Below are 126,203 nucleotides of genomic sequence, written 5' to 3' on the forward strand. Positions count from 1 at the left end.
AGAAAGAGGAAGTGCGCAATCCTTTCGATTCGGTTTGAAATTTGTAAATGGCAAGTGTTCCATTTTTTGCCATGAAAATGCGTGTTTGAAATTCTGTAACTTTTGATTGGTTGAATAAAATATAATAAAATAGCATATCAAATTGAAGGAAATTTAAAGCTCTACAACTTTGTCGTTTATAATTTTCATGAATACTGATCCTGGAAGGCACTAGGAACAAATGTTTGACAAAAAGAGAGAATTTTTCCGAAAATCATCCATTTTTCATAACATATACCCGGAAAGATAATGGAAATTTGACACATATGTGTAGAAACAGTTTCATAGTAAATTTATTTAGCTTGAATTTTTATTTTAAACGCATTTTTTCCACCGTTTCCGACATTTCTCGAAAAACCCAAAATTTTCTTCCCCCCTCCCACCTTTAGCTCACCCCCCAGGGTTGGGGACTTTTAGTATATTTACTTACTAACTATCTCCAACAATATTCTGAAGGCAAAAATTATCGCATATTCCACGCACGCTACAATGTGTTCATTGACTAGAACTATATATTTTGCATTTAATGTGTAGGATTCGATAAATATGCATGTTCATGATTTTTGAGCGTTTTTTACTGAAAATCATAACTTTCCGCGACTATTTTCGATCATAGCCAAAATCCATGACAGGGTGGCGACAGGAACTGTGAAAAAAAGTTCCCTGACTTTTCCCTGATTAAGTTCACCAAATTTCCCTGATTTACGTTATCAATGATAATGTTTTCCTTTCTTTGCTCTACTTGAAATCCATTGTATGTTTGTATAAAATGCAGTATGTTAAACATTTTAAGTTGTGTAAAGTTGATGAACTAAAGATATATTTTAAAAAGATCCTACTTTTTTTAACAAAATGGCCAAAAAAAAAAACATATCAAGTCAATTTTTTTGGAAAACAAAAACAAAAAAAAAAAAAAAAAAAACTACAAAACAGTACTGTTTGACCATCGATTACATGGAAAGGCTAATATCCGGTTTATAGGCGGAAATAGACGTATCTATTAGTTTATAGAGATGTTAGTTGGTTTGTTTCAGATGGGCACTTTTGCCTCTCTATTATTTAGCCTTAGTTTTGTACAAATGAAAATTTGCTCACAGCAGCATTTTTTAAATCTAAAATATAATCGATCCATATTCTCACGCAAAAATTAATTGATTTATTTATTCACAACAAAGTTTTGAGCTTACCATTTTGCTTTTACGTTCCTGAACGAAATGAAAATATTTTATTTTCTTTTTGTTGTTTCCATGGTAACTATTTTTGTTTCCCCTTGTTTTATTTTGGAGAATGCGATAAATGAATAAGGCACTAGTGACATTATAAAACGCGTGCATGAAAATCCCATCGTTATTTTCCGTTCTCCCCTGCTAGATTCATTCAGATGGAATCGTCTTCACTTGGCACATTGCCGAATTACATACAATCCGTGGTCAAACAATATATTAAATTTTTCAACAATGGAAAGATACTTTACTTCCAGAAACCACTTAGCATAAGAATTTTAAGAAACTATTAAAATCACTCTTAAAAACATATGTGTATTTATGGTAAAACTAAAAAGTAATTGAAATTATTTTGAACTAAATTTTCAAACAGTATAATAATTGTTGCAAGAATAGCAAGTAATAGTGAAAGAATATAAGTAATGTAGTTATTCTTATATAACTAATTGACATATTTATGCAAAACAGATGAAACCTTTTGACATCCATTCATAGGGAGCTTTTCTCTAATCAAGAACATAGGCTTTAATGAATGAATACAGCATTTTAACAATAAAAAAATAAAGGTGTTTACTTAAGTACACAAGTTAACTCTATTTCAAATGATTTAAGTATGTAAGGGAAAAAAAAATCTTAGATTGCTTTTTTTGAAGAAACAACTTTGAAATGCAAGAAAAAAAAAAAGCAATTAGTTAATTTCAAAATATATAAAAGAAGAATAAGTTATAAGAAGGTTATAAAATAAAAAAATCATTTAAGTCTGAAGAAGAGAAAACCTTTATAATCTGCGGTGACAGCAAATAGTATAACGGTAAAAAACAAAGTTATTTTGATTGAAAGTTCAATTTCAGCAATTAAATTAAAAACGCGAAGAAGTAATAACTTTTAAGCTTTTATCAGTATTAATTCAAAAACCAAAGATGTCTTCTTGAAATAGTGATTACAGTGTGCTAATCACTTCGAGACAATGGAATAAAGGCAAAGGAGCTAAGGCATTAATGAAGGCTTCCTCATTGCCTGTATGGTTGTTTATTTTACCTCGCATTGAAATTGTGAAAGGAAATTTCAAGCTAGGTAAAATAAACAACCTAACAGACACAGAAGCAATCTTAGGAAGTTCATTATGTAATTAAGATTCAATACTATGACCTTGAGGAAAAAAGATACACAAATATGCGGCAGTGTATAATCGCAACTCATTAATTTTACTTCTTTTTTTTTGAACAGATAACTGGCCGAAAATGCGTAGGGAATTAAGAAACTTAATTTTGTAAAGTGAAAAAAAAAAAAAAAATCTTCATTAGATCAATTTTCCCTGATTTTGTTATTTTTTTGAAATTCCCTGATTAATAAAGCTCCCTGACTTTTCCCTAATCTCCCTGATCTGTCGCCACCCTGCATGACTTTCCAGGTGCGCAGACACCCTGCAAATATTTTTTTTTTTTTTTTGTAACATACATGCTAGTGATTAATTTATTTATGTTTTTGTGCGATCAAATTGCTTATTATTCTCACCTGACCTAAGTTGATGTTGCTGATTTTTCAGATTGACAGGACTATGGTTGTCTTAAATATTTATTTAGAGTGAAATTTTTGTTGTCTAGAAACAAAACGGTTTGATTTTATTCATAATTTATCAGGGTTTAATAACTAAAGCAGACTTAACATTAAAAAAAAAGGTTTTCTCTGTCCAACATTAAAATTTTTCAGGAAAAACATATATAAATGAACTTAAACAGCAAAATTTCATCTTAATACAAAAAATTTCTAGACTGTTAAGTCTCATTATTTAAGACTAACTAATGTTCGCCCAGTGGTCGAAATTCGACCATATTCATAAATGAATATTTGAGAAACCTTGTATGAATTTAACTATTCCCAACATTTTCATTTCTGCTTTTACTCTTGTTTACTGCTTTTCTGGAAACATACAATTTTTATGCGTACATACAATAACAAAAGGCAATAATTTATTCCAATTTTGCTTTTTGTATGTTAATCTCAAAATATATGGATGAAAAGGGATATTTCGGTAATGGGGGGGGGGGGGGGTCCCGAAAATTTTAAAGTGTTTTTTCTGAAAGATCAAGTTTAAAAACATAGGTTTCAACCATTTTTTAAATAATTTTTAAAATTTTAATATTTTTAACAATGATTTTAATCGGTGCGCAGATTGAAATTCAGTTTTTACGCTTCTGCACATGGCATCAAAAGCAATGAAATGCCATTCACTGATGCCATTAGCACACAGCACAAATTATCATAGCGTGGAAAGGCAGTTGACAGCAAAGCATAAACATTTAGCACGGCAATGGAGTAGCGCGCCAAAGTACATCACTAGTAATGTTATAAAGATCATGCTTTATTTCCAAAATCGAACATTTGAAATATTAATAAAAAATAACTGTCAAAAAACAAAAGTTTTTCTGGATCTACGTTATTTCTTTTGCCTATTCTATCTATTTCAGTGACTAAAAGTAGTACTTTTGACTGAAGAAAACAGCCCCATTGAGAAATTGGTGTGGTCGTCAAATTCTTAGCTTGATTAATTTTATTTTGGATACCATGTTGCTTTGTGCTGACCCTATGCAAATAGATACTTCCTTACTCTTTGTTTACATATGCAAAAAAAAAAAACATTTTTTGCGCTGGCATTGGAAACAAAAAATTCGATGCCAATGGATAAAAGTCAATTTTCGAAATATTACCGTATGAAATGAAGCATTAAAAATCAGTTTATACGAAAAACTTGTGTGAACTTATAAAACGTCTACTATTACTGAGTAAGTAGCTTCTTCGTCATTAGAAATATAAATTTCCAGGTAGCAAATGAACGAACTCTACTCATGGCAACATATAACTGTCCATTCGAAAACACTGGACGTAGCAATAATAGTACAATTTTAAAAAAAGGTCATCTTTGAGATTTGTTAAAGGTTGAGGACGGTGCATAACTGATGTCACACTTTTCAACATTTTCGACCCTCTTTCCTCTTTGTCAAAGTTTCGCAGTTCACCATACTCCTCTTCCTTTTGTCACATGTCACGCTGTTTTTCATAAACGTTATTATTAAAAAAAGGCTTTGTGTCACATTCTCCCCATTGTATATCCCTCGTCATTTCTTTCCTCTCCCTAGTCACAAACTTTTTCTATTTTGTGAATCCCACCTTAAAGCGGGACTTCATTCGTGGACAGCCCCTCTTTTGTGGTAACCGTATACAAATATATATTTCCCTACTCTTTGTTTACGTATGCAAAGAAAAAACTCTTCGCGCTGATTGGTGCCAAAAATTTGACGCCAATAAATGCAGAGCGCCAATTCCCCAATTATCAAAATCTTCCCGAATGAAATGATGCTGCAAAACTCATAATTATACGTAAAACTTCTTCATGAACAATATTTCTTCTAAAATGTTTAATATTATTGAGTAAGTTGCCTTGACCTCCTCCATTAAAAATATAAAATTTCAAACAGAAAAATGAACGAATAGTACTCTCTTGCTACATTAAAAATTGCCCATTCAAAAACACTGAACATTGTAATAATAGTGCGATTTAATTTAAAAAAAAAAGTTTTTCGAGATATGTTTACGGTTTCGGAAATAACCGACCAATGCACTTTTCAAAATTTTTGACCCCTCTCCCCTTTGTCACAAAGTTTCACACTTCACCATGCTCCCTATTCCCTTTGCCACATGTCATACTGTTTTTAATAAACTTTCTTATAAAAAGAAAGGCTTGATGTCACATTTTCTCCATTGTATGTCCCCCTTGTCATTTATTTCCTCCCCCTTGTCACAAACGGTTAATTTAATGAACCCCACCTTAAAGAGGGACTTTATTCGTAGTCCGCTCCTTTTGCAAATAGACATATCTCTACTCTTTATTTACGAATGAAAAAGAAAAATATTTCTTGCGCTGGCAAAAATTTTACATCAATGGGTAATGTTTGCGAATATCACAATGACGGAAGTCTTCCTGAATGAAATGATACTGTAAAATTCTTTTAATAAGTAAAACTTCTGTATTGCCGTAAGAAATATAAAACTCTCAACAGTCAAATGAACGAATTCTACTCGCAGTAACATAATTGTCCATGCGAAAGCACTGGACGTCGTAATAATACGCCAATTTTAACAAAAGTTTCACCTTGAGATTTGTTGCTGGCGATAGCAAATGCAGGTATTGTGAAAAGGTAATTTTATCGAAACTGAAAGTCCTCACTCTGTAAAATGATTTAAATATTAAAATCACGAAAACATAATCAAAATGAAAATATTTTTGATGCCCATAGTTACCCAAAAAGCCTCAATAATAAAAAAAAAATGCAAGAACTGCATTTCTTTACGGTCAAGCGAGAAATGGCAACACATTATCTACCAATTTCTTCACACTAAGTCGCGTGAAAAATCAAATAAAAATGAATTTTCGCTAACTTATAATTGCTTCTAGATCCTTTTCTAGTCATCTTAGCGGATTTTCGTTTTTTTTTGCCGTAAGCGGAGGGAGGGTAAATGTTTTTAGAAGTAGTTTTCACGAGCTTTCCAACAATACCAAGCTCAAAGCACTAAAAAGCATTTTTCGTGTAGAAAAAGCGGTTTAAAAAATGAATAAAAACTTAATGTTTCACGCTTCCAACAATGAATTTCAACAATGGAAAAGAGATAAAATTTTTGGGCTTCGCTAACTAAAAAACGCTTATAACTTTTTTCTAGTGGATTTAGGTTATTGGACATTGGGCGCCTTGACAATTTTTTTTGTTAGGAGTATTTTCTAAAGACTTTTACAACCATATCAATTAAAAAAAAAATGGACCATTCATTTGCGTAGAAAGAGCCATTTAGGATGAAAATGTGTTTTTTATTATTATCTCCGTTAATTAGCGTTCGATTTCAAAAATTTTTACTGATGACACTAAAACTCGGCAATAGCTACTAAACAAAAAAAGAATGAAGGAAATCAGTTTACAGAGGAGGAATCGATACCGAAAGAAAACAGCTTTCCTACTAATATATAAAGATAAGAAATAAAAACACATAACATTATATGCTGTAATAATCTTTACAATATCAGCCATAAAATCCTTATTACCAGATCCAAATTACCACCTTTTTTTTATGTTTATGCCTCGTATTACCTATTCTAGAAAATCACTCGTCATAATATGATGGGTGCAAATTTCTTGGCCATTTCCATTACATTTGCAGAAACAAAAAACACCAACAAGTAGGGTCCTAATCGCAATTCATTATTACGAGAAACATAATGAATTCAAGATTTCAAAATTCAATTGATTTTTTAAAATATTTTTTGTTTGAATAAAAGACCAATTTTATATGCTAGTAAAACTACAAAACTTTTTTATTATTATTAAAAGCAGTATACATGAGAATGAATGGAAAGTTTTGAACATTTTACATGAAACACAAATGTAGGTCTGAGATGGTGACAGATGTATTTAATCATCGTTATCTTCGATTTTGGGAGCAAGATAATATCGAATGTATCCAATATCTTCAATTTTATACTCCACAACTGCAAATAAACAAATAAAAGGAAAAAAATAGTTAATATTCTGTACTCATGCATAACTCAATAATCACAATTAGAAATTTAGTATTGGCACTCAGTTTTTTTCTTGTTACAGTAGGGTCATTCCATGCGAAATGAGCAAATCAGCTGTGGCTGACATGTCACAGATTTCAATGAAAATTTTTATTTAAGTAAACCATACATATCTATGAGGAAATGCAAAATATGGAAGTTTAAAAACAGTTTGTTGCTTTGTTAAAGAAATTAGAAGTTGATAGTTACGCTAAGCCTAAATTTTCAGAGTCCATTGCTACCATTTTGTGACTCCATAAGTTATAAATGTACACTTAAAAATTAAATATTTCCGCATTCTATAAACAATTCTCTATTGAGAAAGAGCAAAGTAAAATTTATTCGGGTCTTTTTTCGAATCTGAGATATTAACAAAGATTGAAATTTTGCCAATTTACTTCAGATTTTAAATTACTCTTCTAGCTCTTATAATGGAAAAAAAAACAGTAAAAATGATTCAGATTGAAAAACTATCTATAACTATCTGCTCTAATTTAGTAACTGTTTATAAATTTCTTGATGACGAAATTGTACTTTAAAAAATTGAAAATTTCCAAAAATTTCATTTTTTCCTCTATTTCAAATGTTTTTTTTTGAAGATGAGGGAATGCTCTAAATTTACTCAATTTTTTTACGTAACATATTGAAGTGTCTTTTAGATGCTACTAAATTTTAATCATTGGTATCAGCCTATTTTTGTTACTAGAGTAACTTGAACTAAGGTAAAATTTAATTAGTTACTTCTTTTTATTTTGTAAATTTAGCAAAATTAACCATTTCTTTCGTGTTTCATTTTCTCAAAAGCATGTTTATGAAGTACAGTCTGAAATGTACATCTTTTAAATTGAAATAAATGTTAGTTTTACTTGCTTTTGCATCATTTAGTCGTTTATCTAATTCTTTGAATTCTCGTAATTTCACATAAGGGTCATTCCATGTCAAGTGATCCAAAATTTGGGAAATTTTTTCCCTCACCCTTTTGTATTTCTTTGAAATTTGGCTCATCGATTGTACTCTTTGAGGTAATCAAAAGTCCAAATTTTTAGATTTTTATCTCTATTATTTTTTTATTTATGACACTTTGATTTTTCGAAAAACCCGCTTTTTTTCATGGATGCTTGAACATAAAATGGACGATAACTCAGCATCAAATATAGATAGAAAGATTTGGTAAAAAGCATTTTAAAGTACATTAGTTGCTGTTTAATGGGATATGCAACATGACTAATTTCAAAAAAAAATTAATTTTTAAAAAATGAAATTTAAATTTTAAATTTCTCAAAAAAGGTATAATGATTTTTTTTAAAAAAAATTCTCAAAAAATTGTGTGTATTTTATTTTCATTTGTGCAAAGTTTCAAGTTGGGATCTCAATGGGATCATATTTTTATGAATTTTTAAATAAAATTTGACTTATGAAATAATGACATTTTTCAGATTCCAACTAGTTAAATATGGGGTTCTCTCACTGGGGATGGTCTAGTAAGTAGTAATTGATCATAACTATGCTTGAAATGAGCTGACGTGAATTTGTAAATTGGCAAGCACCCCCCCCCCCCCCCCCCCCGCACCACCACTTTTATTTTATTTATTTTTTTTCAAAACTATTTTCAAAATGTAAAAAATAAATAAATGAATAAAAATTCAAAATGAATAGTAAACTTATTAAAAATTGGTAAATATTCTTCTTTAAAGTAAGAAAAAGACCCCTTCCCCCGGGCCAACACTTTTATTATTTTTTTCCAAAACTATTTTTAAAATGTAAAAAATAAATAAAGAAATAGAATAAAACAAAATGAATAGAAAACGTAATAAAAGTTGGTAAATGTTCTTCTTTAAAGCAAGACAAAGTACATTACCCCCCCCCCCACATTCACTCACACATACGATTAACACTATACTAGTATCACGCTTCACCTGATGCTTTTTTTTTCAGACCAACAAGCGTTTCTTTTTCAGTCCGAACTTCACAAAGTGTACTTGATTATTTCACTATCTGATAAGGAAAGTTATGATTCATTTCGTCCCTTACCTCTGCACCAACTTTCAAATTTGGATGGAGGAAAGAAATAGTTTTCCCCAAGATCACAGCAAAATAGGAGTGTTTCCCCCCGTGTTGTTTCATTCTTTTTACACCAAACTAAAAATAAATCTAAGTATCAGGTCATATGTCTGTCCACATAAAACTCTTTCAACAACATTTGGAGTGCAGCTGTTTTTTCTTTTCTTTAATGCTAGTTTTCTTTTAATTTCACTTGTAAACGAGAGCAATGCAGCGAGATCTATTTATACATATATTAAAAGCAGTTATATATCAAACAAATTTTGCTAATTTGAGCATAACCTTCCATGTTGTTATGGTTCATTCCAGATTGAACCCCTCCCCCTACCGTCTCACTTTCCGAAAGAAAAAAAGCTGCAAATGAGTTCAGTTTTTCTGACTTTTATTTTTTATGCCCGCCCCCCCCCCCCCATTTATAAGCTTTAGTCACTACTGATGTTTAGCAGCGTGCGTCCCAGTTTATTATGGTTATAACTCTTACGTGCCGGCTTTTTTTTAAATACAGTTTTGAAAAAAAAAAGATAAAAAGTGGCTGTGTGGCGGAGGGGGGGGGGGGGGGGTACTAATCTACAAAGTCATGTCAGTTCATTTCAAGCATAGTCATGATCAATTATTACTTACTAGACCATCCCCAGTAAAAGAACCCCATATTTAACTAGTTAGAATCTGAAAAATGTCATTATTTCATAAGTCAAATTTTATTTAAAAATTCATAAAAATATGATCCCATTGAGATCCCAACTTGAAAATTTGCACAAATAAAGATAAAATACACACAAATTTTTGAGAATTTTTTTTAAAAAATTCATTATACCTTTTCTAAGAAATATAAATTTAAAATTTAAATTTCATTTTTTTAAAATTAAAAATTTTTTGAAATTAGTCATGTTGCATATCCCATTAAACAGCAACTAATGTACTTTAAAATGCTTTTTACCAAATCTTTCTATCTATATTTGGTGCTGAGTTATCGTCCATTTTATGTTCAAGCATCCATGAAAAAAAGCGGGTTTTTCGAAAAATCAAAGTGTCATAAATAAAAAAATAATAGAGATAAAAATCTAAAAATTTGGACTTTTGATTACCTCAAAGGGTACAATCGATGAGCCAAATTTCAAAGAAATACAAAAAGGTGAGGGAAAAAACTTTGGATCACTTGACATGGAATGACCCATAAGGGTCAATCCATACAGGTTCCATACAGTATTAACTACTCATTCATGTTTAAATATTTCTGAATTATCAAATTAAAATAATTATTTTGAAAATTACAATGTGTTTTTTTTCAGTATAATGTATTATATAGGGCACAATATATGTAATTTAAGAAGGTGCCATGACATTTTCACACTTTTTATTTCTGTTTTAGTGTGTGAATTGACTAGCAAAATTACTTAATTTCAAAGACCTGTATCTTTTTTACAAACCAAATACAAAAAACAATATGTATAACATGTATAGTACTTGAACGGAATATTCAATTGGCCAGGAAATTTTATTTTTAATTGCATCCCTTTTTGGTTTATAGGGGTCCAAAAATGTTATTTTCGTCATTTTTCTGATTTTTGAGGGGCTGTAATCTATAAAGGGTGCACAAACACACAGCAACAGTTACATATTCTTTTTAGCATGGTTCCAGTGATTAGTTTTTGTCGTATTTCATTTTGTGTTTCCGTCCCCTACGTGAGTTATCCCCCTTGGAAATGAGTAAAAGTTTTATATTTGGCCTTGAACGTTAACCTGTTGCCATTATTTTAATTATTAACTTACAGCTACGTAACTCAGCATGTAAGACTATCAACTAATGCACTTTAACATCAAAGCGTTAAATTAACTGTCATAAATGTAATTCAAATAGATTTCGGCCAAAATGCAAAGGTCTAAAAGTCCCATTTTTGACTACGAAAGTCACTTTTGATGACCTCTAAAAAAAATCAAAAGTCCAGTTGAGAGAAAAAATAAAAGTGGTTTTAAACATCTTTCATATGCAGCTTTTAGGAATATGAATTTCAAAGAAAAATTAAAAAGTGTCGAGCGCGCCCATCAGTCGAACCTGTATGGATTGACCCATAAAACAAAAAAAGCTATTTTTCTAAATTTTTTGGAAATCAAAAACCAATTTCGAGTTTCTTCAAGCAAATAGTAGAAACACAGCTCTATATTCTTGTAAAATTTTAAAGTTGTCTGAACTTTCCCTCATTTGAATTTTTGTGTGTATGTGAAGTTGAAAATCATCATTTTACAAAATCTCACTAAGTTTAAAACTAATTTTGAAACCAAAGGAGTTAAAATACAACTTCAAAAGTAAGGTATTTCTTTTATGATGCTTAGCACATTATTGGGTATTAATTTCATCAAAGCTAATGCATTCCTTAAAGATTGAGATTAAAAAATAATATGCTTAATTATGAGAAAATTGAAATATTTTCAGTTTTTGAAACTCGGTTAAAAGTTAACTATAATAACTTTGAAAATTTTACTGACATCAGATTAATTATCCTACTCCATAGATTGCAACAACATATAACTTTTATGTTTTCATTAAATAGTTAATAAGATACAAGCCTTCAAAAATGCAATATTTAACATTTATGAGAATGCTGTTCAATTTGACCAATTTACAATCGCATGTAACTATTCAAATAAAAAATTTGAAGCAAAAATATTTTAGATACTTTTATATAGGCTTAAAAGGAACCTGTATAGCAAATTTCATAAAAATGTTACCATGCGCCCACCACTTTTTTGCGAATTTTGCTCATTTCGTATGGAATGACCCAGTAAGCAAAATGTTCTGGCTTAGTAGAACTCATAGTACATGTCTTAAATACCTCAAGCTATCTTTTTAGGCTCACACTCTAAAGTGAGCTAGAAATAGTGCAGCGTTGCAGCTTCTATCAGATTCTGAGGAAAGATTTTTTTTAAAAAAAGATTTCTACTTTTTAAAAATACCCTCTTCCTGGGAAATAGCTAGAACTTTCAATGGAGAAAATCTTACGATTTCAGTCAATGCAGCTTTTGCTTTATACTTTACATTATTGGAATATAACCGTCAAATAGCATACTTTAGAATGCTAAAAAAAAGTTAGTAGATAAAAAACAATAGCAACTTAGTGCTTCTTATTAAATCACATCATCCGGCATAATAACGAGAAGTTAATTCGAGTTAAACGAGAAATTAGAAAAACTAACAATTTAGCCTATGAGATTACTTGTTTTAATACTAGCAAGTAAATATTTTGAGATCCATAAAATGTCTGCTGATTTCCAGGTCAGCTTATCCTTTCAAGGAAAATTTCCTTTCACATTCCAAAATCTACCAAAAGTATGATAAGACAAAAATTTTAAAACCAAGAGATAACAGCCCTACACAGACTTCAAACAGGATGCAGTTATAAGCTCATACTGGTATGTATGCTTTTTGTTCGTCAGCTCATTAGCATCTCACTTAGTGATGCCTTATTTCATGGCCAGAGGATTGTCTAACTGAGGCTCCATGCATATGCCTGGCCATATCATGCTTAAATCATAGCCCCACTAGATGGCGCTGATGCTCAAAAGGCCTTTGTAATTGATGACTTTTCTGTGTTAAACCAATGCAACGTAAATTCGCTCATGCATCCACCAATCAATGTCAATGTTTCAAAGTTTGTTTACTTTTGATTGGACGTCGCTCATTTTGACAGCAAGAGGTGCCGAGCGGAACCCTTACATCCACCAATCAATGGCAACGTAATGAAAACGAGGGGCCCCTGTAGCGCCCTCTTTGATGCCATGAGCTTTAGAGGTTGACACGGCCTGTAAGTGTAAGCGGAAATTTCGTGGGACCATGATAAAATACTAACCCATTGTTAAAAAAAGTAGTTGCCATAAAACAGTAATGTAATAAGAATCAGAATGTTGAGTGTAGACTTCTCTGAAGTAAACAAAATTCATACACTATTTTTACTCTCTAGTGATATTTTTCTTTTTTCATCTATGCAAATAAAAGTAGAAATGGCTCCTATACAAGTTTATAAATGTTTGTATGTATTTTTGTCCTCTTAAGCTTTTTTCTCTATGTTGGCCATAAAGATTTTACTCAGGCTTAAATATTGATCTATAATATTTTCTGATAATGAAATACTTATCAATCATATTTTTGCCTTTCTTACTTGTATTTAAGGTCAATAGTTATCACTCAAATGATTTTTTATCCTAAGTTTAAGATGCGTCCAATTTCTCAAAAAAGTGTACTACTGGTCCTAAAGTTTTTACTCAGAGAGTACATTTTTCAAACAAGAAAGGTATTCAGTTAGAAACAGCAGCATCATATACGCCACAAACAAAATGGAAGATGTGAGAAAGATGTGGACAATTGTAAAAAGTGCTCTGTATGATATAAGGGGAGGTGGGGTATGTTGGACCGGTCTCAATTATTTAAATTGTATTAATTTTTTTTTATTTTGTAATCAATAAATAGCACCTAGGGTCCTACAAATCCTATAATGAAATCACATGGTACAGTTATATTGAACAAATTTTATTCCAGAAAGTGTTAGTGCCAACAGGAAAAATTCAGATAAAAAAACATGACCAAAGAAATTCAGAACACTATTAATATAAAAACATAAAACCACAACAAAAAACATAGAGAATATACGCTTCAAAAATAACAGAAACTAGAAAGTTTTTGTACAGAAAGAAAAATTACTAGAAAGTATTTAAAATACTTAAATTAACAGATTACTATAATAGCTCACCAATGAAATATGTATCAATAGAAATAAAAGCTATTTTGCAACATGCATTTCATCGAACAAAAACTTTTCTCATACTCTGCTAAAAAAAAGCTAAGCGATTCAAATTGTAATGTTTAAAGTGGAAAACATCCGCAAAACAATAACTATTTCAGTCAAAAAAACGCTTAGTTACTCAAATTTCGATGTATGAAAAGTAGAAATGTCTCAACAGAACATCCCAATCAAACAATACAAAAATACCATACATTAATTTGGTATTCAGACATGCTTTCAAAATAAAATAACACCTACATATTTTTATAAATGCTAGATTCAACTTATTTTCGGAAATTCAGTACCAAAAGGTGGCACGTTTATAGAATGTCTAAATAATTCGTGTCATCAATAAGAATTAACTTTTAGAATAAAATAACTGTACCATTTTTGTACAATTAATTTACATGCAGTAAAAATGTTCAAACTAAAAATAAAGAATTTCGGAAGTGAGAGGTTTTTTTTTAATTTTTTTTTTTAAAGACACTATCCGTTGCACCCGTTATACACAAGCACACAAAACACATGGATGTACGCTATCATTTTTTCTTACAAAAAAAAAAAAAAAGTGAGGATAAGCCTGTAATCATTATGTAAAATCTGAAGGGCAGCTGGGAGATATTTTTACAAAAGCGCTTACCAGAGTAAACTACGAAAAATTAAGAAAGTTACTGAATGTAAAAAGAGTGAACACTTAAAACAATACTGATATGAACAACAATCGATTTGTATCCCTCCCCCCCTTTATTCGGTTTTTTTTCTGGTTTGTAAATTCATTTATTTCTGTTGTCATAAGATTAATTATCTCATTGCTAGTTGCAAATAAATATTTCTACTTCTCGCCTATTGGAAAGTTTTATTAATTTTCAGTTTTTGTTATGTATGTGTTCCTGCCATTGGTCGCAACATTATGTTAAATGCTTTCATTATGTCAAAATAAATATTTAATTTAACAATTCTACAAAATTTAAGACCATTTTACATTTAAAAAAAAAAGTTTGGCTCTCCTCTGATATGCCCCCCTCTTGGCGAGATTTTAATTTTTCGCTCGATACGAAAATCGCCAATAAGGCGATAACTTGGCAACCCTGGTTTTGCAACTTGAACGCTGGAAAGTAGTTTCTCGAAGTCTGTCTTTTTGCACGTGTCTGTGTGGTAGGAGGTAGGTGCTCATATGTTCCGCTCTTAGGGAGATTTTAAGTTGAATACTCTAAAATAAAGTTTCAATTCAAACTTTATTTTAGAGTATTCTTTTTCTTGTTGTTTTTTAATGTTAATTTAGTTGAATTTTCTATTTTAATTATGAGTTCGGTTTGTGATGTTGTCCAAATGTATCAATTGAAATTTGATTAAGCAGTGGATACTACCAGGCACGACGGTGCACTCCGATTGTTGGAGGGCATATGATACATTGGGGGAGGAGGGGTATGAGCATTTAACAATCAACCATAAACTTAATTTTGTAGATCCAGAAACTAAATGTCACACTAACACAATTGAATCCACATGGAGACACGTTAAAAGTACTCTACCAACATATAATAGATTAGGGGATTTTAAATTTTATTTAGCTTATTATTTATACAAAAAAAATTGTGAATACAAAAATGAGGATATGTTTGTAAAGTTTTTGGAAATAATTCGCGAAATTAATTGGGTGGAGTACAAAATACAAGTAAAATAAGGTTGTTTTTTTTGGAATTTTTTTTGTCAAAACAAACATAATTTAAATATTTTTGTAAAGTAATGATAATAAAAAATGGGATAATTTCCCTAAGAGCGGAACATATGTGCACTGCCTCACGTGAGGAAGTAAAAGAAAAGTAAAAAAGGTAAGTGAACATATTTTGAATTATTGTGTTTTTAGTGTGTTTCTGGTAGTTTGTATTTTGGTCTGGTTGGCATTTTTGTAGCACAAAAATGGTGTTAATTTCACATAAAATCTGTGACTTTATTGTATACTGAACGGAGGAGATCTGTGACTTATATCCGACTGTGATGTATATTAAAAGTCGGAGGGATAACGGACCGAGCGGCAGCAAGGTCCTGGCGAGCCCGAGGTCTCATAGTACTTTTGTAATGAGACCGAGGCAGGGGTCTCATTACCAAAGTACTATGAGACCGAGGGCTCGTATCCCAGAGAAACAACGGAAAAAAATTAATGCATTAATTTCATTAAATAATTAATGACATAATTTGAATTTTTCCTGTTGGCGCTAAAAAAGCATCGCTAAGAACGATGTATGACATATGACGTCATACATAGTTTTCTTGGCGACGCTTTTTTGGCGCCAACAGGAAAAAGTCGTCAAGAGGGGGGTATATCAGATTTGTTCCAAAAGTTTAATAAGTAACTCAAAACATTGCACTTCTGTTTTAGATTAGACACAATCATTTTACAACTAAACTTATGGTTACCTAATGGTACATCAGCCGACAGAGAAAGTTGAACTTGTCCAGCAAGCGGAGTAGCTTTGGTAAAAGAATTCAAATATCGAAGAGCAAAATTTAATGACACTGGTTCCTGCATTTCAATAATAACAGCTTCTTCTTCTTTATCAACATTAGCAGTTTGAGAAAGTTTGATATTTCCTGGATAGAAAAGAAAACTATTATTAACTTGGGATGTTACTAAGTTAACAATCACAATGCTTACGTTCGACGAGCTCGACCGGTAGCGCCCGGTTAGTTAATCACGTGACAGCTAATGATCACGTGCTCCAATCCACCAATCTACAGCTTAAAATGGTAACCGATAGATGATAGAACGCTGCGGTTTGTAACAGGTTACTTACCGGTCGACGGTGAGGTTCGTCGAACGCAACCAAAGTAAGTTATCATAGAATGAAATTTTAATCAAAGATTTGTTACCTAAAAATTTAGATATGCTAAATATATATCATCCGAGAAAACTTAAGAGTAGCCGATTTCTTGAACACAAATTTCAGAAGAAAAAAGTAAGAGTGCCATTTACATTTAATATAAACAAGAATATGTATTAAAATGTAACCAATATTTAAAATGGGGACGGGGGGACTATAAAATAAAACAATGAAACAAAAAAAAATTTAAGGTCAACTTCAGTATTGATAACAACAAAATGTTCAGATTTCTACTTGTGAGTGTAACATTAAAATTAAATATTAATAAATTAGCAAACCTTTTGATAAAAAAAACAGAAGTTTGAGTCCAAGTCTCAAAAGAGAAAAGGGGAGAATTAAAACATTATTAGACGGTGGGGGGGGGGGGGGACATTTTACTAAGTATTTCCAATTAAAAACAAATTAATTAAAAATGTAAATTAATTATCATCTACAGAATTCCTTGTAAAACAGCATGCAAGTGACATATGCTTTATGAAACATTCATTTACTATAACAAACACTTATACAATTTATATTTATGCCTTTAATATTAAGTAAAGATGAAATGAATAGTCATTTGGCTGAATTATTAGACTGTCTAATGATCTTTATTTTTGTCTAAAAGCAATACAGAGAATGCATCCTGTATAGTATAATTTAAAACACACAATTAAGAATTAAAAGCTTGAAAATATTAATTACTAAAAATATTCAGCCAAATAATTATCCAGAAAACATTTTCTAAGCAATGCTTCCTGAAGGTCTATATATATAACCTTTTTGAACATTTTTTTTTTCATATTTGAGATAATATTTCATAAAGATTCACAAATAAATGAGGTGAATAGAATCAAAATAAATATAAAAGGTTCATTATAGGATTGCTTCAATTCAAAATATAATCTTAAGCTACAAGAAGATAAATTTTTATCTCACCTTACATACATTTAGAAGAAACCAAACTTAGCAGTAACAAAACAAATTGCTTTATAAAAGTAAAAATCATTATTTTTTGAAGTTATCCCACACTTGTATCATATGGTTAGGTACTCTGATTGCAAATGCATTCAATGCTCAATAATTATCTCTATTCACCTGTTCCTAAATCTCCACTAGCAGAAAAGCGAACACCGTCTTTTGTGCACGTGATGCCAACGGAATCGCCAATCTGACTTAGATCTCTACATATCCTCTGGAATTCAGAGGCAGGTAACTTAATCACTACACTGTAATCAGTTTCCTACAAAAAAATAAATAAATAAAAGGCTAATTAGTATGATGAATAAATATAATACACAAATTATAGTATAATACAGGGGATCCGAAACTTTTCCAAGGAGTGGCATCCTTAGGACAAAAATTTTCTTACAGTACCCTAATTATTTATCTGAACTGTAAATCTATTTTCATCTATCCATCTATATACATATTTATTTATTTGTAATTAAATAGTACTGTACATACATATAGATAGTTAAACATGTTTATACCTATGATTTTGTAAAAAATACTAAACATTATGAAGGTATAGGATACCAACACATTGTGTTTAATGAGATAGAATTTTTGAGGTTCTTAATACAGAGGAATTGCACATTGTATTTCTTTCATTTAAGTAAACTGGGTAAAACTTGAAGAGTAACTAAAGTAACTATCATTTTTTGCACAAATTAACAACAAAGATTTGGTATCACACACACACACACCTAGTGGCACTCTTCTTCTATACTTACGTTCCACAACCTCAACCAGTGGGCTGATCACATGACAGCTAATGAAGTCAGTGGTTACTAACTGTTTGCACTCCAACCAATGTTTTATCGAACACTTTCGGTTGATCACCGGTTACTTGCACAGACAAATAACACGCAGGTGAAAAATACTTATAATTGGTCAAAAATGTCATGCGATTCAATCAACCAGCTTCACTTGTGGTTGACCGGTAGATCCACTAGTGAGGCTCATAGAACGACATTGGTAGCAACCAGTTAACCGGTAGCTCTCATAGGAAGGATGAGGTTAGTCATCGGTCGACCAGTCGAGGCAGTCTACACCACCCAGTTTGAGAACATAATTCATTAACAAATCAGAATATCAGGGCCTGTGCTACCCTCAGATTGTTAATTATTAGCCAAGTCAAATTTTATAAATTATAGCCAGATTACTTTCAACTAATGTTTAAAAAAAAAAAATTGATTTATACTTTTTATAAGACATAAAATGCAAACCCTGACTTGGTATTTTGAAGATGCAGCAGACAACTTAAGTTAAATTAAGACACTTATTTTGCTGTATTTTTTTCCTTTGCAGAATTTTAAACAACCCATTTAAAATAGAGATACTTACTGGAATGCCTAAATGTTCTGTGTCTAAATTCATCAGCTTCATTTCATAATCAGATATCTTCTCTTGGTCTAGAATGAATAGAAAAGATAAAGATTACAATAATACATAAAATTTGACCTCCTTCGTTGAGGTAAACCTAATCTGGCAGCCTCATAATATTTTGATCAAGATCTGTAGACTTTAGAATGGTGCCAGGTTATGCTTATGTCCCAACTAGTGTTTCTATCAGATAACAAAAAATAACAGAATGCTACCTGGCAAAAATATAAGAGGAGCATTTAAATAAATTTAATTAAAAGGATTAATAATAACTTAGTAAAGAAAAAAAATAGATTTTTTTATTTATTCATTTTTTCCAGTTCATGCATATGAAAGCCAAGTATATTTTAACATTGACCTGTGCAATTAAGCACCGAAAGAAAAAAAAAAAGATATTTAAACATTCATTTTTAAAAAATTTTTAGCTTATAAGTAAAATTTGTACTTAAAATCTAGTATTGAGTCTACCAATGCCATTCTAATGAGCAACTGAAGGTAGAGAGCTAAGTTACAAGGCTAGGCTCGCATAAATAATAAGTTTTGAAATTGTGACAATGTTTTGTTTTATAGTTAAAAGGACATTGTGAGCATATTACCAAAAAGAAGGTTACAATGTGCAGAGTAGGTGAATTTAAAAGGCACAGGGTATCAAAATCTATTTTGATGTACAAAACCATATATTATTAAAATTCAAAGGACATCTTTGTTTCAGCGTGAAAAAAAGAAATTACAATGTAACTGTTGCATACATACAACAGATACATCATTCAAACTATTTATTGTTTAACGTAAATATCTGATTTTCAAAACTTTTATTCTTAGCACTATATAATGTTTACTGCTACTGTTCTCCTTCCTATGCTCTATGCCAGCGTCTGCCCACTAAAGGTGTGCCCAAGCTTTTGCACTCAATAAAATCACAATGCAGTTTTAAAGACCATAACACTAATTATTAATCTATTATTTGTTTATAGCTTGCATATAGATATTAAACTAAACTAACTGAACTGAAAAAAAATTATGTAAAAAGTGAAACTATTAGAATTTTACAAGCACTTGAAACAATTATGGTGCTTCAAACAAGATTCCAGACTGAGAAGCCTGCTTTGGATGAAATGAGAAACAATTAAAGCATTGCTAGAGACTGGAAAAACTAATCATGACATAATCATATTTTACAAGCAGTAAAATAATAAATTGCAGTAGTACTTACTAGGAGCTTCAAAGACGAATGTAACAGTATCTGCATCATCCTGAGCTTTAATGGTTATGATATCATCATTAGCAGCACACTTCAGAATCTTAGCCATGCTGAAATAATAAGAGACAGAGTCAATTATAATCCACTCACAGGGGTGTGAAATTTTCCCCAGTATTTATACTTTATTCCGTAATTTAAAATTTGACTTTTTAATCATATTCATTTGAATATAAGGAACCATGCAAATTAAAATTAAAAGCCAAGTTTTGAAATTCCAGAATTAAAGTGCAAATGCAGGTGAAAATGTCACAACGCTCCAAGGATTTAATTCACCATAAAAAAAAGCAGACGGACTTTAAATTCCAAAATTGACGCAATTTAAGTTTTTGAGTTAAGAGTTGTTTGTTAAGAGTTTGACATGTTAAGTAATAGTTGCTATTTTAATCTTTCAGAAACGTAATCTGTAAATATGAAAGTGAGTTTTTGTAAACATAATACGATTATCGAAAAATTTTGTACGCAAAAAATTTTGAAAATTTTAACTAAAGGAGGGAACTACAATTTGAATTTTCATAAACATACCTGGCAAGATTCATACCCATGGAGAGATTTCTATCACAGCGAAATTTATCAAATCCATCACTTCTCATAGTCAATGAAACTAAACTGACGTGAGAATTATCCATAGCTTGTAAACTGATACCAGTAGCAGCACAATCCCATGTTGCTTCATTTATCAAGTCTTTAATTGCTTCTAAAACTTTTTTTAACAAAGCTCCTTGTACTAAACGTGCCTCAAACATTTCGATTTATGAAATTGAACTAAAAATAACTAAAAAATGAACTAGGTTTTAGATTAAGGAATTATCTTAACACAGTGGCAATAAGCCGCGCCAACAACTCAAAAAGTGATGAAAGCAGACTGCGTTCCCGCCAGAAAATGAACAGTTATGGTGAAATAGTTTTTCAGTTAAAAAGAAAAATCTATTATTTTAGAAAGTCACTATTTAACAGAATTAGAAATGAAAAACATATCCCAGATCAATTTTTCAAATTTCTGTTTGTATAATTGATGTGATTCTCTCAATATGTTATTCAGCAATTTGAAATGGTTTCATTTAATGCTATTTAAGCGCTGGATAAAAATTTCTGAGCAATGCAGAGCGAAAAAAAAGTAGAGAAATGGATATGGGAAAGTAGAATTCATATTTTAAGCAAAAGTTTTTAATACATGCTAAATAATCAAAGTTGTGTTTACACATCTGGTTCTGTTCAGAACTTACATATCACATCTGGCTCTGTTCAAAATCTTTCTTTTTAATAGAGCTACTGCTCTTTAACGCCTACAAATATTGCAAGGTAAGTTTATTAAACTTTTTTAAGTTTTAAAATGTAAATTAAGTCTTTAAAAGTGGTCATTTTTCATGTCATTCTTGCAGCTGTTTGTCTATATGCACTTAAAGAACTTCGCTTTAGCAATCAAACTTTTGTTTACTTCAACTACAGGTGATTGTAACGTAGGTAATGTGATGTGTACACATCAACTCACTTGAAGGCATGAAAACAACAATAAAATTGCCGCTATTTCTTAATAGATTCTTACAGAAATGATGTGGTATCTACACACGTTTCATTGGCTTGATATTTTCTCGCTGCCATATTATAGTGCGACTTATCGATAGAAAAATTGTCAGTTGGTTTTCTTGTATCTAAGTGTAATTTGACAAATATTATTTTGCATTACAGTATTAACCACCGTGCTTTTTGTTCATGCTTGTGTTTTATGCATGTTATGGAAAACTATTTTCTAACGTTTAATGTCTTAACAGTTTAGTTGTAATGAATAAGCCATCTTTTAATTATTAGAGCATCTTCTGATCAGAATTTTAAGTTTTTTTTATCTTTCATGTACAAACACAAATTTCCTGCAAGCATTAAAATAAACTTCTTTTTTAGATTTTTAAATTGCAAAAATGTTTATCCTTGATTGGTTTGCTGGTGTTTTGAGCTTTTTAGGTGAGTGCTTACTTTGTTTTTAGTTGAACAATAATGAGAAATTGTATAATTAGTATATATATATATGTGTTTTAGTGTGCTTTAATTATTACAAATGTGCAGTCTTTCTCCCCCTGTTTAGTTTTGCTAATGAGACATTTGGTCTTGATTTTACTTCTTCAATAAATATCTTTGTGCGTGTACATACACAATACTTATTTTTCATTTTTCTCTTAATATGTTCAATATTTTGAAACAATTAAATATGATGTGATTTAATCACTGGACATATAAAGTTTTCTTAATAATTCAAGTCAGAGAAACACAAGAGAAAGTGTATTGGAAAGAATAATTTTAGTAATATAAAGTAATTAAATTTGTTAAATTATGTGTCCTGCTTCCATGATTGAGAATTTCACGAAGAAAATAAATACATTTCTTTTCGGATTTATTGATTACCTTTAGGTTTTTTTCTCCAATAAATGAGTAGTAGAGTCACATGACAGGACTGCCATCGAAAGCCAAAGTGGGCCCCTTCTTAGTTTGGCCACCAGGCCCACCACTCGGATGCTAAGCCGCTTGCCGAGGAGCCCCTAGTTCCCGGCTAGGCTGACATGGCCTCTCGTTAGCCCGGGATATATATACTGTACTGAAATAATTATTGCCTATACTTGTACCTTACATATGATGAAATTTTTAAATTAACATAACTTTTTCGTTTCGCTTTTGTGAAAATTTAGGAACATCAATTTTGTTATATATGCTATAAAGATCATTTTTTAGGTTATGTATAGCGTATTTTGTGCTCTCGGAAATTTTAACTGATAGCTTTATGTTTAAAATGTTTCAGGGTAGGATTTTTTTTAAATTAAAAATGCCTTTAAAATATTTTCTTGCTTACCGTTTCAAAATACTTCAAGATATTCTTGCACAAAAGCTGAACAAAAGATTTTTAAAACAAAAATTTAAAATGGTAGAAAACTAAAATAAAAATATGAAGCTTCTAAGTGAATCATTCATAATTCTATAAGAGTTGTAGAGGGAGAAGATAAGGTATGCCTTGAACCTTTCAATACAGCTCTGCCTTTTTTTTCTTTAAAGAACTTCATTCCAAAAGTGAAACAATAATTCTAAATGTACATCTAGTCCAAGATTTTTTTTTCTTTTCCGTTGATTTATTTCTTCTAAACACAAAATGAAAAAATTTGCTAATGATTTAAAATGAATCTCACTATGCTATTCATTTATACATAGATTTTCAAATAGTTTTAACACTTTATTTGAGTGTTAATGTTCATTTTGTTATTCAAAATCATATTGTTTTAAGTTATGTTACTGTTAGAGTACTTATTTATATGGTACTATGAGATTGTCATATATGCAAGGTAAAATGCCATTAGATTAATCATAAAAAATCTGAATTGGCACTAAGAAATGCTTAAAAATAAGATGTTTATGCAGGTACATGCTTTACCTGTGGATCATATCCCAGAAAATGTAGTTGAATCTTCATTAATTTAAATTCAAGTTTGTTTGTTTTCTTCAAAAGCTTCAGATTTTTACTCACCTAACAAAAAATGTTTTGCAAACTTTTCCCGGAATTTGCAATACATATCGTACCAGGGTTGTGTTGTAACTCTCTCCATGCCTTACCCATAAACCCTCTTCCCTCAAATTTGTTTTTTCACCACCTAAATTTTATTATTTTCATTTTGCCTTATAGGCCTTTACAGAAAAAGTGCCAAGCTAATTTTTTTAGGTTTGGATAATGCAGGAAAAACTACATTGTTGGGTATGCTTAAAGACGATCGAATGACACAGCCTATTCCAACATTGCATCCCAGTAAGTTTAGGGATGAAATCTTGCATGGTTTAAGTTTTGGATGTGAACTTTTGATCCCATGTACAAGAATGATTTAATCTAATTTTCGCATGATACCTAAAATAATAATTTTAAAATCTTAACCAAATACAAATTCATTTGCTTGTTTGATTGATAAAACAAGGTTGCTGTTTGTTCAATATTTGATCTATAATTCGAACTAATTTGTTTTTGGTTTAAATTAATGTTACCTTTCAAGCATTTTTGAAAGTTTTGCACATAAAATTTGCTTATCCTTAATTTGAAAAGGATTTGATACTATAATACTATACGTTCAGTAATCTAAATCCATATACATAATACATTACATGCACACAGTTTTTCTTATTGAAATTATTCAAGTAACCCTGCCTAAGTAGTTTTGTTACATGATTTAAGACAGACTTGCGCAGCATCCATTTGAGAATCACTACAGAGTTCAAAATCCCAGTTTGTGCTCAGACAGCACATTATATATAGAAGCAACCATGTATAAGGTGACCATACACCCTGCTTTTATGTAACCTGTCCCATTGTTTGAGTATTGTTTCGGGACACTGAAATGTTTTGATTTCTAAACTGATGGAATGGAACATTGGAAGTGTTTCAACCTAAAATTGTTAAGTGGTATTGTTTTAAGTATTTTAGTATCAATAATTTGAATCATTCAAACTTTCTCTGTTATTAAATATATTTTGTTTGTATGCACTGATAGAAAAGGTATTTTCTCTTGCATATAATAGATGGATTACAAAAAAGGCAAAATTGGAAACCTCAGTTCTTAAATCATTGTTGATTGTAAAAAGAAATTCTATAAAACACTACCTAGAGTTAATTTCATTCTTATTTAAAATCATTTAGTAACTTTGTACATTAAAAATAAAATATATCAATTGTTTTTTAGTTTTTCATTTCTAAATTTTCTGTAATAAGCACAAATTGTAAAATATATGCGAATTTTTAAAATAGACATGCTGGTACAAAAATTTGTTAAATGTCCCGTTTTGTGGAAAAAATAAATGGTCACCCTAACCATGTGTATCAACATACATTGGGTTGGAATTTTTATCTAATATTACAGGGTGGTGACAGATCAAGGAAATCAAGTAAAAGTCGGGGAAGTTTATCAATCATCAGGGAATTTTGAAAAAATAACAAAAATTCAGGGAAAATTGATTAAATTGAAGGAAAACAAAATTCTTTTTGCTTTGCAAAATTAAATAACCTAATTCCCTGGGCATTTTTCACCAATTATCTGTTTAAAAAAAGTAAAATTAATGGGGGTGTGATTATGCACTGTCACATTTTTGCATATTTTTTCCTCAATGTCGAAGTTTTGAATCTTAACTTAGTAAAAACAGGATGAAATTCCTAAGATAGCTTCAGTGTCTGTAAAAATATTTATTTTACTTAGCTTGAATTTTTCTTTCACGTGTTCCATGCTATGTAAAATAAACAACCCTACTGGCAAAGAGGAAGCTGTCATTAGTTCCTTTGCTCCTTTGCCTTTTACTCCTTGTCTTGAAGTAATTAGTATACTGTAATCACGATTTCAAGAAGAAATCTTTGTTTTTTAAATGAATACTGATAAATGCCTAAAAGTTATTGTTTCTTTGCATTTTTAATTTAATTGTTTAAATTGAATGTTAAATCAAAATCAACTTTGTTTTTTGCCATCGTATTATTCGCTGTCACTGTATGAGATTACACGTATTGGGGGAGGGGGTCCGACTTTAAAAATTCTTTTATTTTAAAGCCAAGTTATATACAAATATCGTTTGAAACTAATTGATTGTTTTTTTTTTTACATTACCATGTTTGTTACAAAAGTAATAAAACAAATAATGAAATCACTTGAAATTGAGTTACCTTGTGTACATATGTAAATGTTTTTATTTTTTTTTAAATAGTTAAAATACTGTATTCATTCATGAAAACCAAAGATCTCAATTAGAGAATAGCTCAATGTAACTGGTTGTTAAAGGATTTCAATTTGTTTTATATAAATATGTCTATTATTTACTTAAGTAAATCTACATTACTTCTATACTTTCACTATTACTTGTTATTCTTGCAGCAATAATTATACTGCTTGAAAATTTTGTTCAAGATTATTTCCATATAAACTGTATAGTTTTATTGTGGTGAAATGTGCCTTAAAGAGTGATTTTAATAATTTCTTAGAATTCTTATGCTTACTGGTTACTGGAAGTAAAGTATTTGTTTTAGAAATCCTATAATATTTCTCTGTAGATAATTTAACGTACTATTTTTACTAAAAAAAGGAACATTTTTTCAAAATATATTTTTAATTAACAGCTTAAAATGTTTTAAACATGGCATTATATTAAATATGCAATGGTTTTCAAGTAGGGCAAAGAAAGGAAACTATTATCATTGGTAACGTAAATCAGAGAAATTTGGTGAACTTAATCAGGGAAAAGTTAGGGAACTTTTTCTCACAGTTCCTGTCGCCACCCTGTATTAGAAAATTAAGTTGTATTTTAGAAACAGTGATTTAGATAGCCTACGTTAATGCACCTGTTTCTCGGTATATTTTTGATAATCTTTTAAGAAGAAAGAAATTGATGCAGGGCATGCTATTGAAAGTAATTACCTCAACAAACCAATTTTGTTTCTATATTTTACATACTATTCTCTATTCTTAGTTTGTCAAATAATTATGATAGATTGAGCCTCTCACTTAGAAAAGAAACAACTTGAATCCCGTCCATGCTGCATTTAAGTTACATTCTTTTTTTTTTTGAGGGAGAAAGGAGAACAAGCATGACTTGAGTCAATAATAAAAAATATATGTTCCATTAATGCATGGTTTTTGCATGGTTGTTAGGCCTGTGGAAAAAGAGTGGCAAATTGTTATTTTTGGGCTTGGACAATGCTGGAAAAACAACTTTATTACACATGTTAAAAGATGACAGAATGGCACAGCATGTTCCAACTCTACATCCTAGTAAGTATTTTGCATGTTTACTTATTAGTTTTACTGGATTTAAGAGGATATCATACTTTTAATATTTCAATTTTTGTAATATTTTACTCTATAAAAATTTGAGTATTTAAAATGGTTTAGCATGAAATGAATTTTGTGTTATATTTCTTTCCTTTTTTATTTTTTAAAAAAACATTGCCAACATCAAATATATAAAATTTGTTCCATATTTTATATATTATTCAAAAAAGAATTTCTTTAATTGTTAAATTTTTGACATTTTGCAGTGAGGTATATCCTTGTCTTAGAGCAACAGTAAGATATCTTAGTGTTATTTCTGGAATTAGAGGCGACAATATAATGATTTTTCACCCTGTCAAATTTAATGTAATTTAGTCATATCTGTTATGTAGATATCAGCTAACTCTGATCATTAAATTTTAGATTGGGCAAGCTTTAATTTTTTGTTCCTATTTTTAAAGTGATAAAATGACACATAAAAATGCCATTTGTGAAAAAAAAAAGTTTGATTATGCGATAAGTATCTATTTAGTAATTTTCAAAGTATGCACAGTCTGAGATGCAATTAAAAAAAAAGAATTCTCCGTGCTCATGTGCTGTCAGAACATGATGTGCGTCACCAGGTTGGATGATGCAATCACTTAGCAGAGATAAGGGCTTGAAAAAAGTGGTTTTCTTTGTTTACAGTGGACTCTCTATCTCAACACACTAATATTCTGAACATATTTTGATGATCCTGGGGAACACATATGCATTAATTCTGTCTCCCTCTGTTAATTAACACCCCCATAATCTGTCTTTTGTTTGATCTCATGAGTGTTCAGAATAGAGGGAGTCGACTGCAGTTTAATCATGTTTCTGTGTGCTGTTGTTTCATTCTTTGTTTAGAGGTTTTTAAAATTATTTTATTAATGCTTCAAAGAGCACTCCTCCACCTTGGGTTCAAACTAGCTTGTACTAGCTTTTGTAGTTGTAGGTGCCAAGAGACTCCCGAGAATAGCAAAACAGCCCTTTTGTGCGTTTGAATGCTAGTTGTTTTCAAATTCTCATTTCCAGTATCATTTTGCTCTTTAACTCAAAGCTTGAATTGAGATAAGCCTTTTAATTTCTTATATCTCCTATTCTCATTAATGGCAAAAATTGGAAAAAACTTCATCTTACGCAGGAAAAAAAAAGAACTTCTTTCAAATGACATAACATATTAAAGGGTGTGGAAAATCTTACATTCCCTTGACAGGCAATTTATGCAAAATTTTAGTTTAAAATGTTAATTAGAAAAAAAAAAAGTCTGAAGTGCAACTTTCTCAGCTGGGCCTGAAGTAATTTTGTACCAACTTTCAAAGCTGTAGAGGCTATAGGGTGTTCTGAAGGGGTTTAAGGGAAGTATAATGGAGTGAATGCCCCCCCCCCCCTCCATGTACTCCCTAGGGATTATGCTCAGGTAACTTTTTGATATTGAAGTTCAAAAAACATAATTTTAGACTATCTTTGATGTTAGAGGAACAGAGGCTCTGGGGGGGGGGAGGTTTTAAAACTGAAGTTCAAAACATTTGTTGTCAACATTTGTAATCCCAGGATATGTGTGTAGAAAAGGGTTAAAAAAAAATAATAATCACATGCAATATTTACAAAAATTAATCAGAGATCAATCTATGTTAAGTCTAAAGAGCTTTGCCAGGCCCATCAAAATGTGTTCGGATTATCCGGGTGTTCTCATTAGGAAGTGTTCAGATAGAGTCCACAGTAGGTCCAAACACCCCTTTCAGAATGAGAAAAAAAATTCAAATAACATCAGATTCTTACCACAAAGTCTATTTTCTCATGTTTAGCTGAAACTTCTGCATAACAAATTCAATGTGCACTGTCATTTTTGGATTTCAGACCCAACTATTTATCAACAACTGAAATTAGATCCCTTTTTATATCCACAGTCATATTTCCCTCTGAAAACTGTAAACAAGAAGCAAATTTTCCAGAAATTTCCACCAAATCAGGAAATGAGAGGAAAATGGTGAACTTGAGTTTTTCAAGTCATGAAAAGTTATTTTCTTTTGTTTTCTGAGTTTGTGTTATTCTAGTGTTAAATTCTTATGAGTAAACAGAAGAAAAACTAACTTTTATCAATGACAATCATTAAAATATATTTTTTTTCCAAAATGCGTCTATAAATATATTATCAATATAATTACTGCAATTAATAAAACATGTAATTGTAAAAGTAAGTATACAGTAAAATGACGAAGATTTTTCATTTAAAAAACTTAATCTGAAGAATATGAAAACCTCATGACTTTGTTCCAGTAACTAACTCATTTATGTACCCTTATCAAAACCTCTATCTTGGAACCGCTTTATATCGAATCTTACCTTGAAAGTTGAAATGGACGAGTTTGTATAAAGCAGCTACTAAAAAGCTGCCCCTTTCCAACAGGGTTGCTATTTTGTCCATTTTTTTGTAAAAAGCCCAGGATGCCGGAAGAAATTGGACAAAATGAAAAATCAACTAATTATCCATACATAAATTTATTGTAATGGTGTAATAAAATTAGTACATAATTCTAATGCATTATCTATTATGAATTAATCATTTAGTTAAAATAGAATGATTGTTAACTTTAGAATTTAACAAATCCAAAAAAAAATTAATTTCTCATTGGTGCAACGGGCATGATTACACTGTTATATATTACAATAGTAGAAATTAAAGTCAATGGAAAAGTCAAATGCTTGGAGACATGCATACAAAACAAAGATTTATAGACTAAAAACATTTTACTGTTACATTTTTCGAGTTTTTATTGATGTCGTCCCATAGTAATTATGTACACTGCATGTTTTTATGGATATGGTAATATCATACAAATTACTACTTTAGTAGGGTTGTGGATACTCAGAAGAGTACCGGAAGAGATTATAATGAGCAAGGGGGTAGATAGCTTTAAAATGGCTATTAATCTTCATTGGGGACTAATAAATTGACTAGGAGCAGCAGCCTAGTTGGGTAAAGAGTCTGTTGCTGACCATCACAATTGTATTTGTATGACAAGAACAGATTTCACTTCTTGTCGACATTTCCTTTATTAATGTCTGAAGTTCCATTTCTCTCTCTCTCTCTTTTAATGATTTTTAATGTTTTAAGACTTTAACCTTTAAAAACTTTTTATTTCTACTTTTTAGTTTAAAAAATGCATTTATAATGGGCAATAAACCTCCACATCACAGATAAACATCTTAAAATGTAATGCTGATGTGCTTATCTTTATAAATGCTATTACATGCAGTATAACTATTAATACTCATTTGATTTATATGCAGACACACTTACGTAAACTTCAACTGATCTTAATTTCATCATTTTCACTTTAAAATATTTTTTAATCAATGTTTTATATACATATTTATGTATGCTATTTTTATATTAAAATATTACTTGAATAGGAGAAATCTATGCAATTATTTACTATTTTCAAACTTCAAATTCTTAACTAAAAACTTTCAGTTTACCAAAAAAGTGGAGAAAATGGACAAAATGACATTTTGTCTGGGATGATTTTTTCCAGCGGTTTTTCCAGGGGTGGACAAAATAGGACAACCCTGCTTTCCAATGATAGTGTTTTTAATAAACATTTTTACTTAATGCACTTTTTATTTAAAATTTCCTTTGTATTTTGTATTAATTGTTATAACCTTGATCATAATTTTGAATTTTTACTATAGCTTCAGAGGAATTAGCAATAGGAAATATGCGGTTTACAACATTTGACTTAGGAGGTCATCATCAAGGTAAATGTATATTTTTATGCTTTAAACTTTTAAGTTGATATGATTCTAATCAGATGTTGAGCTGAATATAAAATTCATGAAATTATCAAATTATAAAACTCGGTGATTTGAAAGTCCACAAGTATTTTTAATCATTCTCCACCATTAAATAAATCATTCTGAGAACTTTTTGTTATTATTTGAAAGTATTGTTGGAGTAAAATTAAAAATTATGCATTTCACACAATAAAATGTAATCAATGTATTTTTATGCCACTTGATTGTTTTAAGTATAAGAAATGTTGTAGTTGAATTCTCAGTTATGCGTTAATTTTCCAAATGTTATTGCATAATATGTATTGTTGTAGTATTAAATATTATCATTGAGTTTAATTTTTTCTACGATCAAATTTTTCAGCAAGAAGAGTATGGAAAGATTATTTTCCAGCTGTAGATGCAATTGTTTTCTTGATTGATGCATATGATAGAGAAAGGTTTCCAGAAGCAAAAGTAGAACTTGATGTAAGATTTTAAATTCTGATAATAAATTAATGTATGATAAAATGCTCAGTTTTTTTTTTTTTTTTTGTGGGGGGGGGGGGATTATTCTTCTCCTTTTTTTTATATTTTGTATTTGACTCATTTAATATTGTATTCAGGGGGTTCCTATCCCAAGAGTGATGGTTCACCACCTCTAAAGTTAAAGCACCCTTCCCGAAAATGAGATCTTCTCCTCTCCTAAATCGTATCACTCCTAAATGTGAGCCTTCATATTGCAATTAAAATTCTTTCAGAACAACTTCTTTTAAAATTTCAATTTAGATGTCTTTGCAATGACCCCCACCCCCTTCAGTCAGCACCCCTGCTTTTGCTATTATTATCAGAATAAACTGCTGCAGAAACATTAACTAGAGGTGCTCATCCCAAGAGCGGTTTACAGGGTTCGTACGGATCATGGAAATCCTGGAAAGTCATGGAAAGAGATTGACAAATTTCAGACCTGGAAAAGTCATGGAAAATTAATATTTTCATCAAAAGTCAGAAATTTATTTTAAGTCATAGAAAAATGTTTTGGGCAGCAATAAAGTAACAGCAGCTAAAAGAGCATTAGAAATCTTGAGTGATTTAACAGTAGTGCATGTAAAAGCTGTTAATACTTGAAAAATGAACAATCCCAAAAACAAATCTCAGTTTAGTAATCCTATTGCATCTGCTTCTGTTACAGCCACCCGTCTTTTTCGTAATGTAATTTTACTGCCGGGACATCACTAATTTTGTAATTTAACATTATTTTCAGCACTTCTTACATGTTATATTCTGTAGTAGTAGATTTGCATGTTCTTAATTTTTCCAACACCCATTCAGAAAACGTAATTCAATTACATCCGAGTTTATTTCAACCATTTGTAAAAAAAATAAATAAATAAACATTAAATTTATCAGAGTTTCTCTTAATCAGTTGAAAGCTTTCCAAAGTAAAGACTTTAGTCATAGAAATAGGGATATTCTAATAGTCAAACAGTGATGCCTAACATACAGCTCTCAAAACTGATCCTCCCATGTGACCAGCTGAAATATCTGATTTAGAAAAATGAATTTATTGACACTGTGGCTTTACTCCAATGAACAAAAATAGTACTGTCAAGTTACATGGATGATTAGAAGCACTATTGATACCAAAGGGCAATATTTTATGAAGTAAATTTATTATTGGAAACTTAATGACTCTTTCAAACTTTGTCCTATTCATTACTATTCTGCCATATTTATTAAATATCTATTAGGCATTCAAACATCAGTATATTGTTTCACTATATTTTTACTTTGCTTAAATTTATATAATAAAGACAAATGAGAATAGTTGTATTAGTTTCTGCAGTGTGCACTGATATGTTTTCAGTCACAAGTAAGTGTTTCGATGAAATAGTTGCAGTCATGTAAAAGTTTTGCTAATGCTCGTTTCCGAAAAAAATTGGCAAGTTTGACATTAAATAGTCCTATTCTCTTCGTGTAACAAGGTCATAAAAATTTTTATGAAGTCATGAAAAAGTCTTGGAAAAGTCATGGAATTTCTTCATCCGAATAGAGTATGAACTTTGGGTTTATGTCTCCAACCTTTTCCAATCAGCACCCCTGATTTAGTTATTATTGGAATAAATTGCTGAAATTTTTATTTAATGAGATAGCCCATGGCTGTTCTCTATAGCAGATTTTAAAATGTGGAAATGTTAGTTAGGGTTGCCCACCTTCAAGAGTCCCCCCCCCCCCAACCTCGAAATTTTACTCGACATCCCCCAAAACATGGTCCCCATAGTGAGAACAAAAATCTTTTTAAAGGACTTCTCTAATCTATTATTTTTTTCCTTTATCTTGGAAAGAAGTTCTTAATTTACAAACTTTCCATTTTATAATGAATTTGAAAATACAAATGGCATATTTAGAATGTTATTTTTTAATAGCTGAAATTATACAGAAGCAGTTTTACATTAAAAATAAGGGACAATCAGTTATTTGAAAATCTGCTTATGGACATGCAGTATACTCTTTATATCTCAAAAACCTTGATATGACGAAAAATTATTTTTCTCCTTGATTTTGCGTATTTATCTTATGTTATTTTTCATTCTTATGTCGAAGAGTTTTTGATCAAAACCTTTTTATGTCTAATATTTTTTGAAGTCAGATATAACTTTTCCAAAAAAAACGCAGTTTATTCTCGTGAAACAACTAGAGGAATGTTTCCAAAAATTTATCACACTCTTCATTATTTCTCTCAGGGGTTAAGGAATGATTCTGTGAATCTCATCTTCTGTCACTTTCATTCTAGAGCCTGGGGGTGTCAGAAAATGTAAGTCCTAAGAAGCTTAAAAAGCCTACCTAAAACTTTTTGCTCCCATCTCACGCCATTTCGTTGGACCTTTTGACCTCATTTCCTCCACCGCAAAAAAAGGTGGATGAATGGGAAAACCCCTTTAGAGACACACAAAATGGTGCAATCCTTTGTGTAATTTCTTTTGTTCTGGGGCGCTCGAAACTCGTTTGATCCCATTCTACAACTTTTGGTAATCCAAATATTTGATAAGTTTAATCGTGATAAATCACTACCTTTTGCTAATTCACCAGAGCGACCTTTTATATTCTTTCACTATTATTTTTGGCTCAGTTTAAAAATTAAATGTTTTTTTTATTAAGACTTTTTTTCAACTTTCATTGCATGGTTCTACTTATTTTTGACTATCGTGGCTAATTTTTAGAATATTATTTTATTATGATTATGACCTTGTTATCTCGAAAACTCGAATTTTTTTTTACTGTCCCTTCGACTTCATGATATTGAGAGTATACTGTATTTTATTATCCTGGTTCATTTATTTTATCATTCTTTATTTTTTTCTGAAACAATGATAAGTCACACCAATTAGCGTTATGAAATATCCTATGGAATAAAATAAAATGCAAAAGTAGTATTTCTAAAAAAAACCAAGGTGTCACTGAATTATATGTAAAAGAGAAAGTGCTCCAAAAGTTCATACCTAGTATACTATATTTTTTAGCAAAAATCATGTGATGTTTGTGTGGCTTTGAAAAATAAATGAACACCCTCATGCAACAAATAAAACTTCCTCCAGAATTTATCTTTTTCGTTGAAATAATGTCAATCTGAAAAACTGCTTTTATACTATGAAAATATTGTGCAATATATGATTTAATTTGGAACTGAACGAGAGGCATAGTCTGCTCTTTTATCGCAGCACCGTCTGGATTTTCCACAGATATGGACTCTATTTTCTTCTTTGAAACAGCACGCTACTTTTTCAAGACACTATACATTTTGTAGAAATAAAATGTGCATAGAATTTAGTAGCTGACTTGTTTGTATTGTTGTCAAATTTCTTATGAACATTATTTTTTATCCTTTTTTTTATTCTGGAATTCCTAACAATTTTTTTTTTTATCCCTCAGAGTTTGTTAACAGATGAACAGTTGTCTAGCTGTCCAGTATTAATCCTTGGCAATAAAATTGATAGAGCAGGTGCTGCAAGTGAAGATGAAATTCGAGCATATTTTTGCTTGCATGGACAAACTACAGGAAAGGTAATTCTGTTTCCTGATAGTATACTTCTATTCAAGCTCCTAGATATGTTTTTTTTTCTTTTTTGTTAATACATTGCAAAATTGTAAACTATTACAGTTGAGCACCAAATGCTGAACTGTACGTAATAAAGAGGAATCTTAAAAACTAAAAATTAGTTTATAATTCCCTCTCTCATTTTATTTCTTAATTTTTTTTAGTCTTTTGATATTACTTTCACTTTTTACGCATTTAAAATAATTTTTTTATATTTTCACCTACTGCACTTGAAGACTCGATGTTTTGATTTAGAATTGCAAAAGCGCTATTTCACATAGTTTTTTATTTGTTCTTTATTTGAATTGCTATTTTTTGTATCATTGAAAATGTTTCAGAGAACGTTTATTTATTTTATAAGATCAATTTTGCTAATTTTCTGACGTGTCAATTTTTACTTTTTGAAGGAAATTTATTCTTTTAACTTTATACCAAGTTGGTATTAAATTGCGACTTCTGGAAGGGAGAAGATTTTCGGCTGATTTCCTCAACAGAATATTAATGATAGAATAAAACCTTTTCAATGTACATGAGTAACTCTGGCAGAGAGATCACCTGCATTTTTAAAAATGAATGACGTCGTTCAAACGGACGAGTTCAATGAATGGGGGGAAAATATGAATGATGCTCTGATGAACAGATCATTAAAACGAACGACATTACCCATCTCTAACAACAGTGTCAAAAATCTTACCTTGAAGTTCAAGTCCCAATCCCAAAATGAAGTTCAACTAATCGTAAGTCATTCGGTTGAAGAAAAATAAAATCAATGCCAGTAGAAAAATCAAACTCATAGTCCATAAAACAGGGGTGCCCATCCCCCCAAGGGCATGGGAACCCCCCCCCCCCCAATATCGCAGAGACTTCCTCCCCCCTAATGAGAAAAATACCCCTCAAGACACCCCCTAAAAATTTCAATGGTGCAGTCTGCGCCATGACACCCCTCCCCTTTTTCCCAGGAGGGAACCCTTGCATAAAACATGCCAGGTCAGTCGTAGACCATCGTGTGCCATTAGAACAAACAATCTTCACTAGATTTTTTGGTAAATTATTCTCAAGGAGCTTATTTTTAAGCAGCGAAATTTCATAGATAAAAGCAGTGATTGTATTACAAATATCTTGAGAAACAGTGATGCCAATAAAAACTCTTCTACTTAAGCAAGACAAAACATCTTGCAGGCAGTTAACTTTGGAATTGGAATTCATGCTTTTTATCATACATTGTAGTATAGCAGTAGAAACCAATTTTCATATTTATTTGCGAGAAAGTAAGCATTTTGTGATTAAAATTAGTTGTTTTGAGTGTTAAGAAATTGTGATGGGTGTTTTTACCAAGTTCAGAAAAATGAGAAAAAAAAATGCATAATAGGTCGTCAATCTGCAGCAAAGAGGTGCAGAAGAGAGGTTTTTATTAGAAAACTTTCTTTCCCTATTAAAAGGTTTTTATTGGCATTATTAAGCTATCAAAATCTATCAGTAATACAAGCACTGATTTCAATTATGAAATTACACTTCTTAAAATTATGCTTTTTGAGACTAATTTTCCAAAAACTCTAGTTAAGGACACTTACTCAGGTATGACATTTAGCAAGCATTTTGCTTCCCTTAAAACCATTTAACTATTCAAGCTTATGAAATAACCAATGAGGAAGCACGTTTAGTGATTCTCTGGCATTGATATACCATTTAAATTTTGTTCTACGGTTGACCTTATGGACTATTGAGTTTTAGATTTTTCTACTGGTGTTAGTTTTATTTTCTTTTCAACCAAAATGAATTTGGATTAGTTCCGTTTCATTTTGAGATCGGTGCTCGGACTTCCAGTTAAGATTTTCCTCAGTTATGCACTCAGTAGGTCCATCTTGTGGATAATTATTATGGATAGCTGTGAGATGAAACCCTTGCATTTAGATTTAAGCTCCCGTTTATTACCTACAGTTAAGCATTTGGTGCTTCTGCTCAATGCAATTATGTATAGTGTGTATCTAGGACTTAAACACTTTTTATTTAGTTTGTAATTTTCATATTTTTGGTTTTTTGACCATCGGATAAAGCTTCCGTGACTAATGAGTTTCATTTCATCACTTTCTGTGTTCATCTTTCTCATTTATGTTTGTACTATCATTTAAAATCTATTAATATTTTTCACTACATACTTGGCTTATTAGTTAAGCTGCTTGCACACATCTATGAGCTCTTGGTTTGGTCTTTTCTCAATTTTCAATTGATTTATATATTTTGTATAGATGTGTTGGGGTGTATGCATTGCTTATTTGTGCATGCAGCTGACATGTCTGAATTATTCACTCAATGCTTTGACTAAATTTCTGTTACATTTAGGGAAAAATTTCAAGATCTGAAATTCCTGGACGTCCTCTAGAACTTTTCATGTGCAGTGTTTTAAAAAGACAAGGCTACGGAGAAGGATTTCGTTGGTTAGCTCAATACATCTAGTGCTACAAATAGTTAATTTAAAAATCTCCTTCAATTTTCATCCAATCATCACATGGAATGCGGACTTTAAAATGTTTGTTATATTTATTGTTGATTGTAATTTTTGAAGTTGATGCTTTTTTCTATTAAAAAGAGAAATAGAAAGTCTCTGGTGACATGGCTTGTTTTGTAATTGTTGTTTCACAATTTGTGAAGTCACTGCCTGAAAACCAAGATTTAGAACTCAAAAATGGATGAGTTTTTAATGCTCGAAATGAAATTCGAATAAATTTGAGTATCTAATATTTCATTCAGTATCTTTAAAAAACAGGAGTCTTCCTTTCAGAATTATGAAATTTTTTGCACAATCTTTTTTACTAAAGAGTTGGTTGTATGGATTCTAACTGGTCTTAGTAATTAAAAAAAACTTACTGCCACATAAAAACTAAAATTTCCCAAAGATTTATAGTTCAATCAATTTATATATAAGCAGCTATGTTAATTCTTTGTAAAGTATTATGTTTATTTATATTTATTTACATTAAAATTATTTCAAATTGCTTTAAATGTACAGACTGATTTTGGTGTTATTTTATCTTTTCAATTGTTTTGAGAAAATGTGACAAACGTAAAATGTGATGCAAAAAAAAAAAAAAAAATAATGTTTAGTACAACAACTTTATTCTGAGCATAAATAAATTAAAATATTTATATTTTTTCTTTTTTTTTCTAGATATATTTTTTATTTATTTTTTTTAATGCATTTGTTTTCAAAGTTAACTGATTTTAAAATACTTCGAGATTTTGAGTGATATTTTTACCCTTGCAAAGAAAAAAATCTTCATTGAAATAGTTTAAATTTTAGTTCAGTATGTTTAAGTATTTTATTTGCTAAAAATGCTTAAAAAAACTGAGTTCGAAATTGAAAAAGTGACATTTTCGAAGGAAGATAGTTTATCATTACCAAACACGTTTGGATTTGAGAAGCTAATTTTCTTTTACTGAATAACAATCATCATACAGTTTGTAAAATGTGTTAGTGACTGTAGAAAGTTATGTTTTACTTTAATAACATTTCAGAAATTATTTTCAAGAAATATAGGGATATAATTATTCAAAACTATCTGTTAAGATGATTTGAATTCAGTAATGTAAAAGTAGAATGTAAAAACTGCATTTTTATGACTGCTTTCAAACATAATTGAAAAGTAATAAACTAATTTGTATATTTTCTGAAAAAATACAAAATTGCTCTTAAAATTTTTCAATTTTCATCAACCTTTTTTTTCTCCCCTATAAGTTGTGAAACACATTTTGAATTCAACAAATTAAGAAAGAGTATAAGCTGAACTGTAGTTTATGCCAAAGTGTTTGCTAAATAATTGTAATGCTTATAGCGATATTGAAGTTTTGAAAGTATGTCATAGATCAAATTGAAGCTCATTAATTAATGTACTAAGTAAAGCCTTCAAATAAAAAGCAATTATTCCCTTACTGCTGATAAATTTCCCTTAGTTTTGTAATTTAGTGTTTTATATACAAATGATGGAGTGTTTGATTCATATAATGTTTTTATTATTACTTATGTTTGTAAGAAGTTTATGAAAGATTTACTTCATGACTAATCTGAGCCATTTTTCAATGTAAAAAATCTCAAAATGTGTTTAAAATTTGTAAACAAAGGTACATGCGCACATTCAACATGAAACATTTCTCTAGATTCAGTTCTTATTTATGTTAATGAATGCCAAGTTACTTTGTAATACATTTTTATTTGGTTTGTTTAAAACTCTCCAGTTGCAGTATACAAAATGTTTTTTTTTTTTTTTTTTTGAAAAATATATCAGCTTTTGCAACATTCAAGTTACTTGGACAAGATTACTCATACATTTGTGGGAGGAAAAAAATCACATTTCTCTGCCAATAGAATTGTATTGCAGTGCAGTACTTTCGAATAAAATCATTTGTACAAACACTTTGTGTTCCATTATTTTGATGTGTATTTTATTTAAATATGCTAACAAAATTTTAAAAATTGCTTATTTTCTTTGTGCATTACATAAATAGATCAATATTTGCACAAAATGAAATTGATTTATAGAAGTAACAAATATGGTTTTATTTTTGGAATTTTAAGTTTTTTTTATTTCAAATACTGCAAGTTTTTTTAATTTCAAACTTACTCTAGGTATATAAAATAATATTCAAATTTTGATTCGATGTTAATTAGTAATTGAACTCTATTCAAAACTAGAATATTAGTTCCAATTGGATAGTTGATTTTTGATTATTATATATGCCAAGCGAAAAATGGGTAAAACATTGCTCACTTTCTGAATGTTAACTGTAAATGGGTTTAATTCAGCACTGGAATACATGACTATTATAAAAGGTCATTGCCTTTCAACCTCTATAAATCAGAAACATTTCATTTTTGAAGATGAATTCTAAGATAATATTGCTTTGAAAATGAAAACTGCTTTGCACACAATCTGTAAATTACTAGCAAAAAGTTAACCTGAAAGTGCTTTCTAGTGCAGAAGCACAAAGCAGTGAGATCAGGAGCATGATCAATGAAGAAAATGGAAGAGATGATATAAAAACACTTCAGCAATGTTTCTAGCAAAAATAATGTTCATTGAACTAGCTGCAACACCAGAATAGTTTCTTCTACATACAAAATACACATGAGATATCTTTGCAAACATTTTTTAGTGTTAGTGACAAACAAGTGTGCAAAAAAGGGGTGATCAATGAAGAATCCTCAATGATCGTATCACAGTTTTTCTCCGGACAAGTCAGTAATGTTGTAATACGAATGATCAGGAAACCTCTCGAGCTCAATGTAGGTGTGCTCGCTGACCAGCAGCCTGTCCAGCAGATTGACCAGCTCTCCGAAGGTGGGCCTCTGTGTTGGGTCTTTATCCCAGCAGTAAAACATGATATTGTACATCTCTCTTCGGCAATGGTCCGGTTTTTCCAACCGATGTCCGTCTCGAACCCTTCGAATCACTTCGTTTGCACTTAGCCCAGGGTATGGAGTGGAACCTAGAATGGATTGCTGAATCAGAAAAATATTCAAAAGAATCAAGCAACTTATTATCGGTGTTTTAGTGAATTAGTTGCACTTCCTTCTTGGTGAAATACTTCCAAAAGTATTTTAAAATATCAAACTGTACCCCCTTGTAAATTTCTACCACTTTAATCTCAGATGTGTAGTAATTAAAATTTTACGGCACGCAATCAATTGAATCTATTAGAAGGGAATTATGCGAAACAAGTTACTGCTTAATCTGAGTGGTTGATCTCATGATATCAGTGGCTAGTGTTTGTAGAAAGTTTCGTTGCGAATTCCTGCTCCAATTCCAAAAAAAAATTGGAAAACTCAACCTGTCACATGTAAAAAGAGGTTGTACAGCAGAAAGGGGTTTTACCCAGTATCCTTGGTGGCCATACCCAGCAAGTAAGCAAACTCGATCCTCGCAGTGCATTCTGGGTAAAAACCTAGCCTTTACTCCAATAGCAAGTAGGAGGAAGAAAAACCATTTACCCAGGAAATAACTGGATTGCGGTTTGAAGCAGTATTTTTCGGAAATAGAAAAGCTTTCATGTGAACGGTGCTTATTAGAACGATTCTAGTTACTGTCTGATGAGCCCAGGTTAGCCAGTTACTTTAATAAAACAGGGCACTGGTTAAATTTTATGTAACAAAAATAAAACATTCTACGCTTGACAATCGTCAAAATTTAAATTGCATAAAACCCTCGTGGGTCATAGAGATTTCATTTGGTTTCTGAGAGACTCCTTGCTTTATTCTGCTAGTGGTCTGACAAACAATGGGAACTGTGTACTAAATCTTGTTTGCAGAATTTTTGCAACTTATGTATCTGGAAATGGTTAGATTACAAAATCATGACCAAACTTAATGGATTGTTTAGCAATCTCTCTTAGTAATAGAATTTCTTCTGAGAGATCTTGGGAAAGTTACGAACAGCTTACTGCCCTCTTAAGGAAGAAAATAGCATCAAACGAGCTTTTAGATCTTTCTAAATATTTGCTTTTTTTTCATAGACAGAAATTAATCTTTCTATTTCTCTGATATGTTTGTAACTATGTACATTGCAAGTGCAGTAAATAATTTTCAGTTGAACAGCAACTACAAACACGTTGAGGTATCGCCAGTCGCTCTGTTGAAAAAAAAAAGGTATATCACCTTTTTTATTCCTGCTTATATTTTGAGCTTCATGTGCAAGGAGAGTCAGATCGTTTCATCCCTTTGTGAATACATAGTTTAAAATTATAATAAAATGATATGCCATGAGGAAATTACGGTGCAATCACAAAATTTTAGGAAACAAGCTATTGTTTAACGTTTTGCCTGGCTCCTAGATGTTTAGAGGCTTTCTCAATCTTTCATGGGAGGCCGCAGTGACCTTTCACAAAAAATTTTTATTGGCAAACTTTGTTGATGATTCGGTAAACTTAGAACCAGTTTTATAATATTGTGGTATTTGTTTTATTTCTTTGTATTTTTTTAATGCCAAATGTTCCTTCTCATTAGATGCAGACATGGTATGTGTGCATGCTCATATTTTGTCATTTGGTAAAATTCGGAATTTTATTTGGGAAATTGAGAAATTCTCCCCTCACAAAAAAAAAATAAGTCTAGAACGCCCCTGTTCAAATATTGTAGCTCCAACTACAGTGAAGTTTTATTATGTGCAAAACAGTGACATTAATTCAAGTTTTCTTCTTTTTTGGGTGCAGAGCTGTAATTTAAAATCAGAATCTTTTACGAAATGAATAAATACTTACCCAATGTTACAATCTCCCACAGGAGTACCCCAAAAGACCAAACATCTGTCTTTGTAGTATAGATGTTGTCAAAAAGGGATTCTGGAGCCATCCATCTTATAGGGAGACGACCCTTCAATAAAAAACAATTTGCTTTAATGGCTTGTTTACAAAGTTCATAACTTCTCAATGTTATAAGAAACTTAAATTGTTAGTAGGAAAAGGTTTTGCATCAAGTTTTTCTAAAGTTGGATACTTCTTTTAATAGGATTTAGTAGTTTTTCTTTGAATGCTTTTTGACTGAATGAACACATTTACCAAGGAAATTCAATAGGCCAGCTTTAAACAGGATACTAAACTAACCCTCTTTCCACCTGTTGAGCGGGTCAAAAAGTATACTGCAAATGATCTTTTTCCCCAACAAGGAGAATCATTATTATAAAGGACCTCCATAGAGCCAGCTTTTCGCTTTGGTCAATGCGAATGGGCACAATGAGTTTATATTCAAAACAGTTTCAAAAATTGAGCTGACTCTAACTTGTTACCTTTTTCTTGACGTAATATTTAGCTACATGAGAGTATGTGCCATGTTTTAGTCATACACATCGCGTTCTGATTTACTTTTTTCAATTCCTCTTGTTTTTAAATGCCTTAAAAAGTATCATAATTAAAAAGAAGCTATATCACTTTTCCTGAAACTTTACATTCGGCCTTTCAAATATTGCCAACATTACAATAGAAGCAAATAGGCTTACAATATTAAAATAGGCAGGGGCACATACAAGGGGAGGGTCGTGAGCCCCCCCCCCCCCCCCCTAAACCGCCGACAGTATTATCCATCCACATTGTGTTCAAATACTTGATGAAGAAAATGTAAACGATTGCAGTGATCTTAATCCATTTATTGCTTTTTCTACTTTTCATTTCTGATGAAATTAATTAGCAACGCTCATACCCTAGTTGGTGCTTTTTTTCTGGCCGATTTAATACCCAGAAATTTTTTGCAACCAAAACCCTACATTCTTCAGTTTATCTCCCCCCCCCCCTAAAATTGTAGTCTGTATGTACCCCTGGTACATTGTGAGGGATTCAACAGTTTTATATAATTTCGCAATATAGAAGAGCTAAACTGCTTTCTAGTAAGAATTTTCACAAGAAAATTTTATGATGTTAGTAGAGAATGAAATTTTAGTACGCATTGTAAAAATAATTACGAAGCTTTGATATAATTATTAACTATTTAGTAAAACCTGACTTGTAGTATTTGTTATTACCGAACCTTTTTGAAGTAAACCTTTCCTTTTTAGTAGATGAATTTATATTGTATGATATATTTTTCTCCAATGATTAATCATATACTATTAATTTAAAAAAGCATACAATTACCTCCGACTTCCTTTCATAAACGTGACTGGCGATGACATCTCTCGCAAATCCGAAATCAGCCACTTTGCAAACTTTATTTTCATCTACTAGAACATTTCTTGCAGCCAGATCTCGGTGGATTATCTGAAACAAAACAAAAAAAATCTTCACATTCAAACAACATCAAACATTCAAACACGAAAGGTATTCATGCATTAATTGAAATGTCTGAATGCGCATAACCAAAAAGTTAATAAATTTTGAAAACTTGTCTGCTCTTCTTCCCAGGTTTTTTATGGGTTTTTAAGAATTTAATGATGTTTATAGACGTAAGACACTAGGATGTCTTCGGGAAAACTTTTCAGAAAATTGACTTTAAGTCGGTGGTGCCCAACCTACGGCCTGCGGGGCACATCCTGCGCACAAAACTAATCCATGTAGTCCGTTGTTTTGTTCAATGCTACAAATCGAAAAGCACGATTAATGACAATGTCACAAATTTAGAGCCAAAATGCCAAATATTCAGAAAATGGTTTCTGAAAAGCATGCATTTAATAAAATAAGCATCAAGTAATTGATTCCAACAATTTTTGGTTTGTAATCTTGATTCTTTTTTCATATTTTCCCATGTTATTTATAATAGAATGAAATTTTATGTGTGTTCTGGACAGTGGCGGATCCAAACGATCGTGTTGGGAGGGGCGATTGAGTTATACATTATACGAGGGGAGGGGGGAAGGTGACTAAGGAAAATAAAATTTTTAAAAAAATTAAGAACTGAAGCAAGTTTTTTTTTTTTTTTTTTTTTGTTTTCGAAAAATGTGTATTGTTAAACGAGTTTGAATGAAAGTTATAAGTGTTTCGAAAACCACACACACACAAGAATAAAAAAGTGAAAAATAAAAAATAGAATTTCTGCTAATATTCCCGATTTATTATCTAAAACCCTTCAACTTTTGATTCGTTTGAGGACTCCTGCAGTATTTTCAGTAGTCATTCATGTCCTCAATTGAACTTTTTTTCCTTATAAAAAGAAACAGGGGTGTCCACGGGGGGGGGGGGGGGGTATGGCGCAAGTTGCCCATCATAAGTTGGGGGGGGGGGGATTTTTTAATTTATTTATTTTAATTTTTTTATTGATTTATTTTTAATTAATTTTTATATTTTATTTTATTCTGTTTATATTTCATTTCATTTATTTAGTTTGTGTGTGTGTGTCATTGGCGTAGCACAAAACTTTTATAATAGAATAAGAATAATGGTAACAATAATTAAAAATAAATGAATAAACAAATAAATAAAAATTATTAAAAAATAAACAAATAAAAGTATTTAAAAAATAAATAAATATACAGGTAAAAAAAGTTAGTATTTTAAAAATAAATAAACAAACAAATAAAAAGTATGTTAAAAATAAATAAATAAAGCATATTTAAAAAAATAAATAAAATAAAAAAGAGAGCTAGGAAATAAAAAAAAGAAGGAGGGTTGAAAAATTTTAGGGGGAATTTGCGCCATTAAACTTAAGGGGGGGGATGGGCACCCCTGAAAAGAAAGGAATCGAGCAAAATGAAGAGAAAGGTACCGAACATAATGAAATACTAAAATTGCATTTGTAAATAAAATTTGAAGATAGTTATGAATTTGTTTGCTGATCGAGTTGTTTAACATTCGCTCATAAATTGGAGTGTTTGCAGGCTCCCCCGCCCCCCCCCCCCTTTTTTGTCAGGAGCACATCTTTAGACTTATTTGGTGGTTAATATGAAAAAGGGAGATTCGGAAGTCCCTCTCCAGAAATTTTTTGAAGTTTAAGAGTATGTTTTCGAAAACACAATTGTTTGCTATCTTTTTTTTTCTTTTGGGAAAGGATGAGATTCAAGAATTTTCCCCAATATTTGTTTGATATTAGAGCTTCAAAAATGCAATTTTAGATATCTTTAGTGATGCTAAAAACCAGGGGGTTCGGAGGCTTTCCCCCGGAAAAAATTTAGGAATCGAAGTCCTAAAAACGTAATTGTAGGCCATCTTTGATGACGTAGCAAAAGACATGGAGTCTTAGAACTTTTCTCCAGAAACTTTTCGATGTAGGAGTTCCAGAAACGTTGTTTTAGAGGATCTTTGAATGATGAAGAAAGAAGGACATGGGAGCTCCTCTCCGAAAATTTTTCGAAATTGTAGTCTTGAAAACGCAGCTGTAAACCATCTTTTATGACGTAGGGGGAAGGAACGAGGTTTGAAACTTTCCATCAGAAATTATTCGAAATTGGAGCCTTGAAATGTGATGGTTGGTCATCTTTGGTAGCGTTAAGGGAAGGGTTGGGTTCAGGAGCTATCCCTCAACTTTTCAATATTGAAACTTCACAAACGTAATGTTAGTGTGTCTTTATTGATGTTAGGGGAAAAACTCGAGATCGAGGGCTCTCCCCCGGAATTTTTTCGGAATTAAAGTTCTAAAAATGTATTTGAGGCCCTCGTTAACGAACATTTTTGAAAAAGTTTTCGATTCCTCCAAGTTTTTCGAAATTGAAGCTCTAAAAATTCAAAATTTTAGCGATCTTCGATGACATTGGAAAGAGGGGGTTTAGAGACTTCCCCTGGAAAAGTTTTGGAATTAAATTCGTAAAAATAGTTGTAGGTGATTTTTTTGTGATGTGTTGGGGGAGGGTGAGTTTTGTGACCTTTACTCGCGAAATTTTTCGAATTTACAAATCTTTTTTTTTGGGGGGGGGGGCGATCGCCTCAATCACCCCCCCTCCCCAACCCCGTGGATCCGCCACTGGTTCTGGCCCGCGAGAATGATTTTAATATACAAATACAAATACAAATGTGACGACCAGCAACAGGCTCTGGGCCCAGCTAGGCTGGTTTTAGTCAATTAATTAGTCCCCAATGGAGATCAATGGCCCTCTTAAAGCTAGCCACTCCCTTGCTCATTACCGCCTCTTCCGGTAAGCTATTCCAAGTGCCCACGACCCTGCTAAAGTAGTAGTTTTTCCTGATTTCCAAGTTAGCCTGAGATTTAAATAGCTTAAAACAATGACCCCTTGTCCTGCTTTCCCCGCAAAAATTTAACCCATTTACATCTTTCATTTTGATAAATTTAAATAACTGAATCATGTCCCCTCTGACTCTCCTTTGGTCCAGGCTATACAGAAAATCAATATAAACAACATCCACACAAATTTTTTGTTATCTAAACTGAGGTAACCTTGTCGTAGAAATGCAATAAATTAGTAGTACAGGATTTACCTTTCCTATACTGCAAACTAGTCAACAGACTATTAGTCTCTAAGAACTTCATGATCTTAATTTTGATCAAAGTTTCGAAAATCTTACAAATCACTGAAGTCAAACTTACAGATCTATAATTCATAGCAATATCTTTAGACCCCTTCTTGAAGAGTGGCGTTATGTTAGCCAGCTTCCAGTCCTCTGGCACCGTCCCCGAGTTATAAGAAGCATTGCAAATATTCAAAATAACATCCACTAATTCCTCTGCACATTCAACTAAAATTTTTGGATAAATATTATCTGGTCCCGGAGCTTTAGTTGCTTTAATCTTTTTCAAATGAAATAAAACCTCCTCCCTGGAAAATACAAAATCCTCAAGCTGTATAATAGCTTGTGTCTTGTTAGTGTCAACTGTTGAGATACAGTTATCGTTAAACACACTGGAAAAAAAGTTATTTAGAACATTTGCAATGTCCCTATCGTTTTGGATTAAATTTCCATACTCATCAACCAAAGGCCCAATTTGACTGTTTCGAGCTTTCCCAGAATTAGCGTAAGCAAAAAACCTCTTAGGGTTCCCATCAATGTCATCTGCCAGCCTTTGCTCCAATTCCCTTTTCTGAATCCGTACCAAATACTTAAACTTTCGCCTTGCCTTACCATACTGGAGCCTCTCCGCACTCTGACCAGTTTCTTTAAACTGACGAAAAGTGGCTTGCTTATAATTAAGAGCTTCTTTAGTCTCCCTGGAGAATTACATGGGCCAAATTTGGATACTAACACCTTTTTCTAACACCATATGAGGTCCGATCCTCGGGCAAAAAAAAGATTAGGCACCACTCTTTAAGTCATTATGCAAATGAAATTGAGAAAGTTATATTTTTTTATGACACAGCTGTCTCTTTTTAACTTACTCCTTTGCTGGCAAGATAGTCCATCCCTTTGGCTATTTGGTATGAGAAGGTGGTGAGATCTCTGGATGTGAGGTGTTTGCTGCTGCCATACAAGTTGCCGTACAGCCTTTCTGCTCGACTTTCTCTCAAATATGTCTGCAGCTTGCCTCTGTTCACAAATTCCATGATGACTAAAATCGGATCTAATCGTTAAAAAGAAAGGAAAATCCCAAATCAGCATCTGATTTTTATTGTTGGAAGTAAAAAGTTTTCTCTTTAACTTAATTTCGTCTTAGCCATAAAAAAGAATAAGCTAACGTATTTTTAAAAAGTATAAAAATCGAAAAAAGCCTTTTGGAGCAGAAGTGATTTAACTATTCATTTTAGCATAAGTAGAGAAACGTGATTCGTGCTCAAAGATTACTTGGTGGGTGGCATATTCAGTGATTCCAATTGGAATAAAGTGGGTGAACCCTAGAGCAGGCAGAAAAATCTCCTGGAACGCGTAGTTTGCTCATGACAATCATAATTTTCTTCTAGTAAGAGTGATTTTCCAGTCCTTACAAGTACAGATATTACTAGGATTGGCAGTATTGCTTAAAACCAACGACGAAGAAGGAAGTGGGGGGGGGGGGCACTAAACCCTCCATAGACTGAGCCACTGGGTAAGCAACTCATTAGAAGGGTTTAAGAAACTAAGGCCCTTGTAACTAAGGTATGAGCTCTTAAAAGAAACAACGTGGAACTTTAAAAATTCAGTCTTAGTGACCAAATCGCACATTTTTTTCATCAAATAATTTTTCAGCAGTATTTATTTATTTTTAAGGGTTACTTAATTGATGTAGCATGAAAAATTGAATTCGATAATTGTTGAAGAAAATATGTCTGTATTTAATTTATTTATCATTATAATGACTTTTTAAAAACTCTCTTTTATAAAAAGCCAAAGCTATTTTACCTTTATCAGAGCAACATCCCAACAGAGTAACAACATTTGAGTGAGGTTCAAGCAGTTTCATCACTTCCAGCTCAGACAGCAAGTCTTTCTTCTCTTTCTCAGTAGCGTTCTCTATTTTGAAGAAAATGGAAACATTTCTTTTTTAATTTTTCAAGTAAATTTATAAAAACGAGTTTAATTCATTTTGCCCAAACATGGTTAACCAACTAATACAAGTGAATCTGAAACGAATTCGATTCCTTGTTTAAAGAAAATTATTTTTTTCACAGCATTCATACAAGTTGTTCAAAGTCAATAACCACCAGGGTCCTTTCTCTAATCACTGTGGACTTAAATGCAATTTTCTAAGATTCTCTCATCAAACTGAGACAAATGCTACGCACGAATTCTTTTTCGGTTTTATTCTTTTTTTTTTAAATTAAAACTCCACTTTTAAACGAACTTTTAACATGAATTCACTGATATACAGTGCAAAAAAAAATTTCATACTTTAAATTTTTATGCCATACGAAAGCTATGAAATTCTCGCATAAGATGAGTTTTGTTTGAAACTTGAAAATTTGTAACAGAGAGCGTGAATAATGTTTGCTCCCTGTTACCAACACAAATTCCAAGTTCTCCAAAAACGCAATCAATTTAAAATTATTATTTCTGGTTTTTAAATTCTGTCCCCTAGATGTCAAGTCTCATAATTATTTTTATTTTATTTTATTTATTTGTTTTCGCGACTTTGTACAATAACTCATGTTTAGTTTTTTAATGATCACTGAAAACTCGTTACAGATGAAATGAACTAACTTTAAGTTGGAAGGTTTACTTGGGCACTAGTTGAAGGTTAGCTAATTCGTAATTTGGTTAATAATTGAACTCAGTTCTCTTGTTTCTCTGTAAAATGTGATCTAACTAGATTTCTATTAAAAGGTAAATATTTAATTTGTTCAAATTCATCTTTTTGATCATAATTTCAAAATCAAGCACAGTTACTTCTTAGAGCCGTTAAAATCGCAAGATACCAACAATCCAACTGCTTAAAAGGATTTCGTACACCTAACCTCGAATTCGAACTAAATACGCAATCAAAATTCTAAATAACCTTAAAATTAACCATTATAGGAATAGCTGATTTTCCGTCCTTACCTTTAAGTGTCTTGACTGCTACTGGAATCGTCTCTTCCAGGGGGCCGATGTCTTGGGCGAGGCACTTCCAAACTTGCCCGAAACATCCTTCTCCGACAATGCCTACAAATTGTAGGCGATGGCGGGGAAACTCCCACTTATCAAATTCTCCACCAAGCTGAGTAAGAAACAAGCTATTGATTTAAAGATTTATAAAAGATATCTGTTCAGTATGTAGTTTTTTTTTTTTTTTTTTTTTTTTAAAGCTTGTGGAAGTCAGTTAAGTGTTCTGTTACCCTTTAAAAGTATTATTGTTAATGAAATATACGAGCTGTTAATGTGCGGGACAAAATGTCCTCTAAATCTTTAAAATGATCAATTTCGGCGGTGTACTTTAGGAACTTCACGCCTTCTTTCCAAATGCGGCGGCAGTGAGAAGTGCATTAACTTTCAGCACGGAGCACCCCTAGAACCATTCCATTTCCAATCTGCCGCGTTCCTCCATTTACCATTATTTCGAATCATTCAATCACTTTCGCTTTAAGAGAAGGAGAAAATATAAACCGTAGAAAAAGAAGCCCTCGTTTTGTAGAGGCGAGAAAAACATAACCTTGACAAAAAAAAAAAAAAAAAGAAATTCAAGATCCTTGGGTAGAAATTGGCACTCTGCCACCTAGAATTTTCTCCAAATGAGATAAAAGTCCTTGAGAATTCAAGTTTTAATAAATATCGCCGCTAATTAAAGTCGCGCAAAAACGATAACTGCCTGAACAAGATGTCCGAAAAATTACGCATCTATCGATACCTGGTTAGATCGCCAATTCCCTGGCATTCGGAAGTAGTTCCAGTGACATACAAACATAGGTAGATAGATACACTAAAATTTTAATATTGTTTGATTGGTTAAATGGCAAAATGATCCTTGTAATTATTCCTGTTAGGATTAAAACATGAGGATTTTTTTTTTTTAAATTTTAGTATATTTTGTGGAGGAAGCAGCATTTTGCATTTCTGTCCGGGGCGGCAATACTGATAGAGCCGGCCTGCCGCCCTTCACTCCTTGCGACACCCTGCTTTCAAAAATCCAAAATCAGAAGCTGAATCCGCCCTTGACTTCGCTCAGCCTTAGGAAGATACTAAATTATCAGAAGTTATCAACACTTATGGATACTGACAGCTGTTGAATTTATTGGACACTCATTTTCCACTAACTCAGGGGCGGCATTTCAGCATTTCATTTGGGGGGTCGAGATTCTTAAATATGTACTACCACAGTGTGGTACCAAGCACACATTAGCTAACAGGAAGTGGTCATAAAATCGGTTTAATATGAATAAAAATTAGTGTTTAGAAATAATTAAAATTTTGATTCACTTTCTAATAAGTTATACAAAACATCCCGATACTAAAGTTTTTATACCTTTTGGAAAAGTTTTAATGCATGACTTTTGGAATTCGGATGAGCAGGGAATCGTGTTACTAATCTATCAGTGCCCAGTGTCGTGCTGTTTTGCCAATACAGCTAAATATAAAAGATGGTGGAAAAGCTCATGCCCTTTAGCATGTATGACTTCGTTTGAATATCTTGCCCATTGTGCTTCGAAAATAATTCTCTAACCTCCTGAGACATAAAAAATCTTTTTTACTAGCTGAGATAATTGAAGTAACAAAGTGATGTATGAAAACACTTTTTATATCTTGCTCTTCAAAATCACCCAGGGCAACTTCAAAAATTGTGAGTTGCTTAATTTTTCATCAGTGAATAATCTAGTCTCGTCGGCGCTCTCAGCTTCAATGAGATGTCATCTGCCTCCAGCTCTGTTATTCACTATTCAAGACTGATGAGTCCATAACACGGACGAAACTGCAGTCTCTGGATGTGATAACCAGTCTGTCGCTATATTGCTTGTAATTTTTCATGCCTCGTGCTAAAAATTTTACTCATAACTGAAACATTTTATTTTTCGTTTCAAAAATCCAATCCAGATAATATAGAGCCAACCATACAGAAAAATAATTATCATTAAATCTTGTGTTAATTTCATTCGAAACTGAATCTATTACTTCACACAAAATTTAAAAAATCAATATTTGACTTCACATCATCATGTGGATTTTTGTCTTTTTTTTTTTTTTTAAGTTTCACGCTTGATTGAAACACATCTATGTAAAATCTATTTTCTGTTTCAATTGTAAATTGAACTATGGTGTGGTGCACAGATCAGTTGTAGATTGAACTGTGGCTTGAATAGTTCGAAAATTAAGGGTAACGGATTGAAGATGTTTTAATAGAGTGAAGTATTTTTTCAAAAACTTTCCTCAGTACAAAAAAATTGAATAAAAAAATTCAAATGAAGTCAAAAATGCTAAAAGGCATGAGCTTTTTCATCATTGAAAGAATCGTTTTTTAATAATTCTTCCAGTCGTCAAATCATTGCTTTGAAGTTATAGAGAAATATTTTTATGGTTTTAACTCTTGAAGACCATTTTGTGTCACTCCGAGCTTGCATAATTATACGCATACTAGGTATTTGCTGATATGTTTTTTTTAAATTCAATAATCACATGCATTTTTAAGAAATTTTTTTTAAAGCATATAATGCATTGAGCAGCTGAAACGTGTTTCTAGCAGAAGAAAGCGGTGGACACTCATTAAATAAATATACATTAAAAAAATGAGCGTAATGTGAATGCAAAATATCAAGAAATTTTCTTGTGAAAATCATGCAGCCACACCACTTTGCACGAGCCTCTCATATTAGACATACCATCGTTACACGAGGCACACAAGTATGAAATATTTAGCCTATATGAGAAAATGTCTTCTTTAGTTAATAAAATTAACCATGGTTCCCTATCAGTTTTCTATGTTCTGAAAAGGCCGAAAAATACTTCATGAATTTCTAAGTCATCATCCAAATAACGAAAAACACTTTTTATAGTCTGGGAACGTGTCGAGTTACCTCAAATAGTTACTGAGAACCAGCGAGATTTCTTTTAATGAACATTGATTTCCGACTTACATAAATTGAATTCACCCATTTTCTATCATTCTGCGCAAAAAATATGGGGGTGCGACCGCCCCCTCTTGACCCCTTTATTTGCCGCCCCTGCACTAACTTATAAAAAGTTAAAACGCCTTTCGTGGTGTTCTTGTGCAAATGCTACTTACTCTGGGTGGGTTGCTGCTTTGCGTGGATTGGGCGTTGAAGGGCGGTGTCGCGGGGCGGAGCAAAGCTGCAGGAGAGTAGCTGAAAGCCACCGTTTCCGATAGACTGCCTTCTCTTCGGGCCGCTCCAGAGGATGCTTTCTTCAGCTGCGAGGGAAGAAATAAAACAATGTAGCACAAAAATCTAAAAGTGGATACAAATTAAATGGATCGAACGACACTTTGATGTACCCAAAAGTAAAAAAGCATTATGATAGGCTTAAAAGCTGTTGATACTTTTCAGAGAATAGCTCTTTTGTCATATCTTTCTGCCTGCCATACACTTAATGTGACTATGGTCAGGGGGACCCCTTTGGGGTAGAGCCGCTATATAAATAGGCCGACGCATCAGCTTAAGTTTAGCCATTTTAGATCGGATTTTTCGTTGTTGCGCTGCTTAGGGTTACCACAGCAAAGTTTCGGATTTCGTTCAATTTGCCAACAATTCACGTGCTGCTAATAATTGCTTTCAGGTAACAATTACCAAACGCGATATCTCGCCAGAAAAGGTACCCACTCAAACACGCGCTCCGATCCAAAATGGCTAATCTTGAGCTGATGAGTCGGATCGTTTATATAGGGGCCTTACTTTGGGGGGTCACGGGTGGTCAGTGTGACTTCCGAAAGGATCAGCAGCAGCCATTCCAAGACAGCATTTAATTTATTTCTATTACAACTTTTTTTATAATTATGCCAATCTGTCTCAGTAGATGTGGTTATGTGTGCAATGTACATGCTCGTATTTTATCATTTCAAGTTTCATTCATTTAATTGAGAATTTCTCACTTCCAAAAATTTAATTCGTGGTATCGCTGCATGAATACATTTTAGTATATGAGTACAAAAACTCTTATTTCATGGTTATGTAATTTTACAAATGCACTGAAAAGTACTCTAACTCATCTGAACTAATTTAAGAGACACCTTTAAAAAGATTTTCAATAACCTAAATGTTTTTCGAGTGTGAAGAATTTTTAGTTCTACATTTATGTTTGAAATGTGCTTTGCAGAAAGCTTTTTAAGCCTATGTTCGTGCGATTTCAAAACGAGATCTAGATTTTTCTTCAAAATATCGTCGGCATCACGCTAAACTAACGAATGTGAAAATGGGCATTTTCCAGGAGAGCCAAAGCAATATTTTTTTTTCACCTGACGCGTTTAGTTATTTTCAATTTTTAAATTTTTATCGTTACTTTTAAGGGTAAAACTATCGTTTGAAATAATGGACAGTATTCACCTGACGTCACTGCGGGTAAAAACCCTCACTGCAGTGCATTGTGGGAACTGTAGCAGACGAAAATCCGGCACTACAGCGTATAACACTTGCTTTTGTGTGGCTTATAAACTCTTTTTTCTATTTAAAAATGGGAGATTTTTTACGTTTCTAACTAAGAAATGCTGTAAAAGAATGATGAACGATTCATTTGATACGAAATACTTTCTTTATTATGGTATTTTCATGGGTTTAAGCCTCTTTGGTTCCTTATCACAAACATGGTGAAAACTCGAATTCTCTTTTTATTTTCTCCGTTTCTCGACATTTTCCATGCATTCCTAAGTCTTTTTAAGCTCTAAACATGTTCATTATGCGCATGAAGTCCAGTAATCCTTAAATAAAACGAGTGTTTTTAGCACTACTGACACTGCGTGATTGGTCAAAATACCCGCAGACGGACAGCTGATGGGACCGTTGCCAAACCGTGAATAAGGTCCATTGTAACCAGTTGGTTGCCCTTTTAGAGTACTACGGCAAACCATCGAATTCGCAACTCCAATAAACTATAGGGGGAGCTGCAGCCACTGTCTAATGGCGGATGAAAAAGGTAAAACAAACACACGCCGTAATTTATAATTTGCTTTGACGCTTAGTAAATGACAGTAATTTTTCATCGTGTTTGTGGGAAGCTTTTCTTTTCTATTCTCCCGAAATTACAATACACCATAAACTGTCTGAAGCCTGTAATTTACCCCAAAGAAAACATGTGGAATGAAATGTTTTACCTTTTTCTTTAGTATTGTTAATCACCGCAAGGTAGCGTATTCGAGCTCTGGAGTTGCGAATTTAAAAAAACGCGGTTTGCGATTCATCACATTCGTTAGTTTAGAATGGTGCAGACGATATGACCTCAAGAAAATCTCAAGTTATTTGAAAGTTTTTAAGACAACATTCTAATCTTTAAAAAAGTCTAGATTTTTTTAAAATATTCTTTTTGAAAATTTACGGAAATGAAATCTCAAGACATTCGAAACGCCCTTTCAGCCTGCATTCTAAGAAAAATCTTTAAAAAATAATTTGTTGGTTTTCTTCCGGGAAATCTAAATTACTTAATACATTTTATTCTGTAGATTTTCTTAGAATATAGGCTGAAGAAATCTTCTAAAATAACTTGATTTTTTCCTCAAGGTGTTTTGAAAAGAATTTTTTAAGATTTTTCTGCGTTTGCACTGCTTCTTAAATTAGATAATGTATGGAAAAGATTTTTGTTTTCAATTATTTTTTTAACACAGCACTTAAAGAATGTATCAACCGCGTTTCTGAAGTTTTATAAAGGCCTTTAACTTTTAATTGCATGTATAGACTTCATGATAATGAGTCTCATGTGAAATGCAGGGACAAAAGAAATTTATTGATTTCACTGCTTGTTTCTGAGCAAAAGAAGTATAGTATGGCTCTAACTCTAATAACGAGACGTCTGTCCTTGGAAGAGTTAATTTTGGCCAGGGAAGAAGAGGAGGAATTTTTCTTATTGGCACAAAGCCAATTTCGCATTAGCGAAGCAAACCGGTTATTCTCACGATTAGTTCAACGAATGGAATAGTGTATAACTTTCGCTCATCTGAGTTTAAGGGGTTCATTCAACTTGATTGTGTTCGATCTGATCGAATTCCATCTACCAGTTGCGTAGCGAGAAATCTTCTGGCTGAGCGAAACAAATTTCTGGCTGCGCTATTGGTAGATACAATTGAGCGCGTTTGCTAACGATGATACAAAAAACATCATTTTTTTAAACGAAAAATAAATAAATAAATAAATAAAATAGTGCATGAATTATTTAATTTTTTTTTTTTTAATTCTCAAATACTCACAGCAACAAGTTTTTCGGTGTGCTTGCATCGTCTGTGAAGGAACCAGAGCATCAGCATGAGGACTGGTGCCACTCCTGTCACTGCCAGGATCGGAAGGAGAGTTGACGTCACGTCTCCCGCCCCCTGCCCCGGCGCGCCCTCTCTCGGAGGAACCTCGCGAACTGGGGGCTGATCGCTCGGGGCATCGCTGACGGAGGGGGCAGTGGGGGAGGGGGTCTTGGGGTGACCTTGCGTGGGGCGGCGAAAAGGTCGGGAAGAGGAGGGGGAGGGGTGGGCGGGGTGAGGGGCGCTGGGTACAAAGGGAGGAAAGGGCCGAAGGGGGTGCGACGTGGGGAAAGGGACGTCAAGGGGGGGTTCCGAGGGAGGTGCCGCCCTGTTCGACTCCAGAACACGAATGTAGACTTCGATTTTGGCCTGCAAATAAAATAGAAGCAAGAATTAAGCAGCGAATATAAAAACACTTTTTTAATATGCAATGTGTGCTTCCAAACTACAACTAATGTTGTTGAGCAAGAAAGATTGCTAATTCATTTCACTTTGCTGGGGATTAGCGTTAATTGTATTCGCTTTGTGATTGGTAGATAGGCGAGTCATGAAACTAACTGCTTTAAGAGGTAAATGGATCTTATGTAAGGCGATATTGTGTCACAGCGGTGAGATTCGCTCCTTTCTGTGGCCCTCTATGTCCCTTTTACGTGTTCCACACCGAGTTAATTTCAACACTTTGATACGGTGGTCACGAATGACTATGCTTGAAATTATATCTTACTTAAGATTTTTTTGTATCGAGGCTATTTTATTCGATTCATTTATAATATTTTCTTAATTTTCAATTTTTTCTGAGTCAACTGTGTGTGTATATATATATATATATATATATATATATATATATATATATATATATATATATATATATATATATATATATATATATATATATATATATATATATATATATATATACATATATATATATATATATATATATATATATATATATATATATATATATATATACATATATATATATATATATATATATATATATATATGACAGTTTTTTTAACAGTAACCATTTTTTTTTTCAATAATCATAATAACACGTATTCCTGACAGCATAGATAATTTACTTTTTGATTATTGCTTCCTGTTTCTCATGGTGTATGACTTTTATTATGAATAAAAATCTGAAACGATTGACTAACATTTTTTCAAAATTACAACTTTTAAATACGTGGAGTAATCATTTTTAGAACATTGAAATGGGGGTGTTTCCTTCAGTCAAAAGTACTTCTTTTAGTCACTGAAATTGATAGAATAAGCAAAAAATTAAAATAATAATAATACAGTCAAATCTCCATATATCGAACTTCCACATATCAAAATTTTCTATTTATCGAAATCCCGGCAAATTTCTATGTTCATTATATAGAAAAATTGTTTCTATATATCATTACATAGAAAAAGTGTTTCTATATATCGAAAAAATCTCTATATATCGAAAAAAATTTCGAGGCATTCGTAGATTTTTTTTCTACTTTTAACTGTCTGTCTCATGAAAACTGAAGTTTACGGGAGAAAAATTATGTTTACTAAAGGTTGCTGCGAAACTCATAAGGAATCTGGGGTTGAGGGGTGTGTAGATAGGTTTTTGTTTCGTTCTGGAGTTCTTTAATTCAGTCAAGTTTATTTCAAATCTTAGTTTTAACCAGTAGCACTGTAAAATCAGTTTCAAGTTATCTCTTTTCTCTGTTGATTATCATTCCTAGTCTTTTTAGCTTTAGTAAAAATCATTCAAGTTAGGTAGAATGATTTTTCACTTTTCTCTCGATTACATAGTCAAAACGAAATTCCCCCTTTTGTTGCGGATCAAGTTGAATTGCCGAAGAATGAAGATGTATGAAAGCGCAAAAATGTGTAATTTCTGTTATTTTTTAATTATTAATTTTCATTTAATCCGATGCTCGTATAAATTAGAAATAAGGTTTCATACACAAAAATTAGCTTTAATTTTAATGTTTTAGGAGATTTTTATTATAAAATAAGATAATTTCCATGCATCGAAATTTCTATGTATCGAATTTTTTTCCGGCAATTTGCTACTTCGATATATAGAGGTCCGACTGTAATAATAATAATAATAATAATAATAATAACATGGAGCCAGAAAATACTTTTATTTTCCCAACATTTAATGTTAAAATTTTTTTTTAATGTCAGATTTCTAAAACAAAATGTTTCATCGTGTGATGCCGCAACTGAGGACAGTCATCTTGAATGGGAGCGCGTGGTTGTCTTTTTGGCAAGATATCGTCTTTTTTTTCCCCCACTGCGAGACGGTCGAACGAGAATTGTTAGTTAAATAAAATATTCATTTGGCGAAGTTTGGCAATGCTGTGAAACTTTGTACGTCTTCTAAGATTACTTTTTTTAAGAGAGTAAGTAAATAAGTCAAATTAAGAAAAAATTTAACTCACCCCATGTTTTGGACAACGCGTATTCAGAAAAAAATATTTTTTGAAAAATTGGAAATAATCTAAGTCGAGGAAATATAAAATAACTTTTCAAACTCCGATTACAATCCTTGATTGTGATAACTTAAAATTTATCAGAAACAAATTCTTTTTTTTTTTCAGTCGTTTTGTTCTTCTCTTAAAGCTAATGACAAAGCTAATTGTGCTAACATATATTTTTGCTAAGGAAAATCTTGCTTTGAAATAGTTAAGTTTGGTTGAATCATGTTATTTTATGAAGGAAAATGTAATAATTTTCATTTGTTTCTGTAGTAGGCGTCAAGAAAATGAAATATACTTACCATTTGATGGCCATCGTTAGCTGTTATGTACAAATAAAAGTCACTTCCACCCTGAAATAAAACAGGAGAATCGCTATCGGTCATTATAAATGTTTTAAAGACATAAATAATTTTAAAAATAAGTGCACTGTCATTACGACAAACATTCTGAACTCTAAAGTTAAATAAAAATCATATGCACTCACCTGTTTTACCATATCACACCTCAGAAACAGAAGCAACAGAAGTCAAAAGTTTTAAAAAACGTACTAAAAATCTTTATTAAATGCTTTTTCTTGCGAAAAAAAACCGCACTAAGTTAGTTTACAAAACTGGTGCAGGTAAACTATATATTCAGTAGTGACACAACTCATTATAAAAATTTCATAATTTAGAAGAAAAGGTTTCGAATTTTAAGTATACATAACACTAAGGTGACAAAAGTCATGGGGAGCAATGTGAAAATATACAGATGGCAATAATGTCACGGTAGCAGTTCATTTGTACTCAAGAGTTTCGTGTGAAAAGGTTTTCAACCTGAAAACCACAGGATGCAGATTATGGCTGTATGACAGGACTAAACAGGCTTTAAAAGCCCAGATTGTTGGATTTAGAAGAGTTTAATATTCTTTTCGGAATCAACATTTTGAGATTCCCAATGTCCAAAGAGTGCTGAAAATACCTAATTTCATGCATGACCTCCCATCGTGGACAACTCAGTGGCCGACCACCTGCACTGAATGACTGAGATTAGCTACGTGTGCGTAGAATCGTCAGGGTTAATAGACAAGTCACACTATGCAAAATAACCACCTGAATCAATGTGGGACAGACGACGGACATATCTGTTACAACAGGGCAGCAAAATTTTGTTTTAATGGGCTATGGCAGCAGAAGGCTTTCTCGAGTACCTTTAAAACCAGCATTAGATCTCCTCTGTTTCCCCTGGGCTTGTGACCATATCGGATGGAGCCTATGGGACTGGAAAACTAGCTTGATCAGTGGAGTCATGATTCCAGTTAATAAGAACTGATAGTATGGTTTAAGGATGACGTAGACCCCACGAAGGGGTGAACAAAAGTTTCAACAAGGCACTGTGCTGTGCAATCTGCTGTAAACTCCATAAAAATATGGGTTGCTTTTACATGGCATGGACTAGGTCCTCTGATCTGACACAGCCTTTGACTAACAAAAAATGGTTATCTCAGCTAATTTAAGATCCCTTGCAGCCATTTATGGACTCCAACAACCCAAACGATTTATTTAAAAAAACAAAAATAGCGGCGACAATGTTCCCCGTTCGCAAACAGACTCAATTGTCTAGAAAAACATTCTGGACAGTTACAGCAAATGGTGTGACTCCCTAGATTACCTGACATGAATTCTATCAATCATGTATGGGACGCAGTCGAGAGATCAGTTAGTGCAAAAAATCCAGCAATGGCAACACTTTCGCACGTCTATAGCGGCAGAATGACTAAATGTTTCTATAGGGAACTTCTAACAACCTATTTCGTCCTTCTCTTGTCGAGTTGTTGCATTTGTCAGAGAAAAGAGGTGCGACATGATATTAGGCGGTATCCTAAGACTTATGTCACCTCAGGATGCAGGTTACAAGTGCCAACTAGTTAATTAAACATCATAATGATGAGGTGAAGCAATCGAACGTTTTCTCTCGTTCTTCGGGACTGCTGTATCTCAGGAAGAAATACAGAGATTCAGACAAAATTCGGTATGCAGGCACATTTAAAAGGGAGAGGTAATGATCCCCCCCCCCCGTCAGTCAGTTCAACGGGAGAGGGCACAATCGACTATTCTTTCTTTTTAATTGTAAACTGCTAAAATTGCTTACAAAACTAACTAACAAAACTGCTATATTTCAATAAGTAATGCGAGAATTCAGATAAAATTTGGTATGCAAGTAAACTTAAACGGAAACATGCAGAATTGCTTGAGATGCCAATCGCTACAGTGGGCGAGGGATGATTTTTTATCATTGTTTGCACGTATCATTTGCACGAGTTATAATCAGCCTAAGATAAAAAAAATGTGAATAATGAGATTATTTTAAACATTTTTTCTTTCAATCGCCCTAAGAACGGAACGAGAAAGGTAGGAGACGGTACGGACCGCAAGACAGTATGAGAACGATCAAATAAAGTATCAGAAACATACAGTCGAATCACGACAACTCGAAGCTTATAACTCGAATATTCCTTTATCTCGAAGTTTTCCTTGGGTCCCAAACTTTTGAGCCTTTTGTGGAAACTTCCCATAGCTCGAACTACCAATAAATCGAACGTTTTAGCCGGTCCCTTGGGACTTTGAGCTATCGAGAGTCGACTGTAATTTGAATTTAAGTGGAGAATTTCAATGTTATCACTAGTCTAACTCGGATGTATGCACAAATTGCAAATTCCACCAAGACAGTAAATCATACCAATCTGGTAGCCGTGACATTCAAATTTGAAATGCCGTGAATACGACAAAAGTAGTTGAGATATTAAGTAACATCTGGGAACGAAGAATTCATTTAAAAGATCTAGAAGAATGTTGTGTTGGGCACAACATATTAGTTTGCTGACCAAAATATTTTTTCTCCCCCCCCCCCCTAGTAGAGTTATAAGAAGAATGTTGAAAAAGGATGCTGGCACTGGATACGCAAATATTGACACACAAATTTGAAAATATCTTCTCGATTTCAAGTGGGCTGGTAAAAACCCACAAGGTCGTCTATTCACTTATCCCGCAGTGATGAACTTCTGTTGAAGACGAAGAAAAAATAATAAGAACGAAAGAAAGAAACGCGACATTCGAGCCTCCGTCACCTCGAGCATTCTAAGTCGTTTGGAAACGCCCTTGAGCGAATATTTTGCGGCGAGAAGATGAGCTACTGCAGCGAAATTAATGACATGTCAATGCAAGAGAATAAAGGATTGAACGACACGTAGACTTAGTTTAGAACTTTTTGTTGTTATTATTATTTGATGGTGATATTCATCGGTGGAATTAACCTGGAACAGCGGCCTTCAACCGTCACCTCAATCAAGGGCAAATGAATGTCCGTAGACGACAGTTATCGCCTATTGGCAAGTCAAATGGCCATTTTTCTTGCTCTTGGCCCTCAGGTGCCTGTCTCAATAAATAAGGATTGGCATTGAAAAAATTAACTGAGGCATCTGCTTTTATTTAAGTTGTTACAAAGTAGCTACCTTATTGCGCAGTGAGGAATCACATCTCAAGTGCTCCCCTTTTGAGGAATAATGAGTACAAAAAATGGTGCAACAGGATCCTCAAAGAATTCATAGATTCAGGCGATGCAAAAAAAATCTGAAAATTATATTTAGCAGAAGTGCTTGGCAATTTTCAGATTGTTCGAATTTTAAACTTTCCGGTGAAAAAAAAGTTTTAGATTTTCTCCGATAGCTGTATAGTTTACTCTTTGTTACTAATCCTAAATCTTTATTAGCCACACCATCCCCACTTCTAACAGTCAATCTGTTGTACAAAGCTGTCTCCGAACATGACAGAAAAAACGTCGAAGCAAACACGAAACCATCATAGGGACAGACAGACTAACACTACAAACTGAAAGCATTCTCCAGAAGCTAGAAGAACAATTTGACATGCAACCTCTAACAATTCATTCAGAGATTGGTGAAAATGATTGAAAATTTAAAAGCGATTAGGACTGATTAATTGGAATAGGTAACAGCGATTGATAGCAGTGCATAAAGAAGCAGATTTGAGGCAAAACAGATATTTCTAGGGGAATCGTGGTATCAATTAATCCACACGAAGTCCCGGTTTTAGTTTGTTATCTTCTGGTGATCTTTGACAACTTGAAAGTTTTTATCATGCTAGATGTGCTGAAAATGAAGTGCAAAATGTATTTCGCGTTTCTCCATTTCAGGCTTGTGCCAGTCGATGTTCAGAGAGTCACGGATGGAATTTTTGATGTCGTCGGAAGGAACAGGATGATCAATCAGGGGTGGTATGCCGGAATGGTCCGCCGGCCCATCCACCCGCGGGCCGATGTACCCTCCCGCCTGTGCGCCCTCAAGCCTAAACACCTTTTATTTTTATTATTATTATTATTAGTATTTTCAAATTTAGTTTATAATTATTATTATTATTTATTTATTTATTTATTTATTTATTTTTTTTTGGTGCAACTTCCTTTTTTTTTTTGATGACAAACCTGCGCGACTTCACTTCGCTTTTTTTTTCTTTTCTTTAAACTCGTAAACCTGTGTATCATCGTTTTGTTTTTCTTTTTCCTTTTTTTTTTCTTTTTTATTTTGCACCTTTTATTTTTGCGCTCTTTAGAGGCCAAGGTTGGCGCCCTCTTGCGGGACCCAGTCCTGTGATCAACCTACCTAGGCACTTGCAACATCGGGACCTCTTGAGCTACCTCGTTACTTTGTAATGCCGACATGGCCAGGAATTCGGCAAAAGGGTAGACTTCAAAATAACATTCTTTTAGACCATTGAATGAATGGATAATAATCAAAAGGGCAACTATCGTTGTAGTGAGTGGCATCTTCAGCTGAAGTCTGTGACCAACCACAATCATCTATCGCACAAGTTTAAGCACAATGCAAAGATTTGAATAAAAAGAAAATCATTCAAAAAATGCCTTCAAATTACTACTGTAGGTAGATAGTATGCTCCCAAATATTTATATGAAGTTTTGAAAATGTAACTGTGAATAAAAACGGAAATTACAATAGCCTTTTTTTTTTTTTTTTGATGTACGAATCAGATTTCATGCAAATATCTCTTGAAACTTGATAGTTGGAGGAAAGGCGAGGTTTTTTTAAACTTGGCTATAAAGTACATAGATCGCTCAATGAATAGTTAAAATTCCAAACTCTATGTAGTTCTCGCCTGAAGAAGATGAGAAAGTTTGGAAACTGAAAGCCACTTTGCAAATTTATCTTCTTTTAAATCGGTCCAAATGTGATAGCGCAAAGTGTTTTACTACGTGGAGAGCAATTCAAACATGCAAAGGACAAGATAAAAACCATATTTCATGAGGATGAAGGAATTAAAAGAACGGCTCAACCTCACAATTTGTCTCTTAATTAGATAAAACTTCAATTTAGATTTTAATAAAATGTCGAGTGACAGCATGGGTAGCCGAACAACCGAATCAGGATTCATCGAAAAAATAAAATGTATATGAGCCTTTTCTGAAACAGTATATAGAATATTGATGGCCTAGACAGGTTATTCTATTAGCGTGACTTGAGAAAAGATCCGAAGAGCATGTGCTGCAGGCAAAAAGGTGATGACTTGCTATGGTATGTTGAGCCTTACACCTAAGGGGAACACTTCTCTTTGCTTCCTAAATGGCACACAAAATTCAAAAAATTGTCAAGAAAGCTCTAGGTGAGAATTTTTTGTCGTTTGGAAAAGTCATGGTTGCTCCCAATCAGATCTTTCAGCAAGCCAACGCATCCGATGCATACTCCCTCCCCCCCTCCTCAAATTATGCAAAAGAATGACTCACATCTCTCAGAATATCAGTGTGATGAGCTGGCCAGCACTCAGCTCAGATCTCCAACCGACTAAGAACATCTAAGAATCATCTCACGTGTCTTTTACAGGGATGGGAAACAATCTTGTTCAGTCCAAGAGCTCAAATCAGCGATTAAGAAAGCCTGGGACAGATTTGCTCCCGAAACCATTCGTAATCTCGTGTTATCATTGAAAATCATTCATTCCATCACATCAGGTGCAATGTAAACACCGCAGAAAGGACTTTGACGATTTGATGATTGTGAAATGTAAATATTTCGTTTTTGTGCATAAACTTTAGCGAATTAACAAAATTTGGTTTTTAAATAAATTATTAATTTACCTGAAATGAATAGCTCCCGAATTTGACATATCAGTTTGTAATAGAGTTGTTTTGGTGCAGTAAAAATTTCAAAGTATTCTGTTGTACATGTCTCATTTTATTGGAACATTTAGCTTGTGCTTACTGTATCTTCTACCTCTTAAGATTTGTTTAAGCTATTAAAACTCAACGTTGATTTCTTATTTCTGCACAAGATGCAAACTATTGATTTCTTTTGTAAATTAGCGGTCTCTTACCTGCCCCGAGAGGGTCTTATCCAAGTAGACTTCTCCGGTGTCTTTGTTAATGCGGAAGTAGTCCGAACCATCGACGTATCTCGCAGGTTCGATTCCGTACTCGATATGATCACCATCTTCGTCGCGCGTTCGAACTGTAATGATGCGGCTACCTATAAGGGGAAAAGAATGCGAAAAATAAATTTATCTTTCTGCTTTAAGACACTGTTTTAAGCATACAAATATACTACTGTTTGAAAATTGTCCGGGTAGAGTTTAGAATACGGGTCGCAGGTGGCATGATAGATTTTATTGCCATTGAAAGCACTATGCCATCGTTGTTTGGCCCGAGATCTCCAGACCTCGTGATTTTTTTCTATGGGATTTTGTTAGAGATAAGGTATTTGTGCTTAAATTTCTTTCAGACGCATTACTGTGAGTTCTTGCAAAATTGAGGCAACACCCCGAGGCATCGAATAACTGAAGTACTCAAATTTTTAACAAAGTATACTCTATCACAATGCTGGCAGATACTAACACGCTTCATAGATTTTTTCGCATCACCGGAGGGCCATACCATAGAACATCTATACTGCCGTGCTAAGCACAAAAGTCGTACTTGCACTTTTTATCAAAATTTAGTTACAGTCACCAAGTGATTCTTTGTCACATATTTTAAGTGGTTATTTGGGAATGGGAAATATTCTTCTTTTTTTTATTAAATCTGATCGAGTTGCATCTAAATCAAATACATGCAGGCACACAACTTAAAAATGCAGGAAATTTCTCATTTTGGACTCAAGCGCAGATACGACTTTTGCATTTAGCACGGCAGTATAGGAGCTTGGATTTCAGGCTGCACCCAACACGGTAGTACAGCAAGACAATGTCAGGTCACACGTCGCACGGCAAACTCGTAACAGTCTGACCGGATTTAACATCTTTCCCAAGCTGGCAACCTTTCCGGATCTGAATCTCATCGAGCACCTGTGGCCCTGTGGGATATCATTGGACGAGACATGAACCAAGGACCACTGGTACACAGCATTGATGATCTGCGCATAGCAGTGGATATGGCTCGACTTAAAATTCCTCAAGAAACCATTAATGAAATCATTGATAGCGGGATTGAGGTATTTTACTCTTACCACAATCTCACCTGCAATTTTCATGACTCTACTCATTCTTTCTTGGCATTTCAATTTCCCTTTTGAGGAGAGTATTTAATCACAAAAACATAAGCACATAACAAACGCATAAGACCAAAGATATTACTTAAACTAATTTAGTGTATTCTGAATGTATAATATTTCAACTGTGCTGCTAACCGCTAAGCAAACTTAACATTTATAATTATTTCTTAACAGGCCTCACAAAACTTGTCAAATTTTGTTGCATACACAGACACGTTCTAGAGATTTATTTATCACTCCATAGTTACTCGATATGACGATAAGTTTTCTATAAAGCCGTATCTGTGAACTATAAACATTACTGACGACAATCATTCATAGGACCCGATCAAGCCATAGTGGGACCCGGAGTCTAGAGTTCAAGCGGTTCACAGGCTAGAGCCACTCCTCCCTCTTCTAGTTGGGGTGAAGTGAGGATTTTAATTCTGACCAAATATCATTCTAATAATGCACCATAGCAACATTTTAAGCAATTTTTATGGTTATTATTTGATTCTATAGGTAAATACCAGTAATATTAATGATTAATATTGATCTTTATTTCTTCAATAAATTTTTTATTTGTATGATTACAATTACTAGTGCTCCGGAAAAAAAATGTCTTTTTCCTAGAATGTAATGTTTACTGTATTTGTACAAACTGCTATATGTTTTTAATATAAGACTATATAGGCTAATTTGTAATACAAATATACACTGAATGATTTGAATTTTAGCCAAAATTAGCAAAGAATTTCTTTTTAAGAGAAGATAACATTTTACAGTAAAATGTCTAAAGTCCGAACTAACTCAGACCGTAGGTATTAAGGGTTTTGGAAAATAACCTAGAAAATACTGTTTTGGAACATAGTATGCCAATTATTCGGAAAAAGTGGTTTTACAAAACTTATGTACATAACATACTCGTATAAAAGTGTGCATAATGTTATAGTATGAAATTATATATATATATATATATTTAAATCTAAAAAAATTAACTCTTATTGTTTACTTTACAAAAAAAAAATCAGTGCTGGTATGTACTCTATGAGGAGTAATTATACAGCAATTTAACAACGAAAATTGCACTGAAAGTAGTACTGTAATTTAACTAAGAAAATTGAACTGAAAGTAGCACAGTAATTTAACGAAGAAAATTGAAGTTTGAATGAATGAACTTCTGAAAATTACACCAACTTCCGACAAGGAAAGTTAAATTACTTTTCTTTTGAAAGAAAAACTGACTTAAACTTTTATTTTTACTATAGAACTTTTTATTTATTGTTTGCTCATTCCAATTTCCCACGTGGTAAAATCCGTGACATTTTGCATGGTAAATACAATGCTCCACCTGTATAACATATGTACTTTGTTTCATTTCTTTAATAATTGCATGTAATTATTTATTTCACGAAATGTATCTGTACCTTAGCCAGGGTTGCCCACCCCCTAAGAGCAAGGGCGCACCGACCCATATAAGGCAAGATCCTTCTCCCTAAAAAGAAAAAAAAAGTTCAATGCCGCAGTCTGCGCTACGACCCCCCCCCCCCTAGGTGGGAACCCTTGCCTTAGCAATGATCGAAAAGTTTATTTAAACTTCATGAGGAGGAGTTAAGATTTTTGAATGTAACAATTATTTTGTTCTTATTTTCCGTACATTTAATGTAATGTGAATTTTTGTATAATTATATGAAATTTGAAGCCAAAAAATACAAAGTCTATTACATGTAATGGAATTTCGAAAAGAAATTAAACCCTGAACCTCATGCTCAGTTGGCCCTCGCTCATACGTTAATTAGGACCTGCAATGTTTACTCACATATCGTCGCCTCAAAGCAACAGTAAGATCTCACTGCTATTCCTTGGATTAGATGTCTTATTTACTGTTGCTCTCAGGCGACGATATTTAGCTAAGGCCACGAATGTCGTCTCGGAAATATAGATCAATATCCAGCAAACATTTTGCAAAAGTTCAGCACTGCTGCCCCACTTCGAGTCTTCGTTTTCGACTCGTTACTTAACATAACCAGTTTAGAGGACGTCTTTCAACCGGCGAAGCACAAAATCGCATCAAACAATAGCTTCGCTAAATGTGACCTCATTCATCATCAAATCGATTATGTACCGTTTGTCCGGGTTGTTGAAGATTGGAGTTAAGTAAAGTGAAAGACACTCGAGTTTCTTCCTTCTGGTGGATTTCACTGCTAAGTGTTAACTTCAGACATTTGTTTCCTTTTCCGTTCTTAGCCACTGGAAACGGATATGGAGTCAATTACTGATGAGAAAATCTTTCGAAATGCTGTTTCATCTTCAAGGAAATAACATTTCATCAGTTTGAACTGGAACGTTTATACAAGCGTGGCAGGGGGAAGGGGACAGAAAATTTCGTATGAATTTTTCTCAAAATGTTATTCACTAAGACCTGTTGAATCAATCGAGAAACCTTGGTCTCTCTCTGTCTCTTCTATGCAGAAGACAAAACCAAACAATAATGAGCTGACTAATCAGTGGTCACTTTAGATTTCTTTCTTAACTATTTCAGCGGAAACAAGACTTCCCCAACCTGACCTGAATCATCCCTCCCCAGTCCGTTTTGTTGACTGTTTGGGATTCTCCAAAAAAAAAAAAAAAGTCTTTATTCTGGAGGCCATTGCTTGTTATTGACTTTATTAGAGCTTTCAATACCATGGATTTAATCTAGCTCTGATCGCTGGTTTATCCTTTCCGCGGAAAAATGGCAGATGAACTGGAAGCGGAAACAGAACACTTCATTTTGTAACAGGTTTTGATCAACGAGACTAAGAAAGCAGTCAAGTTTGTACCGTTCGCGCGATCTCGCTGATCATACCTACTACAAAATGAAGTATTTCATTTCCACTTACAGTTCAACCGCCATATCTCCGTGGTCAAGTTTTGCACTGGAGAATTCCAACAGCAACAAAACGAAGAGATGGCTTTATCTGAAGGTCTGTTGTTCAGTTTTATTTTACTACTATCAGGTTTGTCACGCTAACTTGAACTGATTGACAATGCTTGAACTGACTGACTACTGAAAATGTAAATACACGAATAATTGCTTCGATTTGGTAATGTTCAGTTTGGGTTAATTAAGCAGCTGGATGCTTGGTGCCCAAAATTAATTCCTGTGTAAAGAAGCACACCTTTTCAAAAGGTTCTTCGTATAGCTACTTCAGAGTTACGAGATACAAGATATTCAGAAAGAATAACAACCATATCTGTACCTTAGAACAACAACATCCAATGTCAAAAATATCAATTTTACAAAAAAGTTTCGTAAAATTTTTCATTATTTTCTGGTTTCACCAAGCTTTTACCTCCCAGCACAGTGAAATTTTGAACACTTCAATAGATTATTGTCGCCTGCTACATGAGGAATGTACAAATAGTTTATAATTAATTTTAATTAATTCTTCATAGATTTCAAGGAACTAAATTATAGTTTACTTGTTTATGAATTGATCTGACCGTATAAAAATCTTGACACCATTAGTAAATGTAATTACTGTAACTCAATGAGTGGTTCTTAAAATTTTCCGAGTCGCGGCAGCCTTTGATGAATTAGGTTTCTCTCAAGGCACCCTAAGTCGCGGTGTCGTGGCACCCAGTTTGGGAACGACTGTATAACCCTATACTAGGGCCCATCACATTGGTTGTTATTGGACCGAAAGATCAAATTTCGGGACAGAATTCTATCACAAGTTTGAAAATGAAATTGCAAGGGTTTATTCTAGTTGTAATTTTATTAATAACCAAGAAAATGTGTCCGAATGTTAAGCAGTCCTCAAAAATTAATTCATAAAATCATGACTTTCCGTATAATAAAATTGCTTTTCTTAAAAATTGCATCTGAACTAAATAGACATGGATTAAACAAAAAAAAAAAAGAAAACAGTTTCAACTAAAAAGCCGGTTTTTTCGATTTTGAAAGAAAAAAAAAGTTGATTTTTCCCCCCCTCACCAACCTAGAGAACAGGATAGCAAGCTAACGTGTAAACGACTGATAAAACTAAAGGCGACAAACCGGTGCCGTTTGGGACCCTAGGGTGAACATTGAACAGGCGGTACTATTTTAACCCAATGGAGACTTACTAAAAGTATTCATACAAATGCTTTTTACCTAAGAGAGTGATCAAGAGCCTGTTGAGAGTTTTCATTGCTATTTACAACATTTTGTTTTTAGTTAAAATGCAACAAACAGAGAAAATTTCTTTACAAAATTAGGCCGTAGAAATAATTTATTGGACAGAAATATGGCGGACGTGTCACTTCTTACATTCAGAGAGACAGTCGGTTTCGGTCCTTGAGTGCGTCAAATAATAAAAAGAATCTCGGTGTCTTCGGCAGAGCGAGCAGAGACTGGTATAGAATGAGGCGATTAGGGCCAGCTAAAGGACAATGTCTTTTCTTCCTTCGTTCCCAGTTTCGTTGCTTGCACAAGGTCACCGTTCACAGGTGGGTCAGCAGGGATATGTGACATCAAGAAGCTTCAAGATGAGGCAGTTAAAGACGAGTAAATGGGACAGAGAGCGCAGAGATATTCGCTGTTGTGGAAACATCAATGTAGAGGGAATTTCCTGCAGTTTTTTTGTCTGCAGAGAGCTCGCAGATAATCTCTGTGGTGAAAACATCAACTTAGAGGGCGTTTCTTGCAATACTTTTTTTAAAAGAGAACGCAGAGATATCCGCTGTTGTGTAAAAATGTTAGAGCGTATTTCTTGCAATGTTTTGATTTACAGAGAGCGCAAAGATATCCAACTGTTGTAAGTAAACGTTACTGTGGGGCATTTCTTTCAACATTTTGATTTATAGAGAGCGCAGAGATATTCATTGTTGTGAAAACATCAATTTAGAAAGCATTTCTTGCAATATTTTGGTTTACTGAGAGCGCAGAGATATTATGTGAAAATGTTAGAGGGTATTTCTTGCAATATTTTCATTTACAGAGAGCGCAGAGATATCCACTGTTGTGTGAAAACGTTAGAGCGCATTTCTTGCAACAGTTTGAATTACAGAGAACGCAGAGATATCCACCGTTGTGTGTAAATGTTATCAAAGGGCAATTCTTGCAATATTTTGGTTTAGAGCGAGAGCAGATTATAATCATTGTTGTGAAACCATCACTTTAGAGGAAATTTCTAGCAATATTTTTATTTACTGAGAGCGCAGAGATATCCGCTGTTGAGTGAAAATGTTTGAGCGTATTTATTGCAATATTTTGATTTACAGAGAGTGCAGAAATATCCACTGTTGTGTGTAAACGCTATTAGAGGCCATTTCTAGCAATATTTTGATATATAGAGAGCGCAGAGATATTTATTGTTGTGAAAACATCAATTTAGAGGGCATTTTTTGCAATATTTTTATTTATACAGAGCGCGAAGATATGCACTGTTGTGTGAAAGGGTTAGAGCGTATTTCTTGCAATATTTTGAATTACATAGAGCGAAGAGACATCCACGTTGTGTGCAAATGTTATTAGAGGGCAATTCTTGCAATATTTTGGTTTACAGCGAGCGCAGATATACTCATTGTTGTGAAAACAGCAATTTAGAGGGCATTTCTTGCAATATTTTTATTTCCAGAGAGAGCAGAGATATCCGCTGTTGTGTGAAATCGTTAGAGGGGGATTCTTGCAATATTTTAATTTACGGAGAGCACAGAGATATTCACTGTTGAAAAAACATCAATGTGGAAGTCAGTTCTTGTATGTTGTGGAAGTCATTCAGTGTATAAATTTATCAATATGGAGGTCATTTCTTACAATATTTTTATTTACAGAGAGCAGAGATATTTGCTCTCGTCAGAACATCAATACAGAAAGTATTTGTTGTAACCTTTTTATTTCGTTTAATGCAGAGACAACTGGCTGTTGCAAAGGGAACTGTATTCAGAAAAGCCCTTAGGTATGCATTTTAAATGCAAAGTTTGGTATGAACGTTACTAGTTATTGATTTGACTGATAATATCTTCATTGTTTTTTAGTTTAATTTCTAACTTTTTTTAGCTAGTTATCAATTCAAGGGGATGACTAAATCCTAGAAACGTGTCCACTGAATATGACCTTGCATTACTGAAGCGGACTAAGAATGTTTCCCCTGGCTTAAAAATTTTTCATTCGTCAATTTATTTCTGGGACTAGAAGCCTATTTATGTAATTTCCTCTAGAATTCATATTTACAAAAGCAGAACTTTCGGTGCAGGTTTACAGGGACATTTTTTTTTTTTTTTTTGATCATATCAACTGTACGTACGAAAGAATTTCGTTTCCTAGTTATCATAAATAAAAAAGCCATCATTGCTTGTATTCAAGAATAATACCTCGACAAGAATTTTATAAACCATAATTTTCCATATTTTGTGTCAATATTATTATGTATTGTGCCATTTTGAGTTTCTCCCTCTCTTACTTTCTCTTAACTTTTATTTTGAGTGGTTATCTCGTCCTACAGAATTTTCATTGGCAAGCAATATATATAAATTTGCTCCTCTAACTATAAAACTTTCTTCCATTTCTTATGTGAATATAAACTGACGGATGAGGCTGTTCTATGTTATCCATATATCTTTCAAACCTCAAAGTATTTATAAATTAATGAGAATGTCTCACCTGATTGAGTTTTCTTTGATTTCCCACACATACACAAAATTTACTTTATTATTTCTGTTTCCCATTCTTCATAGTTTTCTGGAAAATGACTAGTTATCGTCAAGGCCCAATTAAGACATCGGAAGGTCCTGGGTCAAACACTTTTTCGTGGATCTCGAATCAAACCTTATAGTTCAACCATTAGCTAAAACAAGTTTTGCCATTTGAGGGGGCCTTAAACGTGGGTCCCAGTAGGCCAATAAAGTAAACAGGCCCTAGCCCTCTTTGTATTGGTCAGATTTTGAACTGCCTTTCCTCAACTTTGTTGAGCTCAGATGATATCAGAATAATTCACCAGATTCACTGGCTATTGAGAAATAGAATGATCTTTCCAATTTTTCTCCTCACAACATCATGATCATTAAAAAAATATATATATTACCTTTTAATATTGGATTCGGCAAATTTGCTGAAGTACATCTACCATTTTCCCTTATTTTTTATTAAATTTCTACACATCAGTCTTTTAATGCTACTCAAAATATCTGATTCCGAATTATAGATCGTCGCCTAGTAATAGCATTCAGATATCTAAAAACCGAAAATGACTTTTCGGTTTTGCTACTAATTACCGAACGTGCATGTATTTAGTAGACACTCCGACATATTTGCTTCTTCACGCCTTTCGTATTCAAAAAATAACTTAGTGTTACAGAAATTTCAAAATTGATTTTAGTTTAAGGCAACACTGGGTTAAACCTTCGTTTCTTTTTGCTCACATCCTACAGGTGTCTTGATGTGATGAAATAATCCAAAGTAAAAGAAAACAAATACCCAGCTTAATCTTTAAAAACGACGACGACGTGTTTAATCTACCTGATTTCTTTTCTTTTTTTTGCATTTTCTGAGGTAGTGCTATGATAAAACTGAGGTAGAATTCATTGAAGGGGGAGGGACAGGATTTTCTGAATCTTTTTGACACCCTTTAAGCTATAAAACGATTCTAGTGAGTTTAATTTTAAAAAGTTTATTTTTAATACACTTTTTTAAATTGAACTGACTAAAAGTACCTATCATGTATATGAGTGCCATACTTCCGAACCTGGATGGCCCGCATGAAACGAAATTGGCGACTAAAACAACATGTTAAAGTAAAAAATTGAAAAAAAAAAAAAAAAACTGGCCATTTTGGTTCTTGGTGTCATTTCCGACTCGACTAAAAGCCACACATAACCGAAACCGAAACTACCAAACGTGACTGAATCAAACTGCAGCTATTACATTATTTGTGGGACACAGCGGGGGAGACGTTCCACGCAAATAAGAAAAGATAGCCTTTGCTGGCGTGGGCGGCAATGGACGGCAATGTAGGCCACTTCCTGATGCTAATAATGTCGAAACTTCCCTTCTGTTCGTGCAGACAATGCCTTCTGCGGAGTAGAGGGTCAAGAATCAAAGAGTAGTGACAGCAGGTATGTCGCCGTTCACTTTCTTTGCGTTCTATTCAGTTTTTACTACAACACACCTTGGGTATTACTGATGCGTGCGCCAAGAATCGGCAATTGCGTTTTTATTAGCAGAATTCTCAGAGGCACTATCTAAGAAGCGAGAACAAGAAAAAGGTCGTCAATTGATAAACAAAACTAGTTTCCCACACAATGCTTTCCAGGGGAGCTGTATGAAGTCGCCTCCCCCCCCCCCCTCTCCCAGCCAAGCACTAATCATAACTTTGGAATATTCCTGTTCTTGCTATTTACTGATGTCGCTGTTGTGGCACTTAACCATCGGTAAATAGGATACTTCCCTATATGGTGCGATTTGCATAGGGTCTCCTCCAACATGTTCGCACACACACACATAAAGATTATTATTCAGTGACCGCCGCCTATATGAATCACGTTTGTCCTAAGCAGCTTTGATTCCATAAAGCGACTGATTCATAAGGCGATTAATTCAAAAAAGTTGGATTTTGCTCTTTTTTTTTGACGATTTGATTCATTAAAGCGGCTGATTCAATTAACCACTGATTTAAATAACCGGCGTCCACTGCATTATTATTTGGACGAATTCTTCATTTTGCGTACTTCAAAACTAGTGTAAAATGAAAAATATCCCCATTCAGACTTGCGAGCAGATTTTATTGAGCAATCACGATTGCTTATTGCTTTCCTTTGACTGTTTTGATGTGCTATCATTTTATTTTCCCACCAGCACCCTCTGCAGCATCACCGTCGACCCTTACGATGCTGCTCCTATAGCGAAAACCGTCTCCAGGTTGCGTCAATATCCTACACTTACACGCATACATACACGCACGTACACAAACACATACACACACATACATACACCTACACACATACACAAACACATACACACACTCAAACACATACACACACACGCATACATACAGACACCTACACACAACTACCCACACACTCAGGCCTTCACGCAGACACAAACACATATGCCAACACACACATACACATTCCCCTCCCCCCCTACACACACACTCATACAGACAACTACTCACACACTCATACCTGCACGCAGACACAAACACACACACACTCGTGATTGCGAAAAACATAATTTGAATTCAAGAGGTCAAAATTCAAATTAATTTTTACTTTTTTATTTTATTTTTTTCCAAAATACAGAGGCGAGTTTTTCAGACAAAAGTATCGACCCTTTCTTGACTTTTTGCCGTTTACTCTTTCAACTTAAGCAATTTCCGGTACTAGTTTGCATACAGGTGGTGAAATTCTTACAAATTGGGGCGTGGCTCAAGAATGTGTACACTCGGTTTTTGAAACTAATTTGGTACAGATTTAAGGAGCGATTGCTTGGAAAAGTAAATATTTTAAATTGATTGCAGAGCTCCCTGAAACCTCAGGAAAACGTTCAAATAAAATCTTAAAATCATCAGTGTCAATAATCATTACATACACAATTATTCAATCGTAGCAACTAATTTTGGGTGGAGGGGGTATTACTTATGTCAAGTATTCATATCATCTGGTCCGCCAGCGCTGCTAGAATTACTTAGAAAGAGTGATAAAACAGTTTATTAAATATCACTGTATGACAAATATTTACTTTTTTTCTATAACATTGAATTAAACAGCTGATTTACGTCAAATTGGATCTGCTGAACATAAATATATAAACTAAATTCTTGCAACACGTACCATTTTAAAGTTATGATAAATTTAATTTCATAAATAGCTAAAAACTGAAATATTTAAACCAATTCTAAACATATTTTTTTGTTTATACTTTGGATCTTGATACAGATATAGTAATGATGTACAGTTATATATACATTGAGAGTAAATAATGCACAGGTTTTACCATTGAGTAGAAAAATATGCCACATGTTATGAAAGAAAATGAGGAAAAATTAACTTTTCTTCAAGTGAATTGTGAAATCATCTTGAATAAGAAACCAATAGTAATCGCCTAATATTTTTGCATTTCATTTTCCTTGGTAACGTTTTTATATACGTTTAATGTCTTGATTTAAAATGTTTAACTTGCTCATCACTCACCATTGCAAGATTAAGAGAGAGAAACTAGGAATGAGAAGGCAAGAAATGTCTAGTTCAATGAAATTCTGCACCGCATCGTGTCATATTTTTGCAACACGTTTTTCACTAAAAACTTGGCGTTTTTAGTATTATGAGTGACTGAAATCCTCGAATTACTTCCCTTAGAGATAACTAAGCCGCTAGCTTTTTTGGGGTGAGTTCTTCGTCAAGGTCATTATTCTTCATAAGCGTTCTTATTTGTGGGTCGACAAAAATGCCTTCTTTGAATTTAGTATCACTCAATTTGGGAAAAATTCTTTTCAAATAGAAAAGTCCTTTGCCATTATTGTGTATAGCTTTGACAAAAAATTTTGTCAAATAAAAAAATTAAGAGTGGTAAAGTAAAATATTAAGTGTTGCCACTTTCAGAATTTTGCAGCAATTCTAATTTAAGTAAAATATTCTTTTGAACAATAACTGTTGTAGATGGTACTTTTCACTATATCCTATACTGACAGGCTGTTTTATACTTCTAATTATTGAAATAAGTATGGAATTAAATTATTTTAATCACATTACAGACGAAGGGGCATAAAAATGTTATAGAGGCTATAACAAAAAAAACGTGACGTGTTAGATACCCATATCATTGGGCAATTTTGGTTACAATTAAGTAAGTAATTCAATACACGTGATAGTATTTATGTTAGAAAAATCGTGTCACATAGTGATTTAAGTAACTCATATTTACTTACCAACTGGTTCGTTTTCTTGAATAAGCCATTCTCGTTTGAAATCAAATACTGGCGGTGTGTTGTGGCCGGTAAAAGCATAAGCTGAAAAATAGAAGACATCGAATCAATAAGCAGTCTATAATTATGTAATGAAACTATCTATACAATTTTAAAATGAAGCTTTATACTATTTAGAAAACGAGCGACGTGTGCATCACATGACTTCCTTTTACTCCAATTTAATGTTATTTCCCCATTACTGGCAATTTTAATGTGATTCAATACTTTACTCTAAATATCACCAACAGTGGCTAAATTAAAATCAGATTTAAAAAAAACCCGCCGAATTTGTCGCCAAGTTGGCGACAAAACTTGCGACCAAAAGACTGGCGATATCTCGCCAAGTGTCCGCCGAATGATAACACCACTTGAGTTCACATCGAAATTAACAATGATTTCCCCCAAAAAAGGGCAAAAGACCCCTTTAGAAACACCGGAGTGTAACCAAAAGGGAAGGTGCTTAACTAGGTCCCACTAGGAGTCTACGTACCAAATTTCAACTATCTACGACATACCGTTCTTGAGTTATGCGACATACATCCGCACTCGAGTGGAAAAAAAACTCAACATTCATTCGGGGGTGAGTAAAACGGAATTTAAGGTCGATTTTTGAGTGAAATTTTTTTCGCGAAAACAATGCTTCCTTTTTTGTAAAAAGAAGTAAAAAAAAAGAGAAACGTACTCTTCAACTCTTGTATGTAGCAAGACAAAACATAATTGAACTCATCGAAAATGTATTTTCCATTTCTAAAACAAAGTTATGAAAACAGGAATTTATTCACTGCAAAACGCGTGTATTTATTCCTAGAAACTCTAAAATACCAAATTTCAATTCATGCGAATTGCGGAATCATCAAAAAAGTCCTTCAAGTTTTGTGTCCACATTTTTGGAGCTCTAATTGAATGTCCGAATTTTGGGACTGGAATAGGACGGGACCCCATAGAAGCTCGAACAAAGTGACGTAATTATCTTTTCGCGCTTTTTGTTTCTGGTTTTTTTTGATCAACCCATAATTCAAGGGTATTCTTCTTTACAGATATATGCTGTTTGTTTATCCCCTGTGTGATGATAATGGATGATATTTTTTAAATCATTAATGCACCAAGGCATCATTAATTTTAAAAATAGCTTTATATTTATTCATGCTTAATATTATTATAACTTATCAGGTATTTATTGTAATTGCATAAATATGTCTTAGATATTCTCATTAAATGATTGAAAGTGAAAAATTTAGCGGGTAAAATTTCTTTTCCTTATAAAAGAAAAAAAAAAGATAGAAAGAAAAGGGGAAAAAATACTAGGTATTAAAGAACTGTTAAAAGTGAATCGTAAAAATTTCATATCGATTTTCTCACAAGAAGATCTAAATGTTCAGATAATTAACTATTTCAATTGTATATAAGTAAGTAAATACTTTACAAAAAAAAAAAAAAAATCACAGAGATTTATGAAAATGTATCACGAAAATAACGAAAAAGGTCGTATGAAATGCCACTATACTGTTTTTTGAAAAAGAAATTTTTTTTAGCGCAATAGAGGAAATCTTCACGGAACGGTCAAACTTTTTCCGCGGACCAGTGCTACAGTCAAGTACCATTTCATCTTTAAACTACAATCACACATTGTCTTTTTCGAATTGGTATTTTTTATTCTTCTTTCATGGACAGAAAAACACAATAATACCACATATAAATTGCACGATTTTACAAGCAGTACCAGATCAAGATTCGAACTTTCGCTCCCTCTTTGAGCAGAGGCTTCTGTTAAATCGCGGAAGCATCTTTTGAACCACTTTCTTGCAGACCGGTTGTCACATTGTTGGACAGTTGGTCTTTAATTCGAAGAAAGACAAAGGACTGAAGGTTTTCTCCCAAATTTGCATCAGTCAATGCTCTGCAAACAATGAACTTCTAAGGTAAGTAAAAGTTGGTCGCAAACCTCTTTTGAAGTAGCTGAATGAGTCAAACTTCCGGCGTAAGTATACGAATTTAGATTCCTGAAGTCATCTGGATAGTTTAGGATGAAAGCAATGTACGCTTAAAATTTAGTTTCCACTCAGAGCAAACTTTTTTTTTTCTCTCTCTTCCCCCCCCCCCTTCCAATATTATTCAACACAATTTATTGATGGATTGAAGCAAAAATATGCAATGAATTTTTTTTGTTTTGATGCTTTAAAAAGTCAAAATCGTAACTACAGAATCATAACCACAGCCACAATCGAACAATATCCCTTCTCGTTTATAAAACTCTCGTCATTTGCTTAGATTTTACTATGTACGTATGTATGTATGTAAAATATGCATAAATAATTCTTGATGTCTATCAACATCGACGTCGAACTTCTAATTATATGTAATAATAATATTAAAAATAACAAAAATACAGCAGCAATTATTATTAATATATTTTTTAAATTATTGTTATAGTCGCGCCCGTTAAATTGCGAAGTCACATACAGCAAATTTATGCGGTAACGTAACAGTTTGATTTCCCCTTCACGTTTCACTGTATAATATTTAACTTTTTATAATGGAATTACGGCTATAGCAAAATTTTTATTTGGCTCTTCGGCTTCGTTATAAACGGGAATGACTGAACAATAGTTATTATTATTAGTTATTGTTATTAGTAGTAATAGTAGTGTTATTATTATTATTATTGTTGTTATTATAATTGTTAAGTATTGTTATTTTTATTATTGTTATTACAGTCGGCGTTCGTTATAACGAGAGGTCGTTATATTGTATTGCATATTATTCAGTCATTTTTTAAAATTCACGAATAATTTCTCATTGTTATGCATCATTGAAAAGGAGAATATCAAGAAAGTAACAAAATAACTTTTAAAAAATGTTGTTAAATTCTTTCTCTTAATATATATACATATATACATATACATATATATATATATATATATATATATATATATATATATATATATATATATATATATATATATATATATATATATATATATATATATATATATATATATATATATATATATATATATATATATATATGCTGTAATTATTGTAGAAGCTTTCCGCTTATTTGAAAAAATATAATTCGTAATGTCTACCATTTTGTATGCGGTTTTCATCACTTCTTTGACACTATACCAACAAATATTTCTTTTCAATGGAAGTACAGTAAAACCTGTAAAGTTGACCACCTTTGTAAGTTGACCACCTGTCTATATTGACCGCTTTTGTCAGGAACGGAATTAGCCCTATCTCATATAATGAAGGAAAACCTCTGTAACTTGACCACCTTTCTATCTTGACCACCAGTCTATCTTGACCACTAATGTACCCAAATTTGGTTTGGAGTGCTGTAAAAAACCCTTTGTAAGTTGACCACATGGTTTATTTTTTAAAACTTAATTTAGCAAATTATTTTATTTTATTATTTTTTATAGCTTTCCAGGAATTTTTTGATACCAGACCAGCATTTTGCCTACTAAATAAAACAACAGCATAACTAAACCTCCTCGAAAGTTTAACCACATTGGAAAACTACTAAGAACCCTCTCATTCTCTAAACTTCTTTTGTTGTTTTATTTGAGATTACTTTTTCTACTCTCTGTTCAATGAAAACATGTGTCAGTAGAAAAGTACAAAGTATTTTTTTCCAGTTGCAATATTTTGTGGCAACACTCGAATTGTGCAAGAGTAAAAGTTACTTGCATTGCAGTATTTCTGGTGCAAGGAATTAAGAAATATGACATTTTCATTTTCAACTGCCTTTTAGAACTATGAGAGTCCAGCTTGTTGCTCTTTGTGTCATAGTTTTACATAAAATGGCTCCAAAAAGAAAGTTAGTTGAACTTGAGATTGATAAAAGGTATGAAATATTAAAATTTATTAAAAAGGGAGAAATCTAGAGAAAATTAGCTGACACATATGTAATTTACAAAACTAATGTCTAATAAGTGCGCCAAAATTCAATAAGGAGTTATTTTGTTGAAAAGTAAATCATCATGGTTATAAATGTATTAAATGTATATGAGAAAAAAAAATAAGCGAAAAATTTGTTACTTTTGTTTAGCTATGAATTTTTAGGAACTATTAATATCAAATAATTTTTTATAAACAATAATTTTTTTTGATCAATTTACTGAAATTTTCAATTTACATGACACATTACACGTCATTCTGAGAAAATAACCTCTAAAAATATTTGAATAACATTTTAAATTATTGTTTCAAAGTAATGTTAAACAGTGAAAGTGAGTTGGACGGAAAGAGTAAGTTTCAATTAGTCAAAAAATGAATACATGGGGCAAGAAATGACAAAAAAAAACATTACCCCCTTTATAAGTTGACCACCTGTCTAAGTTGACCACCAAAGTTCTGCACCGCAAGTGGTCAACTTACACAGGTTTCACTGTATTTTACTTTTAGAAACATAAAATTAAGTATTAGTTTTCGAATAGTTAGTCCTGAGGATAATACAAAAATTGAAACTTAATTTTGGACGTTATATTGGAATGAACGGTTCAGTTCGGAAGCTCAAATGGACGGTAAAATAAAATTGAATCTATGGAATAGGAAATGGGACTTCATGCATCGGTCGCTATAACGAAAGCGTCGCAGTAATAGGAGGTCGTTCTATAGAGCATTGACTTTAATGTTATTGTTGCTGTTATTGTTGTTCTTCTTATAATTATTATTCTTGTTGTTGTTATTATTATTTTTACTCTATTACTATTATCATTATTATTATTATTTTTATTATTGTTGATTTTATTATTATTGTTGCTGTTTTTGTTATTATTAATACTATTATTGTTATTATGTTTTTGCTGTTGTTGTTGTTATAATAATAATAATAATTATAATAATAATAATAATAATAAAAATAATAATAATTATAATTAAAATAATAATAATAATTAAAATAATAATAATAATAATAATAATTAAAATAATAATAATAATAATAATAATAATAATAATAATAATAATTAAAATAATAATAATAATAATAATAATTAAAATAATAATAATAATAATAATAATTAAAATAATAATAATAATTATTATTATTATTATTATCGTCATTAATATTATTATTGTCATTATTGTTGTTGTTGTTACCATTGTTGTAAACTGCCAGCTTTATTTATTTATTTATCTTTTTTTTGTAATAAAAAACAGAACACAAAAAATGCTGATTTTAGAGTGCTACTTCAGATCTTATAACACTACATTAATTTAATGTATGCAATAATAATCCGAAAAGCAATATATAAGGATTACTTATTTCAGAACACACCATCCTTGCTCATTACCACTCTTGTCGGTCGAATGCTCTCAAAAATGGCAATACTTTAAATGCAATAAACATGAAAAAACAAACTTCAGCTTTGGAATTCCTCACGTTAGTCGTCATTTCGCATTAATTGCGTTTATAATAAGTGAATTTAACTTCTTTTTTTCCTGACTGAATTTGCTTTATCATTCAATGTTCACGCTCTATGATCATGAAGACTCGTATGATATTAATCATTAAAAAAAACATACTTGACGGTTCAAAGACATTTTAATTGGAAATAGTTTTACAGAAGCAAATCTTCCGTGAAAATTTTTTCAAATAAATGATGCATAAACTGTTTGAACATCCGTGTTTAAACTTTCCAATCAGCTTCTGTTCAGTTATTAAGTATTATTTAATCGATATTATTCCCAAACAACAATTATTTTTTTTATATTTTAGTTGATGTAAATTAAATTACTGCTGGTGATGTGCAACTGACTGTATGAGGTTTTCAGGAGATCGCTAATTCACCATCGTAAATTATTGCACCACGCTCTACTTACAGCATAGACATTTTCGGAATTTTGCTCGATTCAAAATAGGCTATTTCTTGAGTTTTTAATGCGTATTTTTTGCGTTCATTTCAGAAACATTTGCATGCACGCATAACGCAATGGTAAATTGATAGACATTTTTATGATAGATTCACTCCTTAGTTTGCAACGCTATAAGGAGTAGCAGTTATATGGAGCAGTAAGAAATTAGCTTTTAATTCACTGAAGTATCTCTACATGTTATGTTTATGTGTGTGTGCGACTGTATGAATTCTGATTTACATAATTAGTAAGATCATTTGATGCAACGGGAAGGATAAAGAAATTACCTGTAGAACAGAAGAAATAAACTGATACTGAGAAATCTACGATCTTCTTGTGACATTTATTTTTATTTATATGCCCACTTACTGGTAGCACAAATAGTTCGCAATCAAGATGGTTTGACGCAGTGGCGTAGCCAAGGGGGGATAAGGCATCATACACCCCCTCCCCCATGAAGCAACAAAATTATATGTATGAACACACGTGCAAGGGGAAAAATGTGCTTTTCGGCCTTTAAATTCTAAAAAGTTTTATATGACCTCCCCCCCCCCCATGAAATTTTTTTCGCTACGCCACTGGCTTTGACGAGTCAAGAAATTGCGACAGAATCTAGGGCAGCTGGTGCATGAAAAAAGTGGGGAGTCGAAAGAGAGATGTCAGTGTGTGAGTAGAGGGCTCTAAATTTTATTTATTCATTTATTTTGTCAAAATTGAACTACACTATTGAGTTTTAAAGTAATCAATTAAATGGCTTTCTTAAAATAATAATAAAAAAAAACATTGCGGGACACGGTCTCAAATATCAGCGTAGGTTCTCTACTTTTAAACGCAGTTCCATTTTAATAATTATGAAATAATAACACGAGAAAAGTTCTTTTGCTCGGAGTGCGGTCGTTTCCGAAATTTCAAAAGTATTTTTTCTTCTGAAATAGCATGCTTAAAAGCATAAGAACTGACCATTTTTAAAATAATTTGACTAAGTTTAAGATTTTTTAAAATTATTTTAATCGGTGCGCGTTTATTGTTTACTCTTCTGCCGATGACATCACAAACGATGAAATGCCATTCACTGATGCCATTGGCAATTCGCTTCTTTACTCGCATGTGTTGGCAACGATATGGTTGATAGCAAGCGTAGAGCGCAATATTTAATTCGCTTCTTGATTATCATAACGTGGAAACGCGATAGACAGATGCGCCAAAATACATCATTTATGACGTCATAAAGACCACGCCTTATTTTCGAAATCGGACATTTTAAAAAATTAATTAAAAATCAAGCGTTGGGGAAGGAAATAAAAGTTTTTTTTCCCTCGCTGAATGTTTTTTTTTTTTTTTTTTCTTGCTCATTCTATCAACTTCAGTGACTAAAATTAGTACTTTTGCCTGAAGGAAACAATCCCATTGTGAAAATTTAGTTTTTACTTTTGTGAAATAAATCAATTCACACTGAAAAATCATTTTTCGATTGACTGTCAGTTTTGAACTTTGAAAAGTGGAGAGGCTCCTTTTCCTTTTGGAAGTAAGGGGCAGTTGCTCCCCTAGTCTGTCAGAGAAGTCGCCCATGCGCGATATTCATTAAAAATCAAAAGTAATGCAATATATATCACACAGAAACTTTCATTGGGCAGTGGATCGATAAGGGTTTAACATACAAATGGACACATTAGACAGGGAAAGTAGAACTCTCTTACAACGAGCCCTGATTTAACGAGAACTCGGATTTACGAAGAAATCAGAAATACTTGGTTGGCACCGTATTAAATCAATGACAGCAGAATCCGCTTTTAACGAATAAACCCCGGATGTAGCGAGTAACCCTTTGATCCTTCATACAAAATCGATTTGGTTTCTCCAGCCAGCTCAGTTAATTCTTTTTAGAAAAAATTCCATTAACTTCTTGAAGTGAACAGAATGTTAGTGATGAGTCATAAATCCCGAGAACAAGAGATTTATTTTTTCACTAGCGGTACCCGCACGGCTTTGCCCGTAGTAGCAAATTAAAAGGTCATTTGGTTCACCTGTATATTTACAAATAATGGATGATGAATTTCTCTTCAATTTGCTATGTTCATTTGCTCGCCCATGCTAAGGTTCTACGTTACGATAATTTGGTAATTTACTCGTCCATGTTTTGATAATTTGCTCAGTAAAATGTTCTTAAAATCGGAATAGAAAAAGAATAAAATCGAAGTTTCGAAAAATCACTTCGAGGTGCACACCCCCATGTTACAAACTAATTTTGGGCTGAATTTCATAAAAATCGGCCGAACGGTCTAGGCACTATGCGCGTCACAGACATCCAGACAAAGATCCAGACATTCAGCTTTATTACTGGTAAAGAATTCAACAAATTCAAACTTTTTTCGAAACCAGGGCTGCAGATGGTGATGGTTTTCAGGTCATGTGTATTCTCCAAAAAACAATGACGTAAGAAAAAGACAATAAAACAGCAAATAAACCAACTTCTGCGATACAGTACAAAAATATGAAAATACATTAAAAAAAATAATAAGTAAATACGTATGAGTTTATGTGTGTTTTTTTTTTTTTTTTTGAAACTATGTTGGACTACGTAACACTGTACGTGACTGTACGTGACACTATGTTGGAATGTTACGTTGTTTCGGGGCATTACAAGAATGAAAGCACGTAGTTATTAAAAAAACAATTTCATTTTTAAAAATGGAATTTCTTTAGAATAAAACAGTGTTTTTGGCAAATCTTTGATCAGTTTCTGTTACGGTTGTGTTGTCATCGCGTTGCTTTCCTTAACCCTTATCCATTCCACACTTGAGCTCATCTTGTGACCTTTAGGAGGCTATCGACCTTTTTCAAATAGAAACACCAGACGCATGAGGAAACGCATTTTATATCCAAGCTGATATCCAGCATTAACGGAGTATGTTGCTGAAATCAGAACTAACTTTCAGTACTTTTTTTTCTTTATTAGGGGAAACTAGGGAGACTTGACCCAATTTTTAGTTCTTTTATTCCCCCCCCCCCATTTTTTTCTCTCTTTTTTTTTTCGTAAAATAGTTAGAACGAAATAAAAATAGTACATAAAGTTTGCCATTTTGCACATTATTGTGGATAAAAGTAATAGCATAATTCTAAGTAGAAATGGTTCCTAAAAATTACATTCATCAAGTTTGAAAATGGGTCAAGTGCCACTAGAGCTAGGGAGACTTGAACCAACACTTAGGGAGACATGACTCCCCTGATGAATGCAAGGAGACTCATAGATATTGAAATCAAAAACACTACTAAACCCACAACAAAATTAGTGAAAAAAAATCAAAACTTAAAGCTCCATGGTGAATAAATAAATTTCTTCATGAACTTGAGATCATCAATCCTTTTCTTCAGAAAATGGAGAAATTTCATTGTTCCACATCAGAAGTGAAATCACAATATTCTCCCGTATTTGAGTGACCCTCAAAAAATTTGCAATAATCGTCCTCCATATTTAACCTACATTAAAATTTTACGAAGTATAGTTGAAAACTGCTCATCTTACAATAAGAATTACTGACATTCGTTTGGGGCTTACAAGAAGACAATCTTTTCAATTAAAGAAAAGAAAAAGAATAAAAAACAAGAACTTATGAATGAAAAAACTTCTAGCAAAAGCTATGAGACGGAACAATAAACTTTTAAATAATAGGATTAACCAAACAGTTTGAAAAGAATAAAGCCTGAATCGAAAGAACTAATGAAAATGCAAACAATGTTAGGAACAGAAGCGTTCAATTTTTGAAGCGCGTTTCAAAAATAATTTTCTATTTTCCTTGCAAACTGTTTCAGGAATTTTGTTATTCAACCATCAAATTATCAGCACTCGATTGGTCACAACTTCCCAATGGTCAAAAGTATATTGCAATAAATCGAAAATGGATAGAAAAATCAGAAAGAAAAATGAGCTCTATATTAACGTTTAGAAACTGACAAAACTTTAAAGTTTTTTTTCCCTTCATTGAACTATATCGGTAAAGTAAATAGCTTTACAAGCTTTGAAACGGCTACGGATAAAAATCCTATCTTTATTACGTACTAGCTGTTCAGTTTTTATCGAATTCAAATAATAGATCCGTCGAATTTTTCGAAACATCGATATTTTTTTTTAAACATCGTTGTGTCAATGTTTTTGTAACATCGATTTTTTTTTTTGGATTCTAAAAGTTTTCGATGTAGACGCTTTGAACTAATGTGTTTTTTATTTAAAAAAGGTAGTTTTGAAAACTCATGATTATGTTTAAAAAGACAGTTATGATAAAAACTAATTCCTTAATCAGTAATCGCGACTGAATAAGATACCTAAAATTACAATATTGAGTAAAATTTCCTTACATAATGTGTTCTCGATAACTTCCAACCTGTCGTCAATGAAAAAACTTTTTAAATTGTTTTAGTCTTTGTAGTAAAAAGTCGATATCTCTGAAATTTTTGACTTGTTAACATCAGTCTAGTCTACTAAAGAAGGAGAACTACTACATTTGGTAATGTATTAGTTTCGACTTTACGCTTCTAAAAATTTAAAACTTTGCTTAAGATTATGAGTGAATGGGCTATCAATTTAACGGATAAAATCAAGTAATGCAGTTTATACGAATACGTAAATTGCATGACTATTTTATTCCAAGAATTTTTTTTAAATCTCTAACAACGTCAAGTTCAAAATTTAAAAATGTAAAAAAGAAAAACAACATTCAATTGCGCATATTTCAACCGATTTTCCCCACAGACACAGCACTACTTAAAATGCTTCACTGGAGGGAAAAAATAAAAATAGTTAGACATAACAGATTTGAACTACAAGCCTATTTCCATTTCCTCTGTAAAAAAAAATATAGTGGTTTAAAAGGCTGTCTGCCATTTTAGGTGGAGCATAAAAAGCACGTTTTCCAAATAACGTCATTAAATTTCGCACAACTCTAGCAGGCGAGCGTCCTAATAATGTGAAAAGCTATCTCAGATGCATAAAAAAAACGACAAAAAACCGGCTTTTTGCTTCCCAGAAACGCGAGGCCCATCATTTCAACCTACCCCTATTACAGAAGCCCGACCAGTTTATTATTTGCAACGTATGAAAACCCAGCCGGGAGAAAAAAAAGAAAGACAGAGAGAAATATGAATAAAAGCCGCCATTTATGAGCAACCGGCTTTGCCGTTCTTTTCACGGTTGCCAACTGTGTGGAACTTAATGAGAATAGCGTGATTATTATTTGAGAATTTAAAACGCATTCTCGATTTTTTTTTTCTATTTGAGGACTCTATTAACACGCAGATGTTATATTTTGTAAATCCTGCTTAAGGGGGGATACAAGGGTTCAAGAAATTCAAGGAAGGAACTACATTAAACTCCGGATTATCTGCGGAATAGAGTGGTACGGTAACCGTGGACAAGCGAGAACCGCGGATAATCCAAATAATAGGTAAAAAACGATACTTAGTGCATACAATAGCTACAAAATATTAATAACACTCACTCATACATTTAAATTACGTATAACCAAAAACATAACTACATTGCATCTACTAACATTGAATATAAAAAATATATGAGGCAGTGAGAAGCAAAGGGATGCAAGTGGACTATTTTAAGTTTCGAGTAAATACCGTTTCAAGATCAGATTGTTGGTAGGCTTTCATTGAATTTTTTTTTCTAAATCATGCTGTACAGAAGCACCTACAAGGGCTACTAGTACAATCTCTTGCCTCAAGACAGAGGGGAGGTTTACCTACCATTTGTACTGGTTATCTCCAAATTTTTAATTCTGCCACTTGCATCCCTTTGCTTCTCACTACCGCATATGTAAAGTCTAAAAGCAAACAATAGCACAATCATAAGTTTAAAAAAAAAAAAAAAATGGTGAAAAGACCCGCGGATAATCCGAACCGCGGAAATTTGACTGCCGATAATCGGGAGTTTTCTGTAGTTAACATGAACAGACAGTCAAGGCAGGGGCGGCAAATAGGGGGGTCAAGAGGGGGCGGTCGCACCCCCCAAATTTTTTGCGTTGAATAACAGAAAATGGGTGAATTCAATTTATGTAAGTCGGAAATCAATGTTCATTAAAAGAAATCTCGCTGGTTCTCAGTAACTATTTGATGAAACTCGATACATTCCCAGACTATAAAAAGTGTTTTTCGTTATTTGGATAATGACTTAGGAATTCTTGAAGTATTTTCTGCCCTTTTCAGAATATAGAAAACTGATAGAGAACCATGGTTAATTTCATTAACTAAAGAAGACATTTTCTCATATAGGCTAAATATTTCATACTTGTATGCCCAGTGTAACAATGGTATGTCCAATATGAGACGCTCGTGCAAAGTGGTGTGGCTGCATGGTTTTCACAAGAAAATTTCTTGATATTTTACATTCACTTTACGCTAATTTTTAATGTATATTTATTGAGTGTCCACCGCTTTCTTCTGCTAGAAACACGTTGCAGCTGCTCAATGCAATATATGCTTTCAAAAAAACTTCTTAAAAATGGATGTGATTATTGAATTAAAAAAAACATATTAACAAATACCTGTTATGCGTATAATTATGCAAGCTCGGAGTGACGCAAAATGGTCTTCAAGAGTTAAAACCATAAAATTATTTCTCTATAACTTCAAAGCAGTGATTTGACGACTGGAAGAATTATTACAAAACGATTCTTTCAATGATGAAAAAGCTCATGCCTTTTAGCGACTTCGTTTGAATTTTTATTCAATTTTTTTTGTACTGAGGAAAGTTTTTGAAAAATACTTTACTCTATAAAAACATCTTCAATCCGTTACCCTTAATTTTCGAACTATTCAAGCCACAGTTCAATCTACAGCTGATCTGTGCACCACACTACCATAGTTCAATTTACAATTGAAACAGAAAATAGATTTTACATAGATGTCGTTTTTCAATCAAGCGTGAAACTTTAAAAAAAAAAGACAAAATTCCACATGATGATGTGAAGTCAAATATTGATTTTTTAAATTTTGTATGAAGTAATAGATTTAGTTTCGAATGAAATTAACACAAGATTTAATGATAATTATTTTTCTGTATGGTTGGCTCTGTATTATCTGGATTGGATTTTTGAAACGAAAAATAAAATGTTTCAGTTATGAGTAAAATTTTTAGCACGAGGCATGAAAAATTGCAAACAATATAGCGACAGACTGGTTATCATATCCTGAGACTGCATTTTCGTCCTTGTTATGGACTCATCAGTCTTGAATAGTGAATAACAGAGCTGGAGGCAGATGACATCTCATTGAAGCTGAGAGCGCTGACGAGACTAGATTATTCACTGATGAAAAATTAAGCAACTCACAATTTTTGAAGTTGCCCTGGGTGATTTTGAAGAGCAAGATATAAAAAGTGTTTTCATACATCACTTTGTTACTTCAATTATCTCAGCTAATAGAGAAAGATTTTTTATGTCTCAGGAGGTTAGAGAATTATTTTCGAAGCACAATGGGAAAAATATTCAAACGAAGTCATACATGCTTAAAGGGCATGAGCTTTCCCACCATCTTTTATATTTAGCTGTACTGGCAAAACAGCACGACACTGGGCACTGATAGATTAGTAACACGATTCCCTGCTCTTCCGAATTCCAAAAATCATGCATTAAAACTTTTCCAAAAGGTATAAAAACTTTAGTATCGAGATCTTTTGTATAACTTATTAGAAAGTGAATCAAAATTTATTTATTTCTAAACACTAATTTTTATTCATATTAAACCGATTTTATGACCACTTCCTGTTAGCTAATGTGTACTTGGTACCGCACTATGGTAGTACATATTTAAGAATCTCGACCCCCCAAATGAAATGCTGAAATGCCGCCCCTGAGTCAAGGTACATTACTTACCGCATCGCGGGCCGAGTACCAGGAGGGTCAATAATAATCTTATTTTGGAGGGGCCAAATTTTTAATTTAAAGATTTCGTTTTAAAAAATAAAGATTCTTTTCTCCTAACATTATTTGCTTTTTCATGTCAAAACAACTTCGTTTGCCCAAGACACGTTCTTTTCTTTTCTTGAGTAAAGGGTTCGTACCTGACCCCCGCTGGTTGCACCACTGATTGGTGCCATCAACCGCATCCTTATTACACTATTTATTAATTTTTTTTATTCTAAAAATATGGAAATTATTTGTGAGGAAACTAAAACCAAAAAATTATAACAACCTTTATTTAAACTTTGCTTCCCAAGATTTTGGGAGGGGCCAGGGTCCCCTTGGCTCCTCCCTTGTATACGCCCTTGAGGAGGGTCAAGGGCCTGATTACTATAAATGCTCGGGAAGCGTAAGCTTCCCAGGGCCGATCCTAGCAGGTGTGCAGAGTGTGCGCCGCACAAGGGCGGCCAAAGCAAGGGGCGGCCGCAGGCCGCATCATATAGTTCTTATAATCAAACAAAATTCCTCAAGAATTTTTCACAAGATAACTTATAATAAGTAGAATAAATATGCTGATTTTTAAATGTTTAATTGTCAAAGTATGTGTCGATTTCCCGACAGCATAGCATAGTTTAAGAAAAATAGAAGGTCAAGGAACATTGTGGTTGGTGGTTCATTGTCCATTAATATCTGCTCTTAACACACATGCTTCATTTGGTTGCAACGTTTGTAACAGAACCGGTAATCAGGCATGGATACAAGGGAGGGGAAAGGCCCCCTTCTGAAGCATGAAATGGTGCCGTCTAGAAGGAGCACCGAGGGCGATGATGTTTACCCCCCTCCCCAAGCTTTTATAGATCTAAACAATGAAGACATATTTTATTTATTTAAAAAAAAAGCTATACTGATTAGATACTCTCGCAAGCATTTCAAACAACAAACTATGTAACTAACTCCGTGTTTAACAATCGTGGATGCGTGGAGATAAAGTGGAAAATTGCGACTCCCTTGAGAGTAACATATATGAATGACGAACTAAAATGTTGCACTTTTCCCCTTTACGACAATTTTTCTGATTAAAATCTTGAATGAACTGCCCGGTTTCAGATCAGGTAGGAGGACAGGCTCTATACTGCCGTGCTAAGCACAAAAGTCCTGCGCTTTTTATCAACGGTTTTTGAGTTACGAAATCCATTCGCAAACATTACTACCAAAGACAGTCTCAATTAGCGTCTTTAGAGAAGCCCCTAATTCCACCCCCTCTCACTTAACGTATTGAAAAACAAACTAAAATTGCGTTTTTCAAGCATCAGTTTCAAGAACTTTTGAGGAAAGACCCCGGATCTCCCTTTTTTCCAACGCAATCACTATACCTGAAAATTTCGTTTTTAGACGGTTCCGTGGAGCCACAGCTTCTTGCCCAAACTAGCCTGAAATTGACTTCAGTTTCAAAAACACAGTTCGTGAGGGCACACTGAACCCCCACCCGCTCTTATAAAACAATGCTTAAAATACGATTTTGGGATTTATATTTCTGAAGAATTCCGGAGGAGAACTGCCAGGCTTATGTAACTTTTTACGGTACTAGGGAATATCCATCAATCGTCGAGGTGAGGTGGACAAAAGTCTATAGATATATTTTTGAGGTATTAATGTTGAAAAATATCCGAAAGATTCGTAGAAGCTTCCCAGTTTTGTTAACGTCACGAAAGATAATATAAAATTGCGATTTTAGAAATATCCGCTTAAGAGCCCCAAAACCCTTCTTTTCCAAAAATAGCCTATAATGGATTTCAGTTCGAAAAATATTTTGGTTCGGAATATTTTCATGTTTCCCTTATTGTTTTCAAATCTAGCCAAAAACGGGTTTTTGAAAAAATAGTGCCAAGAAATTACCGGAGGATAGCCGCCAGATCCCCTACCGTCACCAAAGACGGCCTAAATTTGCGTTTTAAACTTATATCTCGAAATCTTTCGATGGGAGACGATTGAATCTCCCTCCCACTTGCAACGTCAACAAAGGTAACCCAAAATTGCGGGTTTAAAATTTCAGTTTCGGAGATTTTTCGGGAAAAACGCCGATCCTTCCTAAGCTACGGTCTTAAAAAAATAGCTTCAAATTGATTTCAATTTTGAAAGAATTTTAGGAAAGAACTGCAACATTACTTTCACCTAAAGTCTCGAAAAAGGTCCTAAAATTGCGATATTTGACGTCAATATCGAAAATTTCTCCATGCACCTTGAACATACTTGACTCTTTTGTCCTTGCAACCAAACCAACTAAAGATTAACTAAAAATATTTTTCATACGCCAATTTCGATAATTTTCTTGGAGCAAGCCTCCTCCCCTGAACTCCTGACACCTCCCCCCACGCTTCCCCTTCCTCCGTCCCTTCTCTGATGTCACCGAAGAAAGACCATAAAATGCGTTTTTACGACTAGTAAATTTTGGTATCTATTAATTTCTTCAAAGATATAAATTGCACCTAAGGAGTTTCTTACTAAAGGGTGTCCCAAAACTAATGCAAGATTTGAATTTGCCGCCATTTTTGCAATAAATGGTTGGCAACAATGAAAGAAGAACAATTTGACAGCTGAGAGTTTAGAGTAATCAAAAATGGAGCGTTATACGATACAATAACGCGCTTTCATTATTGAACAATTGTTTCAAAAATAATGAAAGTTGAGGTTGGTCAAGCAGTTACTGTTATTGGCGCTCGGTATCGCAACACGGTAATGCACAGGTGGTTGTGGGCTTGTTGACATAGACCTTTGAATTCAAATAACCCCATAAGAGGAAATTTAAAAATGTTAAATCACACGATCTAGGGTGCCAATTCTGATCACCGAAATGTGAGAGTACGCGACCAGGAAATGCCATATCCAGTAACTGAAATGTTTCACTCTCTCTAGCTGTATGGTACAATAACACCCCATTTTTACTAACCCTAAACTCTCAATTGTCAAATTGTTCTTTTTTTATGGCTGCCAACAATTTATGAAAAAAATGGTGGCAAATTCAAATCTTGAGTTAATTTTGGGACACCCTTTTATAAAAAATTTCTTCCTTTTTATACGATCATTCTTCTGCCCCCCCCCCCTTTTAAAATTCGAACTTGACATAGAAATTTAATGAAAGATTTATACAGACGTTAAAGATCAGTCAAAATATGCAAATTACTCTTGAGGGCGGGACATTAGGTCTTTGCACACGGGCGGCCGACACCCTAGGATCGGCCCTGAAGCTTCCCTTAAAATTTTCAGGGGGTAAGAAAACTGTTTGAAAATTAAACTTTTTACTTTAAAATGCATTTTTAAAGGAAACGCAAACATTAAAACTATTGGGCTAGTAAAAACATTTGGAAGTGTTTTTAAAAATGAACACGAAGACGGATAGGAAAAAAATTTCATAAAATCAAACAGTAACGACAGCAAAAATAGTATGATAAAAAATATTTTTTGTAATGTTTTTGGAAAAATTTTGACGGTGTTTGAACCCTAAAAACCCACCCCATAAATACGGCCCAGAAATCTATGCATTTCTCTTAAAATAGTCATTCAGGACAACTTCGAGACTTAGTTAATAACTAAAGCACTCATATTTTAATACCGTATTGCAGCTATTAGCACAAAACGAAAGAAAAGAAAAAAACTCCTAAATCATTACGGTACAACCTCCTAATTTGGGACTAATATAGGATTCAGGTCGTCCAAATCAATGAAAGTACAGATTGAACAAAATAACCTAAAAATTGAGCAAAAGTACTCGAACAAACTACTGTACACAGTAAAAGTTGTATTGTGAATTGAAGAGAATGAAATATAAAATTGTATAAGAGAAAATTAAGTACAGTATGGATATACATTATTTTACTTGCAATAAACATGCGACGAAAAACTACAGCAATATACATCTAAATGGATACCCGGGTTAAGCGAAATCCGGTTTAATAGGGTACGGATTAATAAGGGTTTACTGTATTTGCAAAATTGAGACATGACAATCATAATTACAACTATTTAAAATAAATGGATTAAAACCTGTTTCAAAGTTATCCTGCTACTTGGGAGAAGTGTGCAACTTGGAACGAGAAAAAAAAAATATTGAGTTGTGCAAAGTTGCTGTTGTTTCTAATGAGGCTGCGTAGTGTATCCATTCGCAGATCTAGTGCACTCCCCAGAGACCCGCAACCATTCTTTCTTGTAGCATTACTCTCGGCGGATGCCATTACCACGAGAATTTTCACACTCAGTTTCCTCATCAACTCGGCTCTTGCGATGCGAAACTGCACTGGGAAATCAATTTTGCCAAGGGTATTCAAAGTCAAGAGAGTACTCGAGGGATTGTTTGCATACCGTATAATAATATACGATATGGACGCTGTCGATTTCCTGCTTCTTGAAAATTCACTGACTGGAGCCAGGTTTGAACCTGCATTTTTCGACGTAAGATGTCAACACCTAGCGACTATACCACTATCTATCAACGACTTGGGCACAGGAAACCCACTTGGTTATAAGTTAGCCTATTTCTGCACTAAAATTGTTAGTCAACATTCTATTCTCGAGCTTTTTGCTATTTTAATTAGAAAAATGGCGCTTGACAGCAACAGGATATTTTCCTCCAAAAAATGTGTCGTTAGTTACTTTGTATTAAATTACCTAAGTAAGCATAATAGCGATTGAACTTCAACGTGCGTTCGGAAAGATTTCTAGCTGTCATGAATGGTTCAATTAGAACTGCCTTTGAAAATTGATCGATGGAGCAAAAACTTCCTCCTGCCATATTAACTGAAACTTCAACTTTTTAGTCTGCTAGTATGATTGTAATAATTCAAAGAAATGCATGATTGTTACAGTGCTTGCGCTCACTATCGTTGCTATATTTCGTATTAGGGTTCGTTTATATTCACTGAAAACACTGCTTACCGATAGCAAATGCTCAAATCCTTTTTTCGTAAGTTGGCGAAAATTACATGCTTGAAGAGGATGTTTTTCGACCTGTTAGCGGCAAGGAATTAGGTCGTTTGAGGCAGAGTTCAATGCAAATCAATTTTTTAGGGAGATGCCCAGTGTCTGTGCTAGCGGACCTATTCTTATCATAAAACATCTTAAAGGTGGGCTTACAAAAAATTCGGAAATTGTTGTGCAGCATTTGTAATCGTGCAGTACACAATGCATCATTAAAAATCTAGGATTATAATAGATTACGGATAATAATAACAATAATAATACGTCGTAATAATAAAGAAGAAAAAGAAAGACTAGGAAAAGGGAAAAGACGGCACCGAAAACGCCGAAATAGAGCACTACAGATCAACAATAAAAATGCATAATTATACAGGGTGTTATAAAATGTCATAAAATATTCTAACATGAAATTTACCGCTAGTTTATTAACTAGTGGTTTACTTTTGTCAGCAAAATTTATTATTACGGGATTTTCGGGGAAGTCATTGCTTAACTAGAAAATCGCCAGTCAAGGTATGACGAGTGAAAATTGCTTCTACATTTGAACAAAGCAATTGCCTATTTGGTGATATTTTGATAGCTGAAATTTTAACTCTAACTCCAGTGGATTAACCCTCAACTCCGGTAGATAGCGTTCATTGTTGACCACTTTTTCGTTCCTTCATTCTCCTGAAATTAGTCTTAACAGTAAAACAGTTAAGTTACCGGATCCAGCCCAGCCTTGTCACAATAAAGCATTTCCCTGCATGCCAAAAAATATTATCAAATTATCATGCTGTGGCGCGAATTTCATTGTTCGTGACGTCAGGAGTGTTACTCGATCAGTGAATTCGCTATTATATAAATAAGGATGCTATTTTTTTTTTGGGAAGGAAAATATGTAATAAATTTCTGCTCTGAGTTACATTTTGTTTTGTTAATTTGATATTTTTTCTAATTTAGCTGTCTACTGTTCATTCTCGATGCTTTTACCGGATAGCTTCACATCCAAAAGTTATCTATTTTGCATGGAAAAAGGTGTATGCAGTAATCTGCTACCTTTGTGTGATAAAACGTCGTTGACTTCCTTTTGGCAAGAATATGGTACAATTCCGCCGCAAAACCATGACAAATGCACGTTGTATAGTAATGCGTGCAGTCAATTTGCTTTTAATTTGGCAGCAGAAAGGGAAACAAAATGCCAATTTTTCGCTTACAGTTATTTCAGTTTTAATGAGAATTAAAAGCCGTATTTTTGCGAAATCTGCTTTAGTTAAACCTTGGGAAAAAATATCAATGAACGAAAAAAAAAACGAACGATTTGAAACCATAGCGACGAGTCCTTTTAAAAAATATCGAACCCAACGAGCTAGAATTATTTTCGTCGTCATGGTAATCTGAAAAATCGGACCAACGTCAACTGCGGTTCAGTGAAAGTAATGGGCGATTCGTGATTGCTCAAAAAAAAAAAAAAAAAAAAAAGAAAGAAAAATGAAAAAATAAAAAAAAAAGTTCCAAAAAATTCTGACACCGTTGAAAATCTATTCAAATTGGAACAGCCCTAAATGATGCATGGGCAATGTAAATATATTTGACATCTACTTTTACAGAATAAAATTGCTTTATGAATACTTTTCGCCTTCATTTGTGATTAAAAATTTCAGTTAACCTAATAACTTCTTTATTTTCTTGTTTACAAAAATTGTGTTTTTACCTATATTTGTTAGGTAAACACCACGAACGAATTTAGCTAACAAGGAAAACATACCTTTTCAAATAATACATTTTGCAATGATAAAAATAATACTATATCTGACGAACTTGAAGCAAAATAAGAAGAAAAAAGAAAAAAGTGTTTTCTATCATGTAATTTCTCTCCTGTTCAGCCGAACATAATATTGCGTAGTGTATTCGCAAAACAGAATTAAACTTCGTTGACAAAATAAAAGCAGGAAACTAATTAATGAACCCATTTCAAACTACCTCAGAGTGAAGATCCTGTTTGTAGAAGAAAATAACCCGAATTATGCTAATAGCTCATTCACGACCTGGATAGCTTGTGGCCAAAAATAGTTTTGAAAAAGCAAACGGTTTATGACAGATTATCGATAGAGCTGAAAACAGTTTCGAAATGAAAGAATAATTGTATCATGAACTGCGAATTTTGCTCAGTTCGTTAGTCATAGGCAACGGACGTTGGAAAGTTGTTTCTGCCCGGAAGTTTTCTCTCCCTCTTGGGCAGTAGTGCCTAACCTACGGCTCGCGGACCATTTCAGACCCGTGAATCTGATCCATGTGGCCCGCTGTTATGTTCAATGTCATGAATCAAAAACTATGTTGTGGAACCTTCCAAAACAACGGATCATCTTCATTCTGTATTAGCAAAAATACCCGGCGTTGCCTGGGTCAGTAATAATTGTGAGAAACAATCGCTACTTTCATTCGTTTTCTATTTTAACTGAAAGAACTCAAAACACACCGCTTTGATGTGATTCAATCATAAAAGTAAAGTAGCACTAAGTATAAAGACCGAAATAGTATTCAGTTAGAAACGAAAGCACGACATTTATGCAAAAAAATTTGAAGAATTTCCAAAACATGAAATTTCACTTGTTTATAAAGATTTATCAATTATTATTATTATTATTATTATTTTTAATTTGAACATAGTCTATAGCATTTTCTATATGGCTATTGAAATACAAACGGTTTTAAAAAATGTAGCCACCCGTAATCCCACTACACTTGCTTTAGTTGTTTTGGGAAATTTCAATTATTGTGGGTTCTTGGTGCGATTTAAAATGTTACCAAATTTGCGGTAATCGTTTTGGAATATCTTAAACAATGCTCCCCTTCCCTATTTTATAAAACTGTCTGTTACTAATTTTCGTCAAAGAGATATTGTCGCCAAATACTGAGATAATTTTGGTGATCATGAAATGATGCTAAATGTTTTCTTCCGAAATAAGTAGCAAAACTTGGCCAGTGTTTGAAATTATGAACAAAGCCAAACTAATGGAAGTTTTTGTGCTGCTTATAGATTTGCCTAATTTAGTTAACGGATTATTTTACACTAGTGGCACCCGCACGGCTTTGCCCGTAGTAGAAAATGAAAAGGTCATTTGGTTCGCCTGTATATTTACAAATAACGGATGATGAATGTCTCGCCAAGTTGCTATGCCTGCCCATGTTACGGTTCCACGTTATGATCATTTGGTAATTTACTCGCCCACATTGTGATAATTCGCTCAGTGAAAAGTTCTTAAAATTGGAATAGAAAAGGAACAAAATCGAATTTTCGAAAAATCGCTTCGAGGTGCACACCCCCATGTTATAAACTAATTCCGTGCCAAATTTCATGAAAATCGGCCGAAAGGTCTAGGCGCTATGCGCGTCACAGAGAAGCTGACAGACAGAGAGAGATCCGGACAGAGAGACTTTCAGCTTTATCTTTATCTTTATTATATACTAGTGGTACCCGCACGGCTTTGCCCGTAATAGAAAAATTAAAAGTTCTTTTGGTTCGCCTGTATATTTACAAATAATGTATGGTGAAACTTCTCGCCAATTGGCTTGTACCCATGCTATGGTTCCACGTTATGATAATTTCGTATCTCGCCAATTGGCTTGTGCCCATGTTACGGTTCCACGTTATGATAATTTCGCAATTTACTCGTCCATCTTACATTTTTGTTCTTAAAATCGGAATAGGAAAAGAAACACATCTAATTTTCGAAAAATCGCTTCGAGGTGCGCACCCCCATTCTAAAAACTAACTTTGTGCCAAATTTCATGAAAATCGGCCGAACAGTCTAGGTGCCATGCGCGTCACAGACATCCTACAGACATCCAGACATCCTCCGGACAGAGAGACTTTCAGCTTTATTATTAGTAAAGACTAATAATAAAGCTGAATGTCCCTCTGTCTGTCCGGATCTCTGTCTGTCAGGATCTCTGTGACGCGCATAGCGCCTAGACCGTTCGGCCGATTTTTATGAAATTTGGCACAAAGTTAGTTTTTACCATGGGGGTGTGCACCTCGAAGCGATTTTTTGAAAATTCGATGTGGTTCTTTTTCCAATCCAAATTTAAGAACAAAAATATCATAAGATGGACTAGTAAATTACGAAATTATCATAACGTGGAACCGTAACATGGGTACAAGCCAATTGGCGAGAAAATTCACCATACATTATTTATAAATATACAGGCGAATCAAAAGACCTTTTAATTTTCTATTACGGGCAAAGCCGTGCGGGTACCACTAGTTATTAGTAAAGAAGAATCAAGAAAGATAAAGAAGATTGAGAACGATGGCTGAAAATTGGGAGCCAAATACAATACAACCGCGCTTATCCGAACTTACTAGGATCAAGGACATTCCGGATAATCAAAAATCCAGATTATCCTAGCTATATGGGTAATTAACGAGACAAATAATTAAATTAGCAGAGTTATCTTCTTTACTAATAATAAAGCTGAAAGTCTCTCTGTCTGTCAGGATCTCTGTGACGTGAATAGCGCCTAGACCGTTCGGTCGATTTTCATGAAATTTGGCACAAAGTTAGTTTGTAGCATGCGGGTGTGCACCTCGAAGCGTTTTTTTCGAAAATTCAACGTGGTTCTTTTTGTATTCCAATTTTAAGAACAAAATTATCATAAGATGGACGAGTAAATTACGAAAATACCATAACGTGGAACATGGGCACAAGCCAATTGGTGAGAAAATTCACCATACATTATTTAAATATACAGGCGAACCAAAAGACCTTTCAATTTTCTATTACGGGCAAAACCGTGAAGGTACCACTACTCTTCTATACAACTATAAATAATGTTTTTTTTTTTTTTTTTTTTTTTTTAAATCTATCTCTGATCAATATGGCACGATCCTCGATCAAACTTAGTAGATCACATTTCTAGTACAGTGAAACCTGTGTAAGTTGACCACTCGCGGTGCAGTACTTTGGTGGTCAACTTATAAAGGGCGGTAATACTTTTTTTTTTTATTTTTTGTCATTTCTTGCACTATGTATTCATTTTTTGAGGAATTCACCCTTACTCTTTCTGTTCAACTCATTTTCATTGTTTAATATTATTGAAAGTGAAACATTAAATAAAAATACTATTCAAATAATTTTGTTAGTTTTTCCTTGTTTTTAACTATATTAGACACTTTAGTTTTAGAAATTCCTTATATGCCAGCTAATATTCTCTGGCTTTTTCCATTATCAGTTAATTTTAATATTTCATACTGTTTATTAATCTCAAGTTCAGCTAATTTTCTTTTTGAAGCCTTTTTATGTAAAACTTATAGCACAAAGAGCAACAAGCTCGACTCTCCCAGTTCATAAAGGCAAAATCAAAATATCCTATCTCTTAATCCCTTGCACCAGAGACATGTAACTTTACTCATTAGCAAGCCCAGATCTGCGTACCCGCAGTGCGAGAGGCCCGCGTCCTTAAAGGGGCTAACGGCCCTAGAAATTGAAGAAAAAATAGAAAAAAAAACTAGTACTAAGACTTCTTCACTTTACTAAGAGACACTGCTGGCCTGTAGGTATGGGCCCTACATATTTTGTTGCAGGGGAATCAAAATGTATAGATCCGGGCCTTCTCTTTTTAGCACAGTTCCTGTGTTGTCACAACAATTGCAACTGAAAGAAAAGACTTTGAACTTTACTACTGACACCTATTTTTATTGAACAGAGTACAAAAAGCTATCTCAAATAAAACAACAAATGAAAAACAAGTTTGGAGAATAAAGAGCAGCGTTAAGCTTTATGCTGCTGGTTTAGTTAGTAAAATGCTGTTCCGTCATCAAAGCATTAAAAACATTCTTAGAAAGCTATGAAAAATAATAATAATAAAAAATAAAATAAATAAATAATAAAATAAAATAATTTTCTGAAGAAAGTTTTTAAAAAAAAAATAATAAAACCAAGTGGTCAACTTACAAAGGGTTTTTTACAATACTCCTAACCAAATTTGGCGAACATTAGTGGTCGAGATAGACAGGTGGTCAAGATAGAGAGGTGGTCAAGTTACAGAGGTTTTCCTTCATTATATGAGATATAGGACTAATTCCGTTCCTGACAAAAGCGGTCAACATAGACAGGTGGTCAACTTTACAGGTTTTACTGTATCAAGATAAAGGAGAAAACTCAGTTTTCGCCAACGCTGTTCTAAACACAAAATCAATATGTTAGTGCATAATGCTTTTAATCAGTTCCTTTGGCATTATTATCTGAACTTCAGTTTAATTGTAGTTTACTGCTTATGTTAAACAAAGAGTGCTGACAAATTGGGCAATCAACAATTTTACTGCGTGTGTACTAGTGTACTTATTTTTTTTCCAAAAATATTTAAATTCAATCGTTATTTTATGACATGTTTTGAACAAGCAATTATTTGCTAAATAAATCAGAAATTATTTCCTGCGCAAAATGTTTTTTTTACAAATATATCTTCAATCTTTTTTTTTTCCTCTATTCAATCAACATTACTTGGACGATTGCTTGACATTGTTTAATTTGCATGTGAGCTTAATGGAGCTCAGTTCTAAAATGTCTTTTTTTTTTAATTATTATTATTCATATAAACTTTTACTCATTAGAAGGAATTCACAAGTACGAAATATGTTCTGAAGCAGGGTTCCGACAAAAATTCTTCTTTTGATCAATTTTTAATTACCTTAGGACAGTGTCGGATACAAGGGGGGGGGGAGGATAGGGGTCACGGGGGTCATGAACCCCCCTTCCTCAAAAAAAAAAACAAAAAAAAAACGCGAACGTATTTGAATGTTTGCTTGAAAAAAATATAAAAAAAACTTGATCGAAACCATATGAAAAATATTTTTTTTTTAATTCAATATTTTTTGGGCATTAAAGGAAGGGGTGGATGAAAGGAGGGGGGCATGTGGGTATGACCTCCCCCCCCCTCGGAATCTGCGAAATGTCTTTGCAATTGTTATAAGGCTCATTGCATTTGCGTAGTAAAAATGACTATGCTTGAAAAAAGAAAAAAAAAAGAAAAAAAAAACCCTGAACGAAACCATTAGAAAAAGGAAATAATTTTTGATTTTTTTTTTTTTTTTTGGCATAACATGTCATTTGCTATTGATCTATAGCTTTGCTTGAGACAGTCTTTCTACGCGCTGTTGTCAGCCGCTAGTAAACTGAAGAAACAAAGAAGTGTCTGCCGCCCGATCGCTTTTCATGCAACAAATTTAATGGACGATAGGAATATTTATAGAGCTGTAAGGCATCGCTTCAATTGATAAAACATTTGATTGTGTAATTTTTTTTTAATGTAAAATCTCTGTAAATTACTATTTCTTTCTGTTGTGATTTTTAGACAGTTTCACTTTTGTTCGTGCTGAGTTTATTTGTAAATGTGCTGTGAATCGTTAATTAGTTTAAATCAGTGTTTTGGATTTTGTGTCGTGCAAGAAATGTAAAATTTTAGTTTCGTATTAGCGCGAAACCTCGTCATACGAGGGTTTCCGTAAATTAGTCCCTTGTATTAGACGGAAACTGTGCTGAAAAAAGCCGCGTTTTATTAGAAAAGGACTACCTATAACAAAAACAATAAATTTTTCGGGGGCAAAACATTGTTGTTGTTTTCTTGCAAAGTTGAAAAAAAAAACGGATGAACCCAAATTCGATGGAAACATATCCCGAGTTAATGTATCAGACTCTGGGAGTGCGACTTTCTCGTCCACCTCTGATTTTTCTACAACCGAAAAGAATTAGTCTCTGAGTATTGATCAATGTCCAAATTATATTCATAAAATATTTAATTTTTGATTAGATTTTCGCCGCATTTTTAAGAGAAGTTTTAATAGTATATTTCTGCATACAAGATAGATGGGTCATGATCAGATATATGAATGAAATGAACATTCTTTACGGAGATGATATCAGTACATAAAATATGAAAAAGAGCAGAGACCGTCGCAAGAAGTTATTATCTTAATATTTTTTTATTATAATTAATGTGCAATAACTTTTTAGTTACGTCAGTTAGTTAATGTTTAATCATCACAACTTTTATGCTAAACAATCCTTCATTTCAGGCCCCAGATCTATAACTTTCAGGTTCCACTACAATATCAACAAGCCCTATACGTTTTTTTTAGCTCCTATCTGAGATGCCCATTTATTCAAAGTCGCTATGTAAATTTGAACAGGACTTTAAAAAAAATTCAGCATCAATTCAAAGTTCACTGTTAGAACAGGGAATATCATATACTATCCCTTCACGGATTTTACAAGGTGAATCACAGAGGTCAAACCAAATGATTTACTTTAATTATTATTATTTTAATTAAATGTAACCTAAGTTTAAGAAAATTGCCTTACGTGAGAATACATAATCTATGGTTTTCGTTTCCGAAAATTTAGGGCTGACAACACATTTTAAAACATGAAAAATAATTTTTAAAAAAACTTAAAAAATGGTTATTTCAATAATTTTTGTATGCAATTTTGAGTTTTTTTACGGGGGGGGGGGGGTTTCTCATAGTTTTTGATAACTTCAGAGTGCTTTCAAAAAATTTTACTTGAGTCCACTCTTACCTCTGGCCATGACACCTCCCCTCTAAAATGAAATCTTGTATCCACCCCCCTCCCTGCCTTAGGACACAATGTCGAATATTTGTTTTAATTTTGGAGGGAGCCACTGCGACCAAGCTTAACTTTCACTGCCCTATCCCTCATTTATTTTTGCAATCTGAAGTTATTGAAAAAGGATGCACTGTGCCAGATCTTCAATTTTTTTCAATGCGCGGCAAAGACTACCGCCCTATTTATCTTCCTTAAAATTTCTTTGTCATTTTTTTTTTTAATGCCTAAGAGAGGGAATTTCTGAAACTTAAGTTTAATACTGAAAAATTCTTTATGTGCAATTAATTGTTTTGAAGGAAAGATAGATACTAATAGTTACAAGCCTTAGAAAAACAATTTTAAGATGTCTGATGTTGCAACAGAAGAGGGACGGAAATGAGGACATCGATGGAAGTCCAACAAAATTTCAAATTATATTTTATTAATTAACTGGCAGGACCCGCACGGCTTTGCTCGTAGTAGAAAATTAAAAGGTCATTTGGTTCGCCTGTATATTAACAAATAATGGAGGATGAATTTCTCGCCAATTGGCTATGTTAAATGGCTCGCCCATGTTACACAGTTCCACGTTATGATGATTTCGTAATTTACTATTCCACGTTGTGATCATTTGCTCGGAAAAAGTTTCTTAAAATTAGAATATAATAAGAACAAAATCGAATTTTCGAAAAATCGCTTCGAGGTGCACACCCCCATGCTACAAACTAACTTTGTGCCAAATTTCATGAAAATCGGACGAACGGTCTAGGCGCTATGCGCGTAACAGACATCCTACAGACAGACTTTTAGCTTTATTATTAGTAAAGATTAATATATTTATTTATTTATTCAGCTTTAAAAAGACTTGATAAGTTAAATTTTCATGACATTAGAAGAAATTTTCAAATTGAAAGAAAAAATGGGAAATTTCAGGGGCCCTCCTCAGAAATGTTTTTGGAATTTGAAAACGCAATTTCATGCTACCTTTAGAGACGCCAAGTGGCAGGAGCTGGTTAAAGATCCTTCTCTGAAATTTTTCCAAATTGAAATTTTAAAGCTCAATTTCAGATTAACTTTAATGTCAGAGAAGGGGTGGGAGTTCAGGAACACTTTCCTGGAAATGTTTCGAAATTGATATCCTAAAAATCCATCTTAAGCTATCTTTAATGACAAATAAATACCTTAGTGCGGAGAAGTAAATAGTTATGAACAACGTATACAGTAATCTGCTAATTTTGTGCGTCAAAACAGTGTTCACTACTGCTTATTTTTAATGACGTTAGGAGATACCCAGTAATTTTGTGACATCGAGATATCTATTTTTGCCGTCATACGCTTCAAATAAAGGTTTTATTGTAACTAAAGTTTGTGATGCCACACATCTTGCTACATCCTCCTTCCCCTTGTCAAAAAATATCACAATTTCACAACCCAAAAAACAAACTACCCTCAAAACATGACATTCTTTGTGAACGACCCCTCTACTCGCAAAGATGAAGTTAGAATCAAGGAACGCCTACAACTAATTTTATCAGACGCTACAAATTTATTTTTAGAATTTTGAATTTTTTAAAAGTTTGGTCGGAATATGGTAACAAATGTATGGTTGACTTTTATTTCAGACGCATCACCTGTTATATTCAACGATCTGTTTGAGTCAATTAATTTTTATTTAGAAAAAAGAGAAGACAAGGGGAAGAAAAGAGGAATATGATGAAAATCAAACTTACCTTCCAGAGAAAAATAGCACAGAATAACGATTAGGGGAAGACAGCAACGAATCCTGGAGCTCATTATTCCAAAGGGTAAAAAAAAATTCTTAGAGGTCTGGATTTGACCCCAAAGAATCAACAATTACTCTACATTGTTTACTACACTACACATCAAAAGTTCGAGTCGTTTTATTCGATTCCATCTTTGATGGCAACTAAAATCAGCTCATAATCGATGACTTCACTAACGTGATGGACAAAAACTGCACTGAGACCAACTCCGATCACAGATTTCGATGTTCTTTTTGTAGCATCTCATTAAAGAGGGACGCGGGAATTCCACGCTATGCAGACGATGCGAAGAGAAGTCTGAACTGGGCAGGTTTTTGCTCCGTTGAAGTTTGCGCCCAGGTAAAACAGGTTGCCATAAGAAAGGTAAATTGACTTGGCACGATTTGCTAAGAAGTTGAGAATCTATCTGTTCTCTTTCGGACTGTTTCTGCCATAAAACGTTTGCCGCATTCGTTACATACTTCTAATAATTGTACTTTGAATTTCAGTCAGCAACACAAAGTAGATTACCAAAAAAGCTACATTAGATTAAATAACAAAATAGGAAAATTTTTTGAGCTTTAAGCTTTGTTTATTTATTAATTTTTGAATGATTTTTCTTGGTTAAAACAATAATTTCAAAACATAAATCATCAACGTGTGGCTGAGAGTCATTTAGGTCAAAAATAAATAAATAATTAAGTAGAACTAATAATAATAATAATAATAATAATAATAATAATAATAATAATAATAATAATAATAATAATAATGATAATAATAATAATAATAATAATAATAATAACAGCAATTGTTTCACATAAAAACTTAGTAAATTTCGCGAAACTATCGATACAGTAAAACAAATTTGTGATTACTTATAAATGACTTCCCAGAAGTTTTATTTCCGCATGCAATTAATATTTATACATGCTAGAGGACTCGACAGACGTTGTTCTGTTCAAACTTTGTAAATTGAGAAGTTAAAATTTTTCAATAAACTATCAAGTGTTTGGACCGTTTTGTTGAAATAAATATGTAAAAAGAAAATGTTTAAGGTACACAGTGTTACAAAGCGTATATTTATTACAACTTAATGTATGTAATGCCCACTGAGCATTGGTATTTGTCTGTTTAGGTAGCATATATCTACGATATTAATAGACCTGGAAAAAAAATTCTAATTGGACTACTTCTGTTCTTTGTTTCTTTTTGTCATGATAATATTTTTCTGCATGATAAAAGTAACAAAAGCTCACATAAAATTTAAAAAAAAAAAAAAAAAAATAGCATTACTAAATGGATTTATTAAAATATTCAAAATGCACTCAACAAAGCGGGACCGGCCAAAGTTAGGAGAGGCTCAAGTTCTGATAAACGGTCAACCAACTTCAGGGATGCTTCTGACTACATTTAAACGATTGAAATAAAATTGTTGAAACAGTTAAACCAAATGGTTAAATAAGTTCTTTCACAATCGTACAAAAAAAAAAAAAAAAAAAAAAAATGCTTAGGTAATTAGAAAAACCGGTTAATTGAACTTCGCACAAACAATACTCTAATGCAGAGGAAAACTGTCTTCAAACGAACGCAATTTTCCAGACATATTAATTTTCAAACGTATATTATGCATTTTAATATGGCATGAGGTGTGATGTACGTGAGCGATGATGCATTCTGATTCTGACGTAGCTAGAGCGAGTTTTGATCGACGACCTTTGGTATAAAAATCCAGTGCTTTGCCACTAAGTGAAGAAGACTTCGATAGTCGGGGTAAATGGCGAAGATAAATAAATTCTCTCTGATCATCTGCCACACAGAAAATATATTTTTTTAATCGAATTTAATAGTGAAAAAGCGTATTTTTAAAACATTCTATGCATAAGATTTTCGTTCACTTTGTATGGAGTTTCAGGACATTAAATTCAATTGTCTTCACCTTGATTTTTCCCCCTTTTTTCAAAGTCTTCATTCTCTTGTAGAATGGGAAAATGCCATCGATTTTACGTGCTCAGTCGTCGGGAAAAAAAAGTTCGAATAATTGAGCAATTCTATTAATTAGAGCTCGTAGAATCGGCATTCCACTATACAGGAAAACTGGGTTTGTTTTTGCTTCAGCGGAAATAGAAAACTTGAAATGAGAATATGATTCTATAAATATAAAAATTCTATATTTTATTTTGCTTCTTGTTCCTTGAAGCATAAAATTTCTGTACTAAAATTGTAGCTATAAGTTTGAAAGTATTTTTTTCCCTCTTTTCTTTTCTCCTCTCTCTCTCTCTCTATTCCCTTTTGCAATGCAATGAAAAGGTATACAAAGTTATAGCTTAGAAATATTTAGTGTAAAATAACGTTAGAAATTTACAAGAATACAAAGTAATGGCAAATCCTTATTTTATTCAATTCTAAAGCAAGCAAAAAATGCGTGAAAAAATCGTACCGTCTGGATTTGAGAGATTTTATACATGTATATCATCCAAAAATCATATATAGGGGGAATGTAGGAAAAATGAAATAATTTACTTTTTTTCTAAATGAAGAAAATGAAATTTGTTTTGAAAATTACAGTGCAGGAGGAAATGAACTCACACTAGGAATGTACACTATATGACTAAAAGTATTGGGCCGTAAATTCACAATTTTGCGGATTTCTCGAAGAAAAAGAGACCAATTGCTCTGTAATTTTTTTTCACATAAAAGGCTCCAGCTGTCATTTTCCATTAAAAGTTGAATCTACTGCTCATTTAGGGGACCAAAACAAATTGAAAAAACAAAAACAGGTTTTTGATTATCCTTCATTGTAAATAGCTGGGAATAAAGTATAAATTTCAGAAATAAGTTAACAAACTATGTAGAATTTATTTTTATATTTTTGTGAAAATATCTCTTATACCCACGGAGATATGGGCATTTTTTTTAAATACAAATTTTATTTGAAAGTTTTTGGCTCATGACACGCAGAGTTTTCCGTCAAACGTTACTTAACTTTCAGAACATATGACAGCATACAAGATAAACATAATAAATAAATTTGAAATTTAAGGATTGAAAATTTAATGAAATATCAACGTTTACAGCAATTAATTTTCCACTGCGCATGCACGCAAGATAGCAATTTATAACTTTCATAATACAAAGTCCAATACTTTTGGTCACATAGTGTGTTTTATAATAAAACATGCATTGAAACATTATTTCTCATTCTTGGCAATGAATTGGTACGTTTAAAAAAAGGCGGAAAATTTTCACTTAAAATTTTCATGGTGATTTAATTTTTCAAAGTTTAAAATTAAATATCTTCTAGTGAAATATTTCCTATCTGATTATTACAAATATTTTTGATCAAATGAATGAGTGAATAAATGAATGAATCTCTACATAGTATAAAATGAAGTCTCCAAAAAGCGTCTTTGTGTTTGATTTCGCAAAACTCGAGAACCTACCCGGCCGATTTCGCTGAAATTTTCAGATTGTTCCTTTAAGTCCTGAAAATGTTTGCAGACCAGTTCGAAAAAAATTCGATGTTCTTTTTTTTATTCCAATTTAGGCCCAATTTTCACATACATTCCCGGAAATGGAGGTGAAAAATTACTTGCATATATTAATATTATATATCGTTGGAAAGAGTAGAATTTTCCACGTTTTAACGTAATTTGTTTCAACGCTCTAACTTAATTACGGCGGGAGTTATTTGCGTTTTTAGCTCGAATTTTTTTAGGCTTAGTTGAAATTTAGGCACTACTTTCTTCATTAAATCCATCAATAAAAAGTGAAGGAATTGTCCCACAGTTTTTGTTTTGACTCCATTGGAAAGAGCTGCTTTTTTTACTCCAGATCTAACTCGACCTATGGTCGAAAGTTTAACCCTCTATCTCCATTAGAAAAAAAGTTACAAGTGAATTAAATGAAGTTCAATCTCTTCTCTATTCAAGTTTTTAATCATTTTATTTTGCGTTTCCACGGTAATGCTTTTTGAATCCATTCGCAACTCCAGAGCTCGAATACGCTTCCTTGCGGTGATTAACAATACTGTCGAAAAAGGTAAAACATTCAATTCCACGTGTTTTCTTTGGAGTAAATTACAGGTTTTAGACAGTTTGGGGTGTAATGTGATTTTAGAAGAAAAAAAAAGAAAGCTTCATTCAAACACGATAAAAAATTACTTTCATTCACTAAGCTTCAAAGAAAGTTATAAATTACGGCATTTGTTTGTTTTACCTTTTTCATTCGCCATTAAACAATGGCTGCAACGCCCCCTATAGTTTATTGGAGTTGCGAATTGTTTATTTCCATCTTTCTCATTTTCAATTCTTAAACTTATTTTATTTTGTGTTTCCATGGTTACGCCTTTTAAATCCATCTTTCTCATTTTATTTTAATTTCTTAAAAGTATTTTAGTTCCTGTCGTCATTGTTTGGCGGGGAAATTTTGCATGATGGTTTTTTTTTTCTTTCATTTAATCCTGGTTATTGAATATACTTCACTTGACACAATGTTTTTTTTTTTTTTCAAGGTAGACCGGGCAAAGCCGGGCAATGCAGCTAGTAGGTAATGAATTGATCAATGTATGAGACTTAATAAATGAATAAATAAAATAGTGAAATAATAAGAGAATGAATGAATAAATAAGTGAATTATTAAATCAATGAATTTAAATGATTTAATTAATATAGGAATACGTAGGTGATTTATTAAATGATTGAATAAGTAAACGAAATGAACTATTTCACTTTGCCCCGCATGCACTTGACTAATTGAACAAAATATTTAAAAGAAAAATGTGTTGGTCAAAAATATTGGTCAAAAAAAAAAAAAAAAAAAAACTGCACCGCGCGAATATTAGTAGGTTTCAAATAATATTCAAAAGTTCAAAACAACAACTTTTTTCATTTTATAATAACAAAAATAATTTCTGACTTATAACAAAATATTACGATATGAGTATCAATTTTTGAAAACTGCTTGTATTATCACATTCTTTGATCTTCAGTGATAACTTTTTCCTGACTGGAATAGACTACATGTGTTTTCACACTGTTAAAATATTAAGAAATAGGGGGCACAAATAGCAGAGTAAACATTTCACTATTTCACTTTGCCACACATCCCCCTACTACTTATAGTATTTTACACTTTAAATGTACAAAACAAGCTTGTACAAAGTCTTAAGATTAGATTGAAAGTTTTTGTAAAAATATTTTTAATTTGAGAGAAGAAATAAGCATTATACAGCTTTGTGCAAATAGTTTGTACTCTACCGGCTATATTTCGTCTTTTCTCAATTTTTAATTAAAATTTTGTAGGATGCTTTAGAACTAGTCTAAATATAAAAATATTGAGTCAACTGCAGTTTTTCAGTGTAGAAAACTTTTTATTAAACTTTTTATTGAGACTTTTTATTAATTTATTTAAAAACTTTAGTTGTTACCAACTTTAACTTTTAATTCCTTAACATTTTTTAACAGAAGGTTTGGATGCAAAATAAAATAGAATTTGAGCACAAAAATTCAATTAAGGAAAATATAATAAAAACAACAAGTTAATTGATGAAAAAGTGGGCAGAAATACCAACTTTCAAATTACAGAAACGCATGAGAAACTTAATAATGAGAAGATGCCATGTCATTAACCAAACTAATAGGTCGATTGCCCAGAGTTTTCAGAGCATACTTCATTTATCCTGCATACAAAAAATAACACTGACAATTTATAATTACAAAAACATTTCAAATAATGGAAGGTATAGTTAAAAGAAGAGAACCAAAGTTAGTTAACATATCAACCTAGAGTTGCAAATGCCTAAGGCGTTTAGCAACTTGGTAACACAAGGATAGTGTGATAGAAAAGTTGTTGGATACGTCCTTTTGGAAATACTAGTTACAGGTTTTTTAAAAAGTTTTTATGAATGGAGGCAAATAAAGATGGTAGAAGATCTTTATTAATAACCATAGCTCTTAGAAAATTGTATCAAACTTTGAAAAGTTCAGGTGAAGAACAAAAATGCACTTTTGCGGTTTTAAAGGAAAGGGGGTAAGGGGGTGTTTTTTTTTTCCTTCTTCAATTTTTAGTCTCTTCTATGCACCCTCCTTAAATATATTTTTTATTATCAAAACTCTTTTAGCAGATAAATTTTTGGCAGGTTTTTGATCTTCGGTTCCGATTTTGGTTAGTGTTTCACAATTCCTGCATTTTGGCTCACATTTCTTTTCCCATCAAAACAAAAACTATTTCGCTTCTCTCTGATACAATATTTGTCAACCCTTTAAAACCATGGGACATATGTGTCCCTTAAGTTCAAAATGTATTTTATAAATTATCACATGCAAGTAATTCGTAAAGTATGATTTTTCCAAGTTCTTCAGACTTGATATATAGAAACTTGTTAGAAGATGGAGCAGTTTCCAGCTTGATCCACCTCGGGAAAATTGAAGATCTGGAACTGGTGCTTTTCCTCCAATAACTTCTGATTGAAAAGAAAAGGGAGGGGGAAGGGGGCTAAACTTGGTCATTCGGTCCTCTCGAAAATTATATCGTATATTCCCCCTGGAAAAATCCGAAATGACGGGGGCTATTTACAAGTCAGAATCACTGACATGAAACAAACAGAGCTCGCTAGACTACATTCTCAACTTAAATAAGAATTGCTTTATGCAGTGGATCCCAGAAAATGTTAGCATTGCAGGAAATGGGGGATACCTTGGCAAAGGAGGCAGCACAGGATCATTCTCTCATGTTCCCTTAGTAACAAATTATCTCAATAGCAAAATTTAAGCTCAGGAACTAAGTCAACAAGACTGAGCATCAAATTTGAGAATTAAGTACCAATAGAATCACTGCAAAAACCGTAACCAGATTGAGAACGAAACACTACTTAGGAATGAAAATCCAGAAGGACGGCACAAGAACATATCAGAACTGCAGGAACCTAGGAACTGTCACTAGTCCGAACTAAATTCAGTACACATATTTTCCTGCCCTGCCTTCCAAAGCTCCAAGATATTAGAGAACCCACACTAAGACTTCCATGAGGACAACTATATTGAAGTTGTCCAGGCTGTCTGGATTGCCTTCGATCCAATATGGACCATCCATGGACAAGTCAACAACAATAACATAGATGTATCACAAAAATAAAAATAATATATTTCAGACACCAGTGCAGCTCTGGACGAATGGTTCAATACACAGGGGGATGGGAAGACACGAGAGATTGCATATAGCGTTGGAAAAAATTATCTTATTCGGCACACTTCAAACGAAACGGAAAATTTGGAGACAGTATTCAATACAGCAATTATGATTTTTATGTTTTTTATTGGTGCCTATGTTTTTTCTCATTAGATCTAGAATGTGTGCAATGTGCATATATGCAGTTTTTTTTTTTAAATCAATCCGTAAAATTTGGAGTTTTATTCGGTAAAGTAAAAATTCCATCCGCCATCTCCCACCCAATATTTGGGTTCGGGGGCTCTCCTCCCTGTCAATATAGGATGATAAATAGGTACAGAAAAAGGTATGACGAAGAATTGGTTTCGGAGATATGGTTGAATTCCGTGAAATGCTCCATGATCTGTAATTTTAATTGTAACAATTAAATGCTTAATGCCATCTGCAGAAAAATTCTTTCAACAAATGAAAACGGGACTCTCATAAAAATATTTCGCCAAGGAGGGAACAAAACGTACGTTAGAAACCCTACCGCACAGCTCTCCTGAAGTCACATTCAGGTTTGTTGGCGAGAAGAAACTATACTAAATACACGTAAGAAGCGAAAGAATAAAATATATACGTTGAAAAAAAAAGCAATGAGAAAAAAATCGGTCATGCCTTGAAGACGGTCAACTGCCTCTAGGCAGTGGTTCACGCGCGAAACAGGGTGGTGCTATTAGCGTTTCTTTTTTAATCGTTACAGGCAGCCGGTTTAGGAAAAAAGAACAAAAAAAGAAAAAATGAATTATTTACCTATATGATGGGACTTTTTTCGTCGGCTCTTAAGAAGCATTTTGTTGACAAGGGATTCTATATGTGATGTCAAATTAAATGTTTCATTTCTTGTGTTTGAATTCGGGCTTTTGGCCCTTGTTTTCTTGCTGTTTTGGGGAAGGGGCAAGGGCGCCCACATAGGGGGGGGGAGGAGCAAGTAGGGGCTCAAGACACCCCCCCCCCTTAGAAATGAGAACTTCCTTGCTTTTCGTGCTTTTTTTCTTTGCAAAAATGTAAAAAAAAATCTTTCCTAGTCATTAATGAATAAGTTATTAAAAATGTCAAACTTTAATATCTCTAATCTGTACTGAAATCGGTTTCCATGGGAAAAATGTTCTGCTAAACCATGGGGGAAATCTTTGAGCCCCCCCCCTTAAAATTTTGTATATGGGTGCCCATGGGAAAGGGTCAAAACCTAGAGAAGTAGGTGAGCAGCTATTTTTTCAGAAAATACTTCTTCAAGCAACTTTCTTGAAAAAAGATTCAGTTGAGTAGCAATAAAGCGACGAGGGATTTTTTTTAAATAGCGGAGTGAAATACACAAAATCAGCAAGGACCATTATAGTTATCTATTTAATTAAAAAACTAACTTTCTAAGGATGAAATGGAAAACGTCAGGAAAAGAAAACTGAAAAAATGCGTAGAACTTTGAGTTCAGAACGTTCGACATTTTGTACCTAACACTTTGTTAGCCAATTGCATATCTGCAACGAAAAAAAAAAAAAAAAAAACCTTTCCAAGCAAGTTTTGCAAAATAATCGAAATTTACAAAATAATTAAAACTTGTCCCATAAAGCTGAAGCATTAAAAATTGACTCGTGCTGCCTCAAAACATAAGCATTCATTTACCCTCTAACGCCATTTATTTCTTACTTAAAGGTGAAGTACTGACAGGTGTAAAAAGGAAAATAGTCAAAATGTCCCAAGTATATGACTTGGGTATACATACTTGATACTTGTCTGTAAGAAATGAATGTCAAAGCGTAATCTTTCAATTCTATAAAAGGCTAAAGTGGAACTGATACTTTTTTTCCCCCAACGCCTGCAGACAGAAAAAATTCAAATTGTTGACTGTCTGTGAGAAATGTGGTTTTGAATTAGATCAGGGTTTAGGGTTTCTTAACCTTTTTTGACTTTTGCGGCCCCCTTATGAGCACTAAAATTTTCCGTGATACCCTTCCTGTTATACATGTAGTAATGTTAATGTGTGAAGATCAAAACCTGGAAAATGTCGATATCCTCTGGTGAAAATCAACTTACACATAGCAAAGACATCGGCGAAAGAGCGAAACTTTTTGGGGAATCACCGGTGAATGTTGATTTTCTAATTTAGAAGTCCTTTTCAGTAATATAAATACTATACTACGGATTTATGTATGTATGCAGGGGTGGAAAATCAAAAATTCATTTCTGTATCGGCAAAAATGCCAATTTTGTATCAGAACGAACAGTTTTGTATCAGTAAAAACACACTTTTTGCATTAGAATGATCAGTTTTGTATCGATTAAACTCATGATTTTGTAACAGAATCTTTAATTTTGTCCAGGATTACACCACATTTGTAGCAAAAAAAGTATATAAATAACTTTTACAACCCAATTGGGTAGCAATATTGTCATTTTAAAAAAGTGCAAAAACTACCTTTGGTAAATGTACGATTAATCATAATCTGCGGTAAACTGCCACGTTGCGGGCGGAGGGAGTACTTTCAAGTCTTAAGGGGGGAGGGCACCGAAGTGTATGTACGCTACTGATCATAATACATACCTAACTAGAATCTTAATTTAGTTGTTTCATAGTATTTGTTGCAAACTTTTATCACATTTTTATTTATAACATTACATGACACAGACAACAGCTATAGCATTAAAATTTAAAAATGCCTTTTTATATTCAATGCTAAAGAGAGAGAAAAAACCTTAAAGAGCTTATTTATAAGCAGTTTCTAATTATTAAAATAAAAAAACAGAGAGAGAGAGAGAGGGGTGGGGAGAGATGCTAGAATAAGACCTGAGATTCTTAGTTACATGGGTAGAAAAATATATTTAAAAAAAGCTTTATGGGAATTGATTAGCTGTTTAAAAATGAAAAATAAAGTTCTAAATTCAAGTAACATTTCTTTAACAGAAAGATTTGAAATTTTTTTTAAAAATATTGCATGAATAAATATTTATTTAGAAGAAATAAAAGTTTTTATACCTCAACATGTTGCGAATATAATTTAGAAACCATTACATTGATAAGTTAGTCACACATACACAACCAACTAATAGACCTTGTTTAAATTTTCTCATCTAGCATCAATATCTGAAATTTTACTTTGATACTTCAATTAACAGGTACCCCTTGAGCTGACGAATAAAATCTTGGAAAAAAAAATGAAGAAATAAATAAAATTCTTCAAACTTAAAGACTTTTTCAGTACTTAGCCTTTGAATATTTTGAAAATCCTTAAAAAAAGAAGTTAAAAGTGTTCCAAAATTTTAATGAACAACTACTGAAGAAATTATTTATCAACATTTATATAAAAAGAGAGCTCACTGATTCTTTTAGGCAATATATTAACATTAATTTTAACTTTGTTAATCAGCTTAATTTCAGGAGTAGTGGTTGGCTGAACAAAAAAAAAGGGGGGGGGGGGACGTGGACTGCATATTGCTGTTTTGTATGTTGATTTACATACAAAACAGCATATGTGGTCACTTGCCGTGATCACATATTTGCATTTTATTTAACTTCACTTAGTGTCAATGCGTTCCTTTTGATTAGTTCGAACTTCACCCGATACCAAAAGGAACTTTCCTTATTAAACATCAGTAGTATCTGGTAGATAATGTGTTGAGTAAATTATATTTTGTTTTATAATTTGAAAGAAATAAATGCAGGTATGCATGACAGCCAGTAGATAATGAGTTAAAGAAATTACTTTTTTAAAAATATAATTTGAAGAATTTAATGTTAGTTAAAACATGAAATAATTATTAAAATAAGCAAATTTAAAGTAACATAGGTTAAAATAACTTTCATTTTTCAAAATAATTGAAAAATTTACAAGATGCAAAAGGATTGAAACTTAAAGCACAGCATGCAATTTTGGGGCAAATATAAAGAATTCTTACCAACTCTTTTACTTATTTGCTCCTTTTTAGCTTTTAATGACAAAATGAATGCACTGCTATTTTTTTCTTGTAGTGAATGTTTTAGGCTTTTTAGGATAATAAAATCGCATTTTTGGCGCAAAAATTACGAATTTGGCCGTTTTGCATCAGGTTATGTCAGAAATTGAAAATTGGCGCAGTTTGGCGCAAATTTTCCACCCCTGTACCGTATGTGTGTTGGTAAACTCAAGAAAATAATGAGAGCTTGTTTAATTTCCCATGCGTGGAAAAATCCGCATTTGCAGTTGATCATGTTATAAATACTACAGCAAATCAAATGTGATACATCAAAATTTCGATTTTTAGTTTAAAGAAAAGAAAAGTCGAACCGAAAGTTCAAAGCTCTCAGATTGATTTTTTTCAAAGTCTTATGTAGGTGAAAATATTAAACACTTTTTATCTGTTGAAAAGTAACCTTTAAAAAATTCAATAAAAAGTTACAACTTTCTCAAGTTTACTTCCCAAATTTTTTTTAGATGTTATTTTGTTGAAGTATATTTTTTCCTCGATTTTTTTATGGGGCCTTCTTTCATGTCCTTGGCGGAAAAAAAATGCACACTGCATAATTTTAAAATTGCAAAAAGTTATATGAAATTTAATATGACTTTATTTAGAGAAATAATGCAAATAATAATAATAATAATAATAATAATAATAATAATAATAATAATAACAATTTGAATTATGAAATTTTGAATTCAAATTATGTGTTTCGCAATCACAAATTGAGACAGGACCCTACTCATTGGAGTTATTGTTCCCAGAAACGACTCCTGTCGCTCCAAACCTACCACTCCTCCTGGGCAGTTACATGTGTATAGTTGTGTGTGTGTGTGTAAACCTGTGTGTATGAGCGTTCGTGTGTGTAAGACATGGACCATGGACCCCCACCGACCAGGAGAAGTGGAATTCGGGGGACAGAGCTCAGGACCAGAGGAGCCGCTCCTGCAGAGGACGGTGGGTGGGAGTGCTGCAGAGGTGTCTGGTCCAAGCTGAAAAAAGAAACCGGGCATCAAAGACGATCAAGTGAGAACAATAAGCAATCGTGATTGCTCAAAAAAATTAGAAATATAAAAAAAGACAAATTGTTCGTAGAAAATGTACCATTTAAGGAATGATCACAAGATTAATTTTATGCATGATGCATTTTCGGAGATTTCAAAACATATGTGTTTGACAGTTATACAAGAATGTATTTTAAAAACCTGTTCAGGGGGGGGGGAGCAAGTTTTGCTGTTTGTTCTGCGATTTTGTTAGATACTCAATTTTTGTCTAATACATGTAGATTTGGTCCAAATTAATGGAATATTTTATCCATATGTAAAATATTTCACCAATTTGAAATAATTCCCATTAGGGATCCTTTTCAAGATTCATGGCTCCCCTATTTTCAGATTATTTCCTGTGGCACCCTTGATTTTTCTGTGGCCCATGTTAATAAGGAACCTTGAATTAGATAACCGGACAATGCCGGATAATAAACTGGTTTTCAATAAGCAATTGAACACTCATACTTACCACTCATAAAATTACTTTGTTTAAAAAAAAATCTTACCTTTTCCGTTTTATTAGCGCTAAGGAAACTATCAGTATTGAATTTTCACAATTTTAGACATGCATTTCAGATACACTATCTGATCTGATATTAGCATATTCTGTTGATAGCCACTCGCTATCAGCTCTTATTTTATTCACAACTAGCTGCGTTGCCCGGCTTCGCACGGTCAACCTCTAAAGAAAGAAGTTATGTCAAGTGACGCGTGTTCAACAATCAGGCTTCAAAAAATAATTTTCCATCAATATAAACAGTTTCAAATAAAGAAAACATCAAATCAAAAATTCCCGAATTTATTAAACGCAACCCTCCACAAATACGACTAAAATCCTTTTAAAAAAATAAAAAAATAAAATAAAATTTTACCTCAAAACAAAGCAAAATTTTATTTAGTCACAGTCAAGAAAAAGTGGCAACCTTCTGAATGGTTTTATTTAAAACTGTGGCTACCAGCTGATCCGCCTTTTTACGCCATTCGCCTTTTTGCGCCAGGGTTGCCGCCTTCGGCGGCTGCTTAGTCAATTTAGCGACGATATTAATCAATATTTTTCTCTATATATCAATATTATCATTCGCCTTTTCACGCCAATGTTGCCGGCTGCTTAAATAAATTTCGTGGCGGTATCAATCAATCTATATCTATCTATATCATTAGTAGTTTGAATAAAATATTTTCTAGATCTATCTCCAGTTCCTTTGTTTGGAATATTTTTAAAGGAGGGGGAGGGGAGACACAAACGGCGTACTCTTCATGCAAATTTTTTCCAAAAATAACAAAAAGCACTTTCACTTTTATGTGAAAGCATTGTTTTTTCAAAGTCATAGGGTGTGTGTGGTGGAGGCATTGACACCCTGTTGAAGTTCTTTAAATGACGGGCATATCTCTTTCTTGCTGTCCATCTACAATATCGACCTCTATATTTGTCTATCTATCTATACCATCTATGCATATCTACCTCTGACAGTAATTAACAATCTTTTTTTTTATTTGTATAAGTATTAATTCGATAAAACATTTTTTGTCCACTCAATCTCTATCTCTGTATCTACCTAAACTAACTACCAATCTGTAACAGAAACAAAGACCATGCAAAAAACCGCGGGCTTTATTTATTTAATTAAAATAACCCGCAAAAAAAAAAAAAAAAAAAGGTTTTATGTTCCCGGTAGTGTGCAAAAAGCAGCTCTTGCAAAAAGAAAAAAAAACTAAAAAAAAAAAGTGAAGAGAATGCAACGAAACTGAGCCGGCAAGCGAACAGCTCGCATTGTGTTTGTGCTGCATTAAAAAAATTGTAAAGAAAAAAATTCTATTGCGTATTTTTAAAAACTTTTTTCTTCTGAAGTGGGCGGAATGTTTTTACTATTACCAACTAAAATTTTAAAATTGAGGGTTCAATACTTTTCGCAGGATGAGTTTCGAAAAAAACTAAACCCAGAAAAAAAGGCAAAATAAAGGTTTTTTCAAAAATCTATAAAAAATACAAAAACTGCTCTATCTTCAAAATTTTTTCATTCATCATATTTAAAATTAAATTTCCTACACTATAGTACAAAAAATATTGATCTGGTGCAATTGGTTCGGGGTCTGTTAGGTTAAAAGCACTAAAAAGTGCTAAAAATAACATAAAACATTAAATAACTTTTTTTCTAATTAAAATATCAAAAATCGAAGCCCGAGGTGCACATCTTCGGTAAAAACTGCATCTGTATAACAAATTTCATCTTTCTAGGCCTAACCGTTTTCCCGGGATGTGCGCCACAAACACACAGAAAACATCTTATTTTATTATATGTAAGATAAATACTAGTGGTGCCCGCACGGCTTTGCCCATAGTAGAAAATTAAAAGGTCTTTTGATTCGCCTGTATGTTTACAAATAATGTATGGTGAATTTCTCGCCAGTTGACTTTCCCATGTTACGGTTCCACGTTATGATAACTTGGTATTTTACTCGTCCGTCTTATGATAATTTTGCTCGGGAAAATATTCTTAAAATTGGAATATAAAAAGAACAAAATCGAATTTTCGAAAAATCGCTTCGAGGTGCACACCTCCATGCTACAAACTAATTTTGCGCAAATTTCATAAAAATCGGCAGAACGGTCTAGGCGCTACGCGCGTCACAGACAGATAGACAGGGACCCAGATAGCCAGACAGAGAGACTTTCAGCATTATTATTAGTAAAGATAAACAGAAAAAAAAAAAAAAAAACATTCGCTTCTATACTTATAACATAAAGCTGAAGAGTTTGTTTGTTTGTTTGAACGCGCTAATCTCAAACTATTTGTTCGAATTGAAAAATTCTTTTTGTGTTGAGTAGTCCTTTTATTGAGGAAGGCTATAGGAAATAATTTACATTGCTATTTTAATTAGAAAAAATATTTATTCAATATTTTATGCAATTTTTAATATTTTTTACCCCACAGATCCTGAACCAACTGCGCCAGAAAAATATTTTTTTTTCTACTAAAATGTAGGAAATTTATTTTTAAATATGATGAAATTTTTTTTTTTTTTTTTTTTTTGCAGATCAAGCAATTTTTGTATTTTTTGTTATGAATTCTTGAAGAAAAAAAAAAACCATTTTTTCCTGTGTTTAATTTTTTCTAAACTCATCCCACAAAAAGTATAATATTTTTTTCACAATTTTTTTAATGCGAAGCACAGTAAGACTTCCAAGCATAGACGAAGTTTTGTTAATTTTCAATTTAGGATGGTCATTATGTCATGGAAATAAAACGTCATGGTCACGTGATCCAACTGCAGAGCTAGCTTCTGTTTTCCTTTTTATTTCCATTAAGACATTTTATTCACCCCCCCCCCCCCCCCGACGTTTGTCTGTTGTTATTTAATTTTACATATTTGTTTGCATTTGATTCAATAAAAGCAGTGAGTTTTTTTTAAATCTTATGCATACACACTACGGGGTACAGATTTGTTTTTTGCACTATTTTAATTAAATAACGCGCGGTTTTTTGCATGATCTTTGTTTTATGTATATAGAAAAAGATTCTTAATTACAATCAGCGTCAGATATGCATAAATCGTATAGATAGATCAGTAGATAAATAGAGGTCGATACAGGTAGAGAGTCAGTAAGAGATAGATAGGCCTGTATTTACAGAACTTCAACGGGGTGATCAAGTCCCCCCCCCCCCGACTTTGAAAAAATACTTTCACATAAAAGTAGACGGTCTTTTTGAAACGTTATGATAATTTGCTCGGTAAAATGTTCTTAAAATTGGAATAGAAAAAGAACAAAATTGAATTTTCAAAAAATCGCTTCGAGTTGCACACCCTAATACTACAAGCTAATTTTATGCCAAATTTCATGAAAATCGGCCGAACGGTCTAGGCGCTATGAGCGTCACAGGGATCTTGACAGGGAGAGATCCAAACAGACTTTCAGCTTTATTATCAGTAAAGAAGATTAAGATTTCAAATTAATTAAAAGATCAGTTTGAAATAATTTGTTTTTTTTTTCCCTTAGCTCTTTAGTCACCCAGGACCATTTTTGAGGCAGTAGGAAATTAACACACTGCACTTCAAACAGAGATATTTTGATTTTATTATTATTTTATTTATTTACCAGCGGCTGCCGCAGGGCTTTGCCAGTAGTAGAAAATTAAAAGGTCATTTGGTGCATATTTACAAACAATGAACGTAAATAGGTGGTCCTATAATAACACTGGTCCTACATATTTACAAACAATGGACGATAAATTTCTCGCCAATTTGCTCAGCCATGTTACGGTTCCATGTTATGATAATTTGGTAATTTACTCTTCCATGTTATGGTAATTTGCTCAGTAAAATGTTCTTAAAACTGAAATAGAAAAAAAAAAAAACCGAATTTTCGAAAAATCGCTTCGAAGCGCACTCCCCCAAATGCTACAAACTAATTTTGAGCTAAATTTCAAGAAAATCAGCAGAACAGTCTGTCTAACCACGGATTGTATGGAAATGCTAATATCCGGTTTAGAGACAGAAATGGACACGTCTATTACTTTTTAGGGACAGCAGTTTTTTTGACAGATGTGCGCGTTCGTCCCTTAATTATTTCCACTCAGTTTTTTAAAAATGGCAATTTATTCACTGCAATAATTTTTAAATCAAAACTATATTCGTTCGATATTCTGACTCAAAAATTAATAGATTTATTTTGTTTACAACATAATTTGGAGCTTACGATTTTGCTTTTAAATTTCCAAACGAAATGAAAACATTTTTTTTTATTGCGACAATAGAAATTAATTGTGTTTTCACTCATTTTCACCTCAATAAAGACAATAAATAAATAAGTCCCTGGTGAAATTATGAAACGCATGCATCAAAATCAAATCGTTATTTTTCCATCTCCCCTACTGGATTCATTTAGATGGAATCGCCTTCACTTGGCTGATTGCCAAATTACATACAATCCGCGGTCAAACAGTAGCTGCTATGCACGTCACAGAAATCCAGACAGAGAGAGTTAAATATAAAACCCATTGTTACAAAAATTTGTTGCCTTACAGCATCAATATTAATAGACATAATGAAAATTTTGAATCAAGGCTTCTCCGGAGCAAACATAAATTTGAATATTTGGAGTTAGTTATTTGAATATTTGGAAACTCTACTTTTTGCACCCTTTGGGAAACATAGTAGGGCTTTTTTTTTCCTGTGTGTGTGTGTACTATTTAATTAAATAAAGCGCATGTTTTTTTTAGTGATCTTTGTTTTTGTTAGTTCATATTTTGGAAATTCTTCCAATTTTTATATGCTCAAATGTCGTGCTTTCGTTTCTAACGGAATACTATTTCGTTCTTTATACTTATTGCTTTTTGACTTTTATGGGTCAGGAAGAAGCTCGATTTTTAATCAGGTAAAAGCGGTGCGTTTTGAGTTCTTTCAGTTAAAACAGAAAACGAATGAAAGTAGCAATTGTTTCTCACAATTATTTCTGATCCAGGCAATGCCAGGTATTTTTGCTAATGGGTTATAAAAAAGCAAAAAACATAACTTGTATTTTTTTTTCTTTTTGTAGTTGATTCGCAGTTGCATTTTATATCCAATTAATGGTAAAAAAATATTCTTTTTGTTTTGAAAAATCTTGCCACCAGAGAGTTGAAACAAAAAGACAAATTAAAAGAATAATATTGATAATAATTTTATTGACATATGACTGGAGCTTTAAGACACAAAATTACAGATCATTTTATATACTACAAAGTATTTGAGACTCCCACATCTCTTTCTCCCAATATATGTTATACAGGCATAAATACATGTATATATACATAGCTATATATTTATATTTACAAATAAAAAATAATTCCCAAAAAGTATTTATAAAGTTATTAATTGCAAATTTCGTGTAAATAATCTTTATGCTTTCATTTGGCAGATATTAACATTTTGTTCGATTTCGAGGTGTATAATAGTTATCTCATAAAATTGAGAAAAACAAGTGTCGTGATCAATTTGTGTGTTTAAAAATTATGTTTAAGATAAAGAAGAAAAGATTTTGAAATGTTTTCTGACAATCAGTATGACAGTCAACTACTTATTTTCAAATAAAGTTAATCTTATTCCTGTGACTAATTACTACATCAGTGAAAAACAAATTAATAAAGTTCACCAGCTAAAAAAAATATGATATGCAAATTCGAATAATATTTCAAAATATTGCACATAAAGCATCTATTAAAAAGGGAGTAAATAGAAAAAAAAAAAAAAGATCTTTAAATGTCTCTTTCACAAAATTCTATCCCTATTGTCAAAAGAATGCTTCATATTGAAATGCAGCTTGTGCTCCAACGAATTTTAATAGTGTACCAGACTGTGAAAGAAACAATTTAAAATAAAATTATTTTTTTAGGAACCAACCATTACATAATGAAGCAATAGTGGTAGTTCTTTCTAAAATAATTAATGCAATACTTAAACCATGATTTACTTGCAAAGTTTGTTTTCAATAAAATAAAAATTAAATTAAAACAAATCAATTGAAACACTTTTTCTCATTCTATGCCAATGAAGAAAATTTGAAAAAATAAAACAAGAATTAAAAACTCAAAAGAAGTCAAACACACTCCTAAATTTTAGGCAATTTACTTTATGCTTAAATTTTGTCAAATTACGTGATCAAACTATGTAACATTTGATTGTAATCAGTTGCCTAGAAAGAAGTAAAAATAAACGTAAAGACTTGAGAAACGCTGCTTAAAAATTTTCGGCATTTACCAAATTCTCATATATATAATAGCGGATGACCGAGTAATGCACATGTTTCAACAATGAAACTCACACCACGACATGATAATTTGAAAATGTGTTTTGGTAATGTTTAAAATGCAGGGAGATGCTTTATTGTGACAAGGCTGAACTGGATCTGGTCACTTAACTGTTTTACTGGTAAGACTGTCATTTCAGGGGAATGAAGAAATGAAAAAAGGGGTCAACTATGAACGCTATCTACTGGAGTTTAGGGTTAATCCACTGGAGTTCGGGTTAAAATTTCAAGTATCAAAATATCACCAAACAGGCAACGGCTTTGCTGAAATGTAAAAGCAATTTTCACCCGTCATACCTTGACGGGCGACTTTCCTGTTTCGTAAGAGTAACCAGAGTTGCCAACTTTTGAAAATTCAAAATCGTAGCAGCATTTTGCAGGGGGGAGGGGCTACTTCGGAATCAAATGGTGATGATACTTAATGAACTGCAAATATGATATAGAAAATATTAATATAAGAATAAAATATTTCATACCATTTTAAGATGATAAATTCTTGCTTATTAGCTGTACCTTTCACCCAGTCGGCATGTCTTTTTGAAGTAACATGATTGCGGCAATCATCACGACCTCTAGGTTTAACTGAAAAATCGCTATTGCAAATAGTAGGTACTAGGTACATCTTGCATAACCAGTCTTTGAAGATGAAATAAGGAATGGCCAAGTGCTTTTATATTCTTCATGATATTTTTGGCAGTTTGTCCGCTTTTTTGCCGAAGAACCCATAAACTGCATGGAAACTGAACCGGCAGCACATGTGTAGAAGTTAGATTTTCTGAACTTACCGGTTTAGTTTTCATGCAGTTCATGATTTTTTTTTTTTTTTTGCGTTCTTGGGTTATAAATTAAAAAAACAGAAAATCGTAATTTTTGGACCCGCTTTCCTAGCGTCCTAGTTTAAAGCTGTAATTCGTAGAAACTACAATTTTTTCGTAGCAGTTGGCAGTTCTGAAAGTAACAATGAACATTTCACTGAAATGAAAAAAATACGTAAATAAAGCACAAATTATCAAGAAAATACAAGCTATAGTTATTTTAAAGCTTGAATGGAACCTCTTCATCAGTGCAAAAATGTTGAATACAGTACAAACAAGTCATAAGAGAACAGGGAGAGAATCAGTACTCTCTCACGACTTGTTTGTACTGTGTTCAACATTTTTACACTGATGAAGAGGTTCCATTAAAGCCTTAAAATAACTATATGATGCATTTTCT

General features: G+C 32.9%; 3 protein-coding genes across 4 annotated transcripts; 1 reads left to right on the forward strand and 2 right to left on the reverse strand.

Annotated features, from left to right (window-relative positions):
- Positions 1-6,593: 6,593 nt before the first annotated feature.
- LOC129234183 (proliferating cell nuclear antigen-like) lies at positions 6,594-21,336 on the reverse strand. The gene is made up of 6 exons (XM_054868095.1): positions 20,736-21,336; positions 20,166-20,263; positions 18,914-18,981; positions 17,663-17,807; positions 16,122-16,295; positions 6,594-6,798 (listed from the first exon to the last, which is right to left on the reverse strand). Exons 1-6 carry the CDS (start codon positions 20,954-20,956, stop codon positions 6,722-6,724), a joined length of 783 nt encoding a protein of 260 aa, XP_054724070.1. The 5' UTR covers positions 20,957-21,336; the 3' UTR covers positions 6,594-6,721.
- An 80-nt stretch (positions 21,337-21,416) lies between these two features.
- On the forward strand, positions 21,417-39,279 carry LOC129234185 (GTP-binding protein SAR1b-like). Of its 2 annotated transcripts, none has more exons than XM_054868096.1 (7): positions 21,417-21,512; positions 22,110-22,169; positions 26,861-26,980; positions 30,698-30,763; positions 31,161-31,264; positions 34,706-34,837; positions 37,212-39,279. In XM_054868096.1, the coding sequence occupies exons 2-7, from the start codon at positions 22,127-22,129 to the stop codon at positions 37,323-37,325; spliced, it is 579 nt and encodes a 192-aa protein (XP_054724071.1). In that variant the 5' UTR covers positions 21,417-21,512; positions 22,110-22,126; the 3' UTR covers positions 37,326-39,279. The 2 variants fall into 2 exon arrangements, with proteins under 2 accessions (XP_054724071.1, XP_054724072.1); XM_054868097.1 differs by lacking the exon at positions 21,417-21,512 and adding an exon at positions 21,769-21,842.
- A 107-nt stretch (positions 39,280-39,386) lies between these two features.
- Positions 39,387-106,319, reverse strand: LOC129234182 (tyrosine kinase receptor Cad96Ca-like). Its single transcript, XM_054868094.1, has 12 exons — positions 105,981-106,319; positions 76,893-76,973; positions 64,853-65,004; positions 58,772-58,822; positions 55,957-56,370; positions 52,834-52,977; positions 49,683-49,839; positions 48,546-48,656; positions 47,609-47,790; positions 43,485-43,607; positions 42,120-42,231; positions 39,387-40,352 (listed from the first exon to the last, which is right to left on the reverse strand). Exons 1-12 carry the CDS (start codon positions 106,042-106,044, stop codon positions 40,081-40,083), a joined length of 1,863 nt encoding a protein of 620 aa, XP_054724069.1. The 5' UTR covers positions 106,045-106,319; the 3' UTR covers positions 39,387-40,080.
- Positions 106,320-126,203: the final 19,884 nt, after the last annotated feature.

This window comes from Uloborus diversus, chromosome 1 (assembly GCF_026930045.1).
Source record: "Uloborus diversus isolate 005 chromosome 1, Udiv.v.3.1, whole genome shotgun sequence".
In the NCBI taxonomy this organism is placed as follows: domain Eukaryota; kingdom Metazoa; phylum Arthropoda; class Arachnida; order Araneae; family Uloboridae; genus Uloborus; species Uloborus diversus.

Bases quoted from the DNA above. Each gene is read 5' to 3' on its own strand.
- LOC129234182 (XM_054868094.1), bottom strand. From the start codon at position 106,044: ATGAGCTCCAGGATTCGTTGCTGTCTTCCCCTAATCGTTATTCTGTGC. The intron at 47,791-48,545 runs GTAAAATAGCTT...TTTAACGATTAG, and splicing joins GGGATGTTGCTCTGATAAAG to ATCCGATTTTAGTCATCATG. The intron at 42,232-43,484 runs GTAATTGTATGC...TTTTTATTGAAG, and splicing joins TTTATGAAAGGAAGTCGGAG to GGTCGTCTCCCTATAAGATG.
- LOC129234185 (XM_054868096.1), top strand. From the start codon at position 22,127: ATGTTTATCCTTGATTGGTTTGCTGGTGTTTTGAGCTTTTTAG. The intron at 22,170-26,860 runs GTGAGTGCTTAC...CATGGTTGTTAG, and splicing joins TGGTGTTTTGAGCTTTTTAG to GCCTGTGGAAAAAGAGTGGC. The intron at 30,764-31,160 runs GTAAATGTATAT...CAAATTTTTCAG, and splicing joins CTTAGGAGGTCATCATCAAG to CAAGAAGAGTATGGAAAGAT.
- LOC129234183 (XM_054868095.1), bottom strand. From the start codon at position 20,956: ATGTTTGAGGCACGTTTAGTACAAGGAGCTTTGTTAAAAAAAGTTTTA. The intron at 18,982-20,165 runs GTAAGTACTACT...TATTCATTCTAG, and splicing joins ATTCGTCTTTGAAGCTCCTA to ACCAAGAGAAGATATCTGAT. The intron at 17,808-18,913 runs GTAAGTATCTCT...ATTTTTTTGTAG, and splicing joins CAGAACATTTAGGCATTCCA to GAAACTGATTACAGTGTAGT.